The sequence below is a fragment of the Malania oleifera genome, chromosome 2 (assembly GCF_029873635.1).
Source record: "Malania oleifera isolate guangnan ecotype guangnan chromosome 2, ASM2987363v1, whole genome shotgun sequence".
NCBI lineage: Eukaryota > Viridiplantae > Streptophyta > Magnoliopsida > Santalales > Ximeniaceae > Malania > Malania oleifera.
Window position 1 is genome coordinate 52441457 of NC_080418.1, and position 144179 is coordinate 52585635.

Sequence of the window (144179 nt, forward strand, 5' to 3'; positions counted from 1 at the left end):
GCAAGAAGAACCACTATAAGATAGAGTTATTGACATCCCATTGCCTCGTTATAATAGGAGGAATGCTATAACTCGAGCTGAGTCTGACCTATCTCGTGCAGCTACCATCAATACGCCGGTTGTACAACCAGGGCTGAATGATGGTGCACAAGGATCAAGATCAACACAGAAAAACATACCTCGTCGTAGTGGGAGGTTGTGCACCAACCTGATTGGTATATGTTCTTGGGAGAGTCTTATGACAGGATCCTTGATGAACTGGATACCGAACCCAATAACTACTATGAAGCACTTCAAGATAAAGATGCAAAACTCTAGAAGAAGGCTATGAAATCAGAGATTGAGTCCATGTACTTTGATCAAGTCTAAGATCTTGTAGAGCCACCCAAAAGGATAAAACCTATTGGATACAAGTGGATCTATAAAAAGAAGAGAGGAGCAAATGGGAGGGTGGAAATCTACAAGGCTAGGCTTGTCGCGAAAAGGTTTACTTAGAAAGAGGGAATCGACTATGAGAAAACTTTCTTGCCGATAGCCACGCTAAAGTCTATTCAAATTCTCTTATCCATTGTAGCTCATTTCGATTATGAAATTTGGCAAATGGATGTCAAGACAGTTTTCCTTAATGGAAGTCTTGATGAATGCATCTATATGGTTCAACCAGATGGTTTTGCAATAGTAGACCAACAACACATGTTGTGCAAGCTTAAGAAGTCCATTTATGGACTTAAGCAGGCATCTAGGTCTTTGAACATCCGTTTTGATCAAGTCATTAAATATTATGGTCTTGATCAATGTCCTAATGAGTCATGTGTATTCAAAAAGCATGATGGAAACATGGTGGTATTCTTGGTGCTATATCTTACTCATCGAAAACGATGTTGGGGTATTATTTTCGGTTAAGGTATGGTTATCCGGACAGTTTGACATAAAGGACTTGGGAGAATCTGGTCAAATCCTTGGGATCAATCTTTTGCAAGAGCGCAAGAAAATAATGTTGAGCTTATCACAAGCTACTTATGTCAATATGATTTTTGCCAATTTTAGCATGCAGGATTCCAAGAAAGGGTTACTCCCTTTCAGACATGGAATTTCTCTATCCAAGGATCAGTGTCCTAAAACATTGATTGAGGTAGAGAACATGAAGACAATTCCTTATGCATTAGCAATAGGAAGCCTCATGTATGCTATGTTTTGCACTAGACCTGACATTTGTTTTGTCGTAGGCATGGCTAGTAGATATCAATCTCACCTAGGGCGGGAACACTAGACTAAGGTTAAAACATATAATCAAGTACCTGAAAAGGACTAGGGATTATATGTTGGTTTATCAGGCAGATAGTCTAGTACCCATTGGGTACACAGATTCAGATTTTTAGTCAGATAAGGATTCCAGAAAATCAACCTCGGGAGGTGGAGCCATTAGTTGGAGGAGTATCAAGCAATCATGTGTTGCTGATTCCACTATGGAGGCCGGATATGTGGCAGCCTCTAAGGCAGCTAAGGAGGTCGTTTGGCTGAAGAGTTTTCTATTGGATTTATGAGTGGTACCTTCGGTACAATATTGGTTTATGAGTGGTACCTTCGGTACAATCGCCTATTACACTTTATTGTGTTAATAGAGGGGTGGTTTCTAACTCAAAGGAACCAAGGAGCCACAAGAGGGAAAAACACATCGAGCGCAAGTATCACCTAATATGAGATATCGTGCAGAGAGGTGATGTAATGGTGATCAAGATTGCATCGACAAGCAACCTGGCAGATCTGTTTACAAAGAGCTTACCAGTTAGGACTTTTGATAGTCATGTAAAGGGAATGAGAGTGAGATGTATCGCAGCATGGCTTTGAGTCTAAGTGGGAGATTATTAGAGATTTATACTGAAAGACATGCTTTATGTAATCGGTTTTAATATTTATTAATAACTTCAGTTATTCCATTTTAATGAGAATCTTTGTGAGCAATGTTTGTTTAACATTATTTATTTAATGATTATGTATGCGTGTCTTTTATTCTATATAGTAGATGATCTAGTGTGTAGAGTACAACTTATACACAAAAGATTAGATCATCAGTTCTTATAGAATATAAGTTTATTGTTCACAATCTTAAATAAAATTGGACACACCATTGGTAGGACTGTAGCACAAGGTTTAATAGGTCTGTCTTGACTATTGGGAATGGTACAGTTCCAACTCCTTATGCTAGTACACTTTGTGTGTAGTGAACAAGACTGTCTTGGGGTAATTGTTTTTATACTGACTATATAAAACAATTAATACCTCATGGTTATTATGAGTGCTTATGCTTTTAATCCTGATGTGATTATTGGACACGTGCATATAGTATTTATTACTTTGATTCATAGAAGAGTGAGATTCTTCATGGGTAAAAATACTCAGTGAGTTGGGTGATGACATTATGTGTATGGTGAACAATAATTATTGATGGAATCTACATCCCGGTATCCAGATTGATGATACCCACTTGAGAAAGCTTATAAGTTTTGATTATGTCAAACCCTACAGGTGGATTTTGAATCTGGAACATCAAATAAGTTAAGTGGAAGGTCTCAAGGAATTAATATGTCAATTAATTAAATTATCAATAATTTAATTTAATAGACGGGTATCTATAGTCTTTACTTAGGGAGATAAATAAGCATTTAATAATAAGAGCTCGAAATTTAATTTTGAATATGACAAGGAGTGCAATTATAATTCTTTAGTGGTATAAATTATAATTAACATAATTAAGGATGAATACAGGTCGAATTAAGAATTCTTAATTACGTGGGAAGCCCTACTCATATTTGCTTAGAGGTCCCTGTTGTAGCCTATATACATGCGCTCCATTCAGCAGTTGTGAGAGACGAAAAAACTCTCGTAGAGGCAGACGTTTTCGTGAGAGAAGAAAACCCTAGCAGCCGCTTATGAGCTCACTCTCTTAGGAGCAAGGCGTGTTCAAAGAATACAGTAGAAGATTCTTGGTCGTCTTCAAGAGCTCACTTTCATACTTGCATATTTGAGATCACACTAGACAGATCTCGTAGGTATAATCCTAATTATGTAATTAGGGATTGCATCATATGATTTTTTTTTTGTTATCCGTATGCACTACAACCGGATCTTAGGGCTATTATGTAAGTCCCTTCACTAGGAATAATAAGTAGGTTAATATCATCAAAACACATAAGTCATGATAGTGTAGCCAACAAGGCTAACATTCTCTCCCTTTTTTGATGATGTCTAACCTATTAAGAATCTACTTAATCTTTGCATTTGTATTTATACTAACCATGACTTGATATGCAAAGATAAGCTTACCTAGAATCACTAATGAGTTGTTATTATCAAAACAAGACAATTAAGCTTATGTAGCCTCTAAGGCTAACAGCCATGTTTGACAAATTTTCTCTATAACATTTGTGCATCCATACCTAAAAAAATAATAATAAATATAAATGAAAAAAAGTGTTGGCTTTTCTAGGTTTCATCCCGTTTTGATAATGACAAATTAAGACATCTAATTGTGCTACTAAGTATATTTACAGGCATTAAGGTATCAAGCACAATAATAGATGCAAATTGGAAAGTGATGAAGCATACAACACAATGGTATTTGGTTATGAACATAGAGCTTATAAAGACCAAGCTTGAAGTCTATGACTATGATTATGGAGCACATAAAGTCCAAGCTTGAAGAAATTAAAAAAATTTATTTCATGTATTTTACAAATAAGACCTACAAGAGTATACTATCATTAATTATGTGAAAAAGCTCATAGATGACCTTAGTTGGACCCTAGGCACTCTATATTTCATCAAAAATCATTTTATAAATGTGCAAAAATTATTTCAAAGTGTCAAAATCATTTTTGGAATGAAAAATCCCCAAAACAAGATTTTCTAAATCCCCTTATGTTTTCTACCGCTGCCTTGATGTGCAATTTGTCTATCAAATATTTCCCATATTCAAAAATGTTCAACACAAAAGTTGTGAGATTTTTTCTTAGATTTTTATTGATACTAAGATCGTCCTATTTCAAGTTTTCTAGCAAAGGTTATGCCCTAAATACTGAAGGGTGTTTGCGGGTGAAATTGCCTAAATATTTGGGCGACCGAATTCTCAATTCGGTCGACCGAAAATCATGGCAGAAGTGCCGCAATTGTCATAAAACAACTAGTTTTCAAAATAATATTTTTTTTCAAAGCCCAACGGCCATAAAATGACTAGTAGACCATCTTGCCTATAAATACAAGGTTTTTAACTTGTTTTAGCAAGAAAAGAAAAAAGATATGCATCTATTACACACATCAAAGCTTTTTAATCCTTATTTGAAAAATACTTTTAAGAACTTTACAAATTCCTTATTTATATTTCAAGTGCTCACCTTCTAGATACTCCTTGAGCTTCATTCATAATCTTTTGAGAGTGTATTAGTGTGGTATTTTTATTATACTTATTCGCTCATTTGAGGAATATTCTTTGTACATCCATTTTCGTTGAGTCCACTTGTACAAGCATCTTCGCTGATTGAAGGAGAGGGGTAACTCCACCTACTGAAAGGAGAGAGGTGACTCAACCTAGTGAAGGAGTGGGGTGCTCCGCCCAAGTAAAGGAGAGAGGTATCTTCACCTACGTAAAGAAGAGAGGCATTTTCGCCTGGTGAATGAAGGATTGTAAAGGCATTTCCACCTACTAAAAGAGAGAGGTTTCTCCGCCTATTGAAGAAGTGCATAGTGGAATCCTCAAGTAAGTTACTTGAGGCAAGGGCGTAGGCAAGGGTTGCTGAACATTGTAAAAACACGGATTTTATTCTCTTTTCCCTAATCTCTTTAATTTGAACATATTTATATTTGTACATATTTGTTGTGAATATTGATTGCATTTGCGTATTTAAATCACTTGCTCAAATTATGGTTAAAATGGTTTAAAGCATTAGCTTAAATTTTTAAAATCTCAATTCACCCCCTTCCCTCTTGGGACTACATCATTTCTAACAAAACGGGTGAAAATTATACCTTCTAAAAAATATTGTCATTGCAAGAAAGTAAGTCCAAGAAAAGAAAGTCGGAGAAGATATCGGAAATCGATTGGTGATCGATCATTGGTAATTACAATATTTGGGTAAGGGTAAATTGTATTACCAAGACGACGTGTCAAAAGAAGCGATTCAAGAAGGCATCAATGATTAATTGGCAATTAGTCATGAGTAATCACAAATTTTGGTGAGGGTAAAATTGTATTACCAAAACAGCGTGCCATGAGAAGCAATCCATGAAGACATCAATTATTAATCAATGATCGATCATTGGTAACTACAATATCTGGGTGAGGATAAAATTGTATTACTAAGATGACATGCCAGGAGAAGTGATCCAAGAAGACATCGATGATTAATCAGTGATCAGTCATGAATAACTATAAATCCCGATGAGGATAAAATTGTATTACCAAAATGATATGCCAGAATAAGTAATGTAGGAAAATATCAGTGATTAATCGACAATCGGTCATTAGTAATACAAATTCTAGTGAGGATAAAATTGTATAACCAAGATGACGTGCCAATAAATTAAATTGAAGAAGTGAACCAAGAAGATTTTTCGATGATCTATCTTTGGAGATTATAGCTAAATTAAAAATAAAAATAAAAATGAGAAGGTGTGAAAGACATACCCGAAGCGATCAAACACTCTAGAGAAAAAAAGTAGACAAAAAATATTATATTGTGGAAGAATCATGCAAATGTCTTGTACACGGCTATCGAGTTCGTGAATGAAGAAAACTAATTTTACGAATAGGATGGTTAAAACAAATTCCAAACCACTTTAATTATATATATATCCAACTGTGGGAAATTGGATGTTGGTTTGGAATGAGCAAAATCTTGATTAAAGCAGACAGAACATGATGTAGGAATAACCATGTGCAGCCATGGCATGAAGCCCTAGCAGTATATCATGAGATGGGTTGTGCAATAGTGTAATGGGAGAACAAATTTTATATGGGCCTACAATAAAAAAAAAAAAGAATGTGTTTAAAGCCCATTCAAATAAAAAGGGACTCAAAAGGCTTGTGCGAGCCCCTATACAACTCAATTTTATAGTGGGGGTAATTAGATTCGTTAAAATTAAATAAATTTAAAATTAATTATTCTTAATTAACTCATCCAATTATAGTTCTCACCTATAAATACCCTTTGCGGTGTTTTTCAGAAAATTTTGAGAAAAAATAAATAAGAAAGAAGAACTGAAAGAGAAGACATACATCGATCTAGTCTTTACTCCTCGACAATTTCTGCAATCGAGAAATATCAACAAAGTTTGAATTGTATCGGGACAATCCGTTCCTAATTCAAACATCCATCATTCGTGATCAAACTTGCACCCACGAAAATTGAGTACGAACCTATCTTCTAACATTATTAAATGTATCGCCTAAAATATCCTCGTCATCTAATTTGGAGATACATTCATTAAATCCTTGACTCGGCAAATCCGCTCCCAAGGAGATCGAATTAGAGAAATTTCTTATTCTTCGTTCACAGAGATTGCACCAATTATTTCAAAATTAAACATTTATACAGAAGTTTTCTATCGTAATTTCAAGGCACAAATTTTGTCGTTACACCTTTATACTAGTAAGAGTAATTTAATGAGATTTATATCAAGATCTTAGATTTAAATTTGTATTGAATTTAAATAAGATATAATATAAAACTGTATTAAAATTAATTCAAATTTACTCCCATTTAAATCTAAAATTCGAAATTCATACTTTGAAAAGCAGTGTTAATGCATTAGTAAGTATTCATGACTCCTAAAATTTGTAAAATTCCATTTAGATTTTAGGTTCTTGCACGCGCAGCAGCAAATTATTGGAGGAAACTAGCAAGCTGTTGCCTGCATATATGAGTTGATGGGGAGGAAGACAAAGCCTTCGAAGTTAATGTGCTTCCAAATTAGGGAAGCTTCCTCCTTATACTTGTGCTGCATTTACTTCTTCCAAAAATTAAAAGAGGCTTTTAGGTTACATATATATGGTATTGCTTATTCTTCTTGTCAATTTATTAATTCCTCTGAGGAAGCAGGGCCACTCCTCCTCCTCCTCCTCCTCCTCCTCAAGGCTCCAACTCAATAGTCAGATCCTTCTGGGAAGGAATGAGTAGATTGCAGGCGAGGCAGCAGCACTGGAGATTCTGGGATAAGGAAAAACAGAAGCGGCCCCATTCCAGCGGTTCACACCAGGTACGTGAATTCTCTTACTTTGATTCATACATTCTAATTAAATCTTAGGCCTGATTCAATGCCATTAATTAAATCTTAATTAATGTCTGAAAAGAAAAAAACAATTACGTGGAAATTTCATAAATTTATGGGCATATTTAGTTTTGGAAAATCTTTTCTTCTTTTTAGAGTTGAGGATGTAATTTATTAAGGAAGTGAGAAGTGTATTTTTCTGCAGCTTTTGAATATTATTATATGTTCATAGGTATGTATGTATTAACATTGTTGTTGTTGGTCCACAACCTAATAGCTTAAGTTTTTAGTTAAAGTGGTACTCTAATATGGTATCAGAGTTGGTTATCAAGAGGTCTTATGTTCTAATATCGTCAGTATTAAAACTTGATGTACATTGTTGGTACACAATCTAATAACTTAATCTTTTAGGTAAAATGGTATTCTAACAAGTGTATTATCCTTTATTTATGAGAATAACATTGTAATATCACGGTTTAAACTTTTAAGACTTCTATATTAAAGGTCTTAAGGCTTAAGTTAATCTTGGGAGGAATAGAAATTAAAGAATATGAGGGTAGAAGATAGACTATCTCTCAAATTCAATATAAGCCTTACTACTACTAATAATAAAAAAAATAACGAAGAGTATTGAATCCACAAGCCATGTATGATTAATTAGTGTTTTGAAGTGGAAATTTTGTTCTGTTTTTCAGTTTTTAATTTTTTTTAAAAAATTATAACAAATTTAACTTATTTTAAAATTTTTTCAAGGTTTGTATAAAAAATGTAGAAAATAAAGAGTTTATTTAAATGTGTTAAATAATTTTTTATTTTAGATTTCATTATAATTACAAAAAGGTAAGTTATTTTTCAATTTCTAAATTTATAATGTAAATTTTAACTTTTGATTGTGAGATTTCAGCTTGGCTCATGTGCATAGCACAAGTGATTTGCATGTCTAAGTACAATAAGACACTAATGCGCGTAAAATAATGGGTGATCATCACATTAAATGAGATTTTTTGACTTGTTTGGTGGAAAAATTTTAGTATCGAGAATAGCATTAATTCATAAAAGAGAGGTAAAACCATAGTATATGGGTCAAATCGAATTATGTACTGTGTCTATTTTGTTGACGCTTTAGTAGTTAGCAGACCATTTTCCTTAACTTTTTTTTTATTTACTTTTTCACTTTATCAAAAATACAATAACAAAGAAAAGTATGAGACAAATGCATGTGAAGACACATTAGATGTTTACTATATTTGAAGATTTCAACAGTTACATAAATTGATTAGTTTTAATAAAACTTGATCGGAGAAAAAAAAAAGTAAGAAAATTTCTTTCTTACTAGAATAAAAGTAATATTTTTAAAAAATTATTGGCTCAATATGCCATTTTATTTTTTGTATAAATATTTTCCCCACCACGCCATTCAATTTATTAGTCTATCACTCGAATAATGCTTAGATCAATTTATAATTGATTCATGCTATTAATCAATTTATAAGAAAATGGATTATCCTTCATCCATACAGTAAGCTTCTTATAATAAAAAAAATAATAAAAGATATCAACAAAGAAAAATTTTAAAAAAATTACAGGTGAAAAATGATCAGACCCCAAAGTCTAAATCCCACTCACTTTATATTTGGATGTTTGAATTGAGTTGAGTTTAAATTTAAATGAATTCAAACCTAAGACCCAAAATTTAAAACCCCCGTCCCAACAGGACAGGCCAAAGCCTCGGCAGAAATACGAGGGTGTCATGTGCCAAAGAGCACCTGAATATCCGCCAAGTGTCCCCGGGCCCGACCTAGACGACGATTCAGCTGATCCCGGCTCGGCCTGCATCTCTCGTCTGGGTGTAGCTATTATTATCCCAAACCATATTCAATTTCTCACTATTTAATACACACCGCAAACACCCTTTGGAATAGAAGAGGGCCGCGTAGTTTCTCGCTCCCTTCCCCTCCCTCTTCCTCTTCCTCTTCCTCTGTCTCCATTATTACAAATCTCCTTCAATATTTTCGAGAATTTGTCAACCAATCCTTCCTCTCTCTTCTCCTCCTCTTCCGACTTTTCTGCCGAATCCCGATCACTTCAATTGCCTCTTTGTTCTTCACATTTCGCCACGGATCTTCCTCTCCGCTTTTCGTTTTGTTTTCTCTGCTAACATCACAGAGCTTTTCTCAGGTATTCTCACCCTCTCTCTTGACTTCTCAATGAAATCTGGTCCCTTCGTCCTTGAATTTTCATGAAAGTGCGCGTCGTGATTCTGGATACTTGTTCACGTCTCGGTCTTTGGTATTTAATTAGGCATGCTGGTTAGCCTATTTTGCTATTTAATTTGATTGATACCTGCACTGTGTATGGGATCGAAATTATATAGAATTGGATTTGTTTTGAATTAATTTCTTCTTTATTATTTGTTTGGCTGCGCAGCAAGCAGAGTGAAATAGGAAATTTGAAAAGAAAAAAAGTTCAAATTTTTTTTCCTTTTTATTGCTTATGATTACCTGTACTGGGTGCAAAAGGACTCAGAAAGCTGAATAGTTCTATTAGGCTAGCTTTTTGTTTTTGGGCGGTCCTAATGTAAAATGAAAAGCTGATTCTGATTTGTTTTTCTTTTTCTACATCTTCATATGAAGTATATAGGATTGATGATCATGAAAATAAATTGAGACATGGAAGATGCTAGGATTTATTATTAAAGGCGCAGAGATAAACGGCATAATAATAAAAAAAATGAAAAACTAAAATACAATGCTCATAGAATGCGGTCATTGATGTAAAAGAAAGATCAAATTGAAATAAGACACGTAGAATTTATTTTCTGAAAATGGGTTGTGTTCCTTGTAGTTTGCGAATTGATACAGTGGGCTAATTATATTATTAGTGAAAGAAGAAGACAATGCTAAAAGAAATGGTTTTCTTCTTTTAAAAAATAAAAATATTAAAGCAAGACGAAGACAATGTTGAAAAAATATATCTGTGTTACCACCAGTTTGCCATTTATACTTGAGGAGCCATTGGCTTCAAAACATACTATTGGCACTCTGTACTTATTTCTTAATGCATTAAATGATAATTTTACATCTTGATTTTTACTTTTTTATCCCTTGATTTTGACATTGCAAGTGAAGAGACAAAACAAGAGAGGGGGGAAATTCATCATTTCATTTTAGAGAAATGATGAAGGAGTGTTAGTGGTATTTCTTGGAGTGCCTACAGTTGGGAGTTGGGACTAACATAAAATTATTCTATGAATTACTTTATATATTTCCAAAAAAAATTAAAATTTAAAGGGATCATGATACAATTCTTTCACAAATTACAGGACGGGGTGATAAGACCAATTATGCTATATGGGTCATGATGTTGGACAATTAAGAAACAACATATTCAAAAAATAAAAGTTTCCAAAATAAGAATGTTAAGGTGGATGAGTGGTAAAATGTCAAAACATAAATTAAGGAATGAACATATTCACGATAAGTTAGCCATAACACCTATAGAAGACAATACAAGAGAAGGACAATTGATATGGTTTGGATACCTACAACATTGGCCAAATAGCGCACTAGTGAGGAGTGAGCTTGTTGTTGTCAGAGACCAAGATTGTGTAAATTGGCAGAAAAGGATTCCTGTAGTTGACCCTACTTAGTGGGACTTAAGGATTAGTTTGATGTTGTTGTTTATATATGTGTGTGTACGTATGTGTGTATTTTTGTTAGTGTGTATGTATATCTTTAGAAGAGGTGGGATTTAATCTATAATTATGTGGATCATATTTGTTTTGAAGTTTTCATGCTATAATACACTTAAATGAGTGCATGGCTTGCATCCACAAATGATGCACACGTCTGTACTATCTTAATACTACTTTTGTGCTTTTAAGGTTTTTTTTTTTTTAATTTACTATTGGTTTGTTTGTCAATGTACTTGATTTTTAAGAGTCTTACTGTCCTATGTTTTAATAAGATAGAAAACTTAATTTTATTTTTAAGGTCAAGTTTATCTCCTCGAAAGTTGGTATTTGTATACAATACTTGCTGGAGCCTTTCTATTTTAATAGTTTTTTTTGGAAGGGATTTAATTATAATTGTCTGGTTTTATAAAAAAATTATCTGTGGAAGGTCATAAGAACAGTTATAATAAATAATATAATAAAAACAATGACAAACCAAGTCTCAAGTCTCACTAGGTGGATTTCAAATAAACAATAGGACTTATTTTATTTTATTATCTTTTTTTGGCATCTATTTCCAATTTACATGATGTCCTTCTGCATTCAAATGTTATAGAACTATGAATAATTTGATTAATTGATTTTCATGTGGCTTTTGGAGGCCTGGTAGTGTTTTAGTATTGCTATCATTGCGGTGGTTTAAATGTTCATAAACTGATTGCTTTTTTTTTTTTTTTCTGGCTCCTCATTCAACTGATTGATTCCAGATCAGTTTATACAATATTTTTAAAGGTTCCTTCTAAATTGTGTTCCTTAATTATTTATGGTTGTCCAAACATGATGATCAATATATATACTTAGCTGCAGGTGGCAATGGCAGATTCCAATGCAGAGTTAGACTTCTTGAAGGATTTCCACATCCCTAATTACATTCTCTTACCTGAATCAGATGTTGAGTGTGTTAGTGACATACCTGAGTGCCCAGTCATTGTATTCATCAACTCCAAAAGTGGAGGTCAGCTGGGTGCAGATCTCCTTGTAACATTTCGTTATCTTCTAAATAAAAATCAGGTATTTTTGTCTTCTATGTATTTTGTTAAGGCATATTTTTAATCTCAAATGGCAGGGAAGAGTGAGACTTCTACAATTGTGAATAAGCACATGGTTTGTCCAGTGGCTGACATTAATTGACAAGTTTTCAGGTTTTTGATTTGGGGGAAGAGGGTCCTGATAAGGTGTTACACAGACTCTATCTCAATCTCGAAAGGCTCACGCAGGATGATGATAATTTTGCTCCCAAAATACGGGAGAGGCTAAGATTAATTGTGAGTTGAATTATGAGTGATACATGTTGAGTATCTTTTATGCAATTATAGATTATTCATTAGTTCTTAAAATTATCTCTGATATGTACTCATTGCATCAGGTTGCAGGTGGGGATGGGACAGCAGGGTGGCTTCTTGGAGTTGTTTGTGATCTCAAATTATCTCATCCACCGCCAATTGCTACAATGCCCTTGGGAACTGGCAACAACCTTCCTTTTGCATTTGGCTGGGTAGGAAACACACACATGCTCTCTCTCTCTCTCTCTCTCTCTCTCTCTCTCTCTCTCAGCAACAAGGGAAATAACTATAATGTCAAATACTATGTGTGTTCACCTTTCTTTTGAATGCCTGTTATCCATGTTTCCTTTTGTTTTTAAAAATATTATTATTATTATTATTATTATTTGCAATATTTTCTCAGTGAACCCTGAACTCATAGGTCACAGAGGCAATATTTTACTTGTACCTCTTAGATGCACCTTGTACTCACTGGTGCACTGATTAGCTTCTTTAGCCAGTGACCGAAGCTCCCGATTCCCTTTTTTACGCCCCCATGTCACCACACGAAATACAAGTTCAAATTTTAGAGCATATATTCAGTATTCACATTTATATGTACAGAAATGCTCATACACTCAGTAGTTTATTATTTTTTCTTATACAATTAGTTCTCAAGTTATAGATAAACAATGGCCTTCAGGTCATTGAGATTAACTTTAAAAATATAGGCTTCATAAATCTGTAGAATCATGTGGATCTAGCTCCACATTGATTAAATCGACAGCAAGTTTTGATTTGCACTCTCCATGATATGAATGATAATTTTTAGTAGGCATTGAGTTGTGTACACTTTTGACAATTAAAAAGGGATTGGTAATGTGTATTTTTCTAAATTGCAGGGGAAGAAGAATCCTGGGACCGATCATCAGGCTGTGAAGTCTTTCTTGGTTCAAGTAATGAAGGCAAAGGAAATGAAAATAGACAGGTTTTTCATTTTACATGAGCTTTTGTTTTTTCATCCTTTTTTTTGAGTTTCTAAAAATGATATTTTTACTTAGATGTCTAGATTCAAGGTGCTTAATCATATGCATTGTGTTACTGTCATAGTTTCTGTGAAAGCTTAGTGGAGGCTGTTTCTAAATTCCACGTGATCTAGGCAGCATTGTTAAAAGACTTGTTGGGTGCTTAGGTAGGGGGATGTCAGATATGGCATGTGACACAAAACAGCCTTCAAAGCTGGGGACAAGAAGAATAGGATTAGAATACATGTGAGAAAGGTGTTAAAAACTCATGATTATTGAAGAAATAGAGAATGACTAAGAAGAAAAAGCAGGAGAGGCTACTTTGGTACATCGTGTGAGACAAGAATGACTCATAATTTTTTTATTATTTTTATTATTATTATTATATAAATGGTGGGAGCTTTTACAAAAGGACTGAAAGTTTTGGCATAGTCTTGGCCCTCCTACTCCAGTTTGAACCCTTTGGCAACTAATCCAGTTTTTTAGCGATCAAGGGTGCCATTAGTTTTGAGCTAGTACACCCATTTGCACCCAGTTAAATTCTTATTTGGATGAGGAGGTACTAGAGTCCAAGTGTAATTCACAACTAAAGCCTAAAAATCCTCACACATTCCTGTTTTCCATTTTGGGATTTTGTTGGCTTTTGAAAAACAAGTTGGTTTGTTAAGTGACGATGTATTGGAGGATAAGAAGGAATGGGTAATAAAATAGGACCTGGACTTGGAATTATTGTTTTGGAATGAGTTAGCATGAGGTGATTATTATGTGGAGGTTTGAAATTCAAGTCAACAATTAATGAAATGGAAGGAAGAAAGGATAAGGCTAGAGAGATCAGAGGAGAAGGCATAGGTGGTTGAGATAAAATAAGAGAAAATCTGAAGAGATGAACTGAAGGAATTTGGAGTGGTAATAGGAGATAAATGTGTGATAGAGACATAGAAGCAAAAGGAAAAATGGATTCATTAAAAACAACATGAAAAGCAACCGACTTTATTGGTGGAGAATTTAAAATATTTGTAACCCATATGTCTAGGGTCATAGCCAATGAAAATATAGGGCGATGATCCAAAAAAAAAAAAAACTTATTATGGAGTCTTCAGTAAGATAGCAAAGAAAGCCAAACATTTTGCGAAATATGAAATGAAGCAAATGGTCCAATGTATTTTGAATGGGAGAGGATGAGTTAGAGTTGCGAGTTGCAGTTGATAAGAAAAAAACAGCTGTACAGAATGCAATAGATTGCATGTTCATGCTCTTCTTGTTGAATTGATAATGGGAAAATAGACAAATATGTTTTGGGTCCAAGACTCCAAGTTTCTTAAGAGTGGAGAATGGGCCAATGGCATGGGTATGGTGCTTAGAGGAATTTTTGAGGTAGCTTTAAGGTCTAATGCAAACCACAACACTATCACCTGCATTAAATTCTTAAGCCCTATGATGCACATCAGCAACAGGTTTATAATCCATATTACTCGGGGGAAGATTATGCATGACCTCATCATGCATTTGATGGATGTGACCAGCAAAAGACTTTGAATGCTGAAAAATACAGGCATCTGGCAGTAAATGAACAAGGTCAATGGTTGTACAGGATTTGCAGCCAAATACACACAAAAGGACTCTTACCCCTGGTCCTATAGTCTAAGTTGTCATAAGAAACCTCAATACTTGATGGTGGTTAGTACCAAGCCCTAGACTTGTAATTTCTCTGTTTTTCTCCTCTACACATCTAAAATCACCCAAAGTATAATTGACAACCTTAGTCTCATCATCAATTTAGGGATGACAAGCAAAAGAAAACATCAAATTAATGTCACACATTTTTCAAAGTGTCCTTTCAAAGTAGCAAGCTTGATGTCCCTTTCAGACTTTATAAAATTGGAGCAAGCATGCATTTTGAAAACCTCCCTAAAAAAACAATTTAGCTACATGTGATGCACAACAGGCTCTGTTATGTGGGATGAAAATTGCCATGTTAGTGAACTGGTAAATTGTAATAGCTGTTTTAGGGAGTTTCAGGTCAAAATCCAAACCTGAGTCTCAGAATGGCTTGTATGGTAGAAGAAGAGTGTAAAGACAAGTGTTTTGTTTCTTAGATTTAGCTAGCTGACAAGTATGATACTAGGAAACTATCCTAGCCTTACTCTTGAAAGCTAATAGAACCAACCCCCAACTAGGGCAATGATCTTGTCTTTTATAGAAATGACCAACGAACCCCCAGCATGCAATTCCCATGCTAAAAAAAAAAATACTTGAATTGAGTATAATTGATGCATAACCTAGTGTCATTGAATATGTAACACTTATGGATGAGAGTCTACAAACCCTTATTATGATGCCCTCATTTATCTCTTGAATAAGCTCAAAAATCATGAAAAATAAGATCTTATGACCTCAATACTCAGAAGAATGACTCCCAACCAGTTGAGATGATCAGCTTTATTCTCAATTCTCATTTAAGAGCTCTATCCAAATTAGCATGCTTAGCACTTTTTTTTCTTGTGAACTTAAATATTGCAAAGCAAGGTGGTCAGAAAACTGTATGATGATCATATCTCATATGTTGGAGAGACCTCACCACTTGGTAAACATCCTTTAAGAGTTTCTCACACGAAAATGCTATAGGGTGTCTCTCCTAACTCAAAACTTCACTTATCTTAAAGGTTTGATAAGCAATCTCAAAGACTTTTCTAAGGTTTGGATGTCGAGTTATCCGGTATAATCTCTCCAAAAGTTCTAGCAATTGAAATGAAACTCTCCTTTCTCAAGGCAATCAGTGACAGGAGCCATAATAGTGCTAAGAATCCTTATTGAGTTACTCATAGAAACTTAGCTAAGCTGCAAGAGCTATGAACCTTAGAAATAGTCCTAGGCTCAGATTTTATCACTATCAATTGCCAAACCTTGGGTAGAAACCCCGCAAGCAAGAAAGAGCACATTAGGCTGTAGCAATCTGGACTTCGAGGTTAGTGTACAACTTAGTTTTCCTCAAAGTGACAAGAAGCCACTAAGTGCTTCTCGTTAGTCCAACTATGCTAGTATAGTGTCAAAATAGAACCCAAAGAATTTCTCTATGAAGGGAGATAGGCCCCAAGGGATTTCACTACAAATGGATGCAGAAGGCATGAATCAAAAACCTCATAAGGTACTGGAGGCATTAGAAAGTCCAAGGGCATAGCTGACCAGTCAAATAAACAATCTTGGGCCTTGAATGCAGTTTTTCAGTCATCTCTTGGTTGAGTTCTAATCAGATCTATCTTAGAGTATTAACTAGAGCCAACTAACATTTCAAGCATGCTCTTAAGCCTAGGAATGGGTAGCCTATACTTGCTGTCAATCTTATTTATGCCCCTGCTATCTATGCAAATCTTCTACGATTCATCTTTCTTAGTGGTCAAAAGTGTTGGAATAAAATTCAGTTCGACACACTACTCAAAATTCAATTTGTAGTGGGGAAACTTAGCTAACCAAAACCAGGAACCAAATCTGTGGCATGCTGAATCTCTCTAATAGGTGGCAACTCACAAGGCAGCTCATTTGGGATGACTTCTCAAAGCACAATCAAAAAATCTCCTACACTAGGAGACAATTCATAAATAGAATCATGACCTCCAAAGGGGTCTTCCTAACAACATCTTAGTAGTACTCACTCTTCATATCTCTTTTCAAGCACCATGCAATGTGGGATATGGACTCCCCTCTTAAGATATGCTGGAATAACAAATGTTCCTGGATCCTTCGGTGTTGGCTTGGCAGGGTTAATAGTTATGTTATTTCCCTTGCACCTAATACATAGCTTTCTCCCTTTCATAGCTGGTTAGTGGTTACATTTAAATCACATAAACCAAGGATGGCCTATAAACATGGGCCACATCCATAGGTAAAACGTCACCATAGACCTTATCCTTTACTCGCCTAATTATATGGGCTTAGTAGAGTTGTCTTGTTAACCCAAGTTGTGTGGCTCTAAACCTAACCAAGGCAATCTTAGACACTATATGCATGCTACTACCCCTTTTAAGATTTGATTAAAAATGAATGACCTAACTTGAAGATAGTTCTCTCCCTCTATAGATAATACAAATTAAAAAATACATTATTAAAAAATACATTCTAATGACAATAATACCCTTACTAACTCATTAATTAACATACTAACACACTAAATAATAATACTAAAAGACATATATAACCTCTAACACTCCCCCTCAAGCTGGAGCATAAATGTCATAAGATCCTAGCTTGTTACAAATGAATCTATCACGAGCACCCCCCCAACGCTTTGGTAAACAAATCAGCAAGCTGTATAGCTAACTTCACATAAGCAGTTGTAATGAGCTTTTGCACAAATTTCTCCTGAACAAAGTGGCAATCAACTTCAATGTGCTTCGTCTGCTCATGAAAGATTAGGTTGGAGGCAATATGAAGAGCAACTTGATTATCACTCATAAACTTCATAGGCTGAGAATGTGGAAAACGTAATTCTTCCAAGATGTTCTTAAACCAGACAAGTTCAGAGGTACTATGAGCCATAGCTTTATATTTTGATTCAGCACTTGACCTTGCCATCGCAGTTTTTTTCTTACTTTTCCAAGAAACCAAATTACCACCAACCAAGATACAGTACTCGGTGGTGGATCTCCGATTGGAAGGCGATCTAGCCTAATCTGCATCTGTATATCAATGGATATAAGTATGACCCTGATCACGATATAAAAGAACTTTCCTAGGTGCACCTTTGAGATATTTCAAGATGCGAATTACTGCGTCCCAATGTCCAAAGGAGTAACTGTGAGATAATTCAACTTTCTAACAAGTCTCCGGTATTGTCCAGGATTAGGTAGCAAATTACCCATATCCGACATTAACTTGCTGTTAGGATCCATGGGTTTATCAACCAGTTTAGATCCGAGTAAGCCAGTTTCATCTAATAGATCATGAACATACTTCCTCTATGACACAATCGTTTCTGATACGAGATCTAAATACTTCTACACCAAGAAGTATTTCAACAGTTCCAAATATTTGATATGAAACTTAGTTTGTAGAAAAAGTTTGAGACTCTGAATACCTTTATCATCATCACTTGTAATAACAATATCATCCACATAAACAACAAGAAGGATCCTACCTGATGAAGTATGACGATAAAACACGAGATGATCCATAGCACACCGTTTAAGAACAAACTCAAGTACCACTAAAACGACCAAACCATGCTCTGGGAGATTGTTTTAAACCATATAAAACCTTCTTGAGTTGACACACTAAGCCTGACTCCCCTCGAGCAACAAACTCAGGTGGTTGCTCCATATAAACCTCCTCCTCAAGGTCACCATGCAAGAAGTCATTTTTCACATCGAATTGATGCAAAGGCTAGTGACAAGTTGTAGCCATGGAGATGAACAGACATACTGATGTAAGTTTGGAAACCAGAGAAAAAGTATTAGAATATTCCAGACCATACACCTGAGTGTATCCCTTAGCTACAAGATGGGTCTTTAGACGAGCCATAGAACCATCAGGGTAGACTTTCACAGTGTAAGCCTTGCAACAACCAACCACAGACTTGTCAGGAGGAAGAGATACCAAGTCCCAAATACCATTGCCATGTAAAGCATTCATCTCTTCAACCATAGCATTCCTCCACCCTGAATGGGCCAAGGCTTTCGAAACATATTTAAGGAGGGTAATAGAAGATAGTGCAATGACAAAAACAAAAGTAGGAGGGTGATAAGGAGTCATAAAAAACCTTGTTGGAAATGGGATGTTGAGTCCATGTGCGTTTACCTTTCCTAATAGCAATAGGACGATCAACATCATGGGAAGTATGATCATCAAATGAGGAAACCAAAGGTGTGGCAGTAGAATTTAGAGGGGACTCTTTTCCTTGGAGCCGCCGTCATGAATACATTGCAAATTAGGATGATCAAGGCAATGAGAAGGACTCGAACGACATGGTGACTCAGATGGTTGGTTGGGCAAGGACAACAATGTAGAATCTAGAAGATTAGGCAAAGGAAGAGACTCATTGAGCTCAAAAGTGCTTAGGGAGTGGTTGTAGTTAGGTGTAGACTCAAAGAAGATAACATCGGTAGAAACAAAGAAGCGATGCAAAACAAGAGTTTAACAACGATATCCTTTTTGAGTGTATAAGTAGCCCAGAAAGGCACATTTTATAGCACGAGGATCCAACTTATCCACCCCAGGAGTTAGTTGATGAACAAAAGGCACACACCCAAATATACAAGGAGGAAGAGAAAATAAAGGTGAATTAGGAAAGAGAATGGAGTAGGGAATTTTATCATTAAGAACAGAGGATGACATTCTATTGATCAGATAACAAGCAGTAAGTACAACATCACTCCCAAACACTTTAGGTACGCATTTAATAAATTAAAGTGTGAGTGATTTCAAGAAGATGTCTATTTTTCTACTCTGCAACCCCATTTTGTTGAGTGTGGGCACATGATGATTGATGAACAATACCAAACTGAGTCATATAAGTAATAAATTGTGCATTGAAAAACTCTTTAACATTATCACTTCGAAGTATTCGAACTGACAAACCAAATTGAGTCTTTATTTCAGAACAAAAGGCACAAAATACATGAAATAACTCAGAACGATATTCTATTAAATATAACCAAGTCATTCTTGAATAATCATCCAAAAAGGTTACAAAGTCCGGAAACTCAACTTGGACACAACCCTACTAGGACCCTATACATCTGAATGAAGTAGCATAAAAGGGCTTGCCACCTGTTTATTGACCCGACAAGTGAAAGAAAAACGATGGTGCTTTCCTAACTGACAAGACTCACAAGAGAGACTAGACACAGAACTCAAACTAGAAACAAGACATTTTAACTTTTCCAATGAAGGATGACCCAAGTGACAATGAATTTGGAAAGGTGTGGCAGCAGTAGTGCAGGCGGTAGAAGGAGATAGCGACTCAAAGTGATAGAGTTCACCATCTTCACACTCTCCACCAATCGTCTTTCTTATCTTAAATCCTAAATAACCATAGAATCGAGGAAGAATGCCATTGAACAATTCATGGATTTAGTAATTTTGCTAACAGACATAAAATTGAAAGGAGATTTGGGAATATATAAAACCGAAAGAAGAGAAATAGAAGAAATGGGATATACAGTCTCAGTTTCCTTGACTGCAGTAGTGGATCCATCAGCAAAAGTAACACAAAGTAAATTTGCCTGATATTGAAGAGTGGAGAAAAAGCTAGGTATACTTGTGATATGAACAGTGGCAGCGGAGTCTATGACCCCAAGGACTAGGACGAGAAGTAGTGGATGATAGGCATACTTTGTGATTACTTGTTTGAGCAAGAGATGCGATGGGAAGAGAAGCTTGTTGTGACGCTTGATAATGTTGGAACTTGGAATACTCTTCCTCTGACATAGAGACAGTATGTTGGCCCCCACTTGACCCGAAAGGTGAGGAGTCGGTGGTGGGTGCATTGGCTGCCCCTAAACGTGTGAAGTTAGTGGTGGCTGCATTGGCTACATGTGAAGGTCTGCTGTGAAGATCCCAACATTACTCAGTACTATGATTATTCCATCCACAATGAGTGCACTTGCAAGGAGTACCTCTGCCTCACTGCTTATACATACGTGTAATGTTACTGGAGTATAGAAGTTCGACATAATCCCAAATCTCCTTGCACGTGTCTAGATGCATACACATCCATGAAATTTGTGGCTCCATCGAATTCCATAAAAGGGAAACAATTTAGGCATCTTCCTGAACCCACACGTCTTTTCTCTTCTCATCAGAAGAATCAGATTGGTGCAAGTGATTAGATTTTCTTAATCCTGCTAAATAAATTCGAACAGCTTTAGACCATTGAACATAGTTCTTTTCATCCAACTTTTGAGTTGTTATTTGCAGCAGCGATGTGGGAAACAAATTTTTGGGATTCATAGATTCCATCCTAACACTCACAAATCAGCAATCACACCAAAAACAAGAAGAACAATCAAAACTAAGGACAATCACAAACTATGTGAAGCACTGACACAACAACGGATGAGGTGAACAACTCACCGATGGATATAGCGCTGCCACAGCACTCACAAATCAGCAGCCACACCAAAAACAATAAGAACAATCAATAATTAGAACAATCACAAACCATGTGAAGCACCAACGCAACCACGGATGAGGTAAACAACTCACCGACGGATGCACTGCTACAACCTCGCAACTAAACATACGAACGCTGCCATGGCTCCAAAAAACTCACAAGGAAGCCTGCACAAACCCTGTATAGAAATTAACAGATTACTATGAGTGCATTGTCGAAAAGGTTGAATTTTTGAACAAAAAACTGTCCTAACAGCTTGATAATATAGTCTAAAAAAGGAATCGGAGCATGATAGAAGAAAAAAAAAAAGGAAAAAGTGGCCAGAACTGCACTCACGTGTTGGTGCGTGGGGTCAGCCCTGCCGGCATTTGGCTGTTGCGTGGAATGCCCTCCGTCACTGGGGTTTTGTCGGGTGGGTCGTCAGGGGGGGGGGTGTCTGATTATGGGTATATGGTTGGTTTTGTGATTCAGTATGGGATGGAGGTGGATTAGGAAAGAACAGTCGCGGGAATGGTGTTTTAAGGCGACAACTGAGGGAAATAGGGTGTAGATAGGATCATGCTCTGATACCATGTTAAGATTTGATTAAAAATGAATGACCTAACTTGAAGATGGGTCTCTCCCTCTGTATATAGTACAAATTTAAATACATTCTAATGACAATAATACCCTTACTAACTCTCGCTAGTTAACATACTAACACACTCAATAATAATAATACTAGAAGACATATATAACCTCTAACAACTCCCATCAACAACTATCTGGCAAGATCAATCACTACATTGAGACCTATAGGAACTCCTTGAGTTGGAAAAAAATATTTAGTGCTGGATACACTGATATTTACATAGGTGCGGTCAAGATATACCTTACCTTCCATGGGAGGAAAGATCTCCCTGTCTGCTCCAGAATTTTGCTCCAGCCCTACAGATTATGGAGATCTATTAGTTTGCCGAACTGACTGCTATGGATCTTTCACTACAGGGTTCTTACGCGACAACTTTAGGACTTGTGCAAATTGTTCATTAAATTGCTCAAATTCCAGTCCGTGCAGGTAAAATGGGGAGTGGTTTCATTGGTCTTGTTAGTGGCCGTGGAAAAATGGAATTGAGTGCAATGATGCTGATGGAGACTAAATTTTACACGAGTAATATCCAATAGAACCACTAAAACACATTCACACTTGAGCTAATGAACTTACTGTACATGATTTGGCATGGTCCTACTTTATACAAGGAAAAAGTGGCTAGTGGCATAAGACCATAAACAATGACGTAATAAATTAAGTATCCAGAGGAATTCATATGAAAAGGAGCAACAGCATTTTTATTTTATTTTTTTTTATAAAACTGAAAATAAGATTCTTGAAGGTTGGAACTATGCAATTTTATTATTTTTCCTCATCTTTTAAACAGTAATCAAGTTTTATGGGAGAATTTGTTACCTCACCAAGTGGCCGAAACACAACCTTGCATTCAATCTGGGCTATTTCTGTAATTTTTTAGATTTTTTTCCCAATTTTTGAATGTCTCACAAACAGTCTTCAATTCCTCACAGTAATCTTTAATATCCCACAAAAATGTCCTACAAAATACTGCAATTAAATATGAATCTGGACGTCAGCTGAACTGTTAATTACCCCAAAATGCTAAAGGTAAACTGGCAGTTCATTGTCTTGTGAAAAAATCCAAAGGCTGGAATGGAATTCTTGAAGTGTAGAGCAAATTTTCAGGTTCTGGGCATCATCCACATGTATGTCACTGAGTTGCTGAAGCACCTCTTCGGTGATGTTCTTCAGTGAGATGGTAGTTTGGGGTGCGGCAACACCAGTGGTGGTTATGATAAAATGAGCAAACTCCAGAAAAAGTGGAAGGGGTGGCAATCAGAAAAACTTTGGCTGGCATGGGACCAAACATGTGGTTCAATGGAGATGAAACTTTGGGGAGGGGCTTTCTATTCAACTTCTCATTTGTAATCTGCAACAATGATGAGGGAAGCTTACGTTTGGAATTCATGGACTCCATCCCAACACACACAAACAAGACCAAGGACAAACAAACTAGGCAACTGGAACAAATTACAAACAAGAGGACATAAGACTGCCAGAATTCAGGTGCTGCTAACAAACAACCTCCAAAAGTACCACACAATCATTAACAGAGTGCCGCGAATGAACAACTGAAAGGGTTTGATCTTTAGACTAAAATCCATGACCCACAACTTGAGATCATGGCTTATAGTGGGATGCGAACCATGTGAGAATGCATTGGACCAGAAACAAGGCTTAAGAAAGCCCCATGTGCTCAGATTGTCAGCTGTTGACCAGTGTGTGAGGGTATGTGGGAGGACTTCTAGCAATGGGAATTCACTGGCCTACTGAATGGTGTTATCCATGGGCAACTATGGTATTGGTTTTGCGAGATCTCAATGGGTTTTTGTGGTTGATCTGGCAGTGCTGTCCAGGATTTTCCAGCTACTTCTATGTTTTCTGGTTACTGCTGGAGTTGTTTCAGGGCTGCAGTGGTGTGGACATAACTCCTATGCTGACAGACATTATAGGGTTGTGAGGTTCAAGGCTAGGTTTGGTGGTGGCTGCGTGAGTTGGGGTTTAGGTTTCAGGACCATGCTCTGATACCATGCCTTTAAGAGTCGTTAGTAAATTGGAAAAAATCACAGCGATTGGTTTCCCTCTCTATTTCATGTACGTCACATTTCACAATAATTATCATACCCTTACGAACTTGTGCTTAAAGTATACTAAGCAACCGACTATTAATAACTGTATTCATCAAAGGTCTTGTCATTGGTCTATAATTTGTATTTCAGTTCACACTGAAAATTTTTTCCCAGTCTGATATTTGTGTGTGATTTTTTTGGGATATGAAACAAATAGACATGGAAATGCTGGCATATATTTGTTTCATTACACATAGCCTAAGCTCATATAAAGGTCAGTTCAAATCTGTTGGGCTCAATAGATAAGGCTTGGGGCTAACTCAGTCTGTCAACCGCCCAGCATATATTCTGTCTTCAAACTAAGCATCACTTGGAACCATGCCTTCAGATTGACTCTAGAATCTTAGATTACAGCACAAGCATCCAATCTAGCCCCATCCAGGAATCCTAGTATCTGATCTAGGCCCGTGCCTTCAGACTATTGGCAAATTCAAGTCACACTAAAACAGATGCACACATAATGATGAAGCCACCAGCAGTGAAAGGTAACTGCCCTATTATTTTATGTTTAAGAAATTAACTATTTACAAACATTGTGTGCCAAAGCTGCCTCTTTATTAGATGTTTTGTTGCCCTTGCCCTTGACTTTGTATTATCTTGTTCCCTTCATTGGGAACCCTGGGTTCACCCTTGCATACATATTTATACCTGTTCTTTCCTATTTATAATTATTATTATTATTATTATTATTATTTCAGCGTGTGTGCGTGTGCGTGTGCGTGTGCGTGCATTCATCGTTATTAATCTTCTTTTTTTGATCCAGCTGGCATATTCTCATGAGAATGAAAGCCCCGGCAGAAGGTTCATGCGATCCCATTGCACCTCTTGAGCTGCCACATTCTTTACATGCATTTCATCGCGTTTCTGCGACAGACACACTGAACATGGTAAGACGGTCCTTTACTGCCTTCTGTATGTCATCTAAAATATCTCTGCTGCTGGTAGTTCTTTTATGTGAGATGGCTTCAGTTTTCTCCTTTAATATTCTGTCTCGCCCACTTATGCCAAGGACTCCTGCAAAGTGGATATTGAAAATAAGATGCAATATGATCTCATGTCAGTCAAATTAATATTTACCATCTTACTGTCATAGTCATAAATATCTCAGCACACAGCTGGTCCAAAGCCCGGAAAAAGGATGAATGTTGCATTGGGTAGCTGACAACCAGCATAAAACTTGTCAGATCTTTATGATATGAATCCCCTTACCAAATTTTCACTAAGGCGTCTGCCGTGTCCCCTATGGGCAATGTGTTGTACTTACCGCTCGAGTATAGAGAAAAACAGACAAGGATGGGCTAGGCTGGGCCATTCTAGGCAGAAGAGGGTCAAGAAGGTAGTACAGTGCACTAGGGTTAGATGAACAACTTGGAACATAGGGACACTTATAGGAGAAAGCATAGATTAGTTGATACAATGATTAGAAGAAAAATTAACATAATATGCCTCCAAGAGACTCAGTGGGTAGGGGAAGCTAGAGAAATTGGAAAATCATGATTGAAACTTTGGTACACTAGAAAAGAAAAACATAAGAATGGGGTTGGAAATCATTGTAGGCAAAGATCTAAAAGATAATGTGGTAGATTTTAAAAGAATGGGGGATAGGATCATAAAAATGAAGATAGTTGTAGGCCAAGAGATAATAAACGTCATTTATGCGTATGCTCCCCAACTAGGATTTGCGGAAAACCGTAAAAGACAATTGTGGGAAGAAATGGATAGTATCATACAAGGAATACCAAGGATAATAAAGGTTATGAGAGGATACATAGAGACCATAAATATGGATATAAAAATAAGCTTGAGGATATGATTTTAGATTTTGCCATGTCATACAATCTTCTATAATGAATACTTGCTTTAGGAAACAAGAAAAACACTTAATAACTATTAAAGCTTGATATACATTGTTGGCTCACAACCTAATAGCTTAAGCTTTTAGGTAAAGTGGTAATCTAACATGGTATCAAAGTTGGTTAGCATGAGGTCCTTGGTTCTATTCTTGTTGCTTGTGTTTATTGTGTGGTGTTTAAAAATTATTTTCTTTCTTATAATGGATGTTATTTACTGACTATTCATCTCCCCACGTGCTGTCAGGCTACACTTGTGGGGGAGTGTTAAAGCTTGATATGCATAGTTGGTCTACAACCTAAAAGCTTAAGCATTTAGGTAAAGTGGTAATCTAACATGGTATCAAAGCTTGTTACTGGGAGGTCTTGGGTTCTAGTCTTATTGTCCGCGTTTATTGTGTGCGTTTAAAAAATATTTTGTGTTCCCCATCATGGGTGTTATTTATTGTGTGTTTATCTCTCCACGTGCTGTTGGGCTACATGTGCGGGGGAGTGTTAATGCTTGTTATATATTGTTGGCCCACAACCTAATAGCTTAAGATTTTAGGTAAAGTAGTAATCTAACATGGTATCAGTGTTGGTTACCAGGAGGTTCTGGGTTCTAGTCTTGTTGCCCGTGTTTATTGTGTGGTGTTTAAAAATTATTTTGTCCTATAATGGGTGTTATTTACTAAATATTCATCTCCCCACGTGTTGTCGGGCTACACGTGGGGGGAGGGTTAAAGCTTGATTTACATTGTTGGCCCACGACCTAAAAGCTTGAACTTTTAGGTAAAGTGGTAATCTAACAATTCAAGAGTGGACAAAATAAAAACCAAATAGATTTTTCTTAACTAGGAGGAGAGATCGTTTATCTTGTAAGGATTGTAAAGTTATCTAAGAGGAAAGCTTGATTACACAACATAAAGTTTTAGTATTAGATATTTGTACAAATAAATGCAAGAAAAAAAGCAACATAAATCAATGCAAGAGGATTCGCTGGAGTTTCAAAGGAGAAGATATAGTAAAATTTGAGGATAAAATGATTAAAGAGGGTGATTAGACAATAGGGATGAAGTAGATGTGAACACTTTGTGGAATATGTTGGAAATGGTGTGATTCCAAGAGAAGGGGGGGGGGGGGGAGGGATGAATTGGACATTTAAAACTTTTTCGCTAATTTAAACAATTACGCCGATTCACCACATCTCATATCCCATTCGAAATAAAACATGTATGTAAAGTAAGTGAGCAATGTGTGCATACATATACGTGTGCTGCATATCTCATTTAAATTAATTCTGTGTGCATGCAAGATGGTTATAAAAAAACATGAACAAGCATACACATACTGAAATTAAAGTGCAGAAAGTAAATGAGATAGGGAGAGAGACACACGATATTTTTTATTGAGGTTCGGCCAAACTAGTTTACGTCCCCACCTTGGGCATATCCCCCAAGAATTACACTATTCCTGCTCACTTAAACGGGCGGAGCAGAAACCGTTACAACCTCTCGTTACGGGGCGAGGTAAACCCCGGCTCAATTATAAGGCTGAGCCCAACTTGTCTCACTTACGGGGCTGAGACTTCCCAGTTCAATTTATGGGATGAACCTAACTGGTACAATAAAAACATTTTTGTACATGATAAAATGCATCTAAATACAAGCAGAGATGTATAATGATTAAGCTCCAAATACATGCACTCTAATATGATATGAAATCTGCTCAGTAGAGTAAGGATGCCTATCAGATAATCAATGCACAAATATATGTAAGCATATATTTATGTTAAATATGTTCTTTTATAAATAATTTTGCAAATAAAGAATATTTGGAGAATCTAGGAATTTAGGCTTAGGAAAAATATTTGTGCAATAAATAATTTCTCCCTAGAATGTTCATCATGAAAATAACCGGGAGAAATCTTAAGGCTACTCTCAAAAATGATTTTAATAAGTGAAGATGCAAATGAGAGTAAAAATAAATGAATATAAAATAAATGCCCAAAATGAATATGCTCTCCTTCAAAATAAATTTTGAAATAAATAAACGGAAAGAGAGTGGAACATATTTGATAAAAATATGCCCCAAAGAAATGATTTTATCAATAAAAAATGGTTTGAGGGAACTTTGATTAACAAAGGGTTTAGATAGAATTTGGAGTTAATCATAGTTTCTAATTAGGAGTTATGAGGGGGTATTTATAGATTTTACGAAAATTATGACCGTTGGGGACACGTTCGGTATTTTGGAAAAGTTTAATTAAAAGTTAATGACGTTTTAGCGCTTTTAAAAAATTCCAACCCGAGAGGTTTGGTCGGCTGAATTTTAAGTTCGGTCGACTATATTGATAAGTACGGTCGACCGATGCACTTTTGAACTACAGATATAGTCTGCTAAATTTAGGCAATTTTGAAAACGTTCGTGGTTCGGTCGACTATATTTGAAATTCAGTTTGCTATTCATATGGTTCGGTTGACTCAATCATAAATGAACTAGAAGTTCAGTCGGCTGAACAGTTGGGGGTCAGACACGTGTGAGTTCGGTCGACTGAGGAAGATACGTTCAAAAAGATACAGTCGATTGAGTGAAGTCAAACTACTTGAGGGATTCCTATAGTCATTCTATGGTCTTTTTGAGAGTTAACGCCAAAAATCCGGCGTCGGTCGACCGAAGGTGATCCCTAAGGTCATCTATGGTCTTGAGCATTAAAGTCATATCATGCAAGATGTATGTATTAATACAGACCAAATAATAAAAAATTAAATGCAATACAAATTAAATTTAAATGTCTTCTTCTTCTTCTTCTTCATTGCTCCTCTCCATGGAATGCGCCAGTTGAAGTAAGCTTTAAGTCTTCTGACTTCCATTTCCTTTTGCCTTATGTGTGTGTTGAATAGTAAACATGTTCAAGCACTTAAAAACACACATAAGAAACTGATGCTTTGTCAGCATCAAAACAGAGACCGGACTCAAAAAATCAACAGAATATAATGGCTAGCTCCATTAAAATGATAGAAAAAGAGATTTTACGTGAATTCGAAGGAAGAGTCTTAGATAGCAAAGAAAGCTGATGGTGGGATCAAGATGTCCAAAAAGAAGTAGAGATAAAAAGAATTTGGTTTAAAACATGGCAAAAGTGTAGAAATATAGAAAAATTTGAAAAGTATATAGAGGCAAGAAAAAAATGCAAAAAAGGTCATTAGTGAAGCTAAACATAGAGCTTATGATAATTTATATGCTAAACTAGAATTCTTTAGAGACAGTGGAAATTTCTTTTCTTAAACTTCTCTCAGCATTGTTAGACTCGAGGTTCTTTTCTTGAACATTGCTTAGTCAAGATTAATAAAGGTTCGAGGCGCTGGTTCTTTTCGTCCCCTTCATTGAGTTTTGCAATTAAGGTAGCTCCTTTTGGAATTATCCTCTTGTGTGAGGTTCTGTCTTTGTCGACAAACACTCATTCTTGTTTCCGTCGACATTTCGGATTCAAGTTTTTTGGTTTGAAACAAAAGGTTTGGAGCCCTAGTGTGAATGTTTCCATCCAACCAGGACGTTAGACCTTTTTGTTTCTATCTTGCTGAGCCTAGGGTGTTGAACATTCTCACTTAAAGAGAATCTCTTGACGGCACCTTTCTTGGAGCCTTAACACCTCTTGGATCTTCATTCGTCAACTTTCTTACTTGAAGTTAGCAGCAGATTTTGTTGGATTCTTCACTAGTTCCTAGTTGGCTTCTTGCATTTGATTCAAGCTTTCACCATTCTAGGGGAAAGGTTTAAGATGACTGGCCATTCTACAGTAAAGATAGAGAGACAATTTTCAACGCAAACCTCCTTGATCTTACTGCATTCCGATTTTCATAATTTTCAAAGAGGTGTGTTTCATTTATCCCACTGAAGGATGAATTTTTGTGGATTTTGATATCTTTGGGAGTAATTTGTTCGGGTCCTCAAGGGGCAGCTGCTGGGAACTGGAGGGATGTATTTTTAGAATAGGAGAAGGTTGGGTTCAATTGGGTTTTCGTAGGAATGATAAAGGCAGATTTATCTGCATTGAGAAGCTCTCTCTCAAAGATTAGAGGGAAGCCCTTTGAATTCTAGACTGTAAGCAGATAATGGGTGGCAGAAGTTTATAGCAGCCATAATGAAATTACCAATTGAACTTGAAGAAAATGGTAGCTTGAGTAATGCAGATTGTGGCTCTACAAATATCATTCATTGTCAGGTGAAACTAGAGAAGCAAAAATTTTTTAGAGGCTCTCAGAAAATTGCTCCTTCACCGACGTTGTTAGAAATTAGGTGAAGGGAGGAACAATTTCTAGAAGGAGTTTTGTTCAAGACAATTGTGGGCTGAGAAGGATTGTTCGTAAATGAAGGGTTAAAATATTGTGGTCTTTAATCTCTAGGAGGTGGATCCAAGACCCTTTAGCACTAAGAATAGGGACCTTAATGATTCAGGCTCCACTTTCAGTGGCCATGTGGTTAATGTTCATGGAGTAGAAATAGTTGGGGGGGGGGGGGGGGGAATTTAGTAGGGGAGGTCAGGCAGAGCCACGTAGATAAATTGAAGGGAGAGGATTTTGGAAGTACAATGCTTGGGATACTTGAAGGTAGAGGAGGAGAATTTGGGTGATGATACGTGGAACAGAAAAAAAAGGGAATTGTTCCTTCTACCAGTGACATATGGCCATCTCTCAATGCAGTTGATGGGGAATTAGAATGGGAGTCGGAGATTCCTATTAGCATAGGGGAAGAAATTTATGCACAGAATGTAGAGGGATTGGTTAAGTAGTCAAAGGAGTTGTTGGGCAGAGAACTAAGGGTAATTTGTTCAGTGATGATGAAGAGGAGTTTTTTAATATGGAAGACAATTCGAGTAGCTTTTGTGAGTTTTAGAAGGAATTTTTTGTTGATCCGTTGTGAGTTGACTTAAGATTTGGATGAGGGGGATGCCTTGGCATTATCTCATAGAGGGGCTTTCTGAAAGTAAGGGATTGGAAGCCCTAGGGCAGTGCAATGTTCACACGCAATATACTCATTAGATTGGGGAAGCGTGTGCTCGGTTATTTTCCAACACCTTGCAAGAAGGTACTAATGCTGTTAAACACAACTTAAACCAAACAAAAGAATTGATTGATAAGGGGCCTGTCCCTTGTCCCTGAGCTTATCCTTGATGTGGTGGACTTTGTTGATATTCCTTTCTTTAGTGGGGTGAAGGTGTATTGATGAAGAAGAAGCTATATCTATGATCGATCCTGATTCTTCTAAATCTAGAAAAGGTTTTCTTCCCCTTTTTGTTCAGCCCATATTTTTTGATACTTCATGCCACAAGGAGGGTTCTATTGAGGGTAGAGCTTTTGGTGTTGCCTTAGGGGGTAGTGAGAGAGACCTTTTAGATTTAAAAAACTCCTTGTGGACTTGGGTTTAAAATTAGTTTTGTCTTTGTGTCCTAGAATGTATGTGAGGGAAAAGAAAAAGGTTTAGAGAGTGCTAAAGAACCTAGTCCCTAGCTTCTATAAATTATGAGGCAGGAAGGGAGCTAGACAGGGAGGAATGAATGAAATCATGAAGATCATCAATTGAAATGTTAGAGGCCTAGGTGAATTTAGAAAAAGAGGTTTTATACCTTCTCAGGGGTCATTAGGTGGTATTCTCATGTTGTGGGATGCTTGATCTATTTCTAGAGTGCCTAGTAAAGTAAGATCTTTCTCTCTTTTAGTCTTACTAGAAGTGAAAGGCTGGGGTCAATGGTGGCTGTTGTTGGTGTATGATCCTTCTAGATCAGCCATTAGGATTTCTTTTTGGGACAAGCTTTATTATGTTTTTGGCTTTTGCGCTCCTAATTGGATTATGAGAGGTCATTTTTGATGCTCTGTGAGGTTTCCTCGAGAGATGAAGGGGAGGCATTAGAGTTATTGATACTATGCAGAATTTTGATTTGTTTATTAGGGATTGTGGTCTACAATACTTTCCTCTAAATAATGCTAATTTTACTTGGACGGTGGGAGGAGCTAAAGCGGTGGCAAGCATGCTTGATAGATTCTTGTCTTGCACGGAGTGGGAGGATGAGTTCCCTAATCTCTCCTGCATTGTATTACCTAGGATTAATTTTGATTACTTCCCTATCTCGATGGAATTGAGGAAGGTTTCTTGGGGTCCTACTCTTTTCAAGTTTGAAAATATATGGTTGGATCACTCCTCCAACTCCTGGTGAGGAATTCTTGGAGTGAGGATATGGAGAGGGGTTAGGAAGGGTTTAGATTCATGAAGAAATTGAAGATGTTAAAAAAGAAGTTGAAGGAATGGAATGGGGAGGTGTTTGGAGATTTAAGGTTTAGAAATGCTAGTATTTTAGAAGAGTTGGATGATATGGATATGAGGGAAGAAGAGTTACCCTATTTGTGGGAGGGGGGAAAGGGGGGGGGGGGGGGGGGAGAGATAAAAAGGGTATCTTTGAAGAATGAATTGTAGGAGGTGATTTCAAAAGAAACGAGAAGGTGGTGATAGAATACGAAGTTTAAATGGGTTTGAGATGGTGATTTTAACTCGAGATTTTTCCATAGGATAGCTAATGGGAAAATGAGGAAGAATTTGATTAGAGAGTTCGATGTTGGTAAGGGGGGAGGTTATCTCCAACCAGAGTCGAATTGCTTCTAAGATCAGTGAATTTTATTTTAATTTGTATTATGAGGAGGATGATAATAGACTAATGGTTGAAGGTTTTGAATGGGATTCTTTATCTAATGATAAGGTAGCTTGGTTGGAGAGACCTTTTGAGGAAGAGGAAGTGAGGGCAACAGTCTTTGGTATGGAGAGGGATAAAGCTCTAGGTCCGAAAGAGTTCAATATGGCTTTCTTTCAAGATTGTTGGGAGGTGGTTAAGGTGACTCTTTTAACGATTTTAATGAGTTTTATAGGAATGGGATTTTAAGTAAAGAGTATTTATTCCACTTTTATAACTCTGGTGCTGAAGAAGAGTAGATCCATCAAGATTTGAAATTATAGACCTCTTAGTTTAGTTTCTAGTGTTTATAGAATCATCACTAAAGTCTTAGCTAATAGGGTTAGTGTGGTGCATGATAGAACTATCTCGAAGGCTTAAAGTGTGGTTATGGGGAGGATATTCGGAGAAGGAAGAAGAAGGAGCTCATTTTAAATTTGGATTTTGAGAAAGCATACAGTAGAGTGAGCTTGAATTCTTGGATAAGAGGATTCTTGCATAATGCGAGCTACCCGGTTTTGATGGATGCTGACCCTAAATCTTGGTTTGAGGCTACAAGAGGGATTAGGCAAGGTGATCCTCTCTCCCGGTTTTTGTTTGTTTTAGTGGTAGACATTTTGAGTAGGTTGGTGGATAGGGTTGTGGATAGAGGTTTAGTGAAAGGGTTGGAGGTATGGAGGAAGGAGGTGATAGTTTCGCACCTTCAGTTTGCTGATGATACTATCTTCTTTTTAGAGGACCATAGAACCTCCTTTTTGAATATTGGGTCTTCTATATTTTCAAGAAGGTGTCTAGGATTAAGATCAATATGGGGAAAGTTGGTATTGCGAGCATTAATGTGCTTGATGTGAGTGTTATGGAGTAGTTGTCGGAGGTGGGCTGTAGTGTTTTGGATTGGCTGATGGCTTATTTAGGGGTTTCGTTTGGGTGGTAACCTTGGATTTGTTAGCTTTTGGGTTTCTGTTGTGGAAAGGGTTTCCAAAAGTTTAGATGGGTGGAAGGGTGCTCTTTTTCTCTCGATGATAGAATTGCTCTCTTGCAAGCTTGTCTTTCTTTTATTCCTATAAACTTTTTCTCTATTTTTATGATTCCTTTAGGATTTGGTAGCAAGATTAAGAAAATAATGAGGGGTTTCTTGTGGTCAGGGTTAGGGGCTTTAGGGATCATTTGTTAAGTTGGGAACTGGTGTGTAGGTCTAAATAGTAGGGTGGTTTTGGTCTTGGAAATTTGGTGTCTAAAAGCACAACGCTCTTGGCTAAATGACCTTGGTGGTTTTTGCTTGCCGTAGCATATTCCAAGATGCCATGGCATATTCCCTCGCACCTCATCTATATAAGGAGGGTTTTAGCTTCTAGTTAGGCAAAGCAAGTGAGAGCAAACAAGTCTCTTGTAAGAGTTCTTGTTGTATAAAACACACGAATTTGCACAGTGGAAGTCTAACACAGCAATCAGTAAAGAACAAATACAAAACACAATCACCACAATCAAATGAAAACAACAACAACACAAGGGATTACATGGTTCGGCAATGCCTACATCCACGGGAGCAATCGTCAAAGAACTTTAACTATCTTGTGTCAAAGACCCTTACAATATTCTTCTTACAATACAAATACACCCAAATTGATGTATATATAAACACCACGAAGGCTTTCCCCCCAAACACCCAACGAACTTAATGTTCACATTCAAATTTTGAAAATCTGCGCTGGGTTCCCGAACCAAACTATCGACGATTTGAGATACCAAAAGCAAACCGTCTCAACAACATTCAGACAACAGTTGACGGTTCCTTCGACGGAAAGATACCGAGAGCATGCGATTCTCAATGTCAGCCAAACTGTCGACGGTATGAGCAAACCGTCGATGGTTTCCCCCAGCATGTTGATCTTACTATGCTTTTCTCCTTGTGTATGTCGTCCACTCAAATATATCAGCCACAAAACACAACAATCTCCACCTTGGCGAATATATGCCCCTTAGGAGAAATCAAAAACATAGTCCGATGCTTTACCTTGACCTTGGAATGTTAGGTTGGGTCCATCTCCTTTCCAGCGCTTGGAGACATGAAATAAGTCCAAGCAATGCTTGAACTTTTTAGAAGTAACCGACTTTGTCAAGTGTTCAATGCGTTCTCAGATATGTGAACTTTCTTAAGTACAAGATTACTTGAAGATATCAATTCCCGGACCCTATGGAACCTTATATCAATATGCTTGGTTCTAGCATGGTACACTTGATTCTTCTCCAAGTAGATGGCACTCTGATTGTCACAGCGCAACACAACTCCACCTTGCTGTATACCCATCTCCTTGACTAGATCGATAAGCCATAAGGCTTCCTTTGCAGTTTCGGCGATTGTCATATATTCAGACTCAGTTGTAGACAATGCCACCAAGGATTGTATCATGGACCTCCAACAGATTGGTCCTGTCAAAGTATTGTGTGAATGGCCGAATGGTTTTGCCTTAAGTTCTGTATATTATATATAGATTTTACAAGAATGCTATACATGGAAAGTAAATAAGTTCTAGCATGATTCTAGCCCTATACATGTAAACTATAATCTGTCAAACCCTATACATGTAAACTAAATATATGCTAACTGTACAAAATAATGAATTGAAAAATAAGGAAATAATTGTGGGATGAAGTAAGGAAAGAAATCTTTTTCTTTGCTGTTTGCTGTTCCGTTAACAACCCCTCTCAAATTGATGCGGGTTGATCAACAAGCATCAATTTGTTACTTAGGAAGCAATGTCGATGACGAGTGAGAGCCTTGGTGAAAATATCCGCAATTTGTAATTCAGTGGAAATGTGTGGAAGAGTGATAACACGAGCTTCAAAGCTTCACGGATAGAGTGACAATCGACTTCAATATGCTTCACCTAAGAACACACACCAACCAATGATGGAGCGACGTGTATCCCACACAGCCAACCCAATCAGCATCGCTATAAGCAGCAAAGCTAGTATAATTGCCTGCAGGGAAGAATAGACCACAGGCAGAAGTGCCTTGAACATGGCATATGATCCTACGAACAGTAGCCAAATGAAGATGACCTGGCTGACTTGCTGTAGAACAAAAGAAATGTCTGGTCTAATAATGGTGAGATAGACAAGACTACCCACCAACTTCCGGTATAAACAGGGATCAGCAAGTATGTCATCCTCCTCTTTGTGAAGCTTGACATTTAATTCAATGGGAGTATCAACAGAAGTACCCTTCTGAAGGCCAGCCGTGGCCACCAAGTCACTAGCATACTTATGTTGATTGAGTGAAATACCTAAGGGAGTACGATTCACCTCAAGACCAAGAAAATATGTGAGCGACCCAAGATCTTTCATATGAAAGGACTCTGAGAGATGAGTCTTGAGCAAAGCAAGTAAAGCAGAATTGGAACCAATAATCACAATATCATCAACATAAACCAACAAAACAACAATACCCATGTCTGATTTCCGAAGAAACAATGAAGTGTCATACTTGCTCTACTTGAATGAAATTTGTAATAAAGTGGTGCGGAATTTATCAAACCAGGCCCTTGGAGCTTGTTTGAGATCATAAAGAGAGCAACGAAGCTTACACACATGTGAAGTCGGAGAGGGAAACAAGCTTGGGGGTGGATTAATATAAATACACTCTTTAAGATCCCCATGAAGAAAGGCATTCTTGACATCCATTTGATGTAGTGGCTAATCACTGGAAGCAACAATAGCCAGAATTGTACGAACAGTAGTCATCTTAGCCACAGGAGCAAAGGTCTCTTCATAATTGACACCATATTCCTAATTATTCCCAAGTGCAACAAGGCGAGCTTTGTAACGATCCAGACTTCCATCAGATCGGACTTTGACTGAGTAAACCCATTTACAACCCAGAGGAACAATGGTGGGAGGACAAGATTCAATGTCCTAGGTGTGATTGGCCTCTAGAGCGGCAAATTCTTCCTACATAGCTTGTCGCCAACAATCATGCATGGTAGCTCGTGAGTAGGATGTGGGAATATCTAAATTGGACAATGCAGTAGTAAGAGCTGAAACAGAATTGCCAGAACTTGAAGAGGGAAACCTATACCTATTTGGGGGTACAGACACTCGAGAGGAGCAACGTACCAAAGGCTCTAGAGGTGCTGCAACTGACTGAATCTGGAGCGTGGTAGGATCAGATATCAGATGAACTATCAGAAGAGACTGTGGGCGGGAGTGTCACGTATACACAATACCTGGTTTAAAATGAGAATTGACTTGATGAGGATCCGAGAATTGCTCCTCAAAGGAGGGGAGAATCACAGTAGAAAAGGAGGGTATAGAGGACACATGAAAGAAATGTTGATTTTCAAAGAAAATAACATTCCTAGAAATGCATGTACGATGTAATGTAGGATTATAGCAAACAAATCCCTTTTGACGGACATCATATCCCAAGAATGCACATCGAACAGATTGAGCGGATAATTTATGTCGCTCATGAGGAGGTAAATGAACAAAACATACATAACCAAAGGTACGGAGGTTATCGTAACTAGGTTGCTTAGCAAATAAGCGGAAATAGGGAGACTCCATGAGTAGGACTTGAGAAGCTAAACGATTAATCAAGTAAGTAGCAGTTTTCAGAGCCTCAACCCAGAACAAAGATGGAACAGAGGATTCTAGCAAGAGAGTACGTACCACATCTAGGAGATGACGATTTTTCTGTTCGGCTACTCCATTCTGTTGGGGAGTAGTAGGACATGAACGTTGATGAATAATACCTTTAGAAGCCAAAAATGCTTGAAACTCAGTAGACACATATTCACCACCAGAATCTGTGCGTAATGTCTTAATAGAAGCTAAAAATTGATTGTCAACATACGCTAAAAACTCAATGAAAGTACGAAAAACCTCAGATTTAGAGCGAAGAAAGTAGACCCAAGTAAATATGCTAGGATCATGGTTTTAAATAACGGCCGTTACGTAGCGTAACGGCCGATACGTAACGGAAATTGAAGGCTCCGAAACCGATACGGGCCGATAATGCGGTTCGGAAAAAATTCACAACTGTAATGGCCGTTATCCCAGCGTTACACTTCGTAACGGTCTGTTACGGACCGTTACATGGCCGACAACTTGCAGAAATTTGAATCCCTAAAGGCTTTCTGCTGCAACGTTGCTTTCCCCCTCTCCCAACCACCCATCTACCATTCAATCTAAGTCTATCATTCAAAGAGCAAACTGGAAAGTAAAAAACTTACCTTGAAATTTTGTTGGCCAAAGCAATAAGAAGGCTTCACTTCTTCAAAGCCTGAGAGTGAGCAGATCTACTCATCTTCGCAGCCTTCTAGGACTCAGGAATTGCAGACTTGCAGTTGCAGCAGCTTGGTGAGTCACTGGCTACAGGTCTGCAGTAGCTTCGCCGCCTCTGTGAATCACCGATAGCCCGTCGGCAGCTTCCTCCGCCAGTCGTCGCACTCGCCACCAGCCAGCCCTTCGATTTCAACTTCGGAGCTTGAAGTCTTCGCTCATCGGCCATTCGTGCTTCGCAGCCATCGCTCCTTCGAGGCTTCAAGGCTCCTCTGAGTCCCCTCCCCTCTCTTAGTCTCACTCATACTCCCCAGCGTATGAGATAAGCTTTAAAAATTCCCTCAACACTCAACACCCACAGCACTAAGTCTTCAACTTTTCATTATGTTTTTTTTTTTTAAAATTATATTATGTTGTTAATTATATTTGTTAAATTGAATTAAAAAAAAGAGTAATTTAATAGAGTAAAAAAATTAGAAATCAACAATAATTATGTAAAATAAAAATTTCTTAATTTATAAATATTTTAATTGTCTTATATTTTTTGAAAGGTTATTATGAAAATCTAGATCCATCACATATTTATGTTATAAATTTGTAATATTGTATTTATGTATTTTCAACTATTTATTGATATTTGATATTAATCACTTTTTAAATTCATGTATGTGTAATGTGTATATTGAGTATTGAGTCTATTGATTCATTTTTAGTAACTTTATGACTTTAATTAATTGATTTTTACATTTTTACATCTTTTTACTCATTAAAGTAATGTAAACTATAAAAAAGTATGCTTTTTTTTGTAAATAGCGCACTAAAATTAATATAAAAAACATAATGCCTATTAAAAAGCATTTGTAGGTTGAATGAAAGCCTTCAAAATTCATTAAAAATCATGTATTAATGGATTTCATGCTTATTTTTTGATTTTGGTATGGTTGTGCATGCGTGAAAAAAATTCATGACCGTTACGCCCGCTTCCCGTTACGTAACACCTGCGTCTCCCTCGACCCGCAACACCCGCGACCATTATGCAACGTTACCCATGACCGCGATTTTGAACCATGGCTAGGATCTTCAATGAAAGTCACATAGTATTTAAATTTTTCATGTGAACTAACTGGGATAGACACTGAACTATCATGAGATTGTGTCAGAGTAACTTGAGTACTAAGCTGTTGTTCTTCACGAAGTAACTAACCAAAACAAACATTGAGAGAAGGAATAGGAGAGCAATTCAACAGAGAGGAGCGAACAGATTCATACTCGGGGTGGAGTTTCATAAGAAACTGATCACGATGACTAGTCTTGTGAAGACGTTGAATAATGGGAAAAGAGGCAACAGGAACATCCGCTGTAACCAGATTAGAATATTCGTTCCAAAGAGTCAAAAACCCCGAATAATAGTCTTGGATGGAACGATTGTCATGTTGAAACATGGCAATCGCATGCTCTAACTGAAAATGACGGGCACCGTTAACTTGATGATATACTGTTTTTAAATAGGTCCACATGAATTGAGCGGTGCGATAAAGTTGCAAGTTGGGGACAATATGTGGCTCAACCGAGCCAAGAAGCCAAGACATAATCCGAGCATCAAGCACAACCCATGAAGGACAAGCCGCTGAATCCTTGGCGCCAAGCACAACCCATGAAGAAAAAGCCGCTAACTCCTTGGATATATCAGGATTGGGTGCACAATCCATGCCATCAATATTACCTCAAAGATCTTTTCCCTTCATGAATAGTTCAAATTGAAAAGCCCACGTTGAATAATTGTTGCCTGTAAACTTGGCACACACAGGTGTGGAGTCCATGCAAAATAAAGGAAAAAATCGAGAAGCCCAAAAAAAAAAGAGACTGTGCCGAAAGAAAAACACCACCAGAAAATCTAAAATCCCAAAAAATAAACAACACGGACGAAGAAAACCAAGAATCACCTGCCTGCACTAAAAAATAAATCTTGAACCAAACAAAAAACTGTTGTGCCGAGAATCACAAGCACAGAAACCTGCTGTGCCGAGACAGAGAAGTACCAGAAACAGCAACAGAAAGTTGTTGATTGCTTGCGGAGAATCACAAACAGCCATAGAAAGCTGTGGCCTGTTTGCCGAGAATCACAAGGACAGAAAACCTGCTGTGCCAAGACAGAGAAGAACCAGGATCAGCAACAGAAAGCTTTTGCCTGCTTGCTGAGAATCACAAACAGCCATATAAAGCTGTTGCTTGCTTGCCGAGAATCACAAGGACAGAAACCTGCTGTGCCGAGACTGAGAAGAACCAGGAACAGCAACAGAAGCTATTGCCTGCACTAAAATAAATGGCAAACCAGAAAACCTGCTGTGCCGACAGCCAATCAGCCACAGAAGTACCAAAAGAACAGAGAACAAAAAAGTTCAGAAGAGAAAAAAAAAAAAAAAAAACAGTCATAGAAACGAGAGACACCTCTGAAACCGAGAAGATAAAAAAATTTGAAGGGAAAAAAAAACTTAGCAGTCGGCTGGTTCTGATACCATGTCAAAGTATTGTGGGAATGGCCGAATGGTTTGGCTTTGAGTTCTGTATATTATATATAGACTTTACAAGAATGCTAAACATGGAAAGTAAATAAATTCTAGTACATGTAAACTATAATCTGTCAAGCCCTGTACATGCAAACTAAATATATGCTAACTGTACAAAGTAATGAATTGAAAAATATGGAAATAATTGTGGGCTGAAGTAAGGAAAGAAATCTTTTGCTTTGCTGTTTGCTATTCCGTTGACAGGTCCTCGTACAAGGGTGAATACATAACCTGTTGTAGACCTTCTGTCATCCATATCCCCTGCATAATCAGCATCAACAAACCTCACAACTGATGGACCATCCTGTTGCTTGCCGAACATGATGCCATAAATAGAAGTACCCTGTAAGTGTCTGAAAATCCATTTGACGACTTCCCAATGTTGTCTTCCTGGATTATAGAGGAACTTACTCACCACACTCACTCACAAGGGCAAAGGCTCAAAATGTGGAGATACTGCACCATCCAACTAACTAGTCAAGCTAGATACTGTGTGATCTGAACTCCAAAGCATAAAACCTGTCCCAACTCAAAAGAACAAGCTGTAGCATGCCTAGAAATGTCAAAATGGGGCATGTTGTGGTCCTAAATTTTTTAAAAAAGCACCAACCCAGCAAATCAGAATGTCAATATGCCCACATGTTGCAGGTTCTCAAATGCAGATTGAAGGGCTTGACTTGAAACTGACACACGTTTTTGGAAAATTACCTGAAAGTAGTACATGGGAATGGAAAATTCTCACACATACAGAAGCAAACCCACACTTGTGTGTATATTTATGTGCGTGTGCATTGGTACTTTTGTGTTTCCCTGCTTCCTTAATTAATAGTTGTTATCTGTTGTTCAAAAGCTCCTGTGGGTCTCCTATACAGTCCCCTGCATGCCAATCTTTGTGTCGCATGCTAGACATCTATGGCATTAAGAGTACCTTCGAGAAAATTTCTGTACACATCTTAGGCCTATCAAAAACTTGTCTGTGGGCATGTTGCATGTTGGCATTATGTTGTCATTGTGTCAGTGTCTGAATGAGGATGCAATTACCTTGAAGTGTCCATGCCACTTTAATTTTCTTTATTCAACATATTGATGGGTTTAGAAGCATTGATAAATCAAATAAGAAAGAAGCATGCGTTTGAATGAGAGATAATTATCATTCTTGGCACTACCATCATATTGCAATATTAATGCTGGTGAATGTCTTAGATGCATGCTCTAGATTGTTATTATTATTTTATGATGGATATGTTTTTTTACATTAGAATGAAGAAGCAATCCCCAAGAACACTTGGAAGTACACAAGGCAATGTACAAAAGAACCAAACCAAAGTAAATTCATGTATCACCCATGCATTAGGCTGTCATGCCTTAATGAAGGTTTGAGGAGAGCACAATGAACACAGCCTTATCCATGGTTTAAATAGCAGCCTCAGGCATTACCTAAAGCCAACACATGCTGGTGTGAACAAAGTCACAGTTGTAGCAGCTGTTACGGATCACTTCCATTGTGTAGAGGTTGCAATTGTTGCTAAAGGATTGTTACATCAATTTTTTTTATTAAAACTCTTATCATTTTCTCTCATTCTTCTTTTTCTGAATCTCAATTGACTATGTTAAGTGAGGGGGTTAAGATTATAATGAGAATGATAATGATACAAAACCATTTTTTATTTATTTATAATTTTCAAAAGATATGCATTAATTAAAAAATATGAAAAAAAATTTACTTAAAAAAATTGTTATTTGATAATATTTTATTTGATACTTCTTTCTTATTGTTCAATTTCAACCTTCTTTTCTTTTTCTAGTTTTTGGCTTGTTCAAGTTTTTAATACTTTATCTTGTTAATGAAAAAATTTATGATTATAATATTATAATTTTAGAATATGGGTTGTACAATATAACTTCTTGGTCTAAATTTATAAGATTTTATTACTTTTAACTTGTGAAACAATATAACTTGTTTGATTTATTGTATGATTTGTGTGGCTAACAATTAATGGACTATATTGTATTATAAACTAATATACTTTGTTTCTTTAGTTTATTTGTCATACATATGATTAGTGGAAGTGAGAAAATACAAATTTTCTGCTAATAGAAATTTAAAACCAACGTAAAATTTAGTACTCTTACAAAATAGTTTTATTAAGTTGACCTAAAAGATCCACAATACATTAAAAATCTTTTTTATAGGGCTTAAAACATTCAAATATACCAATACGGATAAGGTTGTGTGCGCTTGAAAAAAAAATTCAAGGCCACCACACCCGCTCCCACCTTCTAACAACCATTTCTCCCACTTTTCTCTATACTTGTTATTGTTATGCCATGCTACCTGCTTCCACTGTTTGAAGCCATAACCTTATCTCTATGTTTGGGAGGCTGTTTCTATGGGTTGAAGTTGTTAAACTCAACCTTTAAGTTTGGGTATAACACCCTCACCATTAGGTCAAAGCAAGCCTTCATCAAAAGCAAAGTAAAAGGCATTAATTAAGAATAATGTTTTCCGGCCCCAATGGACTCAAGCACTAACAAACAGCTTCTAGCAGTACCACATAGTTTAGGCCAAAAACATGATTAAATTGAGCTTCACATACCAATGTGTGGAGTTGGCACTGCCAGGCTTCGACTGGAATGTGTGGGTGGTTGAGGGCGATGGGTTGCAAGAGTTGGCAGATCGGCTGTGTCTGTGGGTGGCTATAGAGGTTGGTTCTATAAAATCTTTTGGGATTATTAGGGTTCTGAACTGGCAGTGGTTCCACGATATTTTCCGGTAACTTTTGGAGTTGTTTCAGGCCTTCGATGGTATGGACCACCCTCTTTTAGTGGCAAACATGCATAGCATTATGAGGTTTAGGGCTTGGTTTTGCGGTGGCTGTGGCACTTGGGGTTTAGGTCAGACAATGCTCTGATACCATGTTAAAAGTACTGTGAAAATTGGAAGACATAATCACAACCATGGGTGAAGCCTTCTATTTATAAATGCATGTCAAGCACACCACAATGACCATAATATCCACACTAACTCTTAGTTACTAACATATGAAATTATACTAACTATTCAATAACCAATAACATAACTTCTTTCTTCCATTTTTTTGGGGGTTCATTTTACCAGAGGTTTCTATTGTATCAATCTACCTTTGTGTGATTCTTGTTGAAACATATACTCGGGGGTCCGGGTATTTGGAGTTACAAAGGTGTGGCTAGGGCACGTATTGTATTTTTCAATTTGTGCTTTTTAGAAGCTATCTGGCATTGGGTGTATTGGGATGTAGAAATAGAAAGAACTGCTCAAGGAACAAGTGATTCCTGTTCTCGCTACCAGTTGATCCTTAGACCTACTCCCTCGTTCCATCTACCAACAAAATAAAAAATAAAAAAAATCAATTTTGCTCTGAGATAATCCCCTGAAAGGGGGAAATCCATAGCATAGTCTTTTCCAATGCAATAAAGTTGCATAGTATCTATTTGTCTTTGATAAAGGGGTATTTCCTTGATAATTCAAAGGGTGTCACTGTGTATTTTGCTTGTGCTTAATATTTCCCCATTCTTTCCAAAAAAAGTCAATACATCAAGTACTACACTTAGATTTATTGGATTTGTTGCTAAAATATTGGTATTAAACCCGAAACTCCCGGTAGATGGCCAGTGACCCAAGGAAACGAAAGAATCAGTCATCTTTTTCATATGATCCCCCCTTAATAGATAGACTAAAAAAATTGACCTGTATCACTTAACCCCTTTGTTTTATGTTCTTTTTTTTTTAATTTAGTCTTAGTAAGGGAGCTCCTAATGAAATTTGTTTTTTATCTCGAGTCAATCTTCTCAGTTTTATTGACTCAAGGCTTTTGATTTTTTTATACTATGAATAGGTCCATCTAATTGTTATGAGCGAATCGGTATTGATGCTTTATTACACTTCGTTTTATGACTCATAGACCTTACATGTTGGAATCATATATCATTGATATTCATGGTCTTGATGAAGTAATGACAGGTGCATTAGTAGAATTTGAAGAGGGTATGATAGGCATTGCTCTGAATTTGGAATCAAATAATGTTAGTGTTGTATTAATGGGTGATGGTTTAATGATACAAGAGGGAAGTCTTGTAAAAGCAACAAGAAGAATTGCTCAAATACCAGTGAGTGGCGCCCGGGGGGGGGGGAGGGGGAGGGGAGTGTGGAAATATAGGTAAGAGGAGGAAAACATTATAATACCATTTATTTACACTCATGTGGTTTCTAATTGTTCCATACATTTGAGCAGCTGCTAGAATGTTGTTGACAACTATATGATGCGAAATATGAATTGATTATTCTGTTTTTATGGTTGTAGGATAAGGATTACAAAGCGTTAGTTTATTTTTTTAATGCAAAGTATGTTGTACATGCAAACTAATTTGATTAGTGATAAATTTTTTATGACATTTAAATCTATGAGTTAAATATATGCTAGAAGATATGTTAACAATGCTCTTGGACATATCTTTCAAAGCCTGCTTCCATATTAGTGAGCAGGTCTCTTGAAGATTCTACTTTTTAGTGCTCAAATCATTTTCGGACCAAATGCATAATAATAACCTGACTTTGATACCCTTTAGTGGGAGGGGCAATTTGGATAGGATCTTAACCTGCAGTATTTTTACATTAGATTGCTGCATTCATGACTTGAGCCTGTGCATTCAGTGTGAGATTTTTACTGTTTTCTTTGTGTGCTCACTGTGTTGCTTGACGTCTTCAGTAAAGCTGAACTTTTTAAGTAAATATCATCTGCTTCTTATGGGCCATTGTTTGACTTATCAGGAAGGTTGCCACACGTTTCGTGGGGGATTCTGGAACTACTTCAGCATGGGTAAGAATATCTCTCCTGGACGAGTTTCTGTTTTATATTCTTAGATGCCATATGCTATACTTAATGCACTGTAAAATTTTTTCTTTTGTTTTCCTTTATTTTTTTATCCACTCTGTTAAGAAGGCTGAAAATCAATTTCTTCTATTATATCCTATTTGCAAGCAATAAAACACAACCCTCAGCAAAAAAAAAAAAAGCAATGAAACACAACAAAACATCATTGTCAGATTTGTAACAGAATGAGGAGTGAAGTTGTGGTACAGGTTGAGCCTATGGATGAGTATCTGAACTTTTTACTATGCAGAGCTATATGATTTCTTTATGGTAGTGTTCATATTTGAAGATTTATTACGAAGCACAGTTCAGTGATTAATTCCTTTTTATAGTTTGGTAATAGTTAGATAATCTTATATAATACTCATTCATAAGAAAAGACATGTAGTTTGGTCTATAGTGTGATTATCTTTCTGAAGATCTTTAGATTTAAGATATTTATTTCCTTTATAACCGCACTGTCTTGTTCTTTGATTTGGTAGTGTGATGATGGCTTAGATTGCTAGGTGCATTAACTTTCTGATTTATCACGAGTAGTTATATTATTGCATGATGTTACCAAATCACCTGCCTTCCATTTTTTACCATTTTCAGGTTTTTCATTTACTCCCTGTATGATTCTCTACTTGGCAGTTCCTCCAGGCATTTATTTTTAAGAGATGGGCTTTTAAGTTACTGAAAAGAATCTGTCTAGTTTGAGAAAAAGAATATCATGCCTATTATCGTCTTAGCAAGTCGGCTCAATTTTTGAGAAAAACCAAAACAGTGAAATGTATGTGTATCTGATTGGAGCTTAGATTATGTAATATAATAAGGAGAAATTGCACAGTAATCATAATGATTAAAAGTAATTTGGGTGAAGAAATTGAATAATATTGTTGCAATTTAAAAAATGGAAATGATAGTTATTTTTTATGCCAATGGAAATGTTTCTTTGTTATCTTGGAAATTGGGACAAAATACAAGTAAATGGAATTTCTAATTTTCTTACTTTTAGCATAATTGGTAACAGTAGTTACTTATTTTCCTTAAAACATATATATGAAGGCAATGCAGGCTCTTGGCTGGTAGTACTTCTCCTTTTCCCTGATGCAGTTTCTTACATAAGAGCAACTTGTTTTCTGCTTTCTACAGGAATGGATGCTCAAGTATCATATGCATTTCACTCTGAGCGAAAGCTGCATCCTGAAAAGTTTAAAAATCAGTTAGTTAATCAGGTAATATTTTATTTTATTTTTTTGCATATATTTTAATGGTTCTTGTCAATATGTAGATGACTATAATGTTTTTCCAATTATGCCAATAAATTACATTAGGGGCTACCTAATACACTTACTAGTATTGTAATTAGCTAGTGTATGTCTGACATCTTAGACTGGGCTCAACTTTGGCATGAAAATGTTGTTTTCTTGCCTTTGTGCTGTTGGCAGTGTGTTACACTATTAATTTGAACATTTTCAATGACGTTTATGAGATGTCTCAATCGATGGTATATATTATAATTTGGAGACAAAGTTATAGGGGGGAGTTGTTAAACAATTGCCCAATTAGCTATGATGACTCCTTTGTACAAGTAGCAGTTAATGACGGATGTTCTACTTTTCTATTTGTTTAGTTTGCAGACAAAGAGTTCAATAAATGAGTGTGGGTTCAAATATGTGGAACCATGTTTAATATAGTTGTGAATTATGACAAAACCCTGAATTGGCAGCTTTTCAATCACGAAAAATTGAACACCAATCCGATTTCTATTCCTTACATGGCTCAAAAAGTACAGCTCCAGGCTGATTCTCTAATTTTCTTTTAGTGGCCCAGTCTACTAAAAAACCTTATATCTGTTAATATTTTACAAGTTGGAGGATATGAAAACCAGAGGAAGTACTGAGTTTAAGATACAAACCAATCAAAGTTCATTGATATTTCATCTGACATGTGAAATTGTAAAGCTGCAAAACATTTTGACCAAGTCAATATTGGTGTGCACTCAATCCATGAACAGTTTTGAGCTAATTTTGAAGCGATAGATACTAATAAAGGCCAATTTTTGTGGTCAAATAAGCGGAAACATGTTACCACTCTTTCTAGTATGCTCTTTTTATGCAGTTGGTTCTAAGAAAGCTTTTTTCACCATTATCATATAATAATGGGTTCATAAACATCCTTTTAATTTCACCATATCCATTCAACATTCCCATATAAGTTTAATTATTTGATGTACTGTATGATATGTTGTCCTAGGGTTTGGACTCTGTATTTTCTTGGACTGGTCCATTTATGTCTTTTACTCAGTGCTGGAAATCAGTTCTGCATATTACAGAGGTTTCAATCCTCAAGTAATTGTCACTTATTGATTTCTATGTTTATCAGAGTACTTATGCAAAACTAGGATGTACACAAGGATGGTTCTTTGCTTCTCTTTTTCACCCTCCTGCCCGGTGAGTGTCTCCTAGCTCGATTTTCCCCCTCTATGGTGTTTAAGCGCCTAATGCAATTTTTGAAAAATCCTGGTCAGGAAACTAGATGCAGCTCATGCATCCAACATGATATTTCTTTTTCATAATTTTTGAATGTTGTGTTTTGACTTTTCTGGGTCTGGTATTAGGAGAATGAAATTTGTCATTTTTGTAGTTGTAAGTTGTATGTGATTTGTGTTTTTTTTTTTTTTTTTAAATTATCATTCAAAAGATATCTTGAGTTATGATTATGAAATTATTGTTAAAGCTTTATATACATTGTTGGCCTACAACCTAACAGCTTAAGCTTTTGGGTGAAGTGGTAATTTAACATGGTATGAGAGCTGGTTAGCGGGAGGTCTTGGGTTTTAGTCTCATTGCAAACGTTTATTATCTGGTGTTTAAAAAAATTATTGTATTCTTCGTAATGGGTATTACCTATTGTCTGTTTATCCTTCCATGTGCTGTTGGGCTGCACGTGGGAGGGATTGTTAAAGCTTGATATACATTGTTGGCCTACAACCTAGCAGCTTAAGCTTTTATGTAAAGTGGTAATCTAATAATTATAAAATATCTTCTTTCAAGCTTCTTCAGTTACAGCTCATAGAAGTCATTTTAGTTTAGTACATTTTGGCCTTCTCTGTGCCTAAAGTTCATGATGGCGAAACAAAATGGAAGGAGAAAAAAAAATAAAGAATAAGAAAATTTCTCATGAATTAAATTGGATCATTTATTTTGAGTGTGCTTAGTTGTTGATGTAATATGGAATTTTAGTATTTCTGGGAAAATTATACATCGGATCTTAAAGGTTCTTTTAGACATTTTTGGCAATTTATTCTTTCCTATTTTGGCAATACTTTGTTACGGAAAAACATATAATACTTTCATGAAGATTTTGGGACTGTTTTTCCAGCTAATTTAGAAAATGATACTTTTTTAACACCTCAAAAGTAGACATCTAGTCGTGAAGGGATTGTACGACCCCTTCACTACTAGATGTCACTTGAATGGGCGTGAATTCAGACCAGATAACACTGACTGCTACAAGAATGGAATATTCTAAAGCATTTGCTTTTGAAAAAAAATTTGAACTATTTGTGCCACAGTTTAGGATTTGTGTCCAATCGCTACATAGGCCCAGTGTAATATATCTCTCTAAAGGTGGCCCTTGAGTTCATTTGCTTTTGGTTTTTCGTGGTTACAGCAGCAGTAGCTGTTCCCTAGTTGGTTGGTCCCTGATGGCCAATTTTTGGGCTAAATGGACTTACGTTCCAACCCATATTTCCAGAAGGTACCATAAATTTTCTTGTCAGTTTTACTGGGTACAACTTGTATCCCGCTTTTGGGCAACTCTCTCAACAACTAAGAGACCCATTCAAAAACACGGAGACTGGAAATAAAAACAGTAGATGTTTTGACCCCAGGCCATGTGATTCACCACCCCATCCTTGCTTTTGTAGACGGGGGTTCTATCCCCATGGGGTCATGTTGAGAGGCATTTATGCCATATTCTTCCTTGGCTTTGTGCTTGTACATTCGTTCATTGGTGGTGGTTGGCTGAGGGTATTCATACCCCTCCATTCTTGGCTTGTGGGACTGATTCCTGTCTATACATAGTAGTCGTATGAGCCTTTGGCTGTCTGCTGGGAACATTGCACATCATAGGCATTCCTAGTAGTAGTAGCACTAGTACAATATCGATGGAAAGAGGCTGAAGGATCATAGAAGGATGAAATAGATCCTACTCGACAAAGGGGCTTGCTTATGCAACTACTCTTCCTTGATAAGCATCTGGTACGACGGCTGTGCAAAGAGGTTGGATGTTGCTTGTAAATGTAAGAACCATTGGTTTGCATTAAACCATAAAGGATGTGAGGGTAGTTGTCGGGCTAGTTAGATACAGCCAGAGGAGTGAAGGGATTTTTAAAAGCATAACATTCCTGTTGGGGAGAAGGCAAAGTTGCACAGAATCTGTGTAAAGATCCTATTCAAGGCTGCAGTGGCAAATCTAGGACCTTCGTTATGTTATTGTAGTCACTCACTAGCCAAGGAAACGTGCATTGTGTGTGTTGTCATGGGCTGAATATTGAAAGGCTGTGTGGCACTAGCTAAAGTACTCTTGTTTAACTAGTCAACCAAAGATTACAGCAGTTACCAACAAAACACATTCACAGCAGTTGAATGTAAAGTAAGCAGAAGCAGTAAGCAATTCATGAAAATAAATGGCAAGCAAGCAATAAACATTGAAGCAACATAATTCATTAAACAACACCCTTGTAAGCAATGTATGTTTAGCGAAGGAGGCTAGTAGGCTATACATGTCTACAAAATTTAGTGAGTTTTACAAGATTGATGAATATACCCTCCCCTAAAGAGCTTTATATGCTATTTTAGCTCTTAACACTAGGAAACATCAAAATGTCCAAGGAGTCATTTTACACTAAGATAAACACATTCAAAGCATGAAACTTATACTAGTATTTACATGATGGTAACCTATCCCATGCACACAAGATAAGCGGTCACAAGCAAACATAATGCCCTAAGCAAGCTTGCCTTGTGACATTCTCTGCCACCTCATGCAGTCAACTTCCTCCTAGAATTTGACGCTACTTCAACTTGGTCCACGAATGATTGCATGTCTTCCCCTGAAACCCAGCTAATTTCTTCATCTCCAAGGCCTTTCCACTTAAGAACTCGTGCCACTTCTTCCTTGATAATGTGAACTCTCTGTCTGTACGGATGCCTTCAACTTTTCTTTTATCATGTTACGTTGTCTTCGGTGGTGCTCTGGTTGACTAACTTCTGCTTGGATCTCTAATGTCGCCATTGAATGGCTTGAGACAACTGACTTGAAACATAGGATGGACTTTCATCCAAGCCAAAGGATCAACCTTGTAAGAGGCCTTCCCCACATTAGCTAAGATGGGGATTGGTCCTTCATATTTGCGAAGTAGTCTCCTATCTCAACCCTATAGTGATCTAATTTATTCTGGTTAGAGCTTAACAAGCTCCAAGATATGCCCACATTGAAGTGCAACAGTATTTTCCTCTAATCTGCTCACTTCTCCACTCACTTGGAAGCTTTCTCCATGTACGCTTGGGCTATCTCTGCATTCTGTTTCCATTCTTTAGTGAAGATGTAGTCTCTTGGACTCTCTCCTTTTTATGAATCATCCATCATGTGACGTAACAACAGTTTTTGGCTTGTAACAAGCTTAAAAGGACTTTTGTTGGTTGTTAAGCTCTTTTGGGCATTGAAATAGAACCAAGCCACATCAAGTAATTGCACCAATACTTCTGATTTTGGTGATGAAATGGTGCAAGCGCTCCTCTAGTAGACCATTGAACCACTTTGTCTTTCCATCTGTCTATGGATGGTAACTCAAAAGAGATGTCAAACTATGATCTGAGGATCCTAAAATGTTATGTCTAGAAGTTGCTAGTGAATATTGAGTCTCAATCACTATAATGTCTTGGGGAACGTCCCAATAGTTCACAATATGTTTGAAAAACAATTGTGCCATCTCCTCTTTAGAATAGTATTTTGGTGTGGGTATGAAAGTACTGTACTTCGAAAACCTTGCTGTAACCACAATTATAGACCCTATGTATCCCACTCTTGGAAGGTTGGTGATGAAGTCAAGTGAGACACTCTTCCCACAGTCTTGTTGGTACTTGAAGGGGCTCCAGTAGCCTTGCAATCTTTCAACTCCACCTTTTCTTGTTGGTAGGTGAGACAAGTTTGGACTCGATCACGTCATTATGCATATGTGGCTAGTAATACCTTTGCTTCAACAATGCCAAAGCGTGATGTCATCTTAGATGACCTACCCATATGGTGTCATGACACTCTTTTAGCATTGTCTTCCTGAGATCTCCAGCTCGAGACACAAAGAGTCGGTTACCATGTGTCATCAGCAATCCGTCTTCTAACTAGAAATTGGCGCGCTTTGCCCTCTTCCGTTAGCTTTGTAAGGTTTTGGGCAATTGGATCTTTGGTAAGATTCTCCTTAATGTGCTCCCATGTTGTCTTGGTAACCTTACTTACCGTCAAGTGTATTACCGTTTATTAAGTTGCCAGCTTAGCTTTCCTACTCGGTGCATTCATGACTTTGTTCATCTGGCCCGGCTTGTGTTCAAATAAGAAATCAAAATCCACTAGGTATCCCTACCAACGGGCTTGCTTGGGTGATTTGGCTATAAAAAGAGGTCATTGACAACTGAGTTATCAATTTTCACCACAAATTTCGACCCAAGTAGGTGAATTAGGTTTAAAATTTTCTTTTAATACTTTTCAAGAATCATTAACCTCTTTTAATTCTTATAATAAATTCTTGACTTTTTGTTGATTTATCCAATACACAACAAAAGCTTATTTACTTGTTTAGCAAAAATTTATTTACTTGTTTAGCATAAGCTTATTTACTTGTTCAATCCACAAACCAACAATTACAACACAAGTAAATAAAACTTAAACAATCAACCAACCATTCAACAATCAAAGTATTCAATCAACAAATACCCATTCAAGATAACCTTTTGGCAATTTTCAACTTTTCAAGAATTCGAGATATTTTCTTGTTTGCAGCCCTGTAAATATATGTAAGCCCTGTGGTTAATTGATTTCGCAATATGAAGCACAACACTCTTTCCAAGAATTTAGACTTTAAACAAACTCTCAGTTAATAAGTCTTGGATGTTGAATCAATCAACGTACTCTCTTATGGTTTCCGCAACTTATTGATCAACCAACATACTACCTTTCGGTTTCCGCAATCCCAAATCAAAATTAAACTTAAGTTTACTTAATTTCCAAATTACGTAGTATATATAATTAAGAATTTAAATCATCCATACAGTTTATATATGCTGAAAATAAAGAGAGTAAGGGAAAGAGAGTGACACCAGGTTTTTACGAGGTTCGGCTTATCCCCAGCCTACGTCCTCGCCTTTGGAAAACCACCAAAGGATTCTACTAAAGCAGTTCCTTTTTGGGCGGAACAAAACCGTTACACACTCCTTCAGTAGGCTAGAGCTCGCCTCTCCAAGTGATACCCCTCACTCGGTCACTCCTTCAATTTAGGCTAGAGCAATCACCTCTCCAAGCGATGCCCCACGCTTGGTCAATGATCCGAACACCTCGAATCGTTCAAGAACCACAAAAAATATGAAGTAAACGCTACGTACAAGAACACTCTCAAAACAGAGCAGATTAGTACAAATTCAACACTATGTACTTCAAGAATTTAAATATCAATGTGAAATAGAATTGAAGCTCAAGTAAAGAGATCACGAAGGGTTCTTTAGTGATTGAGAAAACTCAGTATTAGAACCGTAGGCTTGTGTTTCAACAACAATTTAGATGAATTCTCCCAGTAAGAGTATGAGCAATAGAGAACTTTGAGAGAGATTGAGAGTTTGAATAAAAGAATGTTGTGTGATTGCTTGGTTATGAATTTCTTGGGATTAAAGGAGTATTTATAGACTTTTTAGGATTAGTTTCCTTGTTCCTCAAGTTACTTGGAGTGTCCACCAAGTTTTTATAACGTTCATATTTGAAAAACTAATTTTTAGAATTTTCCCGTTGAAGTTTAAAATTTAAAATCTCGTGGAGTCATTCTGCTGAACAGGCGACTGGGTAGTTCATTTCATAAAGTCAGTCGGTTGGACAGGCGGCAATTGAAATATTCCTAGGTTACATCAGCTGTCCTAATGTCTTTAATGTTCAATTGATAATCTAGCTAATGCATATTTTGATTTTCATTAGGTTTTCTATTTACTGAAAAATTTGATTTTCATACAGGAACATAGCTCAGCTTGCTAAGGTTAAACTCATGAAAAGACCAGGTCAATGGGAAGAACTCCACATACCTTCCAGGTAAATCAACTGGATTAATTCAGTTGAGCTTGCTTGTTTCAGACTAATGCTTTGATTGATAGTTACATATTTTCTACAATTTGTGGGTGCATTATTTTATGGTGTCTAATGGGTGGAACCCCCATATTTTTAGGTAGTCTTCTTTAATCCCTCTACCCTCCCTCCTCTCTCCTTCCCTTTCCTTTTTGTTTGGGGGGGGGGGGGGGGGGGTGCTATCTTCTTTAATATTGTGAGATTTCTGATCTTTTTGTGGCTGGTAGTAATGAAGTTACACTTTATTCTTGATTTGTTCAAAAGTGTTGTTCGTAAAGGTACTTTGAATGGTTAATAATCTGGCATTTCTGAGTCTTTTTTTAATTACAATATACAAATCTTGTACAGAGCATCCTAGAGAGTAGGCCTTTTATCTTTTTATGTAGCTATCACATGTTAAAATTGTTATTTAATGATTTTGAAAGGTTTCTCATGTGAGTGTAATTTATGAATGTACTAATGTGCAACTGCTTTTTATGCCTCAGTGCTTTGCTTGTTCAAATTGCTTTGTATTGCAAGATAAATGTGGACATTTATCTATTTCGTAGGACCATTGAGTTATTCTAGAAGGTCTGAAAATGTGTATGCGCATGCTCACTTGGTTTTATTGGTATTCACTTAAGACCAACTAGGTCTTGCAGGAGCAGAAATTAGAAGCATTCCACAAACTGCATCTCATCTACTTTAAGCATTCCACAAACTGTATCTCATCTACTTTGGGACTGCAGCTGCATCCTATGGTTGCTTGGCTTTCTTTTTTATGAAATGCTTCAATAACTGCTTTTCATGTGTGAAAGCAGCCAACTTGCCACCAAATCATTAAAAGACCTTTAAAATTCTAGTCTATGGGAAAATTTTGAGATTAGACTTGTCTTATCCAGTGCACGCATTATGTGAGGCCGGGCCTTGGATCATGGTAAGGTTGCTCCTTTATGACCGGTTGGTCATGGGTTTGAGTCCAAGGAAACTGCCTCCCTATATAAAAGCAGGGGTAAGGCTTCGTACACTGTGACTCTACCCTTGCAAAGTGGGGAGCCTTGTGGCCTGGGGATGCCCTTATCCAGTTCCTGCATTAGTCACCTCCTGTACTAGGTAATAATCCTTCTTTGGAACCTCAATTCGGCAATGATATGCACAATCTTGATTCAAAAAATCTCTCTAATCTTTCTAACATCTCACTACCATCTTGGTGAACACTTGTTTGCATTATTATAAACCTCAAAATAGTTTTGGCAGCTATATATTAAGATGTTACTATTTTGGGTTGTGTAGGGATAGAATTACAATGTAATTTTTGCTATCTTATTAGCATTGTTATGTGAAAATAATGTCTTTTATGCAACGACCATAGTTTTTGTTAAAAGTTAGACATGCTTATTTGAAGAAAGTATATGTTTGTATTTTATAGTTCTACATATAATTTTTCAATAATGTGATATAATTTACACAACAATCCCTAGACAATTCAACCTTTGACTCTTCAAAATCTCTCTACTTCTCCAAACCTTCGCCATTTTTCGTGTATTTGTGGTGCGGGTGCTTCAATAACAAAAGTAGTGAGAGAGGCCTTTCAATTGTGAGATACGAAAGCTGCCTGGAGATTCTGGTTTCTGGACACATTAAAACTTGCTCTTTGATATTGATTTGAGAATTGAGAATCTTTATGATTCATTTTTACTTTAATATGTTGGGACTTGGGAGAAGCTGATGCTTTCAGAAATACATAAAAATAAATAATTAGAAACATTTTAAAATTCAAGCAAACAAACTAACAACTGAGATGAAGGGGGGGGGGGGGGGGACAGAACAAAATAAAAACAAGAAGTTACATTTAGAAAGTATATGATAGATAATGGTTATTTTGGACATTGAGCCTTTTTAGTATGTGCTAGAGTTATGTTTGTATGCATGAGTAAGGGTATTATGGTCAATGGAATGTACTAACAGTTAACATATATTAGGGAGAGACCTATCACTGAGATAAGGGTCTTCCATTTTACCCAATTATTCTACATGGTATCAGTGCAAGATACGACCTGAACCCTGAGTTCTTACACAAACCAAACCCTAAACCTCAAACCTGCTGCTGTAGAAGGGTAACCAGAAAAAAGTCCAGGAGCTGCTGGAAAAACACTGTAGTTGCCGGAAAATCCTGGATGCTGGTGCCCTTTCAGAAACTCAGAGAAACCCTTCATATTTTGCTAAAATAACTACATAGCCACCCACAGAACCTTCTGATCTGCTGCCTTGTGAAATTTTACAGCTGGAGAGTGTCCCACACACGACCACACTATGGCGCATCAGAGTGTTCGGAGCAAGACTTCTGCTCCCAATTATTTTTTTTTTTCTAGAATGTTCTAAATACCTCCGTACATCATAATATCAAGTTGTTCGTCAAGTATTTTGTTTAAAAATTCAAACTTTTCCTGATTGTTCACTGTGAGCACTTTGTTGATGGTTCTTTGGTACCATTAGGGCTGTGTGTTGGTTTCTTGGGGCAGAGCTGCAGCAGCCTTGTGCAGGTTTATTTGTGACTTGTTCATGGTGGATCACCTTGTTCATGGTTGTTCCTATTGTTTGGTACCATTTGGGTTGGTGTTGGTTTCTTAGGGCTGTGTAAGCCTCTTGGTGCTGTGGCAGCCTTATGTTGGTTTATTTCTGACTTGATCATGGTGAGTCACCTCGTGGTTGTTCCGGCTATTAATCTTGTTATCATTGGTCTGAGCTTGTGATTGTTGGGATGGAGTCCTCAAACCCCAAAAGTATGTTCCCTCATCAATTACTTGTTTGAGTGAACCGTGTACTATTAACTTTCTCAGAGGAGTATTCGAGGTTTTTGCAGTATCAACTATCAAGTATCCTAACAAGCATCTCATCACATTGCATCTTTTGCTCAAAAAGGTAATCCTATGGTCTATATGTCTTCTGGAATCTCTCCCACTAGTCCTTGGGTTATCGACTTTGTCATGATTGACCATATGATAGGTGTAAACTTCTCTTTTGCCCCCCAATATCCTAAAAATCTACCTCAAGTTACCCTTGCTTATAGGCCCACTACTACAATTAAGGGGATAGGAACAACAAATCCTGCTCTCTCCATCTCTCTTAGTAACTGTACCAATTCACTAAATTTTGTGGTTATTTAGAATCTAAACACAAGGAAGACAATTGGCATAGGACAAACGACTTGTGAACTTTACTACTCGGAGTCACTTTCTCCTCCTTTTGCCTACACACTATTGCTTCACCACTTGAAATCCATTGTCGCTTTTGTCATCCGTCCTTGGACAAGTTGAAACAACTAGTTCCTACCTTGAGTTTTGTGTCTAATCTTGAGTGCGAGTCTTGTTAATCGAGAAAATGTCATTGTGTTCCCTTTGCTTCTTGAGCCAACAAACAGGTAGTTAGTCATTTCATGCTAGTACATTATGATGTTTGGGGTGCTAGTCATGCTAGGACGAAGTTTGGTTTTCAATACTTCGTTACATTTTTTGATGACTACTCCAGGATGACTTGGTTGTATTTAATGACAGATCACTTTGAGTGAGTTAATATCTGCGCTTTATGTTCTCAAATGAGGACTCAATTTGATATGCCAGTTAGGATACTTATAGTGATAATGGTAAGGAGTACTTCAGTACCCAATTCACTACCTATATGACTAATTTTGGTATGATCCATTAGTCATTTTGTGCCTGTACTCCACAAAAAAAAAAAAAATGGAGTTGCAAAACAAAAAAGCAAACATTCTCAAAGTTGCTTGTATCCTATTATATCAAATGAATGTCTCCAAAGTTTTTTGGAGTGAAGTCGTGTTCACTGTATGTTGTCTCATCAATAAAATGACATCCCTTGTTCTTGGTGGTAAAATCCCATATTTTAGTTATCTTCCCTAAGGCTCCTTTGTTCCCACTTCCTCCTTGTATATTCAGTTGTGTCCCCTTTGACCATCAGCTAAGTCTAGGAATGGTCAAGCTGGATCTGTCTGCTATGTAATGTATTTTTCTTGCCTATTCATGTACTTAGATAGGGATATCGATGTTGTAGCCAACTTTGCATTGATTATTTGTCTATGTTGAGGTCACTTCTTTTGAGTCTACACCATACTATTTTGAGTCCTTAAGCCCTCATTTGGGAGCACTTAAGAAAAATTGCTTATAGCACTTACCACTTAAAATAAGCACTTCCATAAAAAAAAGTAACGTTTGGTTTGCACTACAACTAACACTCATTGCGATAAGTGTTTTTCCAGAACCACTTTTTTAAGAACTATTAAGTGAATTTTTAGGAACAATCCAAGATAGCTTTTGACCACTTAAAAGTGTTATTGTTCATAGGAGTGGTCAATTTTATAAATATAAGAAAATTTAGTGACTATTTTATAATTTAAAAAATACATCAAAATATAATCGTATATTATTTTATCATGCACTATAATATATTAATTATTAATAAAACATAATTAAATTTTGGAATAAAGAAGAAAAATCATCTATTAATTTAAATTAATATTAAAAATTAAAATACTAATTTAATTAATAATATTATTTTAACATAAATTAATATGATAATCATATGTTATAAATATATATTAAGAACAAGATTATTATTAATCAAAAAATAATATTTTATTTTTTACTCAATAAAAATATAAAATATTTATTAAAATAATAGTTAAAATAATTAGTAATTGAATTGTTAATTAAAAATTGTTATATATTATTTTATTATGCCTTATAACCTATTAATTATTAATAAAATATAATTAAATTTTAGAATGAATAAAAAAACCATCTATAAATTTAAATTAATATTAAATAAATTAAAATTTTAACTTAGTTATTAATACTATTTTGAACATAAATTAATGTGGTAATCATATGTTATAAATATACATTAATAACAAGATTATTTTTAATTAATAAATAATTTTATTTTATTCAGTTAATAGAAAATATTTAAATTTTAATAAGAAAAATAATATAATTTTCATTTAAATTTTTAATTATAAAAATATTAATATTTTTATTTAAAATATATTTAAAAATACATATGAGTTATTCAATTCTTGATTGAACAAGAATTATCTATCAATTTAAATTAACATTAAATAAATTAAAAATTAATTAATAATATAATTTTTATCATAATTTAATGTGATAGTAATATGGTATAAATATACATTAATAACACGATTCTTATTAATTAAGAATTTAAAAATAATAATCTTATATTATTTTTTAATAGTATTTAAATTTTAATTATAAATAATTAAAATAATTATTAGGGAAATTGTTAATTAAAAAATATTAATATATTTGTAATTTAAAATATGTTTAAAAATAATCTTAATAGTACCCTATCACATAAGTAAGTGTCCAAATGCCACTTATTTGAAGCACAACCAAACACAAATTATAACTTTCAATATTTTTCTAGTTTAGCACTTATTATTAGCACTTATTAATTTCAGCACATTTTCTAAAAAGTACTTCTGCATAAGTAATTCCAAACGATCCCCAAGTTCTATTAACCTTGATGAGTCCCATCCTCTGTGTTAGCTTTACCGTGATCCCAAAAGGGGGGTTGAATTGGTATTTTTAAAATTTAACCCCTAGATATTCCTCCTAACAGCAGTATGTTCACAACCCTATGGTCAATCTAGTGCAAGTAATATAAATATATCAGAAATTAAATGAAGCGATTTAATTAACAACACATGCACCAGAAAAATAATAAAGTATGAGTGACACACATAAATGTTATCGAGGTTCGGCCAATTGCCTACGTCCCTGCCTTGGCTAACAAGCACAAGGATTACCACTATAGTTGCTCACTTAACCGGGTGGAGCATCACCTATACAAAACAGGTCAATTAGCACAGGGTTGACCTCAACCTTTACAATAATCCTTACCGGGTTGGATTACGGCCCCTGAGGCCACGCCTGGAAACACTTAGATATTACAAGCAAATGGTACAATGAAATAGTGCTTTCACATAAAATTTGTACCCAAGTAGTGCGCTCAATCACAAACACATCAATAGCATGAATATAGTGTAAGCTCGGTGATGTATGTTTTGCTCAATCAATGCTCAACACAAAATAATCAGTATGATGCTCAAGAGTATTTCAACACAAGCAACAACTTGGAATTCTAAATAGGATATCTTAATAACACATCAATATTCCAAGTAAACTAAGCAGATAATCAACCTAGCTTCCAATAGATTTTCCTCAGTGAAAGATGCACAATACTAGTTTGAAGAAATATTTGTTTGTTTGAAAAATCTTTGCACACCGAAAATTAAACTATCGGACACTTGCAATGAAATGCAAATATCCTAAGCTTCCTTGGTTTAATCCCACGCTAGATTTATAATGAAGAAATCCGTGGGTTAAACCTAAGCTAAAACTCCCCGAGAGAAATATATAAAACAACCATACAAATGGGAGATTTTAGCACAGTATAACAATCACAATAACACATGAAGAACTCTCACAATCTCAGATTTTATTAAAGGAGGCAAGTTTGAGAGTTTTTGGACAAAAAGAGGATTTTCAAAATAGAGAGAGTTTTTGCTAATCACTTTGCTAATCGTTAGCTGATTTTACAAATGAAGGTATGTTTATAGTCAGGTAAAAAAAATAACCATTCGGGATATGATAGGCATTATTAAAGAAAGTCCCAAACAATTAAAACTTAATTAGCCCGTCTTAACCCAGTTTTACCATGGTTAAACTAATATTAACCGGGCGAGATTCAGGTGGTTGAACCTAGGTTCGGTCGCCCGAGAAGACACAGCAATAAAATATTTCAAATGAGGTTCGGTCGCCCGTATAATTGTTAGGCAGCCTGAATCAAAGTCAGTAGCAAAGCTACGTAACATCTGGTGCTTGGTCCTGGGTTCGGGTGCCTGAACTCTTGAATTCGGTCGCCTGGGGCATATTTGAACTGAAATATTCGGTCGCCCGAGTTGGTGAGTGGTCCCTTTCAATGCATTCAGGCGCCTGGGGGAGATTAGCACAATTTCGGTTCGGTCACCCGAAAGTAGGTCAAAATGTTGACCTTCAAGGTTTGGGCGCCCGAGGAGTTTTGTACTCCAAGGTTCGGTCACCTGACCCCTCTTAGTTTGCTTAGATATATTCCATTTAAGTACAATTATTTCTCACTCATATTTTATGCAATGTGTGTGTGTGTGTGTGTGTGTGCGGGAGCCTAGGGTCTTACTATGGTCAAGTTGAGCTCACACTATATCTTGTGTGCATGATGTGCAGGTGATAAGCATATAAACCATATCCTAGATTACTATTACAGACCTTATTACATAAATGACTAATATATTACAATGTAAATTACAAAACTCCACGGTCTTCTTGTTTCTTCAAGTGCCATCAAGGAAGTTTCATTTGAACCTGCACAAACACTTGACAAACATCAAATATCAATATTTGTCATTATCAAAACTGGGTGCGACCTATAAGGTCAACACTCTGCCTAACCTTCCAAATCCTAACCTATACTCTATGCCAGTCCTACTATATATTCATCTAGTTTGAGTCCTTCTCGTCCCTTGGATCATCTGAAATTGCAAGCATACACATGACAACTCAAGGGAGGAGAGCCTCCTCTAGCTTTCACTTTTGTGTCTATGATTCCTTCGTCAAATGATCCTATTTCCTAATGTTATTCCTCCTATGGCTCATGGCTATTCAGAAAGGTAAACACACTCGTACCCAACATTCCAATCTTTAATTTTTTTTGTTATGATTTCATGTTACCCTCATATTACATTTTTGTTAGTTTTCTATCTTCTATTTCTCTTCGAAAATCTATTTCTAAACCCCTATCCATTTTAGGTGGTGGACTACAACGGTTGAAGAGATGTGTGTTTATGATAATGATACTTAGGATTTGGTATCTCCTCCTCATGATAAGTCTATGGTTAGTTGTCGCTAGGTGTACAATGTGAAAGTCAATTCAAATGGTTTCATGGCTTGTTTGAAGGCTCATCTTGTTGCTATAGGCTATAATTACATGTAAGATTTGGATTATTTAGAGTCATTCTCTTTGGTCACTAAATTTGTCTTAGTATGTTTGTTCATTGCCTTAGCCACCATTTGTCATTGGTCTCTTTATTAGTTAGATGTGAAGAATGCTTGACATGGTGATCTTTAGGTGGTCTATATGGAGCAATCATCTAGGTTTGTTGCTCAGGCAGAGTCAGGCTTAGTGTGTCAACTTAAGAAATCATTATATGGTTTAAAACATTTTGCTAGAGCAGGCTTTTGATTCTATGTGTAAATCACTTTGAATTTTATTGTCATACTCCATCCGACAGGATTTTGCCTTTTGTTTATGTGGAACATATTGTGATTACTAGTAATAATGATCAAGGTATCCAAGGCCTAAAGCTTTTCCTACAAACTAAGTTTTAGACCAAAGACTTGTGACCATTGAAGTACTTTTTTGTGTATAGTATCAAGATGTTGAATAGGAACTGTCTTGTCATATGGGAAGTATATTATTGATCTTCCAAATGAGACTAGTCTATTACGATTCAAGCTTGTAGATACATCCATGGATCCTAATAGTAAGTTAGTGCTAGATATGGGTGATTTGTTGCCCGACCTAGAATAATACCCGAGATTCATTGGAAATTTGAATTATTTATAGTCACTCAACTCTTTACATCTTTCACAACAAATGTTGTGATTTAGTTTATTGATTCTTTGGACAAGTCACTAGGTTGCAATAATTTGCATCTTGAGATATCTTAACGGTGCACCTAAGAGAGTTTTGTTAGATTAAGATCGAGGTCACACTTATATTTAGGGATATACAGATGTAGATTAGGCCACATCACCCTTTGATAGACGATCCACAATTTGGTTATGTATCTTTATTGGGGTTGGTTTGTTTTCATGAAAGAGTAAGAAACAAACTATTGTGGCTAGGTCAAGTGCTGAGTCAGAGTATTGGGCCATGGTTGACACTGCGTGCGAATTTATTTGGTTGAAAAACATGTTGGAATAATTGGGTTTTCAACATTCTTAGTTTATGGAGTTGATGTGCCATAACCAAACTACTATTCATATTGCCTCCAACTCGATCTTCCATAAGTAGACAAAAAACATTGAAGTTGATTGCCACTTTCTTTGTGAAAAAAGTTGTGTAGAAGCTCATTACAACCACTCACGCGAAGTCTGATTTGCAGCTGCTAATTTATTTAGTAAGGCTTGGGGGTGCTCATGTTAACTTTATTTGTATTTGTTAAAGCTTTGATATACATTGTTGGTCCAAAACCTAATAGCTTAAGCTTTTAGGTAAAGTGGTGATCTAACATGGTATTAGGTCTACCAAGAGGTTCTATGTTCTAGTCTTGTTCTCCATGTTTATTGTGGTGTTTAAAAAATCATTGTGCTTCCTATCATGGGTGTTATTTATTGTGTGCTTATCTCTCCATGTGCTGTCGAGTTACATGCGCAGGGGAGTGTTAAAGCTTGATATACATATTTGGCCCACAACCTAATAGCTTAAGCTTTTAGGTAAAGTGGTAATCTACACTCCAGCTTGAGGGGGAGTGTTAAATGGTTATTTTGGTCTTTGGTGTTATTAGTAGGTGCTAGAGTTTCGTTAGTAAGTGTGAGTTAGTAGGGGAATTATGGTCATTGGCATGTACTTGACATATATTACAAAGAGAGGGAGGGACCTATCATTGAGATAAGGTCTTCTGTTTTACCCAATTATTCAACAATAGTCTAATTGAAATTGCTAGTAAATCTAAACAACAGTTTTGAAAACTACCAAATTTTCAAAGTGAAAAATATACTCAAATGTGAAGTAGTTCCTGCACATATTTCCTAATTAAGTAGAGATTATGTCTGAACTAGTAAATTGATCGCATTTGGTAAATTGATCTAGTAGAATTAGACATACTCCGATGTCTTATTTGGTAAGTGAGAAAAATTTTAGAAGTCTCTTTTCTATTTTTACCCTTTATAAAAAATGAAAATGAAAAAAAAAAAAACCAAAATCTTATTTTCCGAAGGTTAAGATTAGAAAATAACACATATTTAGGTGTTAGATAATAAATAGTTAATATTGAGATTCAGTGACCAATTCAAGTTAAAATTCAAAATTAATTTATTAAATTGAGTTTTTAACACACATTATTTTACTCCTTATGCTTGCGCCTTGATCTAACTCAAATCCCAATTTAAACATTGCATTTAGTTGTGCCATAGAAACTGGAATTGATGAAGAAGTTGGGCTAGTTATTGGCACAGTTTTTCTTTACTACCATGCTTCAAATTCAATATGAGCATGACTAGTCCACTCAGGTTGAACGCTTTGAAAGTTTTTAAAATTAAATGTAATGTTTTCACAAGTTTTTTTTAATGAAACATTGTTTTCACCTTTGTTTGAATGGTTGTGGTCAATGTTTTGAAAGAGGCTCAATCAAGGCTCACCTTAGGCCAAGGCAGGCCCAAAACGTCTTGAGGTTCAATCTAAAATACCAAATCCCCAAAAGGCTAATGCATTACGTACTAAGGCTTACGCATGTATATAATGCATGCCTTTTGCACATTTTTAGTTGAGGCTTAACACATTTTGGTTGTTGTGATCCTCAAGTTAGATTTGGCTAAACTCCATGTTTATATAAAAGGAGTGTTATAATATGAGTTGATTTCTAGAACTCTTGAACCTCAACCTTTCCAAAATAATTGAGAGTTGTATCTTAGATCTTGAAAATAATTTGAATTTTGTAGTGATATAGCCATCTCTTGTCATGATACGTAATGGATTCTAGTTAGCAATTTTTGAATGGCTAACAAGTAGTTCGCAAATTATATTTGATTTTTTTAACATCATAGTCATGATTTTCTTAATTTTTTCTTTATTTTTAAAATGTATGTAATTTATTTACATATTTTATCTAAAAAGAAAATTCTCAAAAGGCTCAAGCCCCAATGCCTTAAGGTCTACATGTTGCCTCTTAAGGGATATAGCACCCCACTTTACACCTTTGCCTTTTAAAACACTGGTTGTGGTTATTTGCTCAAAGCAACCCTTGTATTGCTTTGTCTAATAAATGAATCATCACAAATTTTTTGAAGCTTTTTTCTGTTAGTCTACCTTTTGCCAAATTCTTATTGAGATCTATTGAAGGAATTCTAGATAGGGGAAAGAAAGAGATTGACATTCTTTGTTAGTTAATTGTCTCAGCTCAATTGTGGTTTGTCTTCTTCAATGTACATGACATCCGATGCTAATTGAGCATACTGACCAGCATTTTTTTTAAGAAACAGTGGTTGGTGTGATGCATCTGTCTCAATTCCCAAGCATCATTGCTTTGCTTAAATCAACAATGACAAGGGAATATGATCATAAATGCAAAACAATACTAGTATCACAGTATTTCTCGTTTGTGTTTAACATGATGATTGATTTATATGCTCTAGTTAAAAGGTGAAAACATACACTGAGGTTGACAAAAGATGAAAAAATAATCACCATAACGAATTATTGAGAAACCTTTTTCCTTTTTGTTACCATAAAAATGTCATCTGGGTCTCAGAATTATGCCTAGAGACCGTTTTATGATTTTCCATTAGGGATCATCGCTAAGGAGTAGATGCTCTTTCATTATTCAAAAAGTTGGTCAGTCAACCACATGGATCTCATGAATGAAGGCTCAAAATATCTCTGTGCTGGGGCTTTCTTGTTGAAGCTGCTGACAAAAAGCATATTTTCAATTTGTGAATGTAATTTTATTCTACATCCTCTTCTTGGTCATTAAAATTTAATAAGGATTTTTATATGTTATCATCATTGTTGCTGCTCATTTTCTTTTTCCAGTTTGTCACTTTCCTGATAGATTCTGATAACTGCCAAGATTTTTTTTTCTTTTTTTTGGTGGGGGATCTCTATATTATTGGAACTCTCATGATTTATGGAATAGCGGAATGCTGGTATTTTTTTTTAATTCCATTACTATAAACATTTTTTATGGACAAACTGGAACATCGTTGAGTTCTTCAATTAATCCTTTGTGGGATATAAATTTGAAATTAATATTTCATAAACAAAGAATTCTTCAACTAATTTTTCTTTCTTTAATATATTGCAGCATCAGGTCAATTGTGTGTCTGAACTTGCCCAGCTTTTCTGGCGGACTGAATCCTTGGGGAACACCAAATAGGAGGAAACTGCATGATGTTCGTTCATCTTGTCATTATTTGATTATTTAGAATGATAAACTAAGGGGCTGTTTGGTATATCATTGTAAAAAATTAGAGAAACGAAAACCAAAAACCAAGAAACTAAAACCAGCAACTTGTTTGGTTAACATTTATAAAACTAAAACAAATTAAAAACTTTATTAAAAAAATTCTCATTTTCATTTTAAATCAAATCATATTATAAAAATATAATTAAAATAATACACATTAAAAAAATTACTATGAAAAATAAAATTTATTATAATTATTTTACTTAGTTGTTCCACTTTCAAATTTTACTTATAATAAAAATTTAATTGGGCACAACAATTAAAAAATAGTAAAAATATTTTGTAATTGACTTTATTATTATTTTTCAAAATTTATGTATATTTTTATTTTAATTATATTTAAATTCATATGATCATTTAATTTGATTTTAATTTAAAAATGTATAAAATGAATAATTTAATCCAAAAATACTATTTTTTCCAAAACAATTGAAAACCATAAAATTTGGTTTTCAGTTTTTTCACAAACAGCTAAAAATTGGCAACAGAAACAAAAAACTGACAACATAAACAAACACGTTTTTATAATCTATTTCTTCAGTGCAGAGAAACAAAGAACATAAAACAACGATACCAAACATACCCTAAGTAATGATATCATTATTAATAATACTTTTCTTTTTAATTGCCTTGATGTTTATGTTGCTTATGCATCTTAATGAAGTGCCTTCTTTGAATCTGACCTACAGAGAGACTTAACTCCACCATATGTAGATGATGGTCTTTTGGAAGTGGTTGGTTTTAGGGATGCTTGGCATGGGCTTGTTTTGCTTGCTCCAAATGGACATGGGAGACGTCTTGCACAAGTAAGAAATGAATTCAAGTTGTTTTCTATTACTAGTTTTCTGCAGTTTTGTTGGATTCTTTAAACCCAGACACAAGAAAATCTCTCTTTGACGGATCAAATATGAAGGCAGTGTATCCTAGTCTTGAATAATGGTGACAATCCCATACTTCTGAATGGCATTTAACCATATACGTAGAAATGTTGACCAGCACAATATGTATAAGCATACTCCTGGTGGACACTTGAAAAGTATGGAAAATATTGAGAAAATGGATGAATATAATACCTTGAAATGCAAGCCTAGCCTTCGCTCCCCTTACCCCCTAAAAATTCCCATGGCTCCATTTGAAATTGGTCTAATGTGAAACTATGCATTTGTTTTCAAGTTATTGACCATTTGGATTCTAAATACCAGGGCAAGAAGGTTCACTGTCTTGATGGTCCATCCAAGATATATTATTGGCAGCGAACAGCCTTCAGTATAAGAGTTATGTCAATGAAAAGACATCTTGTTTAAAACAGTAGATTGTGGGATTTGAACGGTGGTGTCCACTCTACACAGCCCTTGCCCTACAACCACACCAGGGCACCAGTTTACTGAAATAGAAGTTAGCTCCCCCTCTGGGTGGTCCAAACCCATTTGTGAATAAAAATTGTTTTCTGGTATTTTACTTCTTTTAACTTTTTTTTTTCCTTTTTTATGTTATAAACAATTTCTCCTCTCATACTGATATTGTTTATGTGCAAATAGGGACCACACCCAATGATAAAATGTGAAAATGTGATATAGGCGCATTTTTAATCAGATGAATAAATTCACTATTAAAGTTTAAAGCATGATATGGGTGAAGCTGAACGTCCTTTGGGAATGAGAAGGCAAGATAACTGAAGTAGTGAGAAAGTTCATGTAGCCTGTATTCAAACAAACAAAAGATTTTGCTAGTGCCACCTGAGACCAAAAAGTTGGATAGGACTATTGACAAAAGATTTTGCTAGTGCCACCTGAGACCAAAAACTTGGATAGGACTATTGACTTGAATTAATCCAATTGTTCCATTGCTGTGGTTGGACATTGCAGTGCAGTGTTGTGTAGAAATTTGTTGCACAGAATATGGAAGAAGGATCATATGATGTTAGGAAGGCACTGCTTAAATAATCTACTTTACCTGTGTAATGTGCAGCATACATAATTGGAAAGTGAGAAACCTACATAGTGGAATGTATTTTGTGGGCTGTCTTTTGGGTGAATAATTGCTTCATTTAATAAATTTGTACACAAATATAGAATTGTTTTTTATCTAAAAGAAATATTGAATCTCATTTTATTTTTCTCATTGTTTAATTTTATATTGGGTTTTTGGTTCTAGGCATCCCGAATTCGCTTTGAGTTTCATAAGGGTGCAGCTAACCATACATTCATGAGAATTGATGGAGAACCTTGGAAACAACCACTTCCGGTAGATGATGACACTGTTGTTGTAGAGATTTCTCACCTGGGTCAGGTAAACATGCTTGCGACCCATGATTGCAAGTCCAAAAGTGCCCATGATCCCTCGACACCTTTAAATCATGATGCTGAAGAAGATGATGGTAATGAGGAAGACTCTGTCCAAGGGGAAGAGTGGAGGAAATTTGGTGCTGCTGACACATTTAGGATCCCAGATGGGGTTGATATTTCTCATTTAAGTTGAAACTATCCAATGTTTCACCCAGTTGCTTTTGCTTCGTTGATATTAATTTTTTTACCTTTAATTATTGAGGTGCCAATATTATTTGAATTTTAACATTGATGTAATTGTTGTCCAGTTGTTATTAACAAGTCCTTTGTGGTCAGTTTAGGAATGGAAACAACCATCTTGATGCCATTTTCTCTAATTATTTGCAATAGGATCTTGAACTGAATATTCTATTTTTCCAATTCTTGTGGTTCCCGTTGTCTTGCACTCGGCATCTCAATATGCATTATGGAAGGCATAGATTTGTTGGCGGCAAGCCTATCTTTTCACAGAAACACATCACACTGGAACTCTTGTTGGGCAGCACTTGCGAACTGAACTTGGAGAAAATAATGCAGGTCCTTGCCAGTTGCTAAACTTGGTTAATTTGGAAGAAAAATACATGAAGCAGAGGGGGCAGAGATAAGATTCTCCCCTATTAAATATGGGGCACTCACATTTTGGAGATTGACCTGAATTCAGGAACTAACAAATTACATTTGTGATTAACTAAAGAAAATTGTTCTGCCAGACAGACCTCAAATGTGGAGGCACATGATGTAATTGGATTACCAATACCTGAAACGATACAGCTAAAATTCAAAACAATAATGTGCCTAAACCAGGTTGGCTTCGACACTGTCAATAAAAAAAAAAACAGTATCATATGCTTGGAGCTTTCTGAGAGTGACCAGTAGGAGCTCATCTACCAGTTGCACTAGTAGCCAGCATATTGGTAGTCTCCAGTACATTTTGTGATGGCCTCATTAGCCTTCTGAGATTCTGTCCTTTCCTCACGTTTTTTCTTCTCCCTGCAAGCAAAACACATTAGAAAGAACTACAATAGCGATCATCCAGAGAGTACACATTATATAAAAGCAAAATGCAATAAGCAAACATTATGCTGAAGTTAATTATTCATGAACAACAAAATGAATCCTAAAGGACTTGAAAAATGGATGTTTATGGATTATGAAAAATAGGACTCAAACCAGTTAAGGATTTCATTTATGGATATGAAACGCCAATATGAATAAATATAAGGGGTCAAATCATTGAACATTTAGATTATGTTTCATTCGCAGAACAAATTATAATAGGAGTGGAATAAATATTCTATGTGAATGCAATAATTTGCCAAACAAAACAGAAATATAAAATGAAGATGATATTTTAAGACAACATGCAAAAGTTGTGTCACCCCAGATAATATGGAATAGGCATTTCCAAGGAAAAAGGAATGATCAACCCTCGTTTATTCCATATTCATTGAAATAACACCAACTTTTGCATGAAAATTTACTTTAGACTGACACTGCATTCCTTTATCAATCCATTGCATGAACAAAATGCAAGTATGCAACCTTGGTGTATTGTTTACAAACCATTTTTCTTCTCTACCAATGACCTCAGGCTTGCAAGCTCAAGCCTTTGCTAGAGATTCAGACTGGAAGAAGTTCAATCTCCTTTTAAAAAAAATAAATAAAGGGAGCAGAGGGTATTTTCATCTATTTTGTATCATTTTTGGCAGCACAGCCAGTTTTTTCATGATTATGCATTGATCATAAATTTACCCATGACACCAAGGTATAATTATGACATTCATTAAAAAACAGAAGTCAATACAATTGAACTAGCACAGTAGGGATTGGTTTTACCTATCCACATATTCCTTTAGTAGCTCTTTTGCTTGAACCAGCTTAGACAAAAGGTTGCGGTACACATCAAGGTCCCGATCTACACTTCTCTTGTTAATGTTCAAGGCCTGACAAAGCTATCACAACAGCACCCAAAAAGGGTGTCAAGCTATCAGTCAATAACCTAAATTTTATATTGAATTCACAGAACTAGATAATTATCACTTCATGTAGATTGAACTTAGGTTCATGGAAGGCTAAAAAAAGCTAATAGAAATTTAATAAGGTAAAGGTGTATGCTAATGTGCAGATTTAGACAGCAGTTCCCTTTGATTCAGTTGCTTCAGTGAATAAAAATTCACTTCCACTGAAGAGCAAAAACAAAATCGTGCTAGTTGCTTTTTGTTATAGGCAAACGTTATAGTTAAGATAAAAAGTTAAGTCTAATCAGGTTCCAAATGACCACTTCATTCAATTGTATTAATGTTTTTTTCTCTTATTTACAATCGCAAGGTTTTTGAAGTTTTTGGCTGCTTCAAAATTTCCAAAACATACATTAGGTTATGACCATGGACATTATAAACTATAGCTTTTAAGGGGCCAAAATAAACATCCTATTACTAAAAAATTTTTAATTGAAAAAAATTATCACTAAAAAATTGAGTCATATTTCACGTAACCTTACCTAAATCAAGTATGGGTTAAACACCAAGTGCCAGTGGCTGGATTGGTGATGGATGACAAAATTTAGACTGTAGAATAAAGTTGCTAACCACACATAGAAGGGTTAGAATTTTGTGTTACACAGTTTGAAGGAATGAGGGAATGAGGGTTCTGATAGTTATTGAGTGAATTGTGAGATGATTGCCAGTCGTTTAGGTGGTTCATGGACTAATATACAAGCCCAGAAAAATATTTAAAAACATAAAAGAAGACTAAAACATAAGTAAAATTTTGTTAAGGATTAAAATAAAAAACAGAAAGATGGGGTTCTATTGTTAGAATGATTGGGAAAAAGTAAAGGTTTAGGCCAAGACAATTGAAATAGGAGTATAGTCCATTGGCAATGAGCCATGAAACCCTAGCACATGAGGGTTCTGCTGTCCTTAACCAATGACCCCAGCAGACCCTAACAGCAATGCTGGAAATGATAGAAGGGAACTGGAGAATAATAACAGGAGTATTATAAACCTCAGAAACTCACTAAGGGTTTAGGAGCCTTGAGTCAAAGAAATTAAAGGAATGAAAATTTTTGCTTATATTACCCATTTGTAATCTAGTGTTCCATAAACTTTTCTTTCATAGAGAACTATAGCAGTTGCTTTCAACACACTTTTAATGAAAAACACTTTCTAGAAGGATAACATACTCAAACATAATCCAAATAAGAAAAACTCATAATCAAAACTATACGGACTTTGATGCTACATGACTAAATCTGTAAAATTATGGAAATGGCCCAGAACAAGGAAGTTTCTGATTTTTCCAAAACAGAGGATGCAAGAACCTAGTAAACTTAATAATATGAACAAACCATGAACTAGGACTAGTTTTTGGTTTTTATCCCTATGGTTTCCCAAATCAATTGACTACACTAGCAATAACAACCACCAAGCCTTTAAGTGGCCACTAGGCGGGGACAGCTAATTCTACGAGTTTGCACAATATCCTCAGAAAATTAAAGTGGCATTAAATTCTTACTATACTGTTACATTTTATTCAAGGTTTAACCCCTCCCTCCTATTGCCATTAACTCACTGCTTCTTTTTTTTGGCCGATGTTGCAAGTACCCAAACCATCTTAACCACCCTTTTCTTATCATGTAGTTTAGCTTTTCTAGTTATACCACTCATTTTTCTTAGTAATCATCTTTGTAACCTTTAATTTTTGGATATTTAGTTTTTTAGTTGCCTAACATTCTAATCCATATATTGTAGGACATGGTCTTATAGTAGTCCTACAAAACATTTTTTCTTTTTTTGTTTAAATTTTAATAATATTTTATGATCACGTCAAAAGCATGGATACCAACATGTGACATGAACACAACAGAGATTGATACTATGACACAACTTTCAAAAAGAGAAGGATCTGACATGGCTGGGATACATCAATTAATTTAGAAAGAATAAAACATATTTAGGCATACTTAATATTGGTTTTTCCTTTTCGATGTAAAATATTGCAGTAAAATTACAGGGCATCATTCATGTGCATTCTACAAATAATTTCATATGCATTCATTCTTCTTTTTCTGTTTTAGAAAAAAAGGGCAGCACCTCTTATCTTTATTAGAAAACCCCTCACTTATGGCGGAGGAATACTGTGGTTTCAACCTTGAGACTTGGGGACAACAAAATCAAACTCCAAGACTCTAAAACTAACTTAACCAACTTATTCAAAACCAATAAACCAATGACCAGCAACCAAACAAATAGATAAGAACTAAACTACTATAAGTGGAAAACAAACAAAACTCCGGAAGATAGCATAAAGCATCACGAGCGCAAGGAAGGAAATCCCAACAAATCCAATTGAATCATTCCCCTGACTTATTGTGGAAGATCATCCTGGCAACTATATGATCGAGATATACCAGATTTACCCTACTTGGTAAAGAAATCCGCACTTTTATTCGCCTCCCTGTAAACATGTTTCACTTTGTAATGTATGCCTCTCAATGCTAGCACAAGCTCTTCCCACAATTCCCATAAGTTCTAAGCCCAACACTTCCCAGAATTTATCCACTGAACCAACAAAGCATAGTCACATGCAATCTCCACTTGATCAAATCTGAGATCTTTGCACAGAATAATCCCTATAATAATTTCCTTCAATTCAGCCATATTATTGGTTCCATAACCTAGTAATGAGGAAAAAACTGCTTTAAATAAACCTCTTTCATCTCTTATCAAGCCTCCACTACCACAAATACCTGGGTTACCTCTATAGCTTCCATCCACATTCAACTTAACCCAACCTATCCCAGATTTACATCATCTGACTACACGAGGAAGACGAACCCTCACATTTTTAACTTGAATATCCAAAGCACGAAGGACTGCAATATCCATACAAGAAGCAGGTGCACATTTAGTTAACTTGTCCGAAATGGATCTCATCCAATATTTAATATCAAGCCACATAGTTCTCACCGAATCATGAATTGATTCCATCCTGGCTCTACACTGACGAGTCCAAAGTCTCCAAATAATGAGACTAGGTATGAGACCTACCAAAATGCCTAACTGTGAGGCTCGTTTTGCACAACTAAACCAGATATTAACTCTGGCTTTCCATGTATTCGTTGTCATACAACTAACACCCAACGTCACTACTGCTTGTTTCCATACCTCCTGAGCAAAAGATCCCGTGCAAAACACATGGTCTAAAAATTCAATCTTGGCATTTGAACAACAATCGCATTGAGAGGCCATTTGAACACCTACTTCTTTAATACGAGTATCAACCGGAAGACAAGCGAACCAAGACTTCCACATACAAATTGACACCCTTTTTGGCAACATAGGATGCCAGATCCATTTTGCAACTAAGAATTCCTCTTTACGCTCTCTTATAATTACGAGCATTCATAATTCATAATTCAACACTACATATATATATATATATATATATATATATATTCCACCTAGTGAGAGTTAAGGCTTAAGGCTTGGCTTGTTGTTATATATATGTAAAAGTACTTTCATATTATAACATAACCATAAAAGTACCATCGATAATGAAATTAACCTAATAACAGAAAACAACATGCAACTGGCAATAAGAAGCATGAAAAACATTAACATATGGTTATTTTTTTAGCAAAAAAAAAAATATAGAAGAAAAACACAAAAAAGATGCATTAAGCCTTCTCAGGAAGTGTTAAGGCTGTGCCCAAAAACATGTAGGGTTGTGTCAAGAAATTAATTTAATTTTGACAGGTGTCGGACAAGTGTTGGGCCATGCTGGATGAGTGCTGGTGTCCAATGCGTGTTGAACATTGACTCTTGCAGGTTCTTGGACTGTCAGTGCTTCCTTTATAATCTTGCAACGCACCTAAAGCACTTCTCCATTTTGCCGCCCAACTGCTTTAATCCGATATTCCTCTTCTCTAATGATGGTACTAATATTACCTTTTCTAATGATGTGATTAAGCATAAGTTAGGCGTCATGATCAGATTTAAGTTATTTAACCATATCTCTAACATTTTTGAGACATAAATAAATAAAAAAAATGGTGCCAGAACAGAATTTACTTGAATCCAGATTAACAACAGAGACCTAAAATAAGCTCTAGCTAGCCACATAAGTAAGCAAAAGCTCCTTATCCATAAATTTTAAAGTGTCTAACTTTTTCAGAAACACTGTTAACAGTTTGGCAACATTAGTATGATCATATGATCAATTAAGTTACGTTAATTGATTGATGAAAAAGTTCAAGATAGTTACAAATCTAATAACAAAAATGATAACAACCTAGAGAATTTATTATTATTTTCTTTTTATGCCACACACTACACATGCAAAGAAGCAGGGGTGTAAGATTAGAGGCAACCTGTTAATAGTCTTGAGTAAACATATTTAACCATTTAATAGTCAGATTAAGAACTAAAAGCAAACTTAGTGTTGAGGTATTATATCATATGATTGACATGCATTAATAAATTAAGTTATTAGCGATCTGTATTTAGGTACCCTATCTTGAAAAATAAGTGCAATTATAATATATTTTTATCTGATAGGCATGTGTACAATATTTTGAAAAAGCCAAGGGCATAAATGTATTTCAGAATGTTTTGCGACATTTTTTGTGTGTGTATTGCTGTCTACTTAATGATCAAATTAGTGAGTTTGTTCTAATTTCAAACAAATTTGACATTTGTGTTATCTACAAGGGACTATTGAGTTTTAAGATTTTATTTCTAATATTTTCCTTTCAGAATTCAAGTTTATCCATAATCTGATTTAGAAGACACCAAAGGATTTAGTTAATTTTATTTTTTTAAAGGATATATCTTCTCCAGTTAAAATTTATGCAATGGCTGCTTTCGTTTTCTCCACCAAATGGACATCTTTTTGGACATGTTGGCATAACAATGTTTTGATTAACAACAAAAAAAATCATAATCACTTATCTAACAATAATTTCTTTAATTTCCATTTATCAAATTTTAGTTAAACTTAAATCTTTTTAGGAATATTTTCTCTTATTTTTAAAAGATAGGAAAACTTTTTGTCCTCAAAATGATCTACACTATTTGTACTTTTATATAGTATATGGATATAGATTTAAAAAGCATTTTCATTACGAGGATCAGAAATCCAAAAGAGCTATACATAAACAAGCATTACAACAACTAAAAAACGCTTTCAAAAAAATCCACAATAAGCCACAAACACTAGTCTAGCATATTTCTAAAAGTCAAAAAGTATACCAACATCAATCACGAATCCTAAGTCCTAACGCTGAAAACAACTAGGCGATATGCCTGCTATCTATTGTGCCTGGTCTCTAATCGGATTCTTTATACAAACATCAATCATGAATCCAAAGTCCCAACGCTGAAAACAAAATAATTTCAATCTTGCCTTAATAATTGAATGCGATGCTTGTCTGTATGATCAACGAGCATAACAATCACATAAATAGTAATAGTACAATAACATAAACACTGTCAGAAAACAATAGAATGAACTGATGCTAATCAAGTTGAGCAGCAAATGTAAAAATAACACAGCCAAATTGCGTGTTGCCATTCATTGCCCGGCCAAATTCAAAGATTTAGTTGATTTATAATGCTGAACGCAACAGAACCAACAAATATATAAACTACCCTATAAACAAGTATCAGACAGATTCTTGGAACATCTTACAACCAAGGTTGTTAGAATCAGGATTTTAAGCGGGATCTTTGGAGGGGTCTGCAGGATCAAATCGTAGAATCAGATCGAGAATCATAAGATTCTACTTTCAATGTAAAATAAAAATTAAAAAATTATATATGTGGAACTTTATGACAAATCGTAAGACTAAAAAACTTGGTTAGTAAGTATAAGAAGTTAAAAATGTAATAAAAAAGGAGGAGGAGAAAAACAATGTTCCAATTGAGTCTTTTCAAGAAGCAAAAAATATGTTTCAAAGCATACCTCTGCAGCTCTGCTGGGCGGCTGGGCCTGCTGGCTTGGCCCTTTTCTTGGGTGCTACTGATCAAACAAGAACTCTGTGTAGAAGAGGACTGACATGTTCTTTTCGAACACCAAAGAAGGAAGAGGACTGAGGGATGAGTTTTTGTTGAACGCAAGGAACTCTGATTGTCGAACACCAAAGAACTGTTGATCAAACAGCAAGTCTGCTAGCTGCTGCTGATCAAACACCAGTCACTAGATGGAGGGCCCTATGGTTGTCGAACAGGTGAGAAATTCAGGTGCTGGGTTGCTGAATTTCAATGAGGACTGAGGTGTCAAACTACAGGGAAGTCAGGTGCATATTCTGCTGATTTTGTTCATTGATGGGAGGCTAGGAGCTGTTTTGCCCCAGTTCTAGAAGACTTTGGACCCAACATAAATCTTTTGAGGCCTTTGGGCGAATAAAAACATGTATTTGGCCATATTATTGAAGCCCAGAAAGGAAAAAAATCCCAATCCAGGTAATAGAGTGGGATCTGTACGATTCTACCGATTCTTTTTTGATTCTTCTTGATTCCGATTTTTGTTGCAACTTGGATCGTTTGGGTGAATCTGAAACGTAGAATTGTACGATCCTACGATCCAGATCGTTATTTTAATAACCATGCTTACAACTCTGTCTAGAAGTACTCACAGAATCCAGCATGCCATGACCATTCACTCTGGTCAACTTTGGCAAAAAAGATTCCCCATACTGCATCTTGGGAAGTCAGTCCTGTCCATATCCCAGCTATGGTTGCTAGGAGGTCTAGGGTTCAATTCTTGTTGCCCAAGTTTAATCTTCTATTGTTATCCTAAGTTGGATTTTTTTATTTCCTTAATGAGTGTTGCTCATTATTAGTCTACCTCAACATATAATTAGGCTGAACATTCAGGGGATGTCAAGGCCTAATATACATTGTTGGCCCACAACCTAATAGCTAAAGCTTTCAGATCAGGTGGGGCTTATAATTTTATTTTTTTATAAAAAAAATAGTAGATGCAAAAGAAGATTTTAAGGCCTAATATATGTAGGAATAACCAATGAAGCTCCTCTCTTGGAACATTCACAGTTTGGGTTGCACTAGGAAGTGTAGAGTGGTTAGACATAATTAATAGAGTTTCTCTTGATATAGGAATGTAAGGCAGAGGTGGTGGATAGCTTTTCAGTGAGAGGAGTTCTTTTGGGAGTCAAGAATTAGAGATTGAGTGTTCAATCCTTCCTCCATAGCATCTTCAGGGCAGATTATCATGAGGGACATTTGGGTAGCATGTTTTAGAGATTGAGCGATGGGGTTTTTTATTTCTATTTTCGTGTTGCTTGAAGTGAGGAGCTTTCAGGAATTGATGCATCACATAGTTTATGGGCACACAGTGTTTGCCATGTGGGCATCCTTTTTAATGAGTTGGCCAGTCTCTTTGGCCTTTGTAGTCTGCATTGGAAGGTTGGAGGGAATTTTAATGTCATTTCCCTTTCTAGGGATAGGTTAGGGGTTATTGGGGTGACCTCCGAGGATTGATTCTTCCATTCGTGATGGCTTATGATATAATGTTGAGTAATGACCACTTTACTTGGGTTGCTTAGGGATAGAGTCTCTTCTTCCTGCACTGATTGTTTTCTGTTTACTAATGAATGGGAAGACTTTTTTCCCGGGTGTTGCTCAGGAAGTTCTTGTTAAGCCACTTTTGGATAATTGACCAATTTTATTGGATTCTAATCCTCACCTGTTCAGATTTGAAAATATTTGATTAATGCACTCTTCATTCAAGGTGTCCATTATTACTTCATGGAGAGCGGGTATTGTTCAAGGGTGGTGGAATTCAAATTTATAAACAAGTTGAAGTTTGTGAAAAACAAATTGAAATAATGGGTTAAAGATGTTCTTGGTGATTTAAAAGAGCAAAGGAATGTGATCCTTAATGACATTTAAGGCCTAGATAGGTGAGGGAAGTGTTGTTGGGCTGGTGAGGAGGTTAGGATTAGAAGGGGTCACCGCAGCAATGATTTGGATTTTGTCATGTTTTGAGCTGCATTAGTTAAAGGTAGAAGTATAGGGTACAGTGGGTGAAGGAGGAGGATTGTAATACCAAAATGTTCCATAGGGTGGCCAGAGAAGAAGAAAACATTTGATTAAAGAACCCTAGTTAGACTCGGCAGGTGTGGTGCTTGACTCCATACTTACTAGGGAGGAGATTACAGATTTTTATAGGAGTTAGTATAATGAGAGTTCTAAGCATAGGCTGATCCTAGAGAGTTTCTGATGTCCTATTGCTGAGGACATCGCTATTTAGTTGGAGATTCCTTTTGATCTTGAGGAGGTGAGGGAGGTTGTGTTTGATATTGAAAGAGATGATGCTCCTAGTCTGAGTAGTTCTATTGTGGCTTTCTTTCAGGAGAGTTAGGAGGTGATTTAGGAGGATTCTAGAGTTCTTTCACAAATTTCATTGAAATGGGGGTGGGATTGGGGAAGAGTGTTTATTTTTATTACCCTTATTCCTATGAAGGAACAGTCTAAGAAAGTAAAAGACTTTTGACCAATCAGCTTGGTTACTAACCTTTATAAAATTTTGGCTAAAGGTCTTGTCTAAAAGGTTGCGAGAGATGTTAGGGTTACAGTATTCAGGGGAAATCTGTTTCCATTAAGGATAATATTTCAGACATTGTTTTGTTGCTAATGAAGTGGAGGATGTGAGGAGGGCAGGGAGCAGGGTCTTATTTAAGTCAGATTTTGAAAAAGCCTATGACATGGTGAATTGGGAGCTGTTTGGACCATGTTATGACTAAAAAGGATTTTTGAGGGACTTGGAGAAGTTGGACTGAGGATGCTTATCCTCAGTAACTAGGTCTGTCATAGTGCATGGTCAATCAAGGGAGTGGTTTAAGGCTTTGTGGGAGTAGGACAAGGGGATCCTCTATTCTCTTCATCATTGTTGTTGATGTGTTAAGCCATATAGTGAGACATGCTTAAAGCCTTGATGTGATTATGGGGCTTACGGTTGGTTGGGAAGTGGTTGTCTTATCTTCAATTTTCTAATAATACCCCTCTTTTCTCCTTAAGGGCAGTGATGCAAAGTTTTAATTTGTTTCTTTGCTTTTGTTTGGCTTTAGGAGGATATCATATCCTCCTTTATCTCTCATTTTCTCGTCTATATTAATGAATTTCTTCTTCCATCAAACAAACGATCAAGAAAAGCTATTAGCTTGTTGATGAAAGAGACCAAAAGCAAATTAGCATCTATCCAAATTCCAACTTCCACACACCTGCCAGTGAAAATCATATGCACTAACAGACAAGAAAATTGCAATTTCACAGCCACATCTTGATCCTTACACCTAAACTAAACCAAATTGTGCCAAAATTTTACAGCACATCTGTACTATATACCAATAGAGCAAACTTGAGTTAATTCACTATCTTCATATATCCTATTAATTAGGGCCTACTAGTTATAAGTACCTTACACAACTCAGTAAAGATAAATTCTTTCATTTTACAACAACAACATGCCTTTAAGTCCCACTAAGTGGGATCGACTACATGAATCATTTTCCACTAATTCACCTGACCTAGAGCATATTTCTCTACTATATTAAGAGCAATTAAATCCTTTCTCACTACCTCATTCCACGTTATTTTAGGCTTACCCCTACCCCTTTTCATGCTAGAAACAATAACTCACTCCTCCTCACAAGTGCGCTACTAGGCCTACGTTTCAAATGTCTAAACCATCTAAGCTATCCCTCCCTTATCTTATACTAGACCAGTGCTATGCCCAAATTGTTGCATATATGTTCGTTCCTTAATTTTTCTTTTAATGTTGTACCACTCATCCATCTTAACATTCACATTTCCACAAATTTTACTTTTTTGTACATGTTGTTTCTTAGTTGCCCAACAGTCTGAACCATAGAGCATAGCTGGTCTTACAGCCATCTTAAATAATTTTCCTTTTAATTTTAAGGGTGTTCTATGATCACACAACACGCCTGACACACTCCTCCACTTTACCCTACCTACTTTAATTCTATGTATTACATCTTCTTCAATTTCCCCTTCCACTTGTATAATAGATCCAAGATATTAAAATCTATAAGTGTTATTAATTTCTTAATTATCAAATTCAATCTTCTCTCCACTACTACTCACATTACAGAAATTACATTTCATATATTCTATCATATTCCTACTTATCTGAAGCAGTTCTCTAGAGTTCTAACTTAGATTCCAATCCACTTCTACTTTCATCAATCAAGACAATATCATTTTCAAACAACATAAACCAAAGGTTCTTGTTTTGGATAATCTTAGTGAGTTCGTCAATCACTAAAGCAAAAAGATAAGGACTCAAAGTAGAACTTTGATGTACACTAAATTGTGATTGGAAATTCTCTAGATTCCCCTCCTACAATCCTAATGCTAGTCATTACTCTATCATACATATCCTTGATTACCTTAGCATATCTACTACACATTCCTTTCTTTTCTAAGACCCACCAAAGAACTTCCCTAGGTACTCTATCATATGCTTTCTCAAGATTAATAAAATCCATATGCAAGTCCCTCCTCTTTTCTCTGAACTTTTCCATTAATCTTCTTAAAAGATAAATAAATTTTGTTGTCAATCTCCCACACATAAAACCAAATTGATTCTTTGAAACCCTTGTTTCTAATCTTATTCTTTGTTCAGTTACCCTTTCCCAAAGTTTCATTGTATGACTCATAATCTTAATTACGCGATAGTTATACAATTTTGAATATCGCCTACGCTTTTGTATAAAGGTATTATTAATGTGCTATTCCTCCATTCGTTCAACATTTTCTTGATTTTTAGAATAATTTTGAATAGATTAGTTAATCATATACTTCCTTTATCTCCTAAATATTTCCAAACTTCAATTGGTATGTTATCTAGTCCTATTGATTTTCCAACTTTTCATTTTTTTTTCAACTCCATATTAACTTCAATGACCCTGATTTTGCAAATAAATCTCCTATTTCTAGAATTGTCCTCATTTGTCGCTTCTAAGTTCAATCTTTCATTTTGGTTTTTATTTACCAAAATATCTCCGTTACCTCTCTTTTATGTTTTCTTCTCCAACTAAGACATTATCATTCTCATCCTTTATACATTTTACCTAAATCTTTGCATTTTTTCACTATAGCTCTATCAAGTTTATAAATGTCGCTTTCTCATTCCTTTGTATCTAGTCTATAACATAAAGTATCATAAGCTCTATGTTTAGCTTTATTAATGATCTTTTTTGCATTTTTTCTTGCCTCTTTATACTTTTCAAAGTTTTCTATATTTCTACAACTTTGCCATATTTTATACCAGTTTCTATTTGTTTTAACAACATTTTGGACTTCATGATCCCACCACCAACTTTCTTATTGCCTAAGTATCTTCCTTTGGATTCACCTAAAATCTTTTTTGCTATCTTTATGATAGAATTAGCCATCTTATTCCAAATAGTATTTGCATCTACCTTATTTCCTATTGTCCAATCACACTCTTTGATAATTTTATCTTTGATTTTTATTATATTCTCTCCCTTTAAGCTTCACCACCTAATCCCCTTGTGTTGATTTACTTTATGCTTTCTCTTCCATTTTTTAGATTGTATATATAATATTAAGACTCTAGGTTGTATAACCAAACTTTCATTTAGAATAACTTTACAATCCTTACAAGATAGACTATTCCCTTCCTAGTAAGAAGAAATCTATTTGGATTTTATTTTACCCACGCTTGAAAGTTATTAAGTGTGTTTTTGTTTTTAATAAAGAAATTATTCAATATAACTAAATCGTAAGACATGGCAAAATCTAAAATTTTATCATCGACCTCATTTTTATCTCCATATCCATGTCCTCCATGTATCCTCTCATAACCTATATTATATTTTCCAATGTGTCTATTCAAATCAATTCCTATGAGTGTCTTTTCAGATGTTGGTATCCTTTGTAAAATACTATCTATAAAAAAAAAGGCAGCCCGGTGCACAAAGCTCCCGCGTATGCGGGGTCCGGGGAAGGGGCGGACCACAATGGGTCTATAGTACGCAGTCTTACCTTACATTTTCGCAAGAGGCCTTTTAAAAAAATTTTTGCTAAGCCTATTTGGGAAGCATATGCACTAATGACATTTACTATCTTCAGACTTAAAGCTATCTCAATTCTAATGAGCCTATCTCCTATTCTTTTAACATCAACTACATTATCTTTTAGGTCTTTGTCTACAATAATTCCCACCCCATTTTTTATGTTTCTCTTTTCCTATGTACCAAACGCAAATTAAGCTTGTTTTTCTTCTAAACATTGTTTCCACTATTTCCATGCTTTTGTTCCTGTATTCTAACTTGCTAATCTAATCTTAGTTTCTTGTGCTAACTTTTGAGCCTTTTCCCTTATATATTGAACTGGTCTATCCTCTTGACTTGGAGTGGATTTGGCAAGGGTTCAATATAGGCCTTCTTCCCTCTTGGATTTATGTCACAAGCGAAGTGCAAGTTCGAGGTTTCTTTTTGAGTGCAAACATACTGCACATAGACATACAGCAAGAACTAAAAACCAAACCACCTACCCTGAGCAATCTAAACATAAAGAAAATTAATCTAAACTAAAATAATTATTTTTAAAATTTTTTTAAAATCAACATTTGCAAAAATAAAAATCAAAAAAGCATATGTTAAGCATACAAATCGAAAACATAATGTCTAAATGCATATGCTAAGTCTCCAAAAACGAAAACACAAAATCCACTCTAATAACCAACGATTAAGGAGAGAGGGAAAAAAAATCCAAGAGAGGCAAAGATATCACCAACGGCTAAAAACAGCTAGGTTGAATTCCAAGCAAAAGGTTTGGTGCCCTAAGAAAAAGAGCAATGACAACCGACTGAAAATATGCAGTAAGTATCCTTTGACACTGGAAATTTTACGCCAATAACAAAACCAATCGAAGAATATGAAAAGCAATGAGGGATTGCAAGAATTCTTCCAACCAAAATCAAGATTGGCAACAAAGTTAAGTAATGAATAATGTTGATATAACCTCTCACACAACTCACCCACCACCTCACATCTACAAAGATCTTGCAAATTTTCTTTTGGATTTAATGCAAAGAATTTTCAGAATGTCTCCAATACAAATGATCCCCAAAAAATTAAGAAAAAAAAATTCCCTTATCAATTTGTGGTCTTGCATTGAACCATTCCCCAAATTCTTAGCAACCACCCTGCCTAAAATTCGGCCTCTACATTGTCAAATATAATCCCAAATAGGAATCTCGCCACACTGATCGACACCAATTTGAGGTCCCTAAAACTCAATACCAAGTTTTTTATGACAGTCTTGAGCCGAATGACAATGATTTTTGTCCTAATCAAAAGTAACGACAAAGCTCCACGACAAGTGAGGTCAGTGGGTGAAGATTTCCTTAAAGACTCGTTTCAAGAAAATTTTAATGATTCAAGAACTACTTGCAATTGATTTCCACCAAAACCGAAGGTTCTTGCATTTCCTTCCAAAGAAAGAAAAAGGGAACCAAAATTTAGAGAGAAATTGAGGAAAGAGAGACGGAGAATGTTAGACTCATAGATAAGGTATAAAGTAGACAAATCTTGGAAAGACCTGGCCTTGACTCTCCCAAGAAGTTTCAGGTATTAATTAGTTTCCGGAGGAGGACCATCTTTGTTGGAGAAGACAGCTGGACAGCAGTGTCACAAAGCCAGCTCTGTGCAGATGGGTCTTTGGCTCCATATGGCAGAAAGAGAGAGATGACCATGACCAAAGATTGACAACTGGAGGTGGCTTTGGTCAACCTTTTGCTGTCATTTTTAAATGATTAAACAACAAAAAAGAAAAGAAAAGACAGAGACTAACTTGTTTACAAAAATGGAGGATGCATGTGACTGCTTCAAAAACAAAGACCATACAAAGATCCCAACAATTCATGTCAGAAGGAATGTTACAGCAAAGCAATCTCTTGTCAAGTTAGACTCAAGAAAGAATTATATCTACAGTATGAACAATACTACCACCAATGCATGGTCCAGCAGTAAATTAATTGATTGTCACAAATCAATGAGCATTCAACAAAAATGAATTTATTCAAAACTAAGCACTTGCTTGAACATATATTATAACAACTGCAGTGGCAACAAAATGTATGGGAGATCCAACCTTTTCTAAAATAGTGGGCTCTGTTGCATTTGCCAACTCAAGAAGACGAAATAGACCTATAGCAAAGAACCGACTGTAGCTGAAACTGCCCTTTCCACCAGCTCTTTCTGCAATGTCTTTTAAAATTCCCTCAACTTCTCCCTTCCTAGATGAAAACTCAGCTAATGAACTAGCAGTCTGAGCACGGGCCCACTCTTCCAACTTTTTTGCATCATTTCTGTAATTATAACCATGTACAATTATCAATCATAGCAAACAGGGTTTCACTGAATGTAACAAAAATGGGCTGCAACTAAACCAATTTGATTTGTTCAACATTACTAAACTGATGTCTCTATAATTTTACTTGTTAAAAAAAAAAAGAAAAAAGATGATAATTACATAGAACCTTGTAGTCAGCATGGTATATTTTTTATGGTATATAGTTTACTTTGGAACTTTTTCAATATACAGTGCATCTACTTTTATTGATAATCTTTCTCATTAATAAAATTTATCTTCATTATATGAGAAAATATTTTTAAAAGTAGAAAAAACTAAATTGCTACACCACCAGAGTCTTAATAGCCTTTTTACTCAACACAGATAATGCTATAATTTCTCTAGCCATAATATCAGTTACTTCCTGCAGCAATTAACTGCCAATTAAAAGTTAGATTTAGGAAGAAAATAAAAAAGAATTATTTTTAGATAAGAGAAGTTGGTTGACAGGCCTATATTGCTCAGGATCCTCCTTCAGTGCGTTAATATATGCTTGAAATATTGCATCCCGATCCTCATCATTTGAGTATCCTTCCATAAGTTGATCATATACGGTAACAAAACCAAGCGCAAATACAGCATCATAACGGTATGTCCTCTTGTACCTCATGAGATGTTGCTGGACAATCAGCTCCTGAAGAACAGTATTGTAGACACTAGGAATAGGTCGCTTATAAGTCTTAAGGAAATTCAGCTTTGTTTCGGACACAGTGGGAACATCTGAAAATGAAATAAACAAGCAAATGGTCAAGTATTTTTTTTTTGTTTTTCTCCATTAACCAGCATATCATCATATTTGCCACATTATTTCAGCCAGGTTTGATTGGTTGCCATGGGAATCATTTCCCTGGAAACATGACATAGAACATGAATGGCTTCGAAAAAAATAAATAAAAAAGCAATCACACGAAAGCTTCTACTAGTGTTGGAAGAAGGGATGCAAACATGTGCCACGGCCACCAGATCCTGTCGGCAAAATTTTTGTTCAACAGCACAGACATGGGAAATTCAGGAAAACGTTTCAAAGGGAATCAACTTTGCCAACATCAAATGCGCTAATGCGGGGCTTGATAGTTGAGACAGCTTAGGAAAATGTAATGAGAACTTGGAATCTTTTAATTGCCACTCCCGACAACCACCGCCCACTTCGTCAGCTATTTTCACAGTTATTCTTAGACATTCAACAGAAAACTGTAAGAATAGCACAATACATAACAGTTTCCTTTTTACAAAAAGGCTTCCTTATTGAAATTGTTTCCTTTCTTTCTTTTCGAAGATGCAATTCTTTATAGCCAATAACCTAATGTAAATTCAATAATATCAAACTGAATTTCCGGGCCTAAAATGACGCATGTTTAGCTCACAATATTGTTTAAACAACATAATGTTGCTCTGAATTGAACTCAAATACAATGCTATAAATCATACTACAATTGCCCAAAATTAGAAGTGGTGAAGTATTAAAAAGAAAAAAAAGAAGTAAAACGAAATAACTTTTGCTAAAAGATTGAATCTTACATTTTTCATTTTAAGAAATAATAAACTTCACTCCACCGTGCGCAATTGTGTATTTGACTTGGTTTTAACATTCTATTATCTTTCCTTTCCTGTGCCTTCTCAGAAACCAAGAAAGCAAAAATAATGGAAAACAAAACGGGACTGAGATAGGCAAAACTTACCAGTAGCCGCAGACAGACAGCGAATGACCACACGAGAATTCGCACTCGAAGATCGAATACCAACAGAATCGGAAGCAAAGTTCGTGCGTACACGAAACGAGTCGAAATTGGAAATGAAGGTGCGAGACGAGCAGAAGAAGACTTTCCTTTCGGAGTATTGACCAAATGCCGAGAAAGATAGAGAAGTAACAGCCGCCATTACAGAGAGAAAATTAGAAGAGTGGGGAGGAGAGAGATACACCCAGGGGCGGGGGTGAATTCTCGATGCAAGTTTTCTTGGAAAGATTAGACTCGGAGACGTTTTCCCATAGTCGGGAGTCGAGACGGGGAGAAAATCGGCAGAAAGACTATTTCCTTTACTTTATTTTTTGGTTTCTCGGGAAAGAGAGAAAATACAAGTGTAGGAGAGTGGTCCTGGATCATCTTCTGCTTATCCGGTATACGAAAATTTTGTAATATTAAGAATTTAAAGGGAGCCAGTATGATTTTGCCACGTTAGAATAAACATTTCTTGTGTATTTGATTAATCTCTATTTCTCTATGAAGCGAAAATCAAATGCCACATTCCCAGTAATCCTCTCTAACTTCTATCAACCATCTTTTGCCTCTTTTGCGATTATATTTCAAAAGTTACATTCTCGGTAAAATCTTCACAACATTGACGCTTGTCTCTCTTTTAGTCCAAATCTTTACCATCATCAATGAGAGCAGCATTGATAAAGAGTGTATAACTATTCAAATCTCTCTTTCTCTCTCTCTCTCTCACACACACACACACACACGCATTTGGATGTTTGTCGTGTTTATTGGGATTACTTCAATGGTGACTTTCTCTTTCCAAAACTTCAGCCTTTGAAGAGCCCTTTCCCTTTTTCCCAAGTGGCGATAAATCAAAGACAAAAGACCACCCCTTAGCAATACCCATGTTAGTAAAAGGAAAGTGTTGAAAAAAGACATAATTACTCAAAATCATTACTATACATTCATGTCTTATCGTAAATGTGAGATAAACTAATTAATATTCAATTGACTATTAGTCATACTATCTAGGTTAATGATTAATGGAACATGTTAATTATTTGTTTCATTTACGATTAGTGATGTTTGTGTTTCAACCATTCTTAAATTGTCCAATGTGTGGACAATTTAAGAATTTGTATTTACATTGTTGTCATCGTGCACGCTTTGTTCATTCTCATTACATATTTTGAAAACGTCTCTACTTATATGCTCTGTGTGCCTAGTGGGATGTCGTGATAATTTTTTAGTGATGAAAATCTAGTAATATGTTCACTTCCTCCATGTCATGTACTTGGAGAACCATGGGGAGATGCTGCCGAAATTTTAGAATGAGTATGATCAAAGAATTTGAGCGATTGACTACAATGAAAATGCATCATTCCTGAATGTGATATGATCTATACCCTTTAGATAAAAGGTGGTTGATTTTAGGATTCATGTTGCATGCCTCATAAACATTATGCAATATAATCAACATCAATTGCTTGAACATGTTATAGGCTAATTAATGAACATGGATAAGAGTTGGATGAAGGCTCGGGGTAGGTTTTTGTCAGAATACGTCAAAGGGGTATATGATTTCATAGAGTTCGCGCATTCTTGTACTAACAAATCCAATATAATAAGGTGTCATTGGAAAACATTTATTAGACTATGAAATGGACAATAGCTACACAAGATGGGTGTTTTGCAGTGAAGATTACAAAATTCTAAGCGATGATAATGAAGATAAAAATGAGGGGGCCAATATAGGAGGTGGTGATACATGTTCGAATGGGTTAATTGAAATGTTAGGTGACTTGCAAAGGGGGAATACAGTGGAAACGGAGGATGACAATGTGTCGCATATTGGTCTTGAATCCAGTTTAGTAGGTAGCATACCTTGCAATCCTAGTCGGTTAAATCAACTCAATAAACCATTTGATAATCTTGGAGGGAAGCACGGGTGCCACTTTATCCAAACTGTGAAAAGTGCTCAAAATTGTTGTTTTTCATCATGGGTATGCAACGGAAGCATACAATCACACACAAATGAAGCAACAACCACTAATGCACTCACTCAATGATGAAACATACTCAAGAAGCAAACACTCAATAATGAAAACTGAAAACACAACCAAAAGACACAAGATTTATGTGGTTCGGCAATTTGCCTACTTCCACATGAGTTGCAACTTCGTTTTCACTATGAATAATGTCAAAGCTTACATTAGGGTTACAAATCAATGATTATATGTGAACCCTAAACATATAGGAACCTTAGATCCTATCTAAACAATCCCTGTAGCAATCCCCGAAGGAAGTCTCTCCGATTAGCCCAATCTACTGGCCTCTTGATTCAAATTACGCAACTTGCACTAACTGAAATCGTCAACAGATTGGATCAGAAAGAAACACCTCTGCATTCTGCCTGAAACCGTCGACGGTAAGGCCCAATCCATTAACGGTTTGCCTTCTTCCTACAGCTTTCTCTCAAGCTCTTGCTCCTCGCTTCACATAGCTTTCCTGGTACATGCATTTCCACTCAAAATATGAGCCACATCCCCAACAATCTCCACCTTGGAAAACATTCACTACTTAGGAAATCTGAAACCATAACTGAAACCTAAGGTGTAGTCCCAAGAAGGGGGTTGTTGACCTCATTGGTCACACCCAGTTTTGATTATAACAAATACTCTTAGTACTGATGGTTATACTAAGAATTGCATGCAGGTTCACCATGCATGTGAATTTGGACTGAAAGACATATCATGATGGCGTGCGGTGTTCGTGCCGAAGAATGAAGATTTTTGTGTTGTATTTGTATTTATGTGTTTATCTCTTCATTCTAGGATGTAATTTATTATGAACTGTATGTGTGTATGACTTGTAATAATTTGCATCATGCATGGTAGGTAAGTATGCTCAAAACGATCATAGTTGGACTTCAGGTACCTACACAGACCTTAGGGATTTTTTCGTTAGGACAGAAAGTCCTTAGGTCTCTAAAAAAATGCAAAAAAAGTCTCCATTATCATCTTTATATCAAGGGAATTACAACTGACTAAAATATGGACTTAAATTGAAAAGGTTGAGAGGGTTCGGGTGGTCAAACCCATGTCGTGTAAAGCGGCTCGGGCGACCGATCAAGTCAACATGTTGACTTAACTTCGGGCGACCAAACCTATTTTGAACGTATCTTCCTCGGGCACCTGAGTGCTCCTTAGAGCAATTTTCAACTACTCGGTGCGACCGTCTGTTTACGTTCAAATAAAGGCTTGGGCGACCGAACTACCTGGTTCGGTTAACCAATCTCAATTTCAAGCACCCGAACCTCGGACATTTGGCTACTGACTTTGGTTTAGCCAACCGGTCCTCAACTCGGGCATTTGAACCTCTTAAAATTGAATTTTTGACTGTGTCTGTTCGGGCACCCGAACCTCAAGCCGAGCACCCAAACCTTGAGGGTTAAAATAATTTTTACTGATTTTTAAATGGGGTAAATTGGGTTAATTTTCTTAATGATGTTTTAAACAATTCTAATTATACCCATTATATCACCAACGGTGAAAAATCCTCCTTGCCTATTTATACTAGTTCATTTGTCTTAATTAGTAAGGATTAGCAAACTTGATTATGGCAAAAATTCTCTCAACTCTTAAAACCCTAAAAACCCTATATTAGCCAAATACTTCTTGAAAACACTCACATACTCCTCATTCTCTTTCTCTAAGCATTGTGAGTATTCCTATAAGGCTATTGTGCTTAAATCTCTCTACCTTATACTCTCTCTTGGTATATTGATTGATTGATTTTATTTGAGAGTATAGCCTAAAAGTTCTTCCACCGATTTCATTTGATAAATCTAGTGTGGAAAGATCTTGAGGGTTTTTGGTTCTTGCATTATTGTTGCAAGTTACCTAAACCTAGATTTTGTGTGCAAAAATCTTTTCTCAAAAAGCTAGTTTTTCAAACAACTCCATTGTGCTCTATACATTGAAATATACTATTGAGTTTGTTTGATTTATCCTGCTTAACATATTTGAAACCCTGATTTGATTTTGTGATATACAAATAGTGTTTTTCAAATCTTGCTTAGATATACACTCTAGATCTGGAATGAAAATATATACTTGATTGAGTGTTTAGCACACATTAGAACACTGAACATATTTACATATCATTCGTGCTTGCATTATTGACTGGGCTATACTGGTACACACATCTGCTTGTGTTGAAGCGCATTTCCGTGTACAAACATTTTTATATACATTAGTTGTATTTCAGGCTCGAGTCTGAAAAGGGAGACTAGCCTTGTGGAATAGTCCCGGATTGGCTTAGACCTGGTTAGGAAAGCTAGGTGTGTTATCTTGTTAAGGCGTGTCGGTTGAGGTCAGCCCCTTGAATTGACCTGCTTTGTATAGGTACCGCTCCACCCGTTTAAGTGAACATTTTAGTGGTAATCCTTGTGCTGGTGTGGCCAAGGCGGGGACGTAGGCACAGTTGGCCGAACCCCTATAACATATCGTGTGTGTTCTTTAAATTTCTGCAATTTACATTTACTGCATGTGTATGTGTGTTTGATGATTGCATAGACCACCCTAAGCTAAATTACATTGTTGTTAAAATCAGTAGACCTAGGCAACAAATTTTTAAATACCCAATTCACCCCCCCTCTTGGGGTTGCACCATAACTATCAATTGGTATCAGAGCCTCGTTACTTAGACTTAGAAGTTATTTTGTAAAAGATCATGATGACTCGTGTTAGTGCATCCCCTTCGTGTGAGGGAAGATTAGTCACACACCCACCTATATTCTGTGGTATTGATTATGCTATATGGAAATTTAGAATGACTATGTATTTAAAAGCTCTAAATTGGAAATTTTGGAAAGTCATTGATCAAGGTGATTGTGTGCCTATGAAGTCTATTGGGTGTACTGATGTTCCTAAATCTGAGTTTGAAATGAATGATCATGATAGGGACTTAGTACAGGTAAACTTTGATGTCATGAATACCTTACTGCATGCTTTAGATTCTAACGTTTTATGTAAGGTTATGGCTTGTAGTAGTGCTAAGCAGATTTGGGACGAACTTGAGTGGAAATATGATGCGTCCATGCAAAAGGGGGTCATCTCTTCATGCGACTCAGGCTCCACTGATCTTAAGGAAGGTAACCAATGTTATGTAGCTTTAACCAATAATGAGGTTACTTCAGTTCCATTTGTCATAGTAGAAGAATATGAGCATGATTCTTGTGCTGATTTGAATACTACATCTGATGCTGAATCATATGATAGCACTGATAGTGAAAGCATGCCTACTTATGAGGAATTGCAAATTGAATATCTTAGGATTCATAAGTTACTTGTTAAATGTAACAAGAAATATTCTGCTTTGGAAAACAAGTATGAAACATGCATGAAAGAATGTGACTCTAAAGTTCTTACTGAAAGAGAAAATATTTTGAAAATCAATAGTCTAGAAAGCAAGAATGAATCATTAGAAAATTATATAACTATTTTGAAACTAAAATTTCTAATGATGATAGTAAAGATTACTTGATTGCTGATCATGAAAGTAAAGCAAACAATATGTCTAAAGAACTCTTGAAACTTCAGAATGTTTGCAAAAATTTGGAAAACTCAAAAATTCAAGACCTAGAGAAGAAAATAGAAGACCAATCTAAGATCATCTATACGTTCACTAGAGGCAAGGAAAACTTTAATAAATTGTTAGGTGCACAAAAGATGACCTTAAATAAAGAAAGTATAGGTCATAATGGGATTGAAAATAAGAAAAGAAAGAACCTATAAATGGGGTAATTTGTAAAAGAATCGAAACACTATGCGAGTACCTCCTCTAGTCCATACACTCACAGCACATGTATCTTATGTAAAAAGAAGGGGCATACAAAATTTGATTGCCCGTTTAAAAGAAAAGGTGTGAAACCAAACAAGTATGGAAAGCCAAAAAATCACCAACTCCTAACTCATCAAAAGTAAAAAGCAGAAAAATTGTATGGGTGATTAAGAAAGAAAAGGAAGGACTTGCTCAAACAGGAATTACATGATCACATTGCTCTTCCTTAGTAGTTAGGATTAGCTGTAGGGTGCAGCATTCTCTAAAAGGTTAGGTAGTGGCTTGGGGCTAATTAATATGAAATCTTATATATTCACCATTCAAAAGCATACCAAGCATCTTGGAGAATTAAGTTAATACATAAATTTAAGTACAAAACCAATCTCGTCTAAATGAATATTCTTGTTGGTTTAAATATATATCATTGGTTGTTTAAATAAAAATCCTCTCCTAAATGGACATGGCATGAGTGCCTTGCAATTAAACCTCAAATCTATTAACCCCTGCTCAAATATGAACATCTTATGTTGAGCATACTCAGTCCATTGTTCAGCTCTGAGGTTTGGAATTAAAGTCATAAATCTTGTCCTAATCTTACTTTGAGGCCATTTCATTGTCCTAACCCCTACTAATAATCCATAGGGTCTCTTGCTTCAAGAAATGGATAAAATAAGAACAAATAGACCCAATTCGAGCGACCAAACCTTTAAGTACATTTGTACTTCGGTCGACCGAACCAGAAGGTTGACCAAGTCGTTGACCACATTTCGAGTGGCTGAATCTTTGTGTTCAAATCTGCTCGGGCTACTGAACCTTCTTTGGGTCCCTGAATATATATATTCAAGCTACAGAACTAAGCATTTCGGGTGACCAATTGACTCAATTCAAAATCTATACGGGCGGCCGACCCTCAAAAATACAAAAATGGTGCTTGAAATTCAGCCGATTGAACCTTGTTTCAGGCTGCCAAACAGACTCAGAGACCCTTCGTAATTAAGGTTGTTCGGGCGACCGAACCAATGTTCAGGCGCCCGAACCACGCTGATATATATGGTTCTCCGTGAATTTCAATTCATTTCTTCCATTTCCTTGAGAGCCTTCCTAGTTTTCTCTTTCACATCCTTCCCTATTTTTGTGTGAGATCTATTTCCATGGCTAGAGAAGAGAGATGTGTTGCCGCGGGGGTTCCATTGGATCAGTGGTTTCCCACACCCGATCGACAAATAAAATACGAGAGGGTGTTTCATCTGAAGGATCCCATTCTAGGAAAATTTCTCGATATCAAATTCATGCAAACCCACTTCAACAATGTTCTAAACATGTTTCGATATCAGGGATGGTATGAGTTCATCGCCTTTCAACCCAGGGGGATGTACCTGCTGCTCGTTCGGCTCTTCTATGCCAACCTTACCCAAGATGGCCAGGGCTACTACACTAGGGTGCTGGAGACAGATATCCATTTTGATGATGCATACCTGGCAGAGACGTTTGATATCCAGCGTGGCGGCTTCATCTGCCCTGATTCTTCCTCCACCTAGATAGCCGAGCAGGACTTCTCTGTAAGTACCTTCGTTAATTTGGTCATGACACATCCAGTAGCTGATTTAACCCATACCCCCAGCTACAGATCCTTGACTTTAGAGGTAAAGGTGGTACACCACCTGATCTCCTATAACATTTTGCCCAAGTCGGGATTGAGGGATTTTGTGTCCTACTTGGACTGCTTTTTCATGTGGTTCCTCTTCACCAGGAAGAAGCTAGACCTATCAAGATTGATCCTATGGTGGATGTTTGTTAAAACCGTGGGAAAGAGGATCATTTTACCCTACGGTGGGATTTTATCTAGGATATTTCTTAGGGAGAGGCTGAATAGGTCACCACTTGCCACCATCAAGAAAGTACAACCATTCGATGTCTTCAACTCCACCACCTTAAATTTGATGGGATACGAGCTGACTGGCAACATGTGGTTGCCTATTGCACATGAGAGAGAGAGCTGGGAGCTCAGGAGGTCCCGTAGGAGCTGCCCTTTGTACCATCTACCGTCGAGATCATAGCAGCCATCACCGATCTCTCCGCCTCATTTCAGGAGTTCCGAGTCTCCATGACTAATCTTGCATCTTCTTCTCAGACTAGACTTGACTCCTTTTACAGCGAGTTCACTGATTTCCGGTCCGAGGTGCGAGCTAACTTCCATATCCTTGGTGAGCGACTGCGAGAGATGAATGATGAGGATATCGGTGAGAACGACCAGATGAAGCTGAGTGGGGAAGAGGGAGATGATGATCATGACGATTAAGAGACCTAGGAGTGCTTCATGAGGATCCAGTCCGTCATTCAAAAGTTCCTTATTTTATCATCTATGTTATTTTATTCAGATACATTTCTTTTATTTGGTCTGTACCTATACTTAAAACAGCTTATATATCTGTTCCTATTTGACTTTCACCTTCACCACACACACACAGATACTACGATATGGTGACTGTGCTATTTGATTATGATATATATATATATGCAGTACTTTGATTTGCATGTGTTTGTGTTTTAATGATTATTCTGTTAAAATACATGGTTGGTATAGAAAGCCTCCTGCATAGCGGATGCAATGGTTGAGAATTGCCTGCTGGTAGACTATAGGTTTTCGCATGCCTTACTCTTGAAATACGTCACCTGTTTGAGAATCGCTTTTGTGCAGGTTAATTTTGGGAAATGTCCTATTTACAGCTGGCATGTTGCCGAATTTTCTGTAGACATTTGCCCAAAATAATTAAAATAATTTACTTTGTTGTGTGCAAATGTGATTTATACTTAAAGTCTAAATACTTACGCTTGGCTCATTTGCGTTCTTTTTTTTTTGGTTAAACTCCTTGCGTATTTGTTTAGAATACTGGCAGAATCTTATGGATTGTTTACATCTTTAGACAAAATGCTACCAAATTTTTGAAACCTTTGCACTTAACCTAATATCATTTTCTTAATACTAAACTCCTTAATACTTGAGTGCGACTCTGAGATAATTTTTGAATTTTTACTCAAGTTGATTTATAAAGAAAATACATATTCTTAGGGGGAGTCTTTTATTTCAAAATTATATATATCTTGCATTCACCGCTATACCTTTTGGAAAATATAATAACAATTGGTATCAATGTGCACATCTTGGTAAATCTATATTTGATACCATGTACATTTCAAAACTAACAATATGTCCTTATAACTAGTGGTTTTGTTTTAACAATTGGTATCTTCTCTACCACGTAGTTATAAAGATTGGTATCAGACTCACATGTTTAATATACTATAACTTATGGGCATAATTGTTTGATTTGGAAACAAAAGATGATTATGGTAAAATTAACTTTAAAATATTTTTTGAAAGGATGAGTAAAAACCAAATGAAAGATTAATCTTCATCCTTGCATAATCATCCATTAGGGGAGTATAGAACGTTAAAATTGTTAACTTACTGCATGCTACTTATACTTCCTTGATTCATATTCTGTTTGGGTTAATTGATTGAAATATGCTATATACTATTCACTTTAACTCTAAACAAGTCACTTAGGTACAAAATTATGATTGGGAGTCTACTTTCAAATGGCATGCTACCGAAATTTTTAATCTTCCTAATATATTTCTTGTATCTAATTGATGTGCTTTGCTTTCGCACTTTAGTGCTTAACCCTTTTTGTTGTTGCCAAAAGGGGGAGAAGAGGCAAAAGTGGGTATTACTGTGCTTTATTTTACTTACATCTCTTATTACCCATATCTTTATGCATAAAGTCAGGGGGAGCCTTTCTTGACTAAACTCACTTTTGCATAAGGTATTTGTCATCATCAAAAAGGGAGAGATTGTTGACCTCATTGGTCACACTTAGTTTTGATTATGACAAATACTCTTGGTACTGATGGTTGTATTAAGAATTGCATGCAGGTTCACCGTGCACATGTATTTGGACTGAAAGACATATCATGATGGCGTGTAGTGTTCGTGCCAAAGAATGAAGATTTTTGTGCTATATTTGTATTTATGTGTTTATCTCTTCATTCTGGAATGTAATTTATTACGAACTGTGAGCGTGTATGGCTTTTAATAATTTGTTTCATGCATGGTAGGTAGGTATGCTCAAAACGACCATAGTTGGACTTTAGGTACCTACATAGATCTTAGGGTTTTTTCTGTTAGAACAAAAGTCCTTAGGTCTCTAAACAAATACACAAAAAGTTCCCATTATCATCTTTATATCAGGGGAATTACAACTGGCTAAAATATGGACTTAAATTGAAAAGGTTGAGAGGGTTTGGGCGACCAAACCCATGTCATGTAAAGCAGCTCGAGCGACCGATCAAGTCAACATGTTGACTTAACTTCGGGCAACCGAACCTCTTTTGAACGTATCTTCCCTGGGCACCTGAGTGCTCCTCAAAGCACTTTTCAACTACTCGAGCGACCGTCTTTTTACGTTCAAATAGAGGCTCAGGCGACCGAACTACCTGGTTCAGTTAACCGAACTCAGCTTTGGGCACCCGAACCTCTTAAAATTGAATTTTTGACTGTCTATTCGAGCACCCGAACCTCAGGCGGGGCACCTAAACCTTGCGGGTTAAAATAATTTTTACTAATTTTTAAATGGGGTAAACTGGGTTAATTTTCTTAATGATGTTTTAAACAATTCTAATTATGCCCATTATATCCCCAACGGTCAAAAAATTCTCCTTGCCTATTTATACTAATTCATTTGTCTTAATTAGCAAGGATTAGAAAACTTGATTATGGCAAAAATTCTCTCAACTTTCAAAACCCTAAAAACCCTATATTAGCCAAATACTTCTTGAAAACACTCACATACTCCTCATTCTCTTTCTCTAAGTATTGTGAGTATCTCTATAAGGCTATTGTGCTTAAATCTCTCTAGCTTATACTCTCTCTTGGTACATTGATTGATTGATTTTATTTGAGAGTATAGCCTAAAATTTCTTCCACTGATTTCATTTGATAAATCTAGTGTGGAAAGACTTTGAGGGTTTTTGGTTCTTGCATTATTGTTGCAAGTTACCTAAAGCTAAATTTTGTGTACAAAAATCTTTTATCAAAAAGCTAGTTTTTCAAACAACTTCATTGTTCCCTATACATTGAAATATACTATTGAGTTTGTTTGATTTATCCTGCTTAGCATATTTGAAACCCTGATCTGATTTTGTGATATACAAATAGTGTGTTTTAAATCTTGCTTAGATATACACTCTAGATCTGGACTGAAAATATATACTTGATTGAGTGTTTAACACACATTAGAGCACTAAACATATTTACATATCATTCGTGCTTGCATGATTGACTGAGCTATATTGGTGCACACATCTGCTTGTGTTGAAGCACATTTCTGTGTACAAACATTTTTATACACATTGGTTGTATTCTAGGCTCGAGCCTGAAGAAGGAGACTAGCCTTGTGTAATAATCCTAGATTGGCTTAGACCCGGTTAGGAAAGCTAGGTACACCATCCTGTTAAGGCGTGTCGGTTGAGGTCAGCCCCTTAAATTAACCTGGTTTGTATAGGTGCCGCTCCACCCGTTTAAGTGAGCATTTTAGTGGTAATCCTTGTGCTAGTGTGGCCAAGGCGGGGACGTAGGCATAGTTGGCCGAACCTCGATAACATATCGTGCGTGTTCTTTAAATTTTTGCAATTTACATGTACTGCATATGTATGTGTGTTTGATGATTGCATAAACTAACCCTAGGCTAAATTACATTGTTGTTAAAATTAGTAGATCTAGGCAACAAATTTTTAAATACCCAATTCACCCCCCTTTTTGGGGTTGCACCATAACTATCAAGGGTGAATTAGGTTATTTAAAATTCCATAGAGTCTTTTTAAGAGTTATTAACTTTTTAAAATCCTTTAAAGACTACTTATATTTTTGTTGATTAGGCAATCCACACAAGCACTAACTTCCTCTATTCAATCAACAACCACAACAAGCACAACCAATTAATTAACTGTTCAAGAAAAACCACCACAACACAAGTAATGAATTTTTATTTGCAATATTCAGCAACCCTGTATATGAATGTGCAAGTTCTATAGTTTACTTTTGAACTGAAGATTAAAATAACATCCAAGCACCTTTTTAAGATCAGAATTTATATAAACCTTTAGCTAATAGGTTTTGGATTGTTAACCAATCAACGTACTTCCTTACGGTTTCCACAAAAAAATTGATTAACAAACGTACTCCTTTTCGGTTTTCGCAAGCCCAAGAATAAATTAGGTTTTGATTTATTTAACTTCCAATATGCGTTGTTTTTATAATTGAAAGAATTACAACATCCACGCAGTTTATATTTTTGCTAGAATTTAAAGAGAGTAAGGGAAAGAGAGTGACACCACTGTTTTTACGAGGTTCGGCTTACCCCAGCCTACATCCTCGCCTTAGGTCAACCACCTAAGGATTTCACTATACCTTATTCCTTTCGGGTGGAACAAAACCTTTACAATAGCCAACCTCTTTTTCAGGAAGAAAAACCTCTCCAAGCAACAATCCTGTGCTTGGTCCAACGATTCAATAATATCTTGAACCGTCAAAGATCTAGTAGAAAGGAATGGATATTTGCATACAAAAACACTCTCAAACATAGAGCAAGTTGTACAAGTTAAATCTCAAATTGTACTTCAAAACCAAAACTAAATAAAAAATGTGAAGCTCAAGGTTTAGAAGTCACCAATGGTTCTTTCTTAAAGATTTAGATGCAACTCAGAACCAAACCCTTATTTTCAATTCAACAATTTCGTAGAGTTTCCCCTCAGCAAAAGGTGTGAGCAAGAATGAGCTTTAGAAGAGTTTTAGCATATAAATCATGTATTGCTTGTGTACTTTTTCATTGAGCAAGGGAGATATTTATAGACCGTTTTAAGGAAAAGTTTCCTCATTTAACATGGAGCATTTATGTAACTTTTCAAAAGATATTAATTTATAGAATTAATTTTGAAAATCTTCCCATAAGTTTGAAATTCAAAAATTCTCTGCAGAGTCAGTCGGTTGACCCACTCGACTAGGTCATTTTTTGCACTCGTTAGTCGGCTGGACTGACGGCTGACACCATTCTATCTCTCAAAAAAATAATTCTGACAAATTTTCAGTTGGCTGATTGAACCACGTTTAAAATAGTCATTCAGATGGGCACTATCAGTCAATTGAGCTTTTTTAGTTCATCGAATCAGTTGAATGGACAATTAACTTTGCTGAAGGTTTCCTGTCAGTCGGTTGATTGAACTAATTACGTGCTTAAACTGTGTAATTAAGCATCTTAATCCGAGCATTAGGACTTATATTTTAAATTAAATGCTTAATTACTCTAAATATTTTAACAAAGTGTCATATTTATAATTTCTAAGTTTCATTGAACAATTTATGAATTTTTGGCAATTTTTTATCGCAGGAAAAATCTTGGGAGCCAAAACCGGCATTAGTTCATAATTTGCACATAAATTTTCCGTCTAAGCTTTGATCGAGACGATTTGAAATTCTAGAGAAATCTAAGAAAGAGATCTAAAACTTTCATGTTTTACGTTTTGAGAGATACGAGCTTTAGAATGGTCGAAGTAGGGCTTGTTCGCTGGGGGACAGAAACATAAAATGGAAGAAACAAATCCACTTGAGCTGGGCTTGAAGCAATTGACGGGAACTGGGCTATGCACTGAACATATAGGAATTGCATGATTTTAGGAAAAACAAAAATAAATAAAAAAAAATAAGAAGCTGGCCCGTGTGAAGAGGTGCATGGCCCATGTACGTGAAGACGAAGCCCATACAGAAGAAGCCCATGTGTTGCCCTTGGAGAGCTGAACATTACAAGAAGTGTGTGAGTGTTGGCCCTATTGTGGTTGCTAGTAGTAGGCTAAAAGGGATGGAAAATGTAAAAAAAAAAGAAAGTAAAAGAGTGAGGTGATTGGATGGAAAAGTAAGCTAGGGTATTGAAGGGAGTTTTAGTGAGTAGGGTGTGTAGGCACTTGGAAAAGGGAGGCAGAGCATTTAATTGAAAGGGGGCTTATTTTAGCTATAAAAAAAAAAAAAAAGGAAGCCAGGGCTTATCTTGGTTTTTTTTTGGCGTATGGAGTTTTTGGTTGGCAGCATTGGAGGCTGCACCGCGGGAGACCCGAGCCCCTACTGTGTGTGGAGACCCGAGTAGCTGCTCCTCTCTTCTTTCCAGCTCATATTTCCACCACTCCATTACTCTCTCTCTCTCTCTCTCTCTCTCTCTCCTTGTGTTGTTTTAACATTGTTAAGTTATTTTATTTTATTGCTAAGCTTTTAGTTTGCTTCATTTAAAACTGGGATTAACATTTGTTTAATAGAACTTATTTAGAATAAGTGTCATTTATTAGATTAATGTTTGTTTAGCCTCTCTTTCTCTCTAGTTTAAACATTTGCTTAGATTATTTAAGTGGTTAGATTCAGTTTATTCTTCTTGGAGTTGATTGAATTTAAATTCTTTTGGATTATTTATATTATTAAGCTCAATTTATTTATTTTATTCCAAGGTCATTGTAGGGGTTGATACTTGTTGGACATTTTTATTCTTGTGTTTACCTTGCTGTTATTATATTGAAGTTAAGTATTTGATTAGGAGTTAATAGTTGTTGGATATTTTTTATTAGTCTAAATTTGGGCATTTTTTTATTTAGGAAATGTTTGAGTCTTTTTATTGTTGGGTTTAGTTTATTTATTTAGTATGGTTTTATTCATCGTTTAGCTTAATTTATTTTCATTTAGTTGAGTCATTGTTAGGTTCGGTTTATTTATTACCCTTAGATCTTTGTGGAGTCTGATTTTAGCTATCCTTGTTTTACTATTTGAATATTTAATTAATGAGTGTTTGGTTGGTTTGCATGCTAGGTTCATGGTTTAGGTTTTGCGTCATTCCAATTCTATCACAAACTTTCAAAAAATCCCAAGATTTCAAATCTGAACCACGTTCAGTAAAATTTATTTTCTTATTTTCTTTGTCTATTTCGCGTTAGTTTAGAACTAATATGCATTCCCTGTAGAGACGATCTAGACTATTTGGGCTAATTATTACACGACGTAGGTCCTACACTTGGGATAGCCCTAGTGCTACTCATTTTTAGAAGTTAGTCATGAACCACGTTCAAAAATGGTAAGTCGGCTGGGTACTTTTAGTTTAACGAGTCAGTCGGCTGGGCAGTCCTCTTTTTCAAATATTTTCTAATTTTTTATTTTTTTAAAATCTAGTTACTTGAAAAACTTGATTATAACTTTTCAAAAACATTTTAAGAGTTTTTCAAGTGCTAGTCCCTAACTTTTTGTATCTTAAGAAGCTTCACATATCTAAATAGTAATGACTTGAAGTACTTACAAATATCCTTCTAAGCATGATCTCCTTAATCTCTAAGTCTTGCAGCCTCTTGAGGTTCACTTTTTACTTCAAGATCTGCTTGGCCTTTAAGCTTTTCATTTGTCATTCATTGCTTCAATATACTGAGAAGTTTTCACTTGATTGACATTGATCTCCAGCTTACTTCCATGATTAACCATGAGTGTCCTTTTACTTAGACCTAAGATAAAGCCACTCAACAACACATGTTAAACCATCCTTCATTTTGTTATCATTAAAACAAGATTGAAAAGCCCAGTTAGGCCAACAATCTTCCCCTTTTTGATGATGACAAATGAGGAGCAAAAATATGAGTAAGCCAAAAGACTCCCCCTTAAAAAAAACATCATTTTACTCCCTCTTACAATATTTGTAGTTTACAATATCATACAATATCATGTTCATTATAAATATCATACAATATCATGCTCATCATATAATATCGTGCTCATTCAATATCAAATACTTCTCCCTCTACCTTTTGATGCATATCTCATGCTCAAATTTTTCAATATTCTCAATTTTTGCTCAAATATTACTCCCCCTTTTGACATCAATCAAAAAGAGTAAGATACAATCATTCATATTGCAAAAAATACTTCAAAAATCATAGTTGTCATTCATAAGTCATCATTGAAATACCAAGATCATGGCAATATTATCAATATCATTACATGCTCATAATTATGCTGCATTACTCAAATACCAAGTGATATATTCATGGATTCTAATATACTTCTTAGATGCTAATGTTGATGTCATATCATGCACTGCTCATAGATGCCAATTTTTTATTTATTCATGTGATCCATCATAAGCATACATGGTCAAGTCATTTCAAAATTCATGTCTTTAAGTCATGCTTAATAACTTTATGCTTAGATTTTCAAAATACCAATTTCAAGATATACACATGCAGCATATTGCATATCACATAAGCATGAAGTCTATCCTTATTGTTGATTTAGGTGTAATCCCAAGAGTGGAGGGGTGAATTGGGTATTTTAAAAATTCTTTGAAACCTATTCACCACTTAGTCCCTATGTCTAAATTTAACCAATTGCTTATCAAATACCAAAGGTTTGTTCTCCTCTATTCTCAATGATCTTAGCTTCCGTACTAGGGTTTAGATGTTCAATATAGAGGTGTCTTACCCTTAGAATAGATCTCAACCGTTGGATCAAAAAATATCTCGCGAGTTCTCTTATTAAAAGTTGAATTTTTAAGTTTTTCTGCAAGTTCAAACGACTGAGGTCAAAAGCCTAAACGACTAAAGTTCCTTAAAGATTTGAAAAATCAACCTGAACACAAGGTCAGACGACTGAAGTGTCGAGTTCAGACGACTGAAGTCTGAGTTTAGTCTTCTGAGGTGCTTCTGCCAGGTTCTGTGTTTCACCATAAATTCTTTAGGGTACTAAACTTAATCTTCGGTCTTTTGAAGAAATTCTTCGGACGATTGAGGTTATCTTCAGTCTTTTGAAGTGGCAACTTCAGGCGACTGGCCACTGAGTTCAGTCGTCTGAAGTTCCTAAATCCTGAAATTTTTTTTTTAAACTTTGAAAAACTGCTTTCCTCTATTTCTTGGCTCTTTTATAAAAATATTTTCTAGGGTTTTAAAAATATTTCTAAGTCTATGAATGTCCCCTAATGATGTACATGAAATGCATGAGTCCTAAGGTCGTTCTAGTTTATGATTTGAGCCTCAAATTAAATCATATGAAAATGTAAATATGTGAGTTCTAAGTACCCATTCCCATGACGCTCTTGAACTTGTTGCTTGCATCTTCATTCTTGTACTTTTTGAGTTCCATGGATCTTACCAAGATATGTATGCTTTGTTTTATATGGCTTCCATGACTTGTTATCCTTCTGTGCATGCTTAATATAGGTTTTGTTCACAATCTCAATGCACAGACAAATACCAAGTGATTTTTCATTATCAAAATAGGATTGGACTCATAGAGTCCATAATTATTATGTGCATTGTATTGTACTTCTGCTCGGATTATTGTTATGTTGCTAAAAAATTTTACTATCATTCGAAAACAACAAGAAACAAGCAAAGCAATCAAGTTGTGTTATACAACATATCAAAGTATGGACAAAAAAAATATTTAGAACACATAAAGAGACAAATCCTAGGTTAGTTAACTGACCACTCAAATGACTTGGGTTTTATAAACGAATCTAGGGTTGCTCTGTCAGTTAGTCGGCTGACCTTAGGGTCAGTTGGCTGACTGCTCTCTGGTCCAAGAAGAATTCTTTAGTCAGTCAGCTGACTTCTGAGTTAGTTGGCTGACTGGCCTCTGTTCCAGGAGAACTTGCTTCAGTCAGTCGGCTAACTTTAGAGTTAGTTGGCTGACTATGGATTTTTATTTAAGCTTGTCCTTTCAGTTAGTTTCTCTACTATGAAGTAGACTAAATTTTCTTCTAATGGTTATAAATCTATCTTCTGAGAGAGGTTAAGTGAAGATATCAGCCCATTGATCATTTGTATTGATGAATTCTAGAATGATGTCTTCTTTTTGAATATGATCTCTTAGGAAGTGATGTCTTATATCAATGTGCTTGGTTCTTGAGTGTGAAATAGGATTTTTAGATATGTTTATTGCACTCGTATTATCACACTTAATTAGTATAGTTATGTATTTCAAATTAAAGTCTCTTAATTGTCATTTCATGTAAAGTGTTTGTGCACAACAACTTCTGACTACTACATATTCAGCCTCGGCAGTTGATAAAGTCATGGCGTTTTGTTTCTTAGAGAACCAAAAGACTAAAGATCTTCTTAAGAAGTGGCATGTGCCACTTGTACTTTTTCTATTTATTTTACATCCGACATAGTCCGCATATGAATAACTAATCATTTTGAAACAGATGTCCTTAGGGTACCATAGTCCTAAGTCCATAGTGCCTATTAAGTATCTTAGGATTCTCTTAACAACTATTAGGTGTGATTCCTTAGGTGCTGATTGAAAACATGCGCACATACACACACTAAACATTATATCGGGTCTACTAACTGTTAGATATAGTAGACTTCCAATCATACCTCTATAATGCTTTGTGTCTACGGGGTTTTCCTTTTCATCTTTGTCTAGGCTAATAGAAGTACTCGTAGGTGTTCCTATGGATTTACTGTTTTCCATGCCAAAGTTTTGTATCATTTCTCTTATGTATTTGGATTGACTTATAAAAGTCCCATTATTTGCTTGTTTGATTTGAAGCCCAAGAAAATAGTTTAATTCTCCCATCATGCTCATTTCAAATTCATATTGCATACATTTTGTAAATTCTTTATATAGATGTTCATTAGTGGCACCAAATATTATATCATCTACGTAGATTTGAATTAAAAGTATATCATCTTCCTTAATTTTAATGAACAAGGTACTATCAATTTTTCCTCTTGAAAATCCATTCTCAATTAGAAATCTACTAAGTTTTTCATACGAAGCCCTAAGGGTCTGTTTTAATCCATACAAAGCCTTAGTTCGTTTAAATACATGGTTAGGATTTTCAATATTTTCAAAACCAGGGGGTTGTTGAACATATACCTCTTCATTAATATATTCATTCAAGAATGCACTTTTGACATCCATTTGGTATAACTTAAATTCTTTGTAAGAAGCATAGGCTAATAGCATTTTTATAGCTTCCATTCTAGCTACAGGGGCAAAGGTTTCATCATAGTCTATCCCTTCTTCTTGATTATACCCTTTCGCTACAAGTCTAGTTTTGTTTCTAATGATTATACCATTTTCATCCTTTTTATTTCTAAATACCCATTTAGTTCCTATGATCGAATGATTTTCAGGTTTGGGTACTAATTGTCATACTTTGCTTCTTTCAAATTGGTTTAATTCTTCTTGCATAGAAATTATCCAAGATTCATCCTTAAGGGCCTCTTCAATATCTTTAGGTTCATTTTGAGATAGGAATGCATAATGATTGTATAGGTTCTTTAGAGAAGATCTAGTAGTTACACCTCTAGATGGTTCACCTATAATTTGTTCTTGAGGGTGATCTTTCTTATACTTTCATTCTCTTGGTAATTCTGGATTTTCTATAAGTTCATCTTTTAGGTTTCTGTTAGAATTGGGGTATTCCCAAGAAGGGGGGGGGGGGTAAATTGGAAATTTAAACTTTTCTCCTAGGTTAATGTATCCAACAGCAGTATATACACAACCTAGGGTTTGTCTATGCAATTTTCAAATGCATAGATAAATATGATGTGGAAATTAAATCAAACGCATCATTCACATCATAACATACATGTGCGGTAAATATAAAGTGCAGAAATATAAACAAGGCACACGATATGTTATCGGGGTTCGGCCAACTGTGCCTACATCCCCGCCTCTAGCTTGCAAGCCCGAGGATTTGACTAAAACCTCACTTAAGGGTGGAGTGGCACCGATTACAACCAAGTCAATTAGCACAGGGCTAACCTCAACCTTAACCAAGTCAATTAGCACGGCTGGCCTCAACCTACACGCCTTAATAAGATGATGCACCTAACTTTCCTAACTGAGTCTAAGCCAATTTGAGACTATTCTAGGACTAGTCTCCCTCTTTAGGTCTATGCTTGGAATACAACAGTTTTGCTCAATAAATGAAACGGTATAGTGATTATGCTTTCAAGCAAAGCAGCTGTGTACCCAACTACGCGCAATTACATACACCACAATATGATTTAGTATGTAAGCTCTATGTGGTTCAATATTTCAACTCTCAAATGTATTTTCTATCAGTGTAATGCATACGTGAGAGTGTCAATAGACAATCTTTGTATCTCAAGATAATCACCCAATAAGTTCACACAATGATATCAAGTCTCAAATAGTTCAATCAGCAGGATATCTCAAGCATGTAAATATCAATAATGTATATGCTTGGTTTGCAAAAGATGTGTAATATTTGTATTCAGCAAATTATATAAGTCGGTGAATATTGCAACAAAGATTTTGTCTCACAAACAAATATCTCTTCAAATATTTTTCAAGATAAAGACACAATAGTTATTTGAAAATGTTTGAGAAGTTTTTGCAATCCAAAAACAAATACAAACTTCTCAAGATATTGTAATGAATATGCAATACTCATAAGTTTTATATAAGTCTTCTTAGGAGAGACTTATCCACAAAGTACCCTAAGAACACTTAGGTTTAGTTCTCGTAAAAATCAAATCAATCTAATCAAAATGGGAGAGCAAACCTTTCTAATCAAGCACTCAATCAACTTACAGAGAGTTTAAGCAATAAAAGAAGGTAAGTATGACTGGTTGGGGCTTAGATATGAGTATTATAGGTTTTGGGATTTTCAGAGAATCTCTTCTAATAAAAAATGGCTAATCTCGTGCTAATTTTCACAAATGATCTCATATATATAGACATGAGAAGAGTTGTGACCGTTAGGGACCTATTGGGTATTATTAGGAAAATTTTAAACCATTTTAATACAATTAACCCAATTTAAAGTATTTAACCACGCTAAAAATTTAGGGGCAACCTGAGAGACCTTGTCGACCAGAAACCTTTCGGTTAACCGAAGTTCATATGGCTCGGTCGACCAGTCCATTTCTAAACTTGGGACTCGGTCGACTAGATATATGTGTCAAGGCAATTTTTTTGAGGTTCGGTCGACCAGGAGAAAAATGAACTGTATGGTCGGTCGACTAGGATAGGTGATTTTTCCAATCAGCGCGGTTCGGTCAACCAGAAGATTTTGAACTAGATGATTCGGTCGACCAGACCGTTGGGGCATCTCCCAAGGACCCTCGGTCGACCAGGTTGGTGGAATACAAAAACGTCTCGGTCGACTAGGAAGTCAAACTGTTGGCCTTAGGAGTGTTCAGTCAACCGGGCCATTTTGAACTACAAGAGTTCGGTCGACCGAGGTATGGTCAACTTGTTGACCTGGACTAGATTTGGTTGACCGGGGCAGAATGAACTGCATGTGCTGGTCGACCGAAAGTGGACATTTTGTGCATTTCGGTCCTATTTCATCCAACAATCACCCTATTTCAAATAATAAAACATGTGTATCGATGAGTGAGTGTCCTAGGCTCTTTTCTAGGTTCTTTTTGAAGATACCAAAAAAATCCGGTGTCAGTCGACTAATCCCTAAGGCCTTTCTAAGGTCATTTTCATTTCGAGCTTACCTATTAAATCATGCAGGTGATTCATGCAATTATTACAAGTCATAATCCCTAATTACTATTACAGACTAATTACATAAATAAATTATATATTACAACACAAAGTAATTGGGTCTTCAATCTTTACTTGCTCTTTGTGCATTGAGATCTGTCAATTTGAGTTTCTGCACATAATCTTAAACACCCATTAGATATAATAGGTATTTGTCATTATCAAAACTGGGCGCAACCTATGAGGTCAACAGTTTCCTTCATTTATTTCCTTTTCTTCCTTGATTTCTATCTCATCTTCTTTTTTGAAAATATCATCATTTTCTTCATTTTTGACATCTCTTGAAAAAGGATTTGATTCATCAAAGTCTATGTGAATTGATTCAATTATGGTGAGTGTTCTTTTGTTATTGATCCTATAAGCCTTACTATTTGTGGAGTATCCTAGGAAAATACCTTCATCTGCTTTAGCATCAAATTTTCCTAAGTTATCATTGTCATTGAGTACAAAACACTTACACCCAAAGATATGAAAGTAAGTTATGTTAGACCTTCTTCCTTTCCATAATTCATATGGTATCTTGTTTAGGCTTGATATAATGGAAATCCTATTAATTACATAGCAAGCTGTATTTACAACTTTGACCCAAAAATACTTGGGTAAGTTATTTTCATTAAGCATAGTTCTTGTCATTTCTTAAAGGGTTATATTTTTCCTTTCCACAACTCCATTTTGTTGTGGGGTTCTAGGTGCTGAAAAGTTGTGACTTGTGCCATGTTCATTGCAAAATTTTTCAACGTCTTGATTCTTAAATTCTCTTCTTTGGTCACTTCTTAGATTTGAGACATTATATCCTTTCTCATTTTGAAGCTTTTTTGTAATAACCCCAAAAAGGGATATAGAAGATTAGTGGAGTGATTACAAAAAAATAAAAAAATAATTCATTAATTAATCGGATTTAAAAAAAAGAAAAAAAATAAATAAGAAAAAAATAATTAAAAATTATTTTTATTTTTATTAATAAAATATATTATTATTAATATTAATTAAATAAATTATTATTATTATTATTATTATTATTATTATTATTATAACTCTCTTGAAGCTAGAAGCTTTAGGAGGTTTGTTTTTTTTTTTCTTTGGTTTTCTTTCTTTCTTTCTTTCTTCTTCTTCTTCTTCTTCTTCTTCTTTTCCTCTTCTTTCTCCTGTCCTGCGCGCACAGGCTCTTTCTCTCTCCTCTCATTCTCTCTCCCTCTCTCCTCGATTTCATGATGGTTTTTCGTCCGATCAAAAATTGAAAGATACCACTGGACTCAATTCTCAGCTGCAGTCATTTCTACCGGAGCAAATCGGTGGTAAAAGCGGTGTAGATGTATCTCTTGGGGAAAGCCAATTTTTCATTTTTCTTTTATTTCTTGCAAATTATAAGCGCGATTGACAAATGGACACCACCACGAAATCTAAGGATGATTCTCTACAAGTCCAATGGGACAGAATTCTCGTGGGATTGTCGTGAGAAAAACCCCAAATTTAAGGTACGGGGGTTATTAAAGGGCTTATTTGCAATTAATTAGGATTAATTTAGAAATACTAAAATATTGAGCATTTGGAGTTAAAGTAGAATTTTCGGAATTTAGGGTTCGGGTGAGCGCCGTGGGTGTAATTTTGGAACCTGTAGGAAAAAATCAAAAAATTAAGTGAGGGTGTTAAATATTAGTTTAAATGTTAATTTGAGGTATATGAAGCCTAGGGAAGGTTAGATGGGTATTATTTTAGGGAAATATATTAATTAATTTGGAAAAAATACAAATTGCAAGAGTTGAATTTCGGGCGCCAAGGGCGTAGGATTTGGGGTTCTGGCAAGACTCTCAGTAAGTCAGGTAAGGGGAATAAATTATAACAGTATTTTTAGAATTACTGTTTAAATTAATATGTGAAAATGTGTTTATGATATTTTGTCTAGAAATTATTACGATATAAATATTAGATAAATTGTGTGACATTTGAGTGATTTTAAATTGTGATATTTTGGAGTGTGAAAATAATATGTTATGAATATTAAACGAAAGCTGTGTGGCACATGACATGTGTTGAAAAATGTGAAATATAATTATAGGTATTTTTTAAGAAAATATTGAAATGAGAATAATTGATGTGACTAGTGAAAAATAATGAAATGTGATATTTATATGTTAGTGGAAATTATTTGTATAAGAAATGAGTTTGTATAAGTTACTGGTATGAGTATTTTGGAAAAATGTGAAAATACGTGAAATATGATATATATTATTATGAGATGATGAAATGTGCACAGAAAATGATGAGAATATTTATATTGAACTGAATTGTGATATACTAAAATATGATTGATGAAATGTCAATACCGCATAATGATTGCGAGTATGTGGTAGTGAACCCTGATGGATGATTATGATATTGAGCACGGTACAGTTTCTAGTGGTGTTAGTGCAATCACACGGACTCTTGGAGCTTGTGGCGTGACAGTCGACTGAGCCATTTTGTTGGGTTGTTAAGCCCCCTGAGTTCGGATCAGGATTATAGGCCAGCCAGCCGTACTACAGACGCGATATGTGATATGATATTTGATCTAACCGGGTCGGCCAACCGCGGTTAGATCTAGCCTTTGGGCTGCATAACCTTGACCATGGGAGGAAGCATGGCGTGGATAGAAAGATCCTTAGGGTGGCCATGAATTACAGACGCGATGTTGGTATTTGATACCGAGGATACTCATGAGCTGGAAAGTAAAATGGAAACGAAAAGTGAAAGAATGATAAAATTGGCTAAAATGAGAAATGAAATAAAGAATGGAAATTGAGAAATAAAGAATGATAAAATTAAGAAATGGAACCATGTGAGTTAATACTATAAATAATTGAGGCGAAGTGAAACTCTTTGCCTGAGGGCTTACTGAGTAAGGTGAGTGCCCTGATAGGTATCAGATGTGGCCATATCTGGCCGCATAACATGTTAGGGCAGAGGGAAGCTACCTATATGGGCGGGTAATCTTCCCTATTCTTAGTAACTTCGTGGTAAATATGTGTTTGGAATTATTAAATTTAAGAAATGGTTTTAAAGCTTATAAAAGCTTGTGTTGTATATCTATATGATTATGAGAATGTGTATATCAGTATATTTTCTCAGATGAAACGATGGTTTGAAAAGTAAAGTGTATTATAACTAAACTCATATGGTCACACACTATAAATAATTTATTCCTTCTTACTAAAATGTGTCTCATCCAATTTATCTAATTTTTTTAGAGAACAGAGACCGACCGGGTGATAGAGCTCCATGATAGTAAGGAGCTGGAACCTTGATATATAGGGTGAGTTTGGACTAGGGAGGTGTGATTCCCTAGGGTTGTATTGTTATTGGGTATGAGATAGTATTGTGTATATGTGTATATTGATACTCTGGGTATTGTATTCTGACTGATATGTATATACTGTCTTCCGCTGTTAGGTTGTATAATAAAATAACTTTTTACCTGGTACCTAATGCAGGTCGGGTTGTATGAATGATAGTAGGATTGTTGACGTGATCGATTTATGGATGTTGTTTATGATGACGTGTTTATTAATTATTGTTCATGAAAAAAAAATTGTATGAAAATCGGGGCGTCACATTCTTGCATATAGTGATTAATGAATTACAAGTTTCCTATTTGTTAGCTAAGAACAATACCCATGTATATCTAGAGTAATCATCAACAATTACAAAGGTGTATTGTTTTCCTCCTAAACTTTGAGTTCTAGTAGGACCAAACAAGTCTAAGTGTATGAGTTCTAGGGGTTTACTAGTTGATATATGTTTCTTCTTTTTGAAGCTTTTCTTGATTTTTTTTCCTAGTTGACAGGCATCACACACTTTATCTTTGACAAATTTGGTGTTAAGCAAGCCTTTAACTAAATTCTTTTTAGAGAGTTTGGATATAAGATCCATGCTTGCATGTCCTAACCTTCTATGCCAAAGCCAACTATTTTCACTCATTGCAGCTAAGCAGGTTATATCTTGAGAGATCAAGCTATCAAGGTTTATGCAATATACATTGTTCATTCTATATGCGGTGAATAGTGTCTTATGATCCTTAGAATTATGAATTATGCATTTTTCTTTCTTAAACATTATTTTTAATCCTTTGTTGGTAAGTTGACTAATGTTTAATAAATTATGTTTTAGACCATCTACTAGCAAGACATCATCTATAGTGAGTGAAGATTCTTTACCTATTTTACCAATTCTGATGATCTTGCCTTTTGCATTGTCACTGAAGGTTGCAAATCCTCCATCCTTTTGAGTGAGAGAAGTGAACTTAGATTTATCTCTCCTCATATGCCTTGAACATCCGCTGTCCAAGTACCATTATCCTTAGACGGAGTGGTCCTAACGCAAACCTATAAGAAAGGATTTATGTAGTTACTTTTGGAACTCAAACTTTCTTAACTTTCTTTAAATCTTGTCTAGTTTTAGCATTTATCTTCCATTCATTTTTTACTTTAATGTACTTTTTCTTGAGTGGACAATTAAACATTACGTGTCCTTTATTTTTACATATGTAACAAGTAGTATGCTCATAAATGTTTGTCGATGAAGTACTTGCATAGTGTTTAGATTGATTTACAAAATATCCTATAAACAAGTTTTTCTTTTTCTTGTTTGGTGTTCCATTGTAACCAATTCCTTCTTTATTGCTAGTCATCCTTTGTCGTCCTACCATTTTTTTTGAAGTTATCTTTGCCTTTGGTAAAGTTGTAAATAACTTTTTCTTTTTCTTGAATTTGGTTTTTAAGATCAATTATTTCTTGCACTCTCTTGCTATCTTCATTCACTTGAGATTTAGCTAATTTTTGAGACAAGTTATCTATTTTTTTCTCAAGTTCTTCAATTTTTAAGTCTTTTTCATTTTCAACAAGTTTTGAAGATTCAAGCTGATTTCTAAGTGTTTTGTTTTGTTGTTTCAAGCTTATACTCTTCTTTGAGACCTTAATGAACTTATTATGAAGAGAGAATAATTCAGTTTGAGTTCTTTGTAAGAAGGCATGCTTTCACACGAATTACTATATGATTCATCACATGAATCTTCAAAGAGAGAGAGAGAGTAATAAGAGTTTACCTCTTCGTTATATGCTATGAAGCACATGTTTGCTACTTCTTGATCGCTTGACTCACTCTCTGATTCACTTGAACTTGTATTATCCCAAGTTGCCTTCATTGCAGGCTTCTTTTTCTTCTTTTCCTTCTTGAGTTGTGGTCAGTCCGACTTGATGTGTCTGACCTTTTTACAGTGATAGCAAGTGGGAGGTTCATTTTTTCTTTTGTATTCCCTTTTATTACTTTCACCTTTTTCCATTTTTGATCGGTTGAATTTTCTAGTGAATTTCTTGTTTCTTTTGAAGAATTTTCCAAATCTTTTGGTTATGAAAGCTAAGTCTTCATCTTCTAATTCACCAGATTCATTATCTTCTTCGCTTGAATGTTCTTTCAAGGCTTTTAGAGCTACAAACTTCTTATTTTTATTTTCAGTGCTTCTTTCCTTCAAAATTATTTCATAGGTTAGAAGTGATCCCCTATGAGTTTATCTAATGAAGTTGTTTTGTGGTTTCTCCCTTTCGTAATGGCTGTGGCTTTTGATTCCCAAATAGGTGGAAGTGCTCTTAGAATTTTGTGAATCATCTCATGGGTGGAATATGTTTTTCCTAAGGCACTTAATGAGTTTATGATATGTGTGAACCTAGTGTACATGCTTGTTTTAGTTTCATCGGAATTCATCATAAAAGCTTCATATTCACTAGTTAACATATCAATTCTACTGTCCCTAACATCTATCGTGCCTTCATAGGTTACTTCTAATTTATCCCGAATTTCTTTAGCTGTTTTACACGTACTCTATTGAATTCATTTGCATCAAGTGCACAATGTAAGACATTTATTGCACTTGAGTTAATTTGCAGCATTTTGTAATCTGATTCGATTAGTTCTTTATCTTCTTTAAGTACTTCTTTTCCATCTACTAGTTTAGTAGGAATCAGATTTCCATTTTGTAACAACATTCCATGCCTTCCAGCCCATCGTTTAAAGGTAGATTCTCATTCGTTGCTTCCAAAAAGTGTAATTTAGTCCACAAAAAATGGGTGGCCTAGTTGAGGATTGACCCTCACCAAAGGGAGCTACTCCTATTTGTGCCATTTAGATCTTTATTGTAATAACCCCAAAAAGGGTTATAGAAGATTAGTAGAGTGATTCCCAAAAAAATAAAAAATAAAAAATAAAAAATAATTAATAATTAATAATTAATTAATTAATCGGATTTAAAAAAAGAAAAGAATTAATTAAAATTTATTTTTATTTTATTAATAAAATATATTATTATTAATATTAATTAAATATATTATTATTATTATTATTATTATTATTATTATTATTATTATTATTACATACTTCCTTCAGGAATGATCCTGAAGGAAGGAAAGAAATTGTTTTCTTCTTATGCAGGAAGGCCTGCACAATCCGGAGCTCCCCCCCATTGAACTCTCTCTCTCTCTTTCTCTCTCTATCTCTCTCTCTCCTCTCATTCTCTCTCCCTCTCCTAGATTTTGTGGTAGATTTTTGCTCAATTGAAAATCGGAAGATACCGCTAGACTCCATTCTCCGCTGCCATCATTTCTACTGAAGCGGATCTGTGGTAGGAGTGGTGTAGACATATCTCTTGGGGTAAGCCAAATTCCCCTTTTTCTTTAATTTCTTGCAAATTATAAGCTCAATCGACGAACGGACACCACCACAAGAATCTAGGGATGATTCTCTACAAGTCTAGTGGGACGAAATTCTTGTGGGGTCTTCGTGGGCAAAACCCCAAATTTGGGGTACGGGGTTATAAAGGGGCTTATTTTTAATTAATTAGTATTAATTTAGAAATGCTAAAATATTGAGCATCTAAAGTTAAAGTAGAATTTCTAAAATTTAGGACTCGGGTGAGCACCGCGGGTGTAATTTTGGGACTCGCAGGCAAAATTCAAAAAGATAAGTGAGGGTGTTAAATAATAGTTTAAATGATAATTTGGGATATATGAAATTTAGGGAAGGTTAGTTGAGTATTGTTTTGGGGGAAATTAGTTAATTAATCTCGAAAAAATGTGAATTTTAGGATTTGAGTATCGGGCGCCAAGGGCGTAGAATTTGGGTGTTAACGAGTCTCTTAGTAACTCAAGTAAGGGGAATTAATTATAACAATATTTTTAGAATTACTGTTTAAATTAATATGTGAAAATGTGTTTATGGTATTTTGTCTGGAAATTATTACTATATAAATATCCGATAAATTGTGTGGCATTTGAGTGATTTTGAATTGTGATGTTTTGGAGTGTGATAATAATATGTTATGAATATTAGATGAAAACTGTGTGGCACATGACATGTTGAAAAATGTGAAATATAACGATGAGTATTTTCTGAGAAAATATTGAAATGAGAATGATTGATCTGATTTGTGAAAAATAATGAAATGTGGCATTTATATGTGAGTGGAAATTAGTGGCATGAGAAATGAGTTTGTACAAATTATTGATATGCGTATTTTGGGAAAATGTGAAAAATACGTGAAATATGATATATGTTATTACGAGATGATGAAATGTGCACATAAAATGATGAGAATATTTATATTGAACTGAATTGTGATATACTGGAATATGATTGATGAAATGTCAATACCGCATAATGATTGTGGGTATGTGGTAGTAAACCCTGTTGGATGGTTATGATATTGAGCATGGTACCGTTGGTAGTGGTGTTAGTGCAACCACACGGACTCTTGGAGCGTGTGACGTGACAGTCGACTGTGCCATTTTGTAGGGTTGTGGGCCCCTTAAGTCCGAATCAGCGTTGTAGGTCGACCAGTCGTACTACAGACGCGACATGTGATATGATATTTTGATCTAACCGGGTCGATCAACCGCGGTTAGATCCAGCCTTCGGGATGCACAACCTTGACCATGGGGGGAAGCATGGCATGGATAGAAAGATCCTTAGGGTGGCCATGAGTTACAGACGTGATGTTGGTATTTGATACTAAGGATACTCATGAGCCGGAAAGTAAAATGAAAATGGAAAGTGAAAGAATGATAAAATTGGCTAAAATGAGAAATGAAAGAAAGAATGAAAATTGAGAAATAAAGAATGTTAAATATGAGAAACGAACTGTATGAGTTAATGACGTAAATAATTAAAGCGAAGTGAAACTCTCCGCCTAAGAGCTAACTGAGTAAGGTGAGTGCCCTGATAGGTATCAGATGTGGTCATACCTGGTTGCATAACGTGTTAGGGCAGAGGGAAGCTACCTGTATGGGCGGGTAACCTTCCCTATTCTCAAGAACTTCATGGATAATTATGTGTTGAAATTATTGAATTTAAGAAATGGTTTTAAAGTTTATAAAAGCTTGGGTTGTATATCTATATGAGTATGAGAATATACTTACCAGTGTATTTTCTCAGATGAAATGTTATTTTGAAAAGTAAAGCATGTTATAACTGAACTCATATGACCACACACTGTAAATAATTTATTCCTTCTTACTGAGATCTGTCTTACCCAATTTATCTAAATTTTTCAGGAGACAGAGACCGACTGGGTGATAGAACTCCATGATAGTAGGGAGCTGGAACCCTGATATACAGCGTGAATTTGGACTAGGTAGGTGTGATTCCCTAGGGTTGTATCGTTTTTGGGTATGAGGTACTATTGTGTAAATATGTATGTTAGTACTCTGGATATTGTATTCTGAATGATATAAATACACCGTCTTCCGCTATTAGGTTTTATAAATAAAATGACTTTTTACCCGGTACCTAATGCGGGTCGGGTCCTATGAATGATAATAGGATTGTTGACGTGACCGATTTATAAATGAATATTTATTTATTATTGATTGAAAAAAATTGTTCGAAAATTGGGGCGTCACAGTTTGGTATCAGGGCTTAGGTTGCTAGATTCTATAGACTTTAGTGGACAGCGGAATACAATACCAGAGTATAGGAGTGGATTTTGAGGGAAATAGGAGATGGGTAGATTAAAATGTGAGTTAGTGGTTGTTAGAGGATGAGGTGAGAATTTAGGATTCTATCTTGCAGCCTAGAGACAGGAGTACCGAGCTTGCTTTTGTGTTTTTCCTGGGGTGACGATTTCCGGAAAATCATGGGTACTATCGCTGGGTCGTGTTTTTGAGTGGTAGGATTAAATCTTAAATGGGGATTAAGGATGTGTATAGAAAAGTAATTTATAAGTTATTGTAGTGTATGAGTTGTGTGATAGTGATTGTATGCTGAGATTAGCTATTTCCTTTGCAAGATGGATCCAGGGAACAGTAACACGAGTGCGGGAGGTGATGAAGTAGGGCCTTCCAGTATGGGTGGTGCAGACCTTGACGCGGTATTACGTAGTGTCACTCAGCAGGTGATGGCTAAGATGGCTAAGAGCTCAGGGGAGCGGAGCTGCACAATCGAGCAGTTCACATGTATGCGATCCCCATATTTTGCTGGAGGAGCGGACCCACTAGTAGTAGAGAACTGGGTTCAGGACATAGAGGACATACTGGTAGTCCTCTCATGTACAAACGAGCAGAGGGTGTTATTTGCCACATTTAAATTGACCGGGGAGGCAAAGCGCTGGTGGAGGTCAGTGAGAGTATTGGAGGAGTAGAGGCTAGATCCTATAGCAATGACATGGAGTTGCTTTAGGGAGATTTTCTTCAAGCAGTACTTTCCCTCTACGGTCAGGAGTACGAAGGCATCAGAGTTTCTGTACCTGACACAGGGGCCTACGACAGCACAGCAGTACGCAAGGAGGTTTGTTGAGCTATCTCGGTTCACCCCGTATATGGTGCCAGATAAGAAGAGGAAGGCGAGGAAGTTTGAGGAGGGCCTGAGGCAGAATCTGTATGAGCAGGTGGTAGGCTTTTGAGCTCAGACCTTCTCGGAGATAGTGGATAGAGTTGCGGTGATTGAGAGCAACATACGGAGAGGCGCAGTAGCCCAGAGCCAGAGGAAGAGGCTTGCGCCTTCTGATTTTCAGGTAGGCCCTAGTTGAGGGCCGTGGAGGAGATATGATACCAAGGGAGGATGACGACAGGGAGGAGGATATCGAGTAGTACAGGGCAGATAGATGCTCCCTCCTTGTCCCAGATGTTTGAGGAGGCACCCAAGAGAGTGCCGAGCAAGGGAGGTGGTCAGTTATCAGTGCCACCAGCCTGGGCATATCGGGAGAAACTACCAGGCGCTACCAGTGGTAGCGGCTGCTCCTCGACTATACAAAAGAGGCTATCAGGCACCTCGAGGTGAACAACAGAGGAATACTGCTCCAGTATGAGTGTATGCACTGACGCTAAGAGATGCTGAGGTGGTAGGAGATGTGGTGATAGGTACGGTTTCAATACTGTCATTTAAAACTACTGTCTTGTTTGATTCTGGGGGGGACTCATTCTTTTATCTCCCGGGAATATCTTAAATTGTGTGGGTTTGAGCCTCAGCAGTTAGATATTAGTCTGTCTATTGCTACGCCAACTAGGGTTGTAGGGATATGTAGAAAGGTACTCAGAGACTATCCGGTGGATATTCAGGGGAGTTCTTTGTTAGCTAATCTGGTGGTCCAAGACATGCATGGGTTTGAGATAATCTTGGGTATGGATTGGCTAGCTGCCCACTATGCTAGCATTGATTTCCATCAGAGAGAGGTAGTATTCAGACCTCTAGAGGGACAGGAGTACAGATTCGTGGGATCACGTGTATGCACTCCACCTCAGTAACTATATGCTATTCAGGCATGTAGGTTGCTATCAGAAGGTTGTCAGGGATATTTGGCCTATGTGAAGGCAGTATCAGAAGGGGAGCTGAGGGTGGAGGAGATCCTAGTGGTGTGGGATTTTCCTGATGTATTCCCCAAGGATTTGTCGAGACTACCTTCTGATCGTGAGGTAGAGTTTGTTATTGATCTGATTCCAGGGACAACGCCGATTTCGAAGGTGCCGTATAGAATGGCACCGATAGAGCTTAAAGAATTGAAAGAGCAGTTGCAGGAGCTCTTAGATAAGGGATTTGTTCGGCCCAGTGTGTCGCCATGGGGAGCATCAATTTTGTTTATGAGGAAGAAGGATGGCTCGATGAAGTTGTGCATCAACTATCAAGAAAAAAACAAAGTAACTATCAAGAATAAATACCCGCTCCCACGTATCGATGATTTGCTTGACCAGTTACAGGGAACACAGATCTCTTCGAAGATAGACTTACGCTCCAGGTACCATCAAGTGAAAGTTAGGGCAGAAGATGTTCCAAAGATGACATTCAGAACACGGTATGGTCACTATGAATTTCTAGTTATGTCGTTTGGTTTGATGAATGCTCCTGCGGTGTTTATGGATTTGATGAACAGGGTCTTTCACCAGTATTTGGATCAATTTGTGGTAGTGTTTATTGATGATATACTGGTGTATTCGAAGAGCCCAAAGGAGCATCTGAGTATAGTGCTTCAAGTATTGTGAGAGAAAAAGCTTTAGGCGAAGCTCAAAAAGTGTGAGTTCTGGCTGGAACAGGTTACCTTCCTTGGACATGTTATATCCAAGGGTGGTATTTCTATTGATCCGAGTAAGATTGAGGTGGTAGTAGACTAGGTACGACCAAAGAATGTGCATGAGATCAAGAGTTTCCTGGGATTGGTTGGGTACTACCGCAGGTTTGTTGAGGGCTTCTCTAGACTGTTAGGCCCACTTACCAGATTGACCAGGAAGGGAGTGAAGTTTGAGTGGTCTGATGAATGTGAACAAAGCTTCCAGGAGTTGAAGCAACAACTCATCACTGCGCCTGTGTTGACGATCCCTTTAGGAGAAGAGGGGTTCGTAATTTACAGTGATGCGTCCCATAAAAGGCTCGGATGCTTGTTGATGTAGCGAGGGAGAGTGATAGCCTATGCCTTACGACAGTTGAAAGAATATGAGAAGAACTACCCTACCCATGATCTGGAATTGGCAGCAATTGTTTACGCATTGAAGATTTGGAGGCACTATCTATATGGGGGTAGGTGTGAGATACTTACTAACCATAAAAGTTTAAAGTATTTCTTCAAGGAGAAGGAATTGAATATGAGGTAGAGGAGATGGCTAGAGCTAATAAAGGATTACGACTGCAGTATCTGCTACCACCTAGGAAAGACTAATGTGGTTGCTGATGCTTTGAGTCGGAAATTAGTGGATTCATCTATATCTACAGTGGAGATTCAGTATTCGATCCAGATGGATCTAGAGAGGCTTGGCATGGAGTTGGTAGAAGGTGATCACCAAACACTTATTGCTGACTTGGTTTTGCAACTGACTCTACAGGAGAGGGTTAAAGTAGCTCAGAGGAATGATGCAGAACTAGTAGAGCATGTGGGAAAGGTAGAGGATGATCAGGAACCAGAGTTCAGCATTTCAGACGATGGAGCCTTGAGGTTCCATACCAGGTTATGCATTCCTGCCAACCCTACGATCAAAAAGGTCATTCTTGAGGAAGCACATCGGTCCCTGTATATTGTATATCCAGGTAACACTAAAATGTACAGGGATCTTTCAGAGTCCTTCCGGTGGAGTAACGTGAAGAGGGAGATAGCCCACTATGTGGATCAGTGTTTGACGTGCCAGCAAGTGAAGGCTGAACATTAGAGACCGATGGGATCATTGCAGCCACTTCACATTCCTGAGTGGAAGTGGGAGCATATAGCGATGGATTTCGTCACAAGATTACTGCCAGAATTGCATGGACAGGACGCTATCTGGGTAGTGGGTAGTGGTGGATTGACTAATGAAGGCTGCCCACTTTTTGCCGATTAGAGTTAGCTAGTCTATGGACAGATTGATTGAGTTATACATCCAGGAGATAGTTAGACTCCATGACATCCCGGTGTCCATAGGTTCAGATAGAGACCAACGGTTCATATCTCGTTTTTAGAAGAGTTTGCAAGGGACCATGGGTTTTCAGTTGTCGTTCAGTACAACTTTTAATTCTCAGACAGATGGGTAGACAGAGAGGATGATACAAATTTTGGAAGATATGCTGTGAGCATGTGTGTTGGACTTTGGAGGTCGTTGGATGTAGTATTTGCCACTGGTTGAGTTTGCATATAACAACAGCTACTAGGCTAGCATTGGGACGACACCGTATGAGACACTTTATGCCAAGAGGTGCCGATCCTAGTTATACTGGGATGAGGTTGGAGAGAGACAGATATTGGGGCCAGAACTGATACAGCAGACTCAGGATAAAGTCAGATTCATTAGAGACAGGATCAGGATAGCGCAGAGCCGATAAAAGAGTTATGCTGATACTTGTCGGCGAGAATTGGAGTTTGACGCTGGAGATCATGTGTTCCTGAAAGTGGCACTGATGAAGGGGGTTATGAGGTTTGGGAGGAAGGGTAAGATGAGCCCTAGGTATATTGGACTGTTCGATATTTTTGAGAGAGTGGGTCCAATTGCCTATCGTTTGGTATTACCACCGGTCCTATCTAGGATCCATGACATATTCCACATTTCAATGCTGAGGAAATACGTCCCAGACCCCTCCCATGTGATCAGATATGAAGCACTAAAGTTGGGTGATACTTTAGCTTATGAGGAAGTGCCAGTGCAGATTCTTGACTGGAAGGAACAAAGCTACGCACGAAGAAGATTCCACTGGTGAAAATTTCGTGGCGCAATCATGCTATTGAGGTGGCTTCCTGGGAACTAGAGGATCAGATGCGCCAGATATATCCACATTTGTTCAGTGGACTTTAGAGTTGAACTAGTCAGAGTAAAAAGAATAATATTATGTAGTTTTTATTTGTATAGTGTAACGTAGGATAGATAGGATTTTTAGTTTTAAAACGTGAATGGTTTTGGGAGAATTTTGAATAGTTGTAATTTCCCAGAACCCTCTTTGTAACCACGGCATTCCTCCGCCATAAATGAGGATAAATAATAAAATTGGGTGTTTTCTCTCTAAGGATAGAAAGCTGATGAATAAGTAAATTTCGAGGACGAAATTTTTATAAGGAGGGGAGAATGTAATAACCCCAAAAAGGGTTATAGAAGATTAGTACAGTGATTCCCAAAAAATAAAAATGAATAATAAATAAATAAATAAATAATCAAATTTAAAAAAAAAAGAAAAAAAATTCAATAAATTTTTTTATTTTTATTAATAAAATATATTATTATTATTCATTAAATATATTATTATTATTATTATTATTATTATTATTATTATTACATATTTCCTTCAGGAATGATCTTGAAGGAAGGAAAGAAATTGTCTACTTCTTTTGCAGGAAGGCCTGCGCAGTCTAGAGCTCCCCCCCCCCCACTGAACTCTCACTCTCACTCCTTTCATTCTCTCTCCCTCTCTCCTCGATTTTGTGGCGGATTTTCGCCCGATCGAAAATCGGAAGATATCGTTGAACTCCATTCTCCGCTACCGTCATTTCTACCGGAGCAGATCGGTGGTAGGAGCAACGTAGACATATCTCTTGGGGTACGCCAATTTCTCTTTTTTCTTTAATTTCTTGCAAATTATAAGCTCAATCGACGAACGAACACCACCATGGGAATATAGGAATGATTCTCTACAAGTCTAGCAGGACGAAATTCTCGTGGGTAATCGTGAGCAAAACCCCAAATTTGGGGTACGGGGGTTATAAAGGGGCTTATTTTTAATTAATTAGTATTAATTTAGAAATGTTAAAATATTGAGCATCTGGGGTTAAAGTAGGATTTCTGAAATTTAGGGCTCGGGTGAGCGCCGCAGGTATAATTTTGAGACTTGCAAGCAAAATTCAGAAAATTAAGTGGGAGTGTTAAATAATAGTTTAAATGATAATTTGGGGTATATGGAGCTTAGGAAAGGTTAGTTGAATATTGTTTTGGGGGAAATAAGTTAATTAATCTAGGAAAAATATGAATTTCAGGACTTGAGTATCGGGCGCCATGGGCGTAGAATCTGGATGTTAACGAGTCTCTGAGTAAGTCAGGTAAGGGGAATAAATTATAACAGTATTTTTAGAATTACTGTTTAAATTAATATGTGAAAATGTGCTTATGGTTTTTTGTCTGAAAATTATTACGATATAAATATCAGATAAATTGTGTGGCATTTGAGTGATTTTAAATTATGATGTTTTGAAGTGTGATAATAATATGTTATGAATATTAGATGAAAACTATGTGGCACATGACATATGTTGAAAAATGTTAAATATAACGATAAGTATTTTCTGAGAAAATATTGAAATGAGAATGATTGATGTGATTAGTGGAAAAGAATGAAATGTGGCATTTATTTGTGAGTGAAAATTATTTGCATGAGAAATGAGTTTGTACAAATTATTGAGATATGAGTATTTTGGGAAAATGTGAAAAATACGTGAAATATGATATATGTTATTATGAGATGATGAAATGTGTACAAAAAATGATGAGAATATTTATATTGAACTGAATTGTGATATACTGGAATATGATTGATGAAATGTCAATACCGTATAATGATTATGGGTATGTGGTAGTAAACCCTATTGGATGGTTATGATATTGAGCACGATACCGTTGCTAGTGGTGTTAGTGCAACCACACAAACTCCTGGAGCGTGTGACGTGACAGTTGACTGTGCCATTTTGTTGGGTTGTGGGCCCCTTGAGTCTGGATCAGGGTTATAGGCCGGCTAGTCGTACTACAGACTCGATATGTGATATGATATTTTGATCTAACTGGGTTGTCCAACCGCGGTTAGATCCAGCCTTCGGGATGCACAACCTTGACCATGGGGGGAAGCATGGCGTGGATAGAAAGATCCTCAGGGTGGTCATGAGTTACAGGCGCGATGTTGGTATTTGATACCAAGGATACTCATGAGCCAAAAAGTGAAAGAATGATAAAATTGGGTAAAATGAGAAATGAAAGAAAGAATGAAAATTGAGAAATAAAGAATGTTAAATATGAGAAACGAACTGTGTAAGTTAATGACATAAATAATTAAAGCGAAGTGAAACTCTCCACTTGAGGGCTTACTGAGTAAGGTGAGTGACCTAATAGGTATAAGATGTGGTCATACCTAACTGCATAACGTGTTAGGGCAGAGGGAAGCTACCTGTATGGGCGGGTAACCTTCCTTATTCTCACGAACTTTGCGGATAATTATGTGTTGAAATTATTGAATTTAAGAAATGGTTTTAAAGCTCATAAAAGCTTTTGTTGTATATCTATATGAGTATGAGAATATATTTACCAGTGTATTTTCTCAGATGAAATGTGATTTTGAAAAGTAAAGCATGTTATAATTGAACTGAACTCATATGACCACACACTGTAAATAATTTATTCCTTCTTACTCAGATGTGTCTCACCCAATTTATCTAAATTTTTTAGGAAACAGAGACCGACCGAGTGATAGAGCTCCGTGATAGTAGGGAGCTGGAACCCTGATATACAGGGTGAGTTTGGACTAGGGAGGTGTGATTCCCTAGGGTTGTATCGTTTTTGAGTATGAGGTAGTATTGAGTAAATATGTATGTTAGTACTCTGAATATTGTATTCTGAATGATATAAATACACTGTCTTCCGTTGTTAGGTTTTATAAATAAAATGACCTTTTACCCGGTACCCAATGCGGGTCGAGTCGTATGAATGATAATAGGATTATTGACGTGGCCGATTTATAAATGAATATTTATTTATTATTGATTGAAAAAAAAATTTGTACGAAAATCGGGGAGTCACATTTATCTAGCTACTTGTTAGGATTTGCTATAACCTTACTCTGATAACAATTGAGGCCTAAGGTGTAGTCCCAAGAGGGGGGGGGGTGAATTGGGTTATTTGAAATTCCTTAAAGTCTTTTTAAGAGTTCTTAACTTTTTACAATCTTTTAAAGACTTCTTATATTTTTGTTGATTAGGAAATCCACACAAGCACTAACTTCCTCTATTCAATCAACAACCACAACAAATACAACCAATTAATTAACTGTTCAAGCAAGACAACCACAACACAAGTAATCAATTTTGATTTGCAATATTCAAAAGCCTATATATGAATGTGCAAGTCCTGTAGTTGGCTTTTGAACTAAAGATTAAAATAACATCCAAGCACCTTTTTAGGATCAGAATTTAAATAAAACTTCAGCTAATAGGTTTTAGGTTATTAACCAATCAACATACCCCCTTACGATTTCCGCAAAAAATTGATTAACCAACGTACTTCTTTTTGGTTTACGCAAGCCCAAGAAAAAATTAGAATTTAATTTATTTAACTTCTAATATGCGTTGTTTTTATAATTCAAAGAATTACAACATCCAATTTATATTTTTGTTGGAATTTAAAAAGAGTAAGGGAAAGAAAGTGACACCACTGTTTTCATGAGGTTCGACTTACCCCAGCCTACGTCCTCGCCTTAGGTCAACCACCTAAGGATTTCACTATACCTTGTTCCTTCCAGGTGGAACAAAAACCTTTACAATAGTCAACCTCTTTTTGAGGAAGAGAAACCTCTCCAAGCAACAATCCTATGCTTGGTCCAACGATTTAATAGTACCTTGAACCGTCAAAGATCTTGTGGAAAGGAATGGATATCTGCGTACAAAAACACTCTCAAACATAGATCAAGTTGTACAAGTTAAATCTCAAATTGTATTCAAAACCAAAATTAAATAGAAAATGTGAAGCTCAAGGTTTAGAAGTCACCAATGGTTGTTTCTTAAAGATTTAGATACAACTCAGAACCAAATCCTTATTTTCAATTCAGCAATTTCGTAGAGTTTCCCCTCAGTAAAAGGTGTGAGCAAGAATAAGCTTTAGGAGAGTTTTAGCATAGAAATCGTGAACTGCTTGTGTATTTTTTTTATTGAGCAAGGGAGGTATTTATAGATCATTTTAAGGAAAAGTTTCCTCATTTATCATGGAGCATTTAGGTAACTTTTAAAAAGATATTAATTTATAGAATTAATTTTGAAAATCTTCCCGTAAGTTTGAAATTCATAAATCCCCTGCAAAGTCAGTCGACTGACCCACTCGACTAGGTCATTTTTTGCACTAGTCAGTCGATTGGACAGGCGACTGACACCATTCTGTCTCTAAAAAAAAAAATAATTCTAACAAATTTTCAGTTGGCTAACTGAACCATGTTCAAAATAGTTAGTCGGCTGGGCTTTTTCAGTTCATTGAGTCAGTCGATTGGACAGTTAACTTTGCTGAAGGTTTCCTATCTGTCAGCTGACTGAACCACGTTAAAAAATGGTCAGTCAACTGGGTACTTTTAGTTTAACGAATCAGTTGGCTAGGTAGTCCTCCTTTTCAAATATTTTCTAATTTTTGATTTCTTTAAAATCTAGTTTACTTAAAAAACTTGATTATAACTTTTCAAAAACATTTTCAAGAGTTTTTCAAGTGCTATTCCCTAAGTCTTTTTATCTTAAGGAGCTTCACATATCTAAATAGTAATGACTTGAAGTACTTACAAATATCGTTCTAAGCATGATTACCTTAATCACTAAGTTTTGCAGCCTTTTGAGGATCACTTTTTACTTCAAGATCTGCTTGGTCTTTATGCTCTTCATTTGTCATTTATTGCTTCAATATACTAAGAAGTTTTCACTTGATTGACATTGATCTCTAGCTTACTTCCATGATTAACCATGAGTGTCCTTTTGCTTAGAACTGAAATAAAGCCACTCAACAACACACATTAACCCATCCTTCATTTTTTTATCATCAAAATAAGATTGAAAAGCCCAGTTAGGCCAACAATAATTGCTAATCCACCCGGAGACGTAGATAGGGATCGTCTCCTGTTTAGCACTTAGAGATGTTAATCAAGTCTAAGCAATGCTTGAACTTATCCATTGTGACTGGCTTTGCCTGCATATTAGCCGCATTGTTAGGCGTATGGACCTTCTCAAGAAAAAGTTCCCCTGAAGCAATCAGTTCCCTGACCCTGTGATACCGCACATCAATGTGCTTCATCCTTGCATGGTACACCTACTTCTTTGCCAAGTAGATGACACTCTGACTATCACACTATAGTCAAACTCCACCTTACTGGACACCCCGCTTTCTGACCAACCCTGCAAACCATAACACTTCCTAGGTAGCCTCAGCCACTACCATGTACTTCGACTCAATGGTAGACAACGCCGCAAGCAATTGCACCATAGACCTCCAACAAATAGGTTCTCCCAAAAGTGTAAATACGTATCCTGTGGTAGACCTCCTATCATCCAGGTCTCCTACTTAATTAGCATCCATGTACCCTACTACCGACGGTTCACTCTGTTGTGCACTGAATACTATGTCATATCCGGTCATACCCATCTAATACCCGAGAATCCACTTCATAACATCCTAGTTTTGTCGACCTGGATTCGAGAAGAACTTGCTTACCATGCTGACAACATGTGCCAAGTCCGACCTCATACACACCATGGCATACATCAGGCACTCCACTGCTCTAGTATAAGGGACCCTCAACATATCACGAACTACATTTTTTGTCCTTGGGCAATGGGCAGTAGACAGCTTGAAATGACTCACCAAAGGCATGCTCACCAACTTAGTATTAGCCATGGTAAACCTCTCCAACACCTTCTCCACATGGTCACCCTAAGATAACTGTAGTATCCTTGTAACTCTATCCCTACGAATCTCTATGCCAAGTATCCTCTTGGCTGCACCCAAGTCTTTCATGTCAAACTCTTTTCCCAACAAAGTTTTCAATGGATTCACCTCAGTCATGTCTTTAGCAACAATCATCATGTTGTCAACATATAGAAGCAAAAATATGAGAGACCCATCCACAAGTTTCCTCACGTAGACGTAGCAATTGTACTCACACGTCATGTAGCCAATACAGGTCATATAGGTGCCAAACCTCTTGTACCACTACCTCAGAGACTGCTTTAGCTCATATAGTGACTTATTTAGTTTGCAGACTAAGTGCTCCTATCCATGTTGGCTAAACCCTTTTGCTAGTGTCATGGAAATCAGCTCCTCTAGGTCACTATGGAGGAACATCGTTTTTGCATCCATCTGCTTGAGATGCATATCATGTTGTGCCACCAGTCCCAACACTACCCTAATGAAAGTGTGCTTGACCCCAAGGGAGAAGATTTCATCATAATCTACTCCCTTCCTCTATGAGTACCCCTTTGTTACTAAGTGAGCCTTGTACTTCTCTCATTCCCTTTCTAAAACTACTTCCTTCTTCCTATATACCCACTTTGCATCCAATCACCCGCTTCCCAACTGGAAGCTCCACCAACTCCCATGTTTGATTCTCATGCAACGACTCCATCTCTTCCACCATAGCGCTTATCCAGTTACCCTTCTTTTGGTTGTGCATGAACTTTTGAAAGGTTCTAGGATCCTCGCTATTGGTGACAAGCGCATAAGACACCAGATTGTCAAAACCATACTTGGGGGCTGGCCTGATGATGCGTCTGGGTCTATTTATAGCTATGCTATGATACGGTTGCTGGTCATATGAGCTAGAAATCTTTGTGTCATCTCCACCATGAGTTTCTGACTCCACCTGCACCACTAGCTGATCTCTCAGGTTAGGACTCCCTACATCTCTGTCCTGAGTCTCCACTTGAGTTGCATGCTCATTGTTGCTTTGATTTTCTAGCATCTATTTCTCTATTTCATCCTGAGTACGCTACAACATGACTTTTTCATTGAAAACCACGCCCCTATTGATCACCTCCTTGTTTGCCACTAGATCCCACAACTTGAACCCTTTCACACCTTTCTAATGTCCAAAAAAAAAAAAAAATGCACCGTCTAGATTTCGTCTCAAGCATAGATCTCTCCTCACCGGCAATGTGCTTATTGGATGATTATCCAAATAATCTAAGTTCAAAGTAGTTAATCTTAACGCCTATCCACACCTCCTCAACAACATTCCCATTATGTGATGCCCTTTGTGATCTGTTTACCAAGAAACATGTCATACTAACCACCTCAGCCAAAAAATGCATGATAATCCCAGCATGCAACCTAAGGCACCAAGCCTTTCTAGCTAGGATTTGGTTCATCCTCTCTGCCACACTATTTTTATGCAGTGTCCGACGTATGGTAAAATGCCTCCTCATGCCCTGCTGCTCGCATAACTATCTGAATCTTGAGTTTGTGTACTTAGTTCCATTATTTGTCCTCAGGAACTTGAGCTTTCTCTCTGTCTGGTTTTCCACCTTAGCATTCCACAGTTTAAACTTGGCAAATGTCTCTGACTTGTGTCACATGAAGTAAACCCAAACTTTTCGTGAGTAGTCGTTGATAAAACTCATGAAATACATTGTCTCCCTTGTGATGTCACTCTCTTCAATATCCAAACGTTTGAATGCGTGTAGTCCAATACTCCCTCCGTCTTGTGCGTGACTGTCATGAACTGAACTCGAATCTGCTTCCCAAGTACACAGTACTTGCAGAACTCTAGCTTATATGATTTTACCCCCTTCAAAAGATTCCTTTTGTGAATTTCCTTCATCCCACGCTCATCGATATGCCCTAGACACATATGTCATATAATAGTACTGTTAGACTCATACTCTACGGCTGCAACTCCACCTACAACCATTGTTCGCCTCTCTTCCCCTTCATCATGGTTAGAACTCCCTTGCTCATCTTCATTGCCCCACCTTTGGACTTGTAATTGAACCCGTTATAATCGAAGGTGCCTAATGAAACTAGATTCTTCCTCAACTTTGGTATATGCCTCATATCACACAACGTCCTCACCACACCATCGTACATTCTGATTCTGACATTCCCCATCTCGATCACTTTGCACGCAGCATCGTTCCTTATCAAAACGGAACCATAACTAACCAATTTGTATGTTGTGAAACAACCTTTGTTGGGCATCATATGATATAAACATGTCGAGTCCAAGATCCAAGAATCTGCGAACTCATTTGACCCCGATGAAACCAAGATCATATTACCATCATTGCTCCCAAAGTGCCCTTCTTCTACTACATTTGTCATCATTGACGAACCTTCTTTGCTTTCAGCAACTCCTTTCCTCCTCTTCGGACACTTGAATTTTATGTGCCTTCTTTTCCCACACTTAAAACATAACACATCATTATTTTTCCTAGACTTGGACCATGTTCTATGGCTACTCGATCCACCCTGGGAACCGCTCCCTCCACGATCCTGATTCAACTTTGCCATGAGCCCTTCAGCATGTGAACCCTCATCACAGGCCTTCTTCCTTTGGTGAAACCCTAACAATGCACTCGTGATGTCCTCCAAGTGCAAGGTTTCTTTTCCTTACATTAGCATCGTAACTAGATTTTCATATGTAGGAGACGTCAGTAGGGAATTCAGTAGCATCAATGCTTTATCCTCTTCCTCTAACTTCACATCAATGCGCTTTAGATCACTAAGATTTGATTGAAAGTGTTGATATGCTGAGTCAAATCCGAACCCTCCACCATCTTAAGCCAATAAAGCTTTTGCTTAATATACAACTTGTTCGTAAGTGACTTAAACATGTACTGGCTTTTAAGCTTTAACCAAATCACAGCCGACGATTCCTCATCCATTATGTTGTACATCACGTCATTGGCTAGACAATGTCGGATAGTGGACACTGCCTTTGCTTCAAGTTCCTTCCAACTTGCGTCGTTTATGTCGTCCGACTTCTTTCCATACAAGGCCTTTACCATCCCTTGCTGCACTAGTAAATCATTCACTCTCTAGTGCCAAATCCCAAAATTACTAACTCCGTCAAACTTGTTCACATTGAGCTTCATCGAATAGACCCCAGCTATTGAGAACCAATATCTCTTATACCACTTGTTGTTTTTTGTCACAAATATGCAGAGGAAGCACACAATCACACATGAATGAATCAACAACCACTAATGCACTCACTCGATGATGAAATATACTCAAGAAGAAAACACTCAATAATGAAAAGACTGACAACCAAAAGACACAATATTTATGTGCTTTGGCAATTTGCCTACGTCCACGGGAGCAACAACTTCTTTTTCACTATAAACAATGTTAAAGCTTATATTAGGGTTACAAATCAATGATTATATGTGAACCCTAAACGTACAGGAACCTTAGCTCCTATCTAAACAATCCTTGTAGCAATCTTTGGAGGAAATCTCTCTAACTAGCCCAATCTACTGGCCTCTTGATTCAAATTACATGAGTTGCGCCAACTGAAACCGTTGATGGTTTAGACCAAATCATCGACGGTTTCGAGCAGAAAGAAACACCTCTGCATTCTGCCTGAAATTATCTACGTTTAGGGCCGAATTCGTTGACAGTTTGCCTTTCTCTTGCATCCTTCTCTCAAGCTTTTGCTCCTCGCTTCACGTAACTTTCTTGGTACATGCGCTTACACTCAAAATATGAGCCACATCCCCAAAAAATGGAGTTCTTGATAAAGTTGCTTCATTTAAGGACAATGCATCGTAAAACTTAGACTGCATTAATTTGAGGGTAATTAAGGCAGCATTGCCTGATGGTGAAACACTTTCAAAGTATTTTTATGAGGCGAATGTTGAATCAGGTGTAATCCCAAGAGGGGGGGGGTGAATTGGGTATTTATAAAATTCTTTGGCACTTATTTACCTCTTAAACCCTTCTTATATATTTACCGAAAAACTTCTTATTACTCAATTATGTATGTGTAAGGCTATCTAACCTATACATGCAATATACACAATTTAAATGCAGTGCTGAAAAATAAAGAGTAAAGGGAAGAGAGAAGACAAACACAGTTTTACGAGGTTCAGCTGACTTAGCCTACATCCTCGCCTTGAGCAACCACTAAGGATTCACTAAATCCCTGCTCCTTAAATTGGGACAGAGCTTCCTTTACAATCCGCTGCTTACAAGAGACACAACTCCCTCATACTCTGCTGCTTACAAGAGATACAACTCTCTCCTTACACACCGGTTCACACACTGAACTGTGTATATAATAAGATCTGAAAAATAACACTCAAAACAATGCTTCTAACAAAAACTTATGAGTACAATTCAATTTCCTAATACATTAGCATATGATATAACTTGAAGCTCATGAATGTATGAAAATGATACAATCATTTTATGTATGATACGCTTCAACACACAAATCCCTATTTAACCAAAACTCCCAAGTAAAGATATATTTAAAATGTTTTGGAGTATACTAGGGTTTTTGATTCACTTTGCAAAAAGGCACAAGTATATTTGAAGTGAACTTGTTAACAAAAACTTTGTCTTGAATATTACATCAATCAAAATCACAAAGTTTTTCTTTGTTTTTCAGAAATTATCTCTTAATAGAATATATAGTTATAAGTACCAAGGATATTTAATCAAGCATTAATATAACTAAAATATAGTTCCTTTAGAAAACACACACTTGACTCAAACCTTTCAATCAACCACACAACTTAAATCAAGTAATGATCTTGTTTAGAATAACTATGTATATGTATAAATACTTTCAAGATCAACCTTTTAATCAAAATAGGTTTTTCAATAATAAGCTCAATTGAATATTATATATGTATATTTATATACTCTTGAATAAAAAATCAATCAACCAAGTTAAATAAGCTTTCTCAAGTAATGATCTTTTCAAAAATAAATTTTTATACGAATATGCACACTCAAGATCAAACTTTTCTAATGATAATCAAAAGCACGTAATGAGATGAGATGAGATGAGAAGAGAAGTTCTTAAGAATAATAACTTGAAAGATCAAACCTCAATACTAGATTGAAGTACAGTTGAATGAATGAATGCCCTTTGATTTTCGGAATAGATTTGCCCAAAGAAGATGAAAGTGGAATGAAGTGCAGACAATCAGCTCAAGTTTCTCTACAATCTTGCAATACGATGTGTTCTTCTCTTGTTGTGTGTCTTGGCTTTTTTTTTTTTAGGGTTTAGATATTCAGAATATATAGTGTCTTACCCTTAGAATCGATCTCAGCCGTTGGATTAATGAAATAGCTCTCGAGTTCTTTTAATAAAAAACAAGTTTTTAAGTTTCCCGCAAGTTCAGGTGACTAAGGTTGAAAGCCTAGGCAACCAAAGTTCCTTAAGCCTTTAAAAACTCAAGTTGGAATACAGGGTCAGGTGCCTAAAGAGGGAAGTTTAGGCTTTTGAAGTGGGTTCAGGCGCCTGAGGTTCCAAGGTCAGGCAACCAAAGAGCCTCTGCCAACTTACTATGATTCCCATTAATTCTTTAGGCTACCGAACTTAATCTTCAGGCTCCTGAAGAAATTCTTCATATGACTGAGGTGAAGTTCAGGCTACCGAAGTCCCATTTTTCTCAATTTTTCTTCTCTAGCTTTAAATTCTGCTTTGCTTCTTTTCTTAGGTCTTTTATAAAACATATTTTCCATGATTTAAAAACATTTCTAAGTCCATGAAAATTTCCTAATGATGTACATGAAATGCATGAATTCTAAAATCATTCAAAGTTATGTTGAGCCTCAAATTAAATCATGTGACAATGTAAGTACATGAGTTCTAAATACCCATTCCCAAGATGTTCTTGAATTTTGTCGCTTGCATCTTGATTCTTGTACTCTTTGAGTTCCATGAATCTTGCCAAGATTTGTAAGCTTTACTTGAAGGCTTCCATGACTTGTTATCTTTCCATGCGTGCTTAATATAATTCATGTTCACAAACTCCATGCACAGATCAAATATCAAGTGATTTGTCATTATAAAAAATGGATTGGACTCGTAGAGTCAACAGCGAAGGCATACATTCGTGATTTGGGTCTCAGTTTCAGTCAAATATATGCATGTAGGTATGATTGCAAACTTTTTTATGGTGAATTTTAAAATGCAAACGAGTGTCCAGAATGTGGTGAACTAAGGTATAAAATTAATCACAAGAAGGGTAAAAAGATCCACCTAAAAAGTTTGCCATATAGTCCATTGATATTGAGGCTTCAAAGATTATACATGTCCATAAAAACTGCTGTAGATATGAGATGGCACAAAGAGAAGCATCTTCAAGAGGAAAACACCCTTAGCTATCCATCAGACTCGCAAGCTTGGGCTGAGTTTGACAAAATGCATTTGTGGTTTTCCAATGATTCTCACAACATCAGACTTAGCCTTGCTTTAGATGGTTTTAATCCTTTTAGTGACATGAACAACCTGTATAGCATATAACTAGTTATGATGATGCGTTGGCTTTTTAATTCTGATCCTTGTTATGATGTTGACAAACCGCCAATATCTTATGTATGCATTTAGTGTGTGAACATGTTTTCATTTCAGCACGAACATAAGATACTGGAAAATGGAAGCCAAGACGGGACTTAAAGCATACACACAACTTGGCGTATCCCTTGAAGAAAAAGCAAAATACGAAGACATTTATTGTATTTTATTGCATTTAATTTTTTATCTTTAGTCTATAATAATGCATGCATCTGCATGATATGAATTGTATGCTCAGATGGCTGTAGAATGACCTTAGGGATCACCCTTCGGACGACCGACGCTGGATTTTTAAGGTTAGCTCTCAAAGACCATAGATTGACTTTAGGTCCCCAACAACCTCATAAAAAGTCTCCCATAACTTAAACGTTATACCCATGTGAACATGGGTGACCTTTAATACAAAATCGAGACCTAAAATGAACATTAAAAGGGCCTCGGTCAACCAAAGCATTGTTGACTGAGGAACTTAAGCCTCGGTTGACCGAACATATACAATATAAAATATTCGGTCGAATGAACCGTACGAAAGTCAACAATTTGACTTCATACTATCGACTGACCATTTTTTTGAACATACCATCCATGGTCGATCGAATTAGCATGTGGTTGATTCCTAATGCCCTGGTTGACTGAACTTCTAGTTGAAAAATGACTTGGTCTACCGAACCTCTTAATTTGGTCAACCGAACATATCCTGGTTGGCTGAACCTCTCAAGTTGGAAATTTTTAAAGGGGTTAAAACATCATTAACTTTTAATTAATCTTTTCCAAAATACCGAGCGTGTCCCTCAATGGTCAGATTTCCTGAAAATCTATAAATGCCCCCTCCATAACTTAGATTAGCAACTTTGATTAAGTCCAAATTCTCTCTCTATCTTATCTAAATTCTTACACTTTAATTTTAGTATGTGTATGAATGTTTATTTGATGTCATAATTATTTGCATACACACATTTGATTTAAATAAAATATACTACACACGTTTATGTCTTCATTTATTATTTTATTATTTTATATACATGCGTGTATATTGGATGGGATATGATTTGTGGTGAATCGGCGAAATGCTTAATTTAGCCAAAATGTTTTAAAACCCAATTCACCCCCTTCTTGGGATCACACCAATTCCAACAATTGGTATCAGGGCCTCGTTGCAAAAGGCTTAACCACTTATGCTAAAAATTGCAATGGCTCATTGTTGGTGTATCCGTGTTTTGAGGGTAAACCCTTTACAAATCATCCATTGTTTTCATTATATAGATTTTATTGTTCAAAAATTGAAAATAATTTTTGTAAAATCAATCGATTAGAGGTTTTGGAAAGTGTTTACAAAGTATTTCATATCCCATAGAAAAATGTTTTTAAATGCAAAATTTCCCAAACCTGAAAATGATTTGAAAAAGCATAACACAGTTTTAATGCACATCATTTGAGTGTCATGCATACCTTTTCTTTGCCTTAGCTACTAATGTTATTGAAAAGTTCATGTCTTGTTGTAATGCTAAGGCTTTTGGAAATATCTGAAAAATATAGAAAAGTCGAGAGAGAGGTGAAAGCCACTATGAGCTTAATTGATTATGAATAAGTAAACTAGGAGGGTATATCTTCCTCCTTCTACGTTATTTGATGCTTGATTCACATGCTGTATGTTTTATGTTTATTCTTACTATGTGAATCATATGATAATTGTGTGATTATAACATGCCATCTTTTGAGGTGCACTTAAGAAGAAAATTTTGTTAATACTCATAATATTTTAGGATATATATATATATATAAGGAATCAAAATGTTTTAAATGATTAAATAGAGTTTTGTGCCTAAAAGATTATATTTCATTATACTCTATTATTATTTGAAGAACCTTAGGAGATTCTAGCGAATATGTGAGTTTTAATGATCATATCCAGTCAAAGCTTTACACATATACATATCATTTGGGTAACATATGAATATATTGGCTATCCCCTATTTACTGGTCAAAATTATATTTATTTGCTGAATTTTTAATGCTATATATGCTTTAGTATGAATATCTTAAATACAACATATCTTTGTCCAACACATGAAATTGAGCTTTAGGAAATTATTCTAGTACTACATATTTTTTTGACCCTAAACTCATTTTGAAGCTTAACAGTTTAATCATCTTCAAATTGGCTACATAATTGAGGGAGAGCAACCTTGTTTTTTAAAATTCATCTGATAAGCAGTATATTATGTTATGCTTATCTTGTTTTGTTTATTGGATGATTTTTTTGAGTTGAATGCAACTGCCCATTGTTTGCAAAATGATTATATCTTCGTATGGATAGTTTATATTTTATTTGATATATTGATTGAACTACTGAATGCATGCCTGGATTGAATGCCTCCTGCATGGCGGATGCAGTGATGTGAATTGTATGCTGGTAGTAGATATAGGTTCTTGCATGCTCAAATTGAATCTGCATGATGCAGATTATTTTTGAATTATTTACATGAATCTATTAGGTTTTTGGTACATGAAAAAATGGGAAAATGTACAATTTATAGACGGCATGCTGCCAAAATTTCAGTAAAACTTTTCCCAAAAATGAAGACATGTACTAGAATAAATGATGATAAAATGCGTGCTAGGTGAACTTAATGATTATTTTTTTATGCATGCAAAATAATTAGATAGTTAACTAGTGCATGTCTGTAAGCTTTAGTGCAATCCCAAAAGGGGGGGGGGGTGAATTGGATATTTAAAAATTCTTTCGTAGGTTAACCAGTTTACAACAGTATTGCACAACTTAGGGTCTATCTATACAATTATAAATCCAATCATTCATAATAAAACATACACATGTGGTAAATGAATTGCAAAAATGTAAAATGCACACATGATATGTTATTGAGGTTCAACCAAAATGCCTACTTCCCCGCCTTGGCTCACCAGCACAAGGATTCCACTCTAAGGCTCACTTCACGAGTGGAGTGGTACCTAAATACAATCAGGTCAATTAGCATAGGGTTAACCTCAACCTACAACCACACCTTACCATGATGGTGCACTTAACTTTCCTAACCGAGTCTAAGCCAATCTGGGACTATTCAACAGGGCTAGTCTCCCTTTTCAAGCCCACATCTAAAATACAACAAATGTAATTTTTACATACACGAAAATATGCTTCTCAACAAGAAGATATGTACAACAATATAGTCCAGATAATAATACAAGCACAAATGATAGTAAATATGCTCGGTGCTTAACAATGTGTGCTAAGCACTCAATCTAATATAAATATACAGTCAAGGTCTAGAGTGCATTTCCAAGCAAACTTTGAAACAACTAATCAATGTAAATTAATCACCACAAGTTTCAAAGTGTTTCAACAAGTATATTCAAAATATCTCAAACAAGATTTTTCACAAAATAATAGCTCAAGAGATATTTGAAAAATATTGTTAGAATTGGTGTATTCCCAAGAGGGAGGGGGGGGTGAATTGGAATTAAAACTTTTTCTCCTAGGTTAATCTATCCAACAACAGTATATACACAACCTAGGGACTTGTCTGTGCAATTTCCGAATGCGAGATAACAATGATGTGGAAATTAAATCAAATGCATCATTCACACAATAATATGTACGTGCGGTAAATATAAAGTGCAAAAATGTAAATGAACACACGATATGTTATCGGGGTTCGGCCAACTGTGCCTACGTCCCCGCCTCTAACTCGCAAGCCAGAGGATTCCACTAATAGCTCACTTAAGTGTGGAGCGACACCGTTTACAATTAGGTCAAATTAACACAAAGGCTGACCTCAACCTTAATTAGGTCAATTAGCGGGGCTGACCTCAACCTACACGCCTTAACAGGACGACGCACCTAGCTTTCCTAACCGGGTCTAAGCCAATCTGGGACTATTCTAGGGTTAGTCTCCCTCTTCAAGCCCGTGCCTAGAATACAATAGGTTTGCTCAATAAAACAAATGGTACAGTGATTGTGCTTTCAAGTAAAGCAGATTTGTATCCAATTACGTTCAATCACATACACCACAATATGAAATAATATGTAAGCTCAGTGTGGTCCAATATTTCAACTCTCAGATATATATATTTACTATCAGTGTAATGAGGGCGTGAGAGTAACAATCAAGCAATCTTTGTTTCACAAGATATTTAGGCAAGATGTTCACACAAGGATGCTAGCCAAACAATATATATATATATATATATATATATATATATATATATGTATGTATGTATGTATGTATATTTCAATGAGTGGGTTTTCTCAATCGTATGATGCTCTAGTAATGTATATGTTTGGTTTGCAAAAAGATATTCAATCTTTGTATTCAGCAAATAATATGTAGGCCAATGAATATTGCAACAAAGATCAATATCACATAAACAAATATCTATTCAAAGTTATATCAAGATAAATCCCACAAGATATTTGGAAATGTTTGAAGAGATTTTGCAATCCAAAAACAAATACAAACTTCACAAGATATTGCAATGAATGTGCAATACTTGGAAGTTTAATATAAGTCTTCTTAGGAGAGACTTATTAACAAAGTCCCCTAAGAATACTCGGGTTGGCTCTCAATTAAAATGGTCACAAACAATTAACACACTTGGGAGAGCAACCCTAGAAAGCAACAACACTTAAATCACACTTACAAAATATGTTTAAGTGGAAGATCTGGTAAGAATAAGTGTTGGAGGCTCAATAAATGAGTATTATAAACTTTGGGATTTTTAGAGAATTTTCCCTAATCAAAGAGGCTAATACCTCCTTAATTTTCTCAAATGAACTCATATATATAGACATAGGAGAAAATATGACCGTTGGGGACCTATTGGGTATTATTAGAAAAGTTTAATGATGTTTAAAGCATTTTAACCCTGTTTAAAAAATATTAACTGTGGTAAAAAATCAGGGCAACTTGAGAGGTCCGGTCGACCAGAACAAGTTCGGTTGACCAAGTCTCATATGGTTCGGTCGACCAGGAAACTTTTGAACTGAAGGCTCGGTCGACCAGGAGAGGGCGATTCGTCAATTTTTCAAGGTTCGGTCGACCAGGGCATTTTGAACTGCTTGGTTCGGTCAACCAGACCGCAGGGAATTCTCTCGAGGACCCTTCGGTCGACCAGGTGGTTGGAGAACAAATGTTCTCGGTCGACTAGATGGTCAACTGTTGACCTAGGAGGGTTTCGGTTGACCAGGGCCTTTTGAACTACCAGTTTTGGTCGACCAGTTGGTCAAAATTTTGATCCCAGGGAGTTTCGGTTGACCAGGGCCTTTTAAACTACCTTTGCTGGTCGACCGAGTGGTCAAACTTTGACCCAAGGGAGTTTCGGTCGACTAGGCCATAATGAACTGGCTTCGGCTGGTCGACCGAAAGTGCATCGTGTGTGCATTTTGGTCCCGTATTGAAGCAAACAAGCCCTATTTAAGTTCCTAACAAATATATGTGAAAGTGTGAGTATCCTAGGGGCACTGGGGGTCCAATTTGAAGACACCAAAAAAGTTTGGTGTCGGTCGACCGAAGGGAAAACCCTAAGGTCTTTCTATGGTCATTTTCTCATTCATGGTTTGTTTGAGCTTACATATTATCATGCATGTGATGTGTGTGAGTTTATTACAAATCAGAGCCCTAGTTACTATTACAGACCTTTCCTACTTAAATATTACAGACCCCAATATAAATTACAACAAATAAATTATATCTAGGGTCTTCAGGGTCTTCATTTTCCTCTGGGTCTCCGAGTGCTATCATAGGATACTACTAAGATAAACCTGCACATCAACTCGGCAGTCATTAAATACCTGAGTATTTGTTATAATCAAAATAGGGTATGACCCATAGGGTCAACAAATATAAACTTGAAAAATATTTTTGCACACCAAAAATACAAGTCCTGATGAGTCTTGCAATGATAATGTAAAGACCCACTTAGCACTAAGATTTTTCCCAACTAAAAATTTATTAAATAAAATCAAGGAGAAAAATCGTTGCTTAACCCTGAAACGAAAATCAAATGCAATATACCAATGAGGGTTTTTAGCACAATGGAATAATCAATAAACACTCACAAAGATTTGATTTCTCAAGAGAATAGTAGAATATGAGTGTATGAGGTTTGTATAGCAAAATAAAGCTTAAGATTTTTCAAAGGATTTTTCTTAATCTCTTTTTTCTAATCATCACTAATCCAAGCAAATGAGCCTATACATATAGAGAAGGGCTTAATTTTGACTGTTGGGGATATAGGGGTAATTATTAAATTTATTTAAAAACTGATTAAGAACATTAATCCTGATTTACCCTAATTAACTAAGGTAAAAAATAAAACAACCCGAGAGTTTCGGGCGCCTGTCCCTAGGTTCAGTCGCCCGAATAGACACAACAGAAAAAGTGATTTTTGAAGTTCGAGTGCCTGAAATTTGGTTCAATTTGCTGACCAAAGGCGATTTCCATTTTGTCCGAGGTTTGGTCATCTAAACCATTGTTCAGCTTACCAAATTGCTAGGTTTGGTCGCCCGAGGGTAAAATGAACTATAAGTTCGGACGCCCCGGGACGATGGATAAGTACAAGGTACACATTCGGTCGACCGTGGATGGTGGAATCCTTTTGGGTTCGGTCATCCAATTCCTGGTCAACTTTTTGACCGGTCTATGGCTCGATCGACCGAGGCAATTTGACTTGCCAGGTTCGATCGCCCAAATCCCTTATGATTTTAGCCTAAGGTCCATTTTTTTATTATTTTAATTTGACCCCTGATAACATGTAAAGTATAATGGGGCTTTGTGCACAAATGTGGGAACCTAAGGTCTATCTAAGGTCATTTTGAGCATATTTTCCTACCATGCATGATGCAGATTATTACAAACCATATATTGTTACAGTCTAAAATTAATTACAACTTAGAATGAAAAATATAAAAACATAATTAAATAAGATACAATATTCTTCAGTCTTCTGTAATATCATCTTACGCCATCATGATATAGCATTCTTTTCAATTCCATGCGTAGAGTGAACCTGCATGCAAGCCTTAGTGCAAACATCAGTACTAAGTGTGTTTGTCATTATCAAAACGAGATATAACCAACTAGGTCAACAATCTCTCCCTTTTTTTTATGATGATAGATACTTTATGCAAAAGTGGATACAACCAAGAAAGGCTCCCCCTGACTATATGCATAAAAAGAATTAAAGTTCAAATAAATTTAACTAATTCAATTAATTAATGTACCTAATGTACCCAATTTTGCCTCTTCTTTCCCTTTTATCAACAACAAAAAGAGCTAAGAATAAACAATTATAAATAATTTAGGCAAAAAATGAGTAACAGTCATTTAAATACAAGAAATAATTTAGGAATTTTTTTGAAAATTTTGGCAGCACACCATTTGAAAATAGAGCATTTCCCAAAATAAATCTTTACTTAAGTGACCTGTTGGAGTTCAATAAAATAATGTTCAACATTTCCAACAACTCAAACAATTCAGTATTTAACCACTCAAATCATCTAGTCAAAAGGATAGTATAATCATGCATCTCAAGATGACTAAAGGATACCAATTGTTGATATCACTTGTTAATACCAATTGTTAGAGATTTATGTTTTCCCAACATATATAAATTTCAGTGATGTATGAAGTGAGATACATTTAACATTTCAGAGCCATATATTTCCAAGTGAAGTGACTCCCCCTTAGTTTATGCATTTTTTAATCTTATAATGTGAGCATATGGCACAAGGAATTTAAAAACTCAAAAATACACTGCATGACAAAAGATTATCTTTTGAGATTAGGTCATGCATATATGACTTTTAAAGGAAATCCCCTTTTATAAATTTGATACCAATTATTGTTTTGGGGATACAATTTGTCACAAGATGTTGAATTTAAATCCAGCAAAGTGATTGAAGAAAACTAGAACAGATAAAAAAAAAATACTCATGTTGCACAAAAAAATGAGGTTCTAAAATCACAATCTAAGTTGAAAATGTTCAGTTTTATAAGACCGTAGGATGTGTGTGTAGTGAATTTTGAAAAATTTTGGCAGCACTTCGTTTAAAAATATAACTTTTCCCAAAATTACCTGCCAATTACAAAGCATTTAAATATATGCACAAGCTTTAGATGGTTCAAATTGAATTGAGTTAAGTGCAAGAATTTTAAAATCCAAAAACATATTTAGCATGCACATCCATTTTAGAAAACTTTTGAATATTTTTGGGAAAATATCAAACAAAAATTTGGCAGCATGCCTTCTATAAACAAGACATTTCCCATATTAACCTCCATAAAAGGGTTCAAGCAGGCTATATATCATTCAGTTTTGAGCATGCGAGAACCTACCAGCAGATAATACACACCAACTTCAATCAAGCAAACATATATACATATATAAAAGTACATGCAAGCCATCAAACCATCAAATATATATATATATATATATATTTATACTCTTATATATATATATATATAAGAGTATAAATGAAAGACAATCACCTCGTAATAGTATCTGTGTGTGTGTGTGTGTGTGGTGAAAGTGTATAGCTAAAAAGAAAAATAAAAAAAGCTATTAAGTTATTACAAACCCCAAATGTAAATGTATGTATGTAAAGGATATGATAGATAAAATAAAATAAACAAGCAGCTGATCTCCAAGGCTTACCTATATGTCTCCCCATCATCATGCTCGTCATCCTCATCACCACTCACCTCCATCTAATCCTCGCCAGTGTTCTCATCATTCATGTCTCTCAAGCACTCACCGAGTCTATGGAAGTTCGCCCTCACATCAGACTAGAACTCGATGAACTCGGCATAGAACACATCATGCCTGGCCTGGGAGGAGGAGGCATGCTCCTTTGATCTCACCTTGGCTAGAGGTCTTAAGCTCCTCAATAGATGCAGTAAGACCTGTAATAGCAGCCATGATCTTGGTATTCGATGGCATGTGGGGCTGCTTCTATGGAACCTCCTAAGGCCCTGACCCCTCTCAGGTATAGTAGGTAACCACATGTTACCAGCGAGCTTATACCCTATCAACTTCAGAGTAGTAGAGGAGAAGACGTTTGTGCTCTTGATCTTCTTTAGTACTGCATATGGAGTCCTTGTGACTCTCTCTCTGACAAACATCCTAGATAGGATGCCCCCATATGGCAGTACAATTCTCTTCTCCACTATCTTCATGAACATCCATCTCAGGATCAGTCTAGGGAGGTCTAGCCTCTTCCTCGTGAATAAACACCACATCACAAAGCAGTCAAGGTACGTGACATGATCTCTTGACCCAAATTTTGGCAAGATATTATACGATATCAGGCGGTGTACCACTTTCGCCTCCAAAGTCAACGACCTATAGCTGGGTGTGTGACTGAGATCAACAACAGGATGAGACATAAACAAATTCACGAAAGTACACACTGTGAAATCCTGCTCATTGATCCAGGTCGAGGTGGAGTCAAGACAGTCGAAGTCACCTCTCTAGATATTTAATGTCTCAGCCAGATATGCATCATCAAACTGAATGTCCATCTCAAACACCCGGGAGTAGCATCCTTGGTCATCCTGCCCAATATTGGCATAAAATAGCCTGACAAGGATGAGGTAGATCCCCCTAGGCTGGAAGCAAATAAACTTATACCACCCCTGGTATCTAAACATTTCTAGCACATTATTGAAGTAGGTCTGCATAAACTAAATGTCCAGAACCTTACCAAGCATGGGCTCCTTGAGCCAGAAGACCTTCTCATATTTTATCCATCTTTCAAGCATATGGAACCATTGTTCAAGAGCAATACCTGACTCCACGCGTCTTTGGTCTTTGGACATGATTAGGAGAGGGTTGTTTAAAGAAATACTGGGCTAGGAATCAAAATGGGATGGCTAGAAGAGAAAAATTTCGAAGGGGCTCTCAAGAACGGAGAAAAAATGAGGTTGTTCACGTGAGTAAAC

At 36.2% G+C, this 144179-nt stretch overlaps 2 protein-coding genes across 5 annotated transcripts; one reads left to right on the forward strand and one right to left on the reverse strand.

Moving 5' to 3' along the window:
• The first annotated feature begins 7030 nt into the window (after nucleotides 1-7030).
• Nucleotides 7031-68763, forward strand: LOC131147798 (diacylglycerol kinase 5). Of its 3 annotated transcripts, none has more exons than XM_058097373.1 (13): nucleotides 7031-7251; nucleotides 11804-12007; nucleotides 12139-12261; nucleotides 12363-12491; nucleotides 13161-13246; nucleotides 24893-25016; nucleotides 45337-45385; nucleotides 46574-46656; nucleotides 47807-47874; nucleotides 53699-53773; nucleotides 65940-66027; nucleotides 66791-66907; nucleotides 68256-68763. In XM_058097373.1, exons 1-13 carry the CDS (start codon nucleotides 7165-7167, stop codon nucleotides 68577-68579), a joined length of 1557 nt encoding a protein of 518 aa, XP_057953356.1. In that variant the 5' UTR covers nucleotides 7031-7164; the 3' UTR covers nucleotides 68580-68763. The 3 variants fall into 3 exon arrangements, with proteins under 3 accessions (XP_057953356.1, XP_057953357.1, XP_057953358.1); XM_058097374.1 differs by lacking the exon at nucleotides 7031-7251 and adding an exon at nucleotides 8994-9441 and having other exon boundaries at nucleotides 11798-12007; XM_058097375.1 differs by lacking the exon at nucleotides 7031-7251 and adding an exon at nucleotides 9016-9441.
• A 266-nt stretch (nucleotides 68764-69029) lies between these two features.
• On the reverse strand, nucleotides 69030-86975 carry LOC131147799 (protein THYLAKOID FORMATION1, chloroplastic). 2 transcript variants are annotated; one of them, XM_058097377.1, is made up of 5 exons: nucleotides 86535-86975; nucleotides 85308-85575; nucleotides 84595-84811; nucleotides 70262-70377; nucleotides 69030-69415 (listed from the first exon to the last, which is right to left on the reverse strand). In XM_058097377.1, exons 1-5 carry the CDS (start codon nucleotides 86731-86733, stop codon nucleotides 69322-69324), a joined length of 894 nt encoding a protein of 297 aa, XP_057953360.1. In that variant the 5' UTR covers nucleotides 86734-86975; the 3' UTR covers nucleotides 69030-69321. The 2 variants fall into 2 exon arrangements, with proteins under 2 accessions (XP_057953360.1, XP_057953361.1); XM_058097378.1 differs by having other exon boundaries at nucleotides 85461-85575; nucleotides 86535-86936.
• Nucleotides 86976-144179: the final 57204 nt, after the last annotated feature.

Coding starts and splice junctions, on each gene's coding strand:
- LOC131147799 (XM_058097377.1), bottom strand. CDS start 86,733: ATGGCGGCTGTTACTTCTCTATCTTTCTCGGCATTTGGTCAATACTCC. Junction 85,576..86,534: donor CTGTCTGTCTGCGGCTACTG/GTAAGTTTTGCC, acceptor TTTCATTTTCAG/ATGTTCCCACTGTGTCCGAA. Junction 70,378..84,594: donor AGCCCACTATTTTAGAAAAG/GTTGGATCTCCC, acceptor CTGTTGTGATAG/CTTTGTCAGGCCTTGAACAT.
- LOC131147798 (XM_058097373.1), top strand. CDS start 7,165: ATGAGTAGATTGCAGGCGAGGCAGCAGCACTGGAGATTCTGGGATAAG. Junction 46,657..47,806: donor AAAATCAGTTAGTTAATCAG/GTAATATTTTAT, acceptor TATGTTTATCAG/AGTACTTATGCAAAACTAGG. Junction 53,774..65,939: donor GAACTCCACATACCTTCCAG/GTAAATCAACTG, acceptor AATATATTGCAG/CATCAGGTCAATTGTGTGTC.